General features: G+C 45.2%; 4 protein-coding genes and 2 long non-coding RNA genes across 21 annotated transcripts in view; 4 read left to right on the forward strand and 2 right to left on the reverse strand.

Moving 5' to 3' along the window:
- TOB2 (transducer of ERBB2, 2) overlaps positions 1-2,389 on the forward strand; it is an 8,920-nt gene extending 6,531 nt beyond the window's left edge. For both annotated transcript variants that reach the window (XM_039725383.1, XM_039725384.1), the window contains exon 2: positions 1-2,389. This exon is cut by the window's left edge and continues 2,050 nt beyond it. The gene's annotated coding sequence lies outside the window, so the exon portion shown is untranslated.
- Positions 2,390-10,327: 7,938 nt separating this feature from the next.
- Positions 10,328-40,055, reverse strand: TEF (TEF transcription factor, PAR bZIP family member). Of its 3 annotated transcripts, XM_039725542.1 has the most exons (6): positions 39,744-40,055; positions 29,796-30,122; positions 28,094-28,314; positions 27,148-27,359; positions 15,348-15,485; positions 10,328-12,007 (listed from the first exon to the last, which is right to left on the reverse strand). In XM_039725542.1, the coding sequence occupies exons 1-6, from the start codon at positions 39,844-39,846 to the stop codon at positions 11,986-11,988; spliced, it is 1,023 nt and encodes a 340-aa protein (XP_039581476.1). In that variant the 5' UTR covers positions 39,847-40,055; the 3' UTR covers positions 10,328-11,985. The 3 variants fall into 3 exon arrangements, with proteins under 3 accessions (XP_039581476.1, XP_039581477.1, XP_039581478.1); XM_039725543.1 differs by lacking the exons at positions 10,328-12,007; positions 15,348-15,485 and adding an exon at positions 18,076-25,212 and having other exon boundaries at positions 39,744-40,054; XM_039725544.1 differs by lacking the exons at positions 10,328-12,007; positions 15,348-15,485 and having other exon boundaries at positions 25,232-27,359; positions 39,744-40,053.
- On the forward strand, positions 14,188-17,946 carry LOC120510092. The gene is made up of 3 exons (XR_005629419.1): positions 14,188-14,611; positions 15,469-15,611; positions 15,895-17,946. It is a non-coding gene; the product is annotated as an uncharacterized LOC120510092 (long non-coding RNA).
- LOC120510093 lies at positions 35,616-46,118 on the forward strand. Its single transcript, XR_005629420.1, has 3 exons — positions 35,616-36,299; positions 43,797-43,958; positions 44,158-46,118. It is a non-coding gene; the product is annotated as an uncharacterized LOC120510093 (long non-coding RNA).
- A 2,172-nt stretch (positions 46,119-48,290) lies between these two features.
- Positions 48,291-95,354, reverse strand: ZC3H7B (zinc finger CCCH-type containing 7B). Of its 9 annotated transcripts, XM_039725279.1 has the most exons (24): positions 94,798-95,354; positions 89,093-89,424; positions 88,563-88,623; positions 86,640-86,673; positions 86,059-86,256; positions 85,058-85,216; positions 82,347-82,427; positions 80,820-80,879; positions 79,420-79,462; positions 75,149-75,408; positions 73,345-73,693; positions 72,251-72,360; positions 71,231-71,393; positions 70,985-71,146; positions 70,155-70,360; positions 68,758-68,858; positions 67,905-68,086; positions 64,300-64,385; positions 58,805-58,938; positions 57,129-57,234; positions 55,952-56,060; positions 54,175-54,308; positions 53,231-53,394; positions 48,291-52,488 (listed from the first exon to the last, which is right to left on the reverse strand). In XM_039725279.1, the coding sequence occupies exons 3-24, from the start codon at positions 88,613-88,615 to the stop codon at positions 52,296-52,298; spliced, it is 3,087 nt and encodes a 1,028-aa protein (XP_039581213.1). In that variant the 5' UTR covers positions 88,616-88,623; positions 89,093-89,424; positions 94,798-95,354; the 3' UTR covers positions 48,291-52,295. The 9 variants fall into 9 exon arrangements, with proteins under 9 accessions (XP_039581213.1, XP_039581216.1, XP_039581212.1 ...); XM_039725282.1 differs by lacking the exon at positions 89,093-89,424 and having other exon boundaries at positions 80,820-80,876; positions 94,798-95,353; XM_039725278.1 differs by lacking the exon at positions 89,093-89,424 and having other exon boundaries at positions 94,798-95,353.
- Positions 95,355-98,739: 3,385 nt separating this feature from the next.
- RANGAP1 (Ran GTPase activating protein 1) lies at positions 98,740-121,153 on the forward strand. 5 transcript variants are annotated; one of them, XM_039725402.1, is made up of 17 exons: positions 98,747-98,917; positions 99,192-99,233; positions 101,685-101,803; positions 102,990-103,117; positions 104,028-104,087; positions 104,751-104,930; positions 105,697-105,831; positions 107,135-107,293; positions 107,467-107,580; positions 109,051-109,150; positions 109,855-109,939; positions 110,322-110,472; positions 110,933-111,046; positions 111,358-111,460; positions 113,094-113,182; positions 114,931-115,052; positions 120,061-121,153. In XM_039725402.1, exons 3-17 carry the CDS (start codon positions 101,692-101,694, stop codon positions 120,128-120,130), a joined length of 1,722 nt encoding a protein of 573 aa, XP_039581336.1. In that variant the 5' UTR covers positions 98,747-98,917; positions 99,192-99,233; positions 101,685-101,691; the 3' UTR covers positions 120,131-121,153. The 5 variants fall into 5 exon arrangements, with proteins under 5 accessions (XP_039581338.1, XP_039581336.1, XP_039581337.1 ...); XM_039725403.1 differs by having other exon boundaries at positions 98,747-98,912; XM_039725400.1 differs by having other exon boundaries at positions 98,749-98,917; positions 101,665-101,803.
- Positions 121,154-135,118: the final 13,965 nt, after the last annotated feature.

Consider the following 135,118-nt stretch of genomic DNA (forward strand, 5'->3'; position numbering starts at 1 on the left):
CCCCAGCAGCAGGGGCCAGCATCCCCTTGAGGTGGCCTCTGAGGTCAGAGTTCTCATTATCTGCTGTGAATTCATCATCTTGTCTGAGAGAGGAAATTTCTTTTATTTAGTGAGGCAGCATAACTTTTCAAGAAGATCGGGTGATGTTGTTGAAGCTGCTGTCTTGAGTGGTAGCATAAGGGTTTATGCTTTCAGCCACGTATGCACGTGACTAAATCCCTTCCCTTGCCTTTCTGGAGAAGCATGAGGAGGTGGTTGATCCAGTGAGAAAAGGCAGCACCTATCATAAGTTCCTCATTCCAGCCTGATCACATCAGCATGGACAGCAGCAAGCTTAGGGCAGAGCTGGGATGGGCTCTCGAAAGGCAAGTGGTTGTCTCAGTGTGTGAATGTATGGTGCCTCTTCACAGCAGGGATGGGATATGGGACTCTGCACCTTTCTCCAGGATGATGTGTGGCAGTCAGGCAATAGTGGCTGTTCAGCTTGATCCCTTCTGTGTCGAGGACTCCAAGACCCACCTTCACAGAAAGCCAAAGGAGGACTGCTTCATTCCCAGGAAGGATGGAGGCTTTTTTGGTGGGAAGGGAGGTTTCCTTGGAGGCTGCTGTGTGAGCATGGAAGTGTGCAAAGAGGAGAGAGATGGAGATGATGAAACTGCAGTCTTTGAAGTTCTCAGTTTAAATGAAAAATAAGCTTTTGCTGCTTCCCAAACTTGAGGTTTGGTTTTCTTTTAATGATGCTTCTTGGGGCACAGTCTGAAATCCACTCCTCCTGCACTTGTGGAACCAGTGTGCTCTTTCAAGAAATCTCTGTTTCAGGTGAGATGAGCTTGACCATGTGCTTTTCTGCTCCCTTCCCTGAGATGGAGGCACTTCCAGCCCTTTTGTAGTTGTGTTGCCTCTGAGCATTTGCAGAGGGTAATGGGCTGTCCCAGGGAGACTGTCTTTGCCCAGAGCTCTCCCAGGAGTTTCCAGTGTACCCTTCCCCTCGATGGCTGATGGGGTGCAGGGTCCTGACCTTGTGCCCAGCATGGGTTGCTTGCTCTTGAGCTATGACCAATGCAGCAGGTGGGTGAGGAGAGCAGAGCCCAGCCAGTTTCCCCAAAGCTGGTGCCCACAACCTCAACCCTGCAGGTTTCCAGACTAGGACAAGTTGATGAGGAGTGGCCCAGCTGTTGTGTTCCCCTTTTTTCTTTCCTTTGAACCCACTGCTTTTAATGGATGCTACCACTGCCATGGAGTCCTTCTCCCCAACAGGGTGCTGCTGGGTGCCACCCCACATGTTGCACTGGACTCTGAGGGGTGTTCAGCCCCTGATGGCAGGACCCGGTCCAGTTGCCCCCGACTGTCCCCACATCTGGCAAAGCCACCTGCGAGCTGCTGCCGTGAGACAGCGTGCTCTCCTCCAGCACAGGGAGGGAGGGAGGGAAAAAGTGGGGATGTCCCCTGTCCACTTGCTTATGTGTGTGTGAAGCTTTGATGCTGCTTTGCCCTGCCACACGTATTATACCTGCTTTAAAAATAGTGGTGTGAGTGGAAGGAGGAAAAGAAGAGGGACCAACCTCTTTGCATCTTAAAAGGAAAAAAGTGTGCTTCAGAAATGTTCCTCCAGCATCAGGCAGCAATGGAAACTAATGGCCTTTTCAGGTCTTTTCTAGTCTTGGATGTAGGCGTTCAGCTTCAATTTTATTTTTTAAAAACCTGCACTAATTTACCTGGTTTCTTAGGAAGAGAAGAGAGAAGATTTTTTTTTTAACTTTTATTTTTTATGGGTTTATGTTCTTTTTGTTGATGTCTGTTTGTATTGAATAATTTGCTACATTTGTAAAATGTAAGAGGTATATATAATATATGTATATTTCTAACGTAAAAAAATGTAATTTTTTTCTTTTCAAGATTTTTTCTTAAAAAAGAGGAGAGAAAAAAATATTTTTTCAGGAAAAAACTTTAAAAAAAAAAAGAAGTGGTGAAGATTCCTTTCTCCCCACTCAGCCTCCCTTTCCTCCTGCCCCTCTCCGAGGAGTGAATCGACAGTTGCCTTGTGGGAGAGGAGTGAAAGAGGACAGAAGTCTGTATATCTCCGAGTGGAGGGTTTCTGCCTGTGCTCTGCTTGGGGTTTTTTTGGAGAAGGGGACTACTGAGATGGGGAACCAGGGGGTTGCTGTCTTTTTCTTTTTTTTTTTCTTCTTTTTTTTTTCTTTAGCGAAGGAGGAATACAATCAGAGTTTTGTATTCAGAATGTTGTGCAATATTTTGGAACGGGATATTGGTGTGTCTAGAGATTTAGTTAAAAACAAACAAAAAAACCCCACAAAAAGGTTGATCAAATCTGTACAGTTTCTATTGTTCCAGATTTTTTTAAGTTTGTATTAAAAGCATGATATAATAACTGTTTGTCGTGTGATGTGTGCTAAGTGCAGAGAGAACACCTCGGCCATTCCTGGTTTTGGGTGAGGAGGAATACAGCTGCCTTTGGATGAAGTGGTGCTCAGTGTTAGCCTTGCAGGCAGGGTCCTGGTTTCACAGCATTAGGAATAGCTCAGTGATGCCCAGGATTGTGCAACATGGCCAGGACAGCTGTCTCAGTGACCTCTCCTGCTGCCAAGAATAGCAGTACATAGGAAAAAGTGGCGATGTGCCTGGCCATCCCTGGTCCTGCCATGATTCAGCTCCCTGGAGTGGGGGGAGGAGAGCTGGCTCTCCTCTGGGGGAGAGGAGGGAGCCTTCAGTCAAGCAGCAGAGTTCCTAAAATAACCAAATTGTGTGTCAGCTGACTAGGACCGTCACCTCTGAGGCTGGCTTAGGAGCCCTCTGGTGCCACTCATGGGGTAGATGAAGCTCCCCAGGGCAGTGCTTCCTGCAGAGAGGGGCTGATTTTGGGTTGATTTCTTTCCCCTCTGCACAAACCGGTTTGTGTTTATTCTGGGGTGGCTGGGGTACTTGCTAAGCAAAGGCAGCATCAAGGTACACATGCAGGCTCTGTCCTTCCTGCTGTGAATGTTCATCCAAGGTAACTTCCCATACTGGCGTGGGCTTGAGGCTGGATATGAGAGCACACAGTAATGACAGTGGTCTGATTTTGTTTTTCTTCATAAACTCACTGCTCAGTTTCAATCAGAATTTCTGTTCAAGAGAGCTTCTCCTTTTTAGCAAAAGGAGATGAGAGGGCTGAGGAAGGTGCTGAAATACCTGTCATGCCCCACGTGTGCTGCTGGCTGTGTAACCCAGCTTCCCTAACCCCGCCACGCTCCTGCTGCCTCTGTTCCAGGGGTCCCTCAAGTTCCCCATGCTGCCTCCTTAAAAAGCTGTTGAAGGAAGCTGTTCTGAATGTCCTTGAGGAAACCAAACAAGGAACTGGAGCTGACTCCCACTAGCATCCCCCATGCCTCCTCAGCCCCTCTAACCTAAATTTCTTCCTGGGAGAGCTCGCTGTGCCCTTGGTTTTGCGAGCCCCAGGAGCTGGGCTGCTGCTCATGCCTACTGTCTGCCTCGTGACTGTCACACTGCACTAGGCAACAAAACTATTTTTTCCCCTTTGTGTCTCAAACCCCTTGTAATCATTTATCTAAAGCATGCACAACGCTTGCCCTTAGACATGTTTTTGGAAATGGAAAATCGAGAGCGCCTATGTGCCTTCCTGATCCTTGCCCTGCATTTGCTCAGCTGTGACGCAGGGAGGCACGGAGCCTTTCCCTTTTTGGGCACAGGTAGGGCCTGGAGTTGGCTTACAGCTGATAGCTGCACAGCCCGAGCAGGGATTAGGGAAGAGGTTGAGTATGGGCTTGTTCCTCCCGAGGTATTTGTCACTGTGCTGTCTCAGGGAGCAGGAGGAGTGTAGGGAGCTGAACCCCATGCGGTGCAGCGTGCAGGGAGGGGCTCTGCCTTCCATCAGCCTGCAGAGGGGAGCTGCTGGAGCCCGTGTTGGGCCAGTGTGGGGTAGTGCCTGGGTGTGGGAGTGTTTGCCGAATGTTTGGACAGTGACCGAGTCAGTCCCCTAGCAGCTTGCTCCAGCAAGGCATAGCAACAAGATGGGACTTGTCTCCTGAAACCTCCGAAGCAAGGGGCGTGGGGGTATTGTTTAGACACTCGTCACAGGGGACTCCGTTATTAAGAAGGAAACTTGAAACTTGAGTCACCGAGAAGGCGGGCTTCTGCCTGAAAGGAGGAGACAGCTCAGGTAGAAAATGCCACACTTCAGCCTGGGGCTTTTCAGTCTGTGACAGCAGCAGCAGCAGTGTCTGACTCGAACCGGGCTGTTTGGGGAGTAGGAAGGGGCTGGTGCCCAGAGGAAAGCCTTAGACAAGCATGAAAAGCCATTCTCTGTGCTGTGTTTAAAGTACACGTCCAGCAAAATAGCTTGAGTTTAGTTCAACAAGAGAGGATCTCCTGCTACCCCAGAGCCTCCTGGAGACTCGGGATTATTGGGATTGAATAACACATGGCATGGGCGCTGCCAGCAGCGGGTGCCTCCCCGTGTCCCAGCACTTGCTGACATGCCAGGACTGAGAGGTGGAAAAACACCACTAGTGGGGGGGCCAGGACCTGCTGAGTCCTTGGCATCCCCCAGGAGTTTTCCTGCCAATGCCACCTGCTCCATGCTCACATGGCTGCAGCCGCAGCACTGCCCGTGGCCCCAGCGGGTGCGAGGGGCAAGGTTGACGCCACGGTTGCAAAGGGCTAGACAGGTCTTTCCACCCCACATGTGTCCTCCACCAGAGCACAGGCACCAGCCCAGCTGCAGGCTGTGGCCAAGGTTAGCCACCTCCAAAACCTTGCACTTTTTCCTTCAGTTTCTGTGGCAGGGCTCCAATTCAAACACAGCCGGGAGCATGTTCATTCCCAGCCTTGCAGAGCTGTTCTTCCAGTGTCCCCCCACTGCTGCCTGTGTTGTCACCTCCAGAAACATGATATTTTTATAAAGCTGATGAAGAATGAACCTTTCACCCTCCATCCCTAAGACACTCCAGGGAAGGATAAGCTCTATCTGGCACACATGGTGCCTTTGAGTTGTACAGGTTAGTGAAGGACACATTTTGTGTGTGGCCATTGCCAGTGGCCAGTGACTCCAGCATGGTACGTGTGTATGTCAGGAGGGAATGTGCTCTTTTTTCTTCTCTAAGAAGCCCTCAGAAGGCACAGGAACGAGGTAAGAAAAGAGGGTCAGGATTGAATTTTGCCTCTTTGCCTTGAGGAGAGGTAGGGAATGGTGCAGGTGAAAGTGTGTTCTCCCTCTTCACCGAAAGTCCCATGTTATTCTGCAGCTGCTGAGTCCCAGCTGAGGAGGGGGCATTTGTGCTTATTTTTGTTGGCCTCACACTACTGGCACAGTTTGCATGCTGAAGGAAGCAGATTCTCAGGAGGGAGTGTGTCCCTCCCACTTTGCAGGGTGTTTCCACCAAGGACAAAGTTTTCCTTCAAGTGAATCAGCCAGAAACTGCTTGCAGAAGGTGCAGCTGGGGCTTTCATCAGACAAAAATGAACCTGAAATGACCCACAGAAGGTGTAGGGAGGCCAATGGGCGATGTTGCTGCAGCAGGAAATGCTTCTTTCACGGGCCTTGGTTGCAGAGCTCAGCAAATTCACGCAAGGGCCAAGTCCAGCTTCCCTCAGCAACAGGCGTTCTTGCATTTCCTGATCTTCCTGCGGTCGGGTTCAGTGTCAACGCGTGCTGCTGAAGGCTCCCTCAGAGGCATGAGTGGCGTCACAGCAGGCCTCGGGCACCTTTCCAAAATTGACCAAGGTCATCCTCTGTCCCTACCTATGCCAACATTGCTGGGCTGCTGAGCTGCAGCTGAGAGGACACTCCGGACGTCCCCCGCAACATCCAAAGTGGCAGCACTCACACAGTGCATGGGGCAAATGAGGGGCACACAGAAAAACTGGGGGGAGCCACAGAGACTTAATCGGCCAGGGGAGAACTGGGGTTGGCATCCTTGTGGTGACAGACTGGCAGCACAGTGGAGAACACAGGGAAAAGAGCAGCAGTGGTGTCTGGAAGACCACAAACATGAGCCAAGGGAGGACTGAGGAGCAGACGGAAGGAGGACAGCACCCCAGGGACATCTCAGGTGTTTACACAGAGGTGCTGATGCCACAGGGAGGCAAGGAAGGCAGGAACTCTCCTCTTCCCATCCCTACCTGGTGAAAAGGTGCATGTTCCCAGTGACCCAGCAGTTCCATGGGCCTCCTTCTTTGCGAGGACAGCCAAGCAGAGCTTCTTCATCCCCACCTGGCTCCCTGCTTGTTGAACTCTCATGCATGATCCTCCTCCAGCTCTCAGTCTGGGCTGGTCCTGGCACCGTGTTTCCCCTCTGGGGACATGGCCAGATCTTACAGGGGGGCCATGAATCGCAGTGCTTTCGTTGCCTCCATCACAGATGTGGAGATGCCAAGGCTTGGCGGGAAGCCATGGCTTCACTGCACTCACAGGCAGTACGAGCACCGGGCTGGCCACCATTGGTCTCTTCTGCTGCCTCACGTTGATCCTCCAGTGCCGGGAGCTGCTCTGAACGGGAAAGGAGGTGATGCAAAAGGATGGGAGGGAGACATGCTGGGGAAGGGCAGCTTATCCCTTGCTGCCAGCTGCCACTGAGGAAGGGAAAGGGCTTGACAAATCCAGACAAAATAGGATCTAACAAAACAAGACCAGAAAGAACACAGGTGGGCTGTGGTGCTCCAAGGCAGAGCTGAAGGTGATCTGCTCTGCTGAGGAGAGCAATGTAAGCTGTCACTGTTGGACAATGCATTGGATGCTACAACCCACAGTCTAAGGGCTAACACATCAGCACAGGGAATCACAATCTTCTGGTTTTTAGAAACAAACAAAGAAAATTTCTTATGGTCTGGATTATAAATCACACCACAGATCAACCATGCAAGAGAGACATCACCTGGCTCTTCAAATGAGAGACTTGACCATTGAGAATAACCAGTCAAAGCCAGCTAAAAAAGGTTATTTTATTTTGATGAGGCTTTATTTTTAATCTTGGAATTATTGTCTTCTCCAAAGGTACTGTGCTCTTTGAAAAATCTAATTTTCTTTAATGGAAATACTTGTTATTTTTTGACCAGTCACAGAACTTAAGTAGAAACCATCCCAAAGTCAATGGTTATAGAGGTGACAGTAGGGGCTACAAGAGCAGAGAATAATACAGCATGTAACCAGCAGGTACTCTATCAGTCATACAAAGCCAGTATTTATTGCAGGAGAAAGCCACTGACCACATCTTTATGTGAACACACAGACAACATCACAGCTGAAAAGATTTTGTTATATTTTTAAAGAAATGACTCCAGGCTTCCCAGTGCACCTTAGAATGCTATGAAAGGACCCGAGTCCATCCAAGCTTGACTCCAGTATTGTGGGGTGCCTTAGACTGAACTGTTGACTCCTCTGAGCACAAAGGGTAATTGCTAAGACCTGTGGGTTTTCCAGCAGCACCTGATTGATCTCCACCTGTGATGGAGCTTTCCTGGAAGGTGGAATGAACCGGTTGAATGAGGCCATCAGAGGGCCACAATAGCAGTCTTCAAAGCATGACTAGGAAGTGGAGGTCTCTGTTAGTACCTGTGTGCTGACCCTTGCCTTGCCTGGCCAGTAGAGCTTCATAGTCCAGAACAGGTTTGAGCTGGATATCTTCCTTTAACGCACCTGGAATGTGCTACAAAGTTGCACAAGTGTCTTCAGAGCTGCCCTGCTCTCACAGGGCTGCAAGAGCTGGTGGGGGTGGGCCCCAAGAGGAAGCCACAAAAGCCAGACCACAGCAGTACACTGGAGGAGACCATGTCACCTCAGTGGTGTGACAAAGCTTCCCACAATTGGCTGGACGTGCCTTTTGGCTCCCACAGCTGGGAGGTAAAAGGGCAAAGGGAAGGGATTGTCACTGTGTTTGCCTGGATGACAAAACCCCAATGATTTTATCCAGTGACGCTTGTTAACCTTGGCAGAATTGGGTACAGGGCTAGCTCTGACCTCACAAAACCCCCCATCAAACCCTTCCCAAGTATTTTTCTGTGATATAAATCTGTTAAGGAAGGTACAATTAGCAAGGCCCCCCTCTCCCCCTCCCCCATTTATTTCACTGTCTTTAATGTTATCCTCTCTCCCTGCAAGGTCTGCAGACAGAAAGGGGTCTCCACTGCAGGCTGTGCTGCTCCTCTGCCAGCCAAATGCCCAGAGAGCTTTTCCTTTGCTCCCGTGCCTGGTGAGACCACTCTCTTAACCTTCAAATATTGGTGGGGGAAGTGGTAGTTGTTCCTCCTAGGGTAATTGGCACTTGGCAGGATCTTACTCATCTTTGTGGTGACAGGGGCTGGCTTTCTAGGCGCTTCCACCAGCAAAGCAGACTGCAGGGCTGTGGCTCTCCACCCCGCAATATTTAAAAGCCTCTAAGCAAACCAGGGGTGCAGCTGTCTTCACTCCTGCCTGGAGCCTGCCCTGCCAAAGCATTCACTCTTGCTGGGTGAATGCTGGCCTCTTCACACCTTGCCAAGCAAAGCAGGCCTGACCTCAGGGGGTTAAACACTCAAACTGGTTCACAGATGAGTGTGTCTGCTCTGCTCTGTGGAGCTGTTCAGCAGGCAGAGTAGAAAGGAAGGTGAACAGATGTGACTGCACCCCTGTCATGTTTGCTGTTACATGCACATGCTGCCAAAAGCTACAGGAAGACCCCAAGGGTATGGAAAGGCTTCCCAGCCCTCAAGATATGACACCAGCTAATGCCAGTATGACTGCTACATTCCCCAGGTCAGAGCTCATCCACCTGGGGACCTTGGGAATCATCCTTCTCCAAAGCCCTGTCCTTCTCTTCTCCCTCACGTCTCTATCTTCCTTGCTCCAAGGGATTATTTTCCCTAAACACTGGGGCCTGATCCTAGGAGCAGCCAGCAGCCAACAGTAGGGTGTAAGGGAGAGTTCTGCCACCAGTGAGCAGCCCTATCTCTCCCTTTGACTCCTGCTGTACCTATCCCCCTTGTGCCATTCACCTGTAAGCAGCCGATTCCCCTTTTTTCCCCTCTACAGCTCTTCCCAGTCTTCTCCACTTCCCACATATGCCTTGCCTGTCTGGCAAGAGCTGCCCTCCATGCAGTGAAAGAGCATTTCCAAAAGCACTGGCCTCAGCAGGAGCTGCGGGAGCTGGGCTGCGCTGCGCGGTGGGAGCTCTGGCTGCACACTGGCCCCTCCTGGAGCAGCTGGCTTGGCTGGCAGCCGCGTCCCTGCTCTGCTGCCGCTGCTGCAATAGCCCAATTAGTAGCTCAGGTGTTGCCACAGTCTTTGGCTGCAGCCCAAGAGCTAATGATGGAGCAGGTGGCAGATGTGAGGATTGCAGAAGGTGGCTAGAGATGAGGGGAGCGCATTTGGAGCAGCTTGTTAAGACCAGTCTTTGCGGACCAGCTGGGATGATGGGTTTTGCAAGGTGTGTTCTTGCTTTGCAGAAGTCTCCAAAACAACCTTCAATCTCTGAAGGACACTGCAGCTGCATTTGGCTCTGCCACCCCTCCCAGGATGTCCAAAATTATTCTGGGATTACAGCAGTGACCATAGCTGTGGTCACAGTTTTACAGCAGGAGGAAAACTCATTAAACCCCAAAGGTGTTTAATCAGAAGCAAAGTGGCAACAGGGCATTTATATGTCACTCATGTTGATGCAACATGACGATAGAGGGGAATAAATGTCATTGTCTGATGCAAGAAGCTCTGTCTTACCAAATTCCTGCACTGTGTGTCTACCACAAATGGCCTGAGGCACTTGGGAATTACTGATCCCAAAGCAAAACTATAGAAGAAAGATGGGAAGAGGGAGAGGAGAGGAGAGGAGAGGAGAGGAGAGGAGAGGAGAGGAGAGGAGAGGAGAGGAGAGGAGAGGAGAGGAACTGAAGAGTGCTGGTAGAAACTGTCTAGAAGTGTACAGTACAGTGAAGAACGTCCAACTTGACATGCAGCAAGAGCTTGAGGAGCTTTCTCCAAGCAGGTTGAAGAACTGGTTAAAAAGAGGCTTACAGCTATGACCAAAGAAGCTGTTGATGCAGTTTGACTCCTGCTGTGCTTACAGAAGCAGGAGTTTGTACCTTCTTTGTAGGCAAACAGGATTATGTCAAACAACCTAATGCCGTCATTCAGTTCTCTTGCTAATGGAAACATTGAGTATGGGCTAATTGCTGGAGCCAAAAAGGGAGGCAGGTTTTTATGATCACCATGCTGTGTTACCCTACAAGTACAAACTGCTCCTTTCAGGGGTCTGCATGAAGCAGGAGTATAGATCCAGCTCTGCTTGCTTATGCTTGAGGAGTCAGGATACCTGGATCATCTGAATCTTTTCCATCCCAAGCTCCTGTCTTTGCTGTCCTTTCCCAGGGCCTGTTTCTGCCTCTGCTGCGCTCAGTATCAGAGCTGACTTCTGTGGGAGCATTTTGGCCTTTGGGTGTCAGGTCCTCAGTGGGCTGCAAAGAAAAGGAGTGACAAAGTCTGCTCTTGGGTCTGCATCCATGATATTGATGCTTCTTTCCCCCAATGGCTCCAAAAACACCCACTGCTGCTGAAACAGCCCCATCCTGAAAAGAGCTGTGTGACAGTGGGTCTCACGGCAGCCATTTTGTACTAATAACAATAATTTTGTACTAATACCATGTCTTGGTAGGGAAGGCAGAAATGACTAATTAAAATGTTGCAGAGATAGTCATGTCATGAGAGCATTACTCAAGTGCAATTTAGCTGGGAAGCTGCAATTCACAGCTCTGCTATTACAAAAATACCACAGGGCTTAATTGGACACATTGTTGTCAAGGTATCAGGGTAGCATCCTGCTGGAACGCAGCTCCAGGCTACCCACCATCCAGACTGGGGATGGGGTCAGAGCCTTGCACTGCTGGCTCCCAAGTGGTTGGTGCCAGCTCCACCAACAAGTATAGTTTTTTTCTGGCCTAATACCAGGCAGGCCTAAGGTGTCTCAGCTTGCAAAAATACTCATAGTTCAGAGTGGTATGCTTAAGATTAGGGGAACAATATAATTAGTGGGAAGTATAGCCAAGGAAAGGAGATGGAAGGAGGGGAAAGCAAAGGGTAACACAAAGAGACAAAGCAGCCTTCCAACAGGCCAGAGAAGGGAAGCAGGAAGGACCTGGGTGTGAAGAGGACAACAGCTCCCATACCTGACACATTTCTCTCCCGCTGTTGCTGTCTTGGAAGAGATGAGCCTGGCTTCTTCTGAAAATGCCTAGTGAGCAATTATCACAAATACCTTCCCTGATACATTCTGTGACACTGGGAATCTAAATGACATATGTTGCAGGAGAGAGTGATCTTGCATGGGCTCAACAAGGCATCTCACCCCTGTGAAAAGACCCTCCCTGAAAGGCTGTTGTGGGTCCAGGCCTGCACAAGAGGCAGCAGAAGCAGCCAGGTTTTGGGAAAGGGCTGTTTTGATCCTGAGGGGCCTGGTCCAAAGGAAGAGAAAGATGTGGACACATCCTGGCATCTCAGTGTCCTGCAACCAGTGACAACAGCTCTGAGATTTTGCTGCCCCAGACTGGGAGATTAGAGGTGCAGTCTCTGCTCTGGGCCAGAGAAAATCACTTGTGTGAGGAAACACGGATGAGATCTTCCATCTAGCTGGCCTGCACATGGTGCCCCTGCAGAACTCTGCTCTGCTCTCTCAGCTCCTCATGCTGACTGCCAACACAGACGTCACACTCACCAGAGACATCTCCTTTTCCATATGTTATAAATGCCCAGTTTTGCCTCAGTTTGGCCAGCAGCAGCTCCTCAAACTTCCTGCCAAGGCTGACTGTTACTTACCACCTCTCTTCAGTGGGGCACAATGGCAAGGCTTGGCCTAAGCACAGTGTGTGCCCAGGGTCTCAGTGGTGCCAGTGGGATGCAGGGGGAGAACGAGTTTCCCCACACCTCGACTCATTCACAGGCCAGCAGCCTCGCAGCGCGTCCCTCTGAATGATGCCGAGCCAGGGAGGACATACAGTAGGACTTACTCACTGCTCTGGGATGTCAGTCCTAATGGAAAACAGCAGTGAGGAGTTAGAATATGCCATAAATATTTACTAGCTAAGGCATCCATTTCCCCCACAGTTGTTAGAAGTCCTTAGATGCTTGAAATTTCAGGATTGGACTCCATCTTCTGCTGCAGCCTCAGGAGAACTCAAGCACCATCCTAGCGACTGCAGGTCATGCCTCCTGTGCAGCGGGTGACTGCATGGCTGCCAAACCAGCCCCAGATCTGCCGAGCCCCCAGGTAACACCGTCACCTCCTGTGAAGTATGATTGGTTTGTGGATGTGGAAATAGCCCGGTGTGGTTTGAGACTGGGACAAGCCGCATTGTTCTCCCCACTGACAGGGGGCTGCTGAGAAATGCCAAGGTTTCCCTTTGCTCTGGGAGAAGCTAGCCCAGTCTCAGCCTTTCTTTCTTTGGCCCTCCGTGTGCAAACTCTGGGGTCCAGCAGTGCGTTCCTGCTCAGCCTGCACAGCACAGGCACGTGGCTGGCGCTAAGGAGACACACTTTAAATAACCACACCACAGTGACTCATGCCTTACCCAAGGCAGTCTGGCTGCTGGCATATAAAGCATGAAAGCCGATGATCTTTGAAAGAAGAGAGGATCCTACAGTGAGCAGACATATGGCTCAGTTCCTGGCCAGAAGGTGGGAGGGGTGGAAGCGCTTCTAAATGAGATAGACTGGGAGGCTGAGGCTCCCAGGTGTAGAGCAGTGGCCTCCCCAGCACTGCCCTGCTCTGTCCTCCTGACCTGCTGCCACACGTGCAGCCCCTTGTCTCTGGAATTTCCCTGAGCTAGCAGTTTCCCAAGCTGAGGAGGCTTGGGGGGTAGGGAAAAAACGTGCAGGAGCAGCACCTGAGCCCATTATGGCTGACACGGGGGGGACATCGTATGCTCTTTTGCCCTTTGCAACATTTGTCCTGTAGCACCGAGGTGGCAGAAAAGGATAGGCGGTTCTGGTGGACCTTCACCTTTCCTTCTAGCACTTCAATCATCCTTCATTTCCCCAACAGTTCCAGAACTGCCCTTCCCACCCTGCCTCCCTCTCAAAACTCTCCCCATCCCCTCAGCCCCCTTCTCACACCAGCTCCCCTCAGCACCATCCCATCCTTCATTGCCTGTCCCTTTCCTTCTCTCCAGACCTATCCTCCCACACTTCCTGTACTTCTTTTCCAGCACCCCTCTCTGGAAGGCCACTCTACAATCCCTGTTCTCTGCTTCCCTGTGCCATCTCTCCACTCCTCCTTACTTGTTTGCTGCCTGGGGCCACATCTTCCCCTCTGGCAAACAGTCACCTCTCAGATCCTACTGTGGTGTTTCCCACAGACCTCCCCACAGCCACCAACCCCTTCCCACAGCAGTTTCCTCCAGAAGCACCACAGTGGCTTGGCAGGCTGGACCAGCTTTCTGCCAGCAGCCAATGCGGAGGCCAGCCTTCATCCTGGGTTGCATCCCGCTCTCCCTCGCCTCCTCTCCAGTCTGTGGCTGGGTTGCCCTTGACAGCCACACGAGCTGCCTTCCCCAGCCCACAGGCTGTTTTCAGGGCCTGGACACCCTGGAGCTGCTCATCGGCTTTGGCAGGGTAGCGTAAATGTCACGTCCCCGCCTGTTCCCAGCCCGATGCCTGTTCCCGGCCCGAAGCGATGCCCGCGTGTCTCCCATTATGTAAGGGCTAATGTGGATGGGAGCTGGGAGCCTCGGGCTGGCTTGTGTGCCATGAATGACAGCTGCAAAAATGAGAGGGGAACTATTTTTAAACCTTCCCTTGCCCTCCTTCTCCAGCTCTTTTCCCCACAGCCTCAGCCAGGCTGTGTGGATGGCCAGCCCATGGGGGCAACTGGTCCTGCTGCGTTCTGCTGAACAGGTCCTGAGCAATTCTTTGGACTGCCACAGAGGCACATGCAGCACCTCAGCACAGGGCTGGTGGTGCCCAGAGGACGTGTCCTCTTCCAGTCCTCCTTGGCCACCAACAGCCCCCTGACATTCTCTCCTTCACCTCTCAGAGCCCTGCTTGTCGGCAGGACCAGCAGTGTTCCTTTCTTTCCCCCAGCCTCTCTCTGTAACTTTAGAAAGGTCATTCCCTCCTCCTTGAGCCACAGGGTTATCACAATTCCTTGGAGAAGAGCAGAAGGGATCTAGAAGGGGAAAAAACCTACCTTCTACTGCAGAAACATGACACCCCTGCACCACCCTGTCCCTCAGAGTGAGGGCAAGAGACAGATGGTCCGGAGCAGGGGCCTGCATAATTGTCCCATCTCCCACTGAGTCTTGTTGGCACAGGGACCACTAAGGCAGAGGCAAGGTGGGTGAGGAGCTAAGAAAGGGGCTCTGACAGTCACAGGGAGAGTTGTCAAAACCAGCAGTGTTTTGCCCCAGAATGCTGTAAACAAGACACCCCTCAAGTCAAAGCATTGGAAGAAGGCATGCGGGGGGGGACACTGCCCATGTGCTGCCAGTTTGGCTCTGAATAAAGACTCGGTTCAAGGATTTGCCCATCAAAGAATTGTCTGGGGAGACCAGCAAGTGCAAGGTACCTCTTCACCTGGCATTGCAGGTGCTTCTCTAGACACCCCTCCTCAGGAAAGACGGAGCTGGCCTGTAGCAGGTATAGAGCGGGTTTGTGAGTGGTCATTTTGAGTGTGGAGCTTGTTTAATCTAAAACAGGAGAATTTGAGAGGGGACAGCATCCATGTATCAAAAAGATATGCTAGGGAAAATGTCTAATTTGTTCTCTTAGAAGCTCATCTGGATCATAAATACATTTAGAATTAAAATTAGAAAGAAGTTCCTGGCCAGCCATGGTATAAACTTCTATGACAGCCTGTCAGGCTGGAAGGTGGGCAGAAGAAGCCTAATTTGGTAAGAGACTCAGCAGGCTGGTAGTCACTGCATGGCAGAAGAGGAGGGAGCCCAGAATGAGCCATAGACAGGTCTGAAATGAAGCTTGCAATCATGTCCCCAAACTGGTCCCCAGAGGGATTGGTACAGAGCCGAAACCGCAGTGTATTGCATCCTCTGTAGGTTGGTTACATATCATTAATGTCATGCTTCAGGGTCCTCCCAGATCTTTAAAGAGGCAGGAAAGAGGTCACCTTTTTTCCTTCTGGGTTTTTAGGAAATGAATTTCCTTCATTTCTGTAACCTCTCTGGCCACAGTAGCCACGGGGCTGGGGTGAGGCAGGGAGGAGAACAGGGTCACTCCTGCTGCTCTTAGTCAGGCTTTGGGTGTGCTGGTTTGCCTTGCTCACAGGCTCAGGACAAAGCCAGCTCTAGGGCTAGGGAAGCATTTCCCTCAGGCTTGGGGTGCTGTGGCAACCTGGGGAGCTTGAGGTGTTGCTCACCATGGCAGGCAATGCCCTTCTGGGACTCCTTGGCTGATTTCCCGTGTCGCGGGTGCTTGGGGAACACCAGAGACGCTTTTGCTCTCTCCCACTCCACTCCTGCCGCTGTTCGCATCCTCAGGTTTCTGCGCACCTTGACTGCGGGAAAGGAGAGGGTGCCTTTAGTCAGTCGGGACGTTCCCTGGGTCTTGACTCGGGCAGGCCCAAAGGGATGCAAAGCCTCAGCCCCGTGTTTCAGCGCGGCACGGAGTCCGCACTGTCATGGTGAGACCCTCAGCCTTTGCGACCTGCTACTTGTGCCTGCCCTTGTCCCCTCAGTGCGGGGGCCGCAGGGCACCCCTGCCCTGACGCGGGAACCTCCCTGGGGGCTGCGAGGAGTCAGCTCAGGGAACTGCGGGAAGCTGTCGGAGCCCGGCAGGTGCCGCAGCAGGGGCCCTGAGGGGAGGCGGCGCTGCCCGCCCGCGGCCCCGGAGCGTGTCACACCGCGGGGTGCGCCCTGCGGGACCACTGCCGTCCCAGGACTTGATGACACCAGACTTTCCTTCAGGATAAAGATTGGAGTCGCAGCTCATCCCTGGCTGCAGGAGCAGGACACCGGAGCAACCACGGCTCGATGACTGAGGCAGTATGCGAACTTAGAAGATGAGATTACTTCTCCTCAAATTATTTCCCGTTTTACACCCTATAAGGCTTTAGGAACAAATTAGCAATCATCAGGACAAAACGAATGCACCAGGAGACAACGAAGGCCGAAGCAGCACTGCCTGGGAGGCACCCGCGCCCTCTCCAGCCCGGGCGGGCTGAGCAGCACCAGGGCCGGGGCAGGGCCCCGCTGCCGCCTCAGCCCTGGGACACGCACACGATCGGCCTCACAGCCTGGCTGCTCCAGCTCCAGCCGGCGGTGAGGTGCGTGCTGAGCCTGCTCTTGCAAGCTGGAAGCATATTTCAGGAATAAAGCATACAAGAGCCAGTTTTGATCATAAAAATTGTGATCAGGCACAGAGGGATAAGGTACATGAACTCACCTCTTGCAACATCTGGAATACTGCCAGCAACTTTCCACTCCACCTCATAAGCCAGCCTCTTTCACCTCCTCTCCTTTCCTTATGGGAGGAAGGCTAGTCCCATAATTACTCTTTTGCAATTATTTCCCAGGAACACCCCACCCACTTAAGCACATGTCTGTCATAGCTATACCATCAGCTTCTGGCTTTACTCTCTTATTGTCAGTCTGCTCTCCATTTCCTCAGCAGCCTGGGACACATTTTCTCAATGGTCACGTCCAGCCAACAACCACAACCAAGAGCAAGCAAAAAGCCCCAAGGTGCTTGGCAGATGGAGCTCTTGCACATTTCTCAACCACAGCATTCCATTGCCGCTATGGAGTGCTACAGACCCAACTGGAGACAGATCCTTTCTGATCTGTGGATCTCATGTAGCCAGCAGGAGCAGAAATGAGTACCAATGCATCTAAAGTCCCACGATCAGCAGATCTTCCCAAAACACAACAGGAAGAAGGCTGAGTAAGCAGTTGTCATATTTCAGATCACTAATAGCTGCAACATTTCCCAAAGGGAACTAGTAATATAATGTGCAGAGTTAGTACATTTATAAACTCACTCCCCACCCACCCAAGAGAACATACAAGCTCCCTGAAAAGAAGGCAGTGTAACAAACATTGGTGCTGCTGCCAGCTGATATCCCAACAGGGAAAAAATGCCAAATATCCTCCACTCTGTTAAGGCCACGTAACACCAGAAGGAGACATCCAGCACAGCCTTGCATCCGCTCAGTTTCTAGGGCAAATCCTTGGCTTGGCCATGTCAAGTCCTTGGCCTTTGGTATGTAGTACAGGTCAGGCCCCTCCCTCTGAAGAGGAAGGGTTTCTGCTGTCATAGACAAATTGCCAGGTTCACTAATCCTGCCATGGCTCTGGAAGACAGCCAGAGAAAAACAACTCACAGACAGTTTGTTTGTTCCTTGCTACCACCCTCCATCACTAATCATCCAAGATACCTTTTACAAAAGTGAAGATCCAACAAAGATCCTTGCTGCAGTTTATCTAGAGAGATTATACTGGAGTACCAGTGATCTTGTCTACCTTGAAAGCATGTGTGAGATGCAGTGAATATATAGAAGACACAAATTTCTTACCAGGTTGATCTTCAATTACCAGCTTTTGGAAAAACAAAAAAACCCAACCACCAATGCAAAAAATAACGAACCAACCAAGACCCTTAACAAATCAACCAACCAACCAACCAAGGTTTAGTTAAAAAAAAAAGAATAGAAAGGTAGAGAGAAAGCTGTCCTCATGGGAAAAACTTAGTTATTCAGAACTTTACTTCTTCCAATGAAAATAAAAGGAAAATTCTGATTACTCTGTGGATGTTCTCAGCCCAAATGTAACAAAGCATGGTCCAAGTGGCTGACTTGTTCTCAGATTTTTCCCCCTACCTGAGGGTTCAACCAAGAGTCACTGCAGGACAAATACAAAACCTTGCAATGCTTTTGAAATCAGTTAATCCAGAAAAGAAAAGCAGGGAACTGTATACCTGTTACCAGCACACTTAACACATGGAAAGTGCACAGCAAGAACCTGCTTCCAAAAGGTGATCAGCTGCTTTAGTGCCTACCAACTTCACTGCAATTGCAGGTGTAATGATGGCAGTGGAGCTGTACACCACACAGTAGGCTATCTAGAGAACAAAATTACTGGATCTCAGCATAGTGGAATATACATTTTATTTCTTAAAAAGGAAGGGTACTAACAGAATTTAATACAGTCAAAATTTTACATTTTAAACAAAAGCTTTTCTTTTTCTTAAAAACCAGTTACGAGCAGAGAGGTGAGAGGATTTAAACTACTCACAAAATCCAAGCTGAAGACTTTGAGAATTCAAATCTGTGGTTTATACATTTAAAAAAGTGTAATAAATGGAAATATAAAATAATACCAACTCTGTAATAGTGAAATGCCCTTTCCTCATTAGATTGCTGTTTAAGCACCTTTATTTTCACCCATCAGCTGCCAGGAGTGTTTAGGTTTATGTACAAAATAAGCAGTTTGGGACAGAAGATTCATATATAAATTAAAACCATTCATGGCAATACAGTTTTACCCAGCTGCTTTACAAGCTTTATTATCACTTTCACTTCTATGGAATTTTTCAGTCAGGATGATCTCAAATGCTCTTGATGGACTGCTTCAAAAAGCAGCTACATATACAGGAATTATATAGACAACCTCAAGGAGTAGACATCCAAGAGATTAAACAACTTAACACACAGTAAACTAAGATCAGATTTATATCTTATATAAATACTGTGCAGATTTATCATCCATCCCACTGAGTGAATGGGACAGATCAGTGTCACATCTGAAGACAAAAAAATACTTTTATCCAAGAGGCAACAGAATTTCAAGCCAAATATAGCAGATAGGAGTTCCCTCAAATTATTCAGTTAAAAACTGTATGTGTCTGAAAAAGCTTAACAAGAACAGAGTTTTCAGAATAACTTGCACATTTGCTTAGCTGTTTCATTGCTATTTTACAGCCTAGAGACACTGAGAGAGGAGGAAAGAAAACAGAAGAAAATAAAAAGAGATGCTGTTGTCTCTGCCCACTATAAAAGTTGTGGCTTTGTCATTTATGGAACGCTGCAGACACAGCTGTTACTGGAGAGGAGACTGCTCCAGTACAGCATTAAAGACAAAGTTACATATGGCTGGAGAAAGTGTCATCACAGGCTAATCTCTTTACGTGAAGGCTGATGGATTAATCTCACCTCCTCCTCAAAACCCAAGCGTTCAGATTTCCTAGCAGACTACTTATGATTCTTACTCCACTGTTTTCTATTTTTTTTTCCTTTTAACACAAGATAGAAAAGGTCATGAAAGTTGATGAAAGGTCCAGCTGTGCAGCATCCAGTGAACATGTACTCAGCAAAACCACAAGTCATTAATCACTTTCTCTCTCTCTCTCCACACCACAACAGGAAACCTGTGTAATCTATGGACATAATGGAACTAACAAAGATGTAGACTATCTAGGTCACAAATGAGCTTCAGTAACAGTCACTCACTGTTGCACTGCAACTTGCTGCAGTCTGGCTGAAAAGTGGAGACAGATCTGTTTGAGCCAAAAGAGAGAATAGTTAAAAAAACCACACCCAACAAAAACCCCCAGCTTTAGTTTTCCTCAGTCACTAAAGTTTAAAAATAATTTAATATTGCTACTTTCCAAATGCTACTCACAAACAAATCAACTGTCCAGCTAACAGGATGGGAAGAGTACAATTATGAATGTAATCAGTGACTACTGTTAAAGAAAGACTGGAAGAGAATCAGTTCCCTCAAAATCTTAGTTTCTCTGCTTAAGTAGCTCATTATTATTTTTAAAACATTTTTTGTTGATAAAAAGCATCACAACTAGACTAGAATTCCACAACATCAATCTTTGTTTTGATTTCTGTAGTTCTCTAGGAAAGAAATAATCCCAAATCAAGCTACATGAAGCATTAACAATATTCAGATATTACAATGGAAGCACTTATTTATTACTTCATAGAACAGATTAGTTTTAAAAGTGTATTTACATGTTCTAAGTTATACAAAATACAGTATTCCAATAATTATGTTAATCACCATATTTCAGACAACTTCACATCATAGTGCGGAGGATGCATCCATCCCTGATCCTGGCCAGCAGCGAGCGCTCACCCCAGCGTGACAGGTGAGAGGTGCTACTGTGCCCCCTCAAGAAAACAAATCCCACCATCCCTTCTCACTGAAACGTAGCTGCAGATCTAGGAAAACATTCAGGCAGGGACACGAGCAAGGTTTGTTGAGACCCACAGACCAAAATCACATGCCTTAATTTACTAGACGTATGTGAAGTACATTTTAAAGTTTTTTACAGATGTTGTACAGCGAAGGGCTTCTGCTCATGCCTTAGTTAGGAAAATGAAGTAACAAGGGTTTTGGCTATATAACAGGCACCCAGATTACACTTAGTATCAACAGCCCTATAACTACAACTGGACAGTGTGCTAAGGACACAATTCTGCAGCTGCCTGCCTGGGCAGAGCTTCACATTCAATAACAGATCCTGTGAAGTCCACATGGTTCTCTATAGATATAGGGCTCTTCCCATGCAGAAATGACAGCAGAATTGAGGCCTTAGAAGATTGGGGCCTCAGGTAGTAGTTTCCTCATGAGACAGCACTGACCAGGTCACATTAGCAGGTCAAGTCCCAGCGCAACAGCACACTTAGTTGAAGCAACAGCTATATTTTCATGCCTTTCTGCAGTAACTCTTCTCCCTATCTGTATATTCCTTTCACTGCTTTCTGGACTGTGGAAGTAGGACCAAGACAAGGAGATTCCCAAGACCTAAACAATTACTTATCTTCAGTATGATGCTAAACTGAGGGGATCCAAATTGGCCTAAAATTGTAAACAGTGAGGTGTCAGTTTCAGCAATTTCACTCAGGTCAGACTCTTGCATTACTCTCCTCTTCCTCTGTCATTCTTTGCTCTCCTTGCCAAGTATCTATGTCTGTCTATGTATGTATCTACTCAAAGGATTCCTTTTTCCCTGTAGGTGTCTGAACTTCAAGAAGCTTGCATTCCAAAAGTGACTCGCGAGGGATAGTGGACTATCAAACTAACAAATTACATCTGTATGTCAATTTGCACTATGATGAGTTAAATCACTGTAATTTCTCAATTAGCATTATGTTAGCATCTCCACAGATATTTAGTTAAGCTTATTCTTTCTGCCCTTCTCCCAGTCTTCAACTGTGAGTTTATCTATCTTCACCATGTTACAATGGCAGATATACAGACCAGAGTAATTATGTGAACATCTAGAAAGTCAGTCTGAGTCTTGTAGTGCTGCAAAGGCACAACACTAGCACTAACAAATGATTTTGCTCTTTATGGATTTGGGTGTATGTTGCCAAAAATATGAGATTTATGCCCTAAGAAAAATTTGCATTTCTCATCTTGTGCTTAGCAGCTAAAACTAGAAGGGTGAACAAAAGCCTGTCTGGATTTTACAAAGGCCTGAGATACCTTCTCTCTCACTAAAAATGAAAGCACCTGATCACAAGGAACAAAGTCCTTTTATGCTCAGATGGCTTACAATACTGAAGCAGCAATATTCTCCTCTGTGCAGGTCCATTATTTTTGCCATCTACCAAAAAAAAAAAAATTTCCACATCAGTGGTTTTATAACAGTATTCCCAAAGCTGCTGGGCTTCCACTGCATCTCCCAACTTGAAATTGATTTGGTACAATTAGTAGCAGGCCTGCAGATAATGCTGAAAGTGATTTCTAGTTAGAATACCTTGGGCTTTCAAACAGCACAGCAAGGAAATGGAGAATTGTCAGAAAAGACATAAAATGTTACTGCAAAAAGATGCTTAGCAAAAAACCAAAGAACCCAAAATCATTCCTTCTCCAACACAAGTTTATAGTACACTACTTTTCACTCTGTCCATGAAGGGCCAAAAAAAGAGTTCAGATTATCTGAATATCAAAACTATCAGGACCAGTTCAGCAACACTACACCTGCAATCTGAGATGTATCCACCTGATCCCAGCACAGAATGCTTCAGAGTAAAGCAGAGACACCCAGGACTCCAGCACTTGCTAAAACTTCACAACAACCACGTTAAGAGTAAAGACTTTTTCCTGTGGGAGTTAATGAGATCTTTGTTACTAGCTTCAGTAGGAACAGATCTTGGCAACAGGTGAAAGATTTTAAGCTTCTTGGAATTTTTAGACACAAACCCACTATATGCAGATTAGATCATCATGTATGAAAGCAATACTGTATTAAAAATTGCACATTATTTATTCATAGCTGCTGTCTTCTATAGAGTAAAACAACACTCATTGTCCACAAATTTCATCCACAGTTTATAGATTTTCAAAGTTAGTACTATGAAATGGCCATGTGGTGTCAATCTTCTTCCTAATGAAAGTACAGTTGTCATGAACTGCTCTTTCCCAGCAATCCCTGCAGTGATGCTGAAAGGTGCACATGCCCTTTATTCTCTCCCCTTGGAGATGGTCCCTTTGTGGAATGGGCTAGGCTGGCATCAGGCAAACTTATGGCCTCCACAGAGTATGTTCCAAGGCTATAGAACTTCAAAGCCTAACAGAGTCAATTCAGCATCTTTTAATATTCAGATTGAGCTAAAAGAATATTTGTATTCTTATGATCACTAAGAAAACATACCCAAATTGTCACTTACAGATAGGATTGTCATCCTAGTCCAAGGAACAAAATGATATAGCAAATCATTCCAAGAGGAGCAGAAAGCTCTGGAGCAATAAATTTAACTTCCTGAGACTGCAAAAACTGAGAAAGGAATTCAGCATTGCACAGTATTTTCTGTCTGGCTATATCTGCACTCCTTTAAATAGTTACTACCTTCTCATTTATGTTTAAAGATACTGCTTCTTAATAACAACACCACCAAATTCTCCAGCTACAAAAGTTGAGCTGCACTCACCCTAAAGTGCAATTTTCCAGTTTTGCAACCTGTAGACACTTGAATCACAGATTGTGCAAATCTGCATTGTCCTACAGGGAAGCACAAATGTTTGCTAACAGTCTTCTCTGAAAGAAAGATCTAATGAACATTCACTGTTAGTTTCCACTGTGTAAGCTTTTAAGATAACAATGATAAAACAATAGAATTGCACATGCTAATCTCACTGACTGAATATTTTGCTGTTAAAATGTCATGACATACTGCAAAACCAAATCCTGTACACAATATGTAAGTTATTTAAAAGATATTCCTAAGCATAGTAGGATCCAAATGAAGCAACTCTTTGACCAGTTATTTAGCTTTTGGCTTTATGATTTAAACAGGAAGCATGACGTTTAAGAACAGCCAGGGCTAACTGAAAATTTAGAAATTATAAATGAAAAAAGTTGCTACATTTACATGCTGTCATGGTTTGTTTTGTTGCTGGTTTGCTTTTCTTAATTCATGGTTTAGGCCTTTATCACCAAAATAAAGCAAAAACCAGTACATACCAGAAAATATCAGTCCAAGTCAGCAACACTCAATATAGGTAGAGATATATGCTGCCATATCAGCAACATGGAACTAAGATATTTGTCTATTTGATAAAAATAGATTATCTCAGAGCTTTATAATCCCAAATTATAATAATACACTCATAGGTATACTTTGGTAACCAGCAAAAATTAAAAACACTTTCTTGACTTCAGTACGTCATCCATTAAAAATGACAGGTCAAAAACGACATTAAATATATAAGCTCTGTACAAAGGTTATGCTGTTAAACACTGGTTATGAATCCTGGTTTGTTTTTTTTTTTTTTTAATTAAGCTTAGAATATTAACTGCTGCTTCTCACATTTTTCTCTTTGTATTTCTGCTCTGAACTTAGGGGTAGAATCTGTTGGGTAAACATGAAGTCAAAATAATTGTTCAATATGATAGCACTGAGCTATGCTGGTAACTAGTCATGCCTCATAATTTTGGCACTTGTGCTTCAGAAAGCTTTCAAGGTTATTTTTTTTGAGGTGTATGCTATTCATCAATCTCCAGGCATGAACATACTCCTGTCTTACAAGCTCCATTTTGGCTACAAGCATGGCCCTGTACTCCTTTCCTAGAAAGTAACTACTCTTGTTCTCCCTACATAGATTTAGCTCTCAAGCTCCCTTAATACAAGAGCAAATTCTTGTTATGCTGATGAAATTCTTACAACGGAACTTCCACCTACTTCCTCCATCTTCTAAACACAATAAACATCTCCACAATCCATCCAAGCTCTCATCTACCCTCCCACACCAGCACAAGGGTCCTCACTCTTAAGCTGCCCATTGTAACTGTGGGATATCATTGGTGTTTCACCTTCAGCACCACAGTTGTCCTGCAGTCAAGAGACAGAAAATGGTAAGATGGCAACTAATAGCCATTGTTTTCCTGGAGCTAATACTCATTCGGTAGTTTCAGACTGCCAAAAGATTTGGAGATCAGCAGCTCTGAATAGCACCTTTTCCATGATTGCCAAGTTGTTAGCAGAAGAACAGATCCTTTTCCAGCAAGATACCATAAAAGAAAGGTAGCCTCATAAATGAAATAAAGGAAAAGGCAGGTTACAGCAGTGTAGCTGTGGAGCAGGAAAGCCACCGACGTGGTTTATTACATGGGTCATTTGATAGAGGTTTATTACTCTCTGTATGGCACATTGTGGTGCTTTCTGGATTATTTCAGTACATCTGCTGTAATCTTCTGCACTGAAGTCTCTCACATTATGGGCTGCTGTCTTCCCGTTGTCTTTAGTTCTGCACTCACAGTACTCCACAATACGCTACACTGTACCAGAAGTGAGCCGCAGTATTAAATAAAATTCATTATACTGCAGGGAAAAGAGTCTTAAAATATAGCAGTTCTTTATATATACAGACACTTTCATTTAAAACTCCCTGTCTTCTTCCACTCGAGTGCCAAAATGAAGAGTCACTATTCACACAGGCTGTCAACAGACTTTGAGACATGAACTTTGAGTGTCTTGACAAAACCCCAGTAGGTAAGCTTATTGTAGTTCATAGTTACAGTGAGAAAGACAGATAAGAAAGCCATATACAGAATTAAGGAGACTTTGCACTTTTCATCATGCCCAGCCCTGGGTAGTCAGATGGGGTACTTGCAGGCAAGGAGGCAGGCAGGGTCATCATCAGTTGTTTGTGTTGGGACACCTCATAGATTTCACTGCTCACTCTGAAGACTGGCGATTCATGTGTGCTTTTTAGTTTCTTTGTTTTTAAAAGTCTTTAAAGTTGCATCACTCGGAATCAGATAAGTCACTTTAAACAAAGCAAAGTGTTAAGTGTGACAATTTATTTATAACATACTTCCCACCATCACCACCACAAACCACCCTGTGAAAGAAAAAACCCCTGCTGAAAGAGTGACAATTTTTAGTATGTTTGAAAGAAATTAGACCAACACCGCATCAAGAGCCACTCTAGTCAAATTAAGAGCACAACAGCGGGGGGTGGGGCGTGGGGAGAATAGTTCAAAGCATACATTAGGTGCTGTGGATTAGCCTGCTTCTCCACTTCCTTAAGAATTCAACACAAAATTGCTCTAAACTCATAATTTCCACATTATGTTTAAAAGACAAGCTAGTCTTTAGCATAGAAAATAAACCCTAATGCTTTTCTAATGTATTTTCAGATACAGGAACTGCAACTACCCGCAACATCACCATCCCACATTTACTCCTCAATATAAATATTATCCCAGGAAGTATAGCCTAAGAGTTCTGACACAGCCCCTATCTTAAGACAGCTTCTCTTGTTAAGAGGACTTCTAGACATACACTTCTGGTAAAGCTTCTAGTTCTTGCAGTTGTAGGTCGTGTAGAAGGTCTCAACATCACACACAGCGTATTTTTTCTTTTAACACCATAAATTGTTGAAGCAGTGTTTGGTGCTGAGAATGGATTACTTCCAAGTAAGTCTTGTGTGCTAATTTTCTATCAGGAAACATGCTGGAGATAGAACCAGCAAGCGTGGAGAGACCAGATATACTGTTACACAGGAGATAGTGAGGTAAACTGTTGGCGTTTATAGTGGGTGTAGCTTATCCCATAGTGTGTTCACAAGGCAAAGGACCAAAACTCTTTCTCAACCTCTTGCACAACAGGTAAGGTGCAGTAAAATAACAGTGGCTTGTTTACTTCTTTGAAAAAAGCTCCTTCTTTCAAAGCATAAGGTGCTGGCCATTTTTTAACAGCTGGGACTCAAGGTTCAGCCTAATGAGCCAGACCTCTTTTTCTAAATCTCCCTTACTTCTCAGTTAAGTGCAACATGCTGCTTTATCAGCAGTTCAAGAGGGAAGACCCTCTAAGGAAAAAAAGAAAGGGTGGTGGTAGAAATACAGTCTAGAACCCACATCAAATTATTTTGTCCACAAATGTAAAGTGAGTGCTTCACTACTGTTCTCTCTCCTTGGTTTCTGCAAGTCACCCAGGATTAGAACCTATCAAGACATTTAGACAGCATTGTAATCTAAACTGCACTGACTCCATTCTGCATAACATTCATAGATTAACCTTGCAATACTTCTGTTTTTACAAGAAATTGAATGTTTTCCTGTCTTCCTGTCCTAAAGGTTCTCCTATTGCTCTTCAACAGGAACAGAATTCTACACAATGGATACTTTCTAGTGCCTCTGAATGGGAGAGGAAACAATTTTATGATGCTGCCCAGCAACATCTATTTATATCCTAAAATTATGTTTTACACTTTTACTGGGAGGGGGAGGTGGAATGGAGAGGAGAAAAAGAGCAAGAGTTTGAAAATTAAACAAAACAAAACAAAAAAAAAGGAAGAGAGAGAGAGAGAGAGAGGAGAGTCTCCTAGGCTCTTTCTCCACTTAAAAATGAAGGTTAGAACAGATAGCAAAAAGCTCTCTCCAGTCTGGAGGGATCCATGTTTATTTCTCCAGACAGGTGAATCTGTTCAATTGTATGACATCAGAAAATGTTCTATCAGTGTTGAAAACAGGGTTCTAAATATGGACACTAAGATTTTGGACAACAGAATGATCAGGAAAGGGCCTGAATGAGTCGTGCCAACAGAAACAGGGGTTGTTTGTGTTTTGTTGGTTTCTTTCTAGTGTAGATGCAAAATGGCAAAGCCTCCATAAACTTTATTTCTGGGAGTCTCTACAGAAGGCAGAGAAGTCTAAGAGGCTAAAACAAAGAGCCCTAACAAGGAAAAGGGTGTGCTTACAAGGGTCCGTATCTGGTCTCGTATTTAGAAACAATGTTCTTGCATCGTCCCACTTCCTTGCGCAGCTCTGCCACCTCCGTCCTCAGGGCTGTGTTTTCTTTCTCAAGAAAGGCCGCCCGAATTGTGATCTGGTTCTCCTTTAATCGCCGAGCGTCACGGGAACGCTTTGCTGCCACGTTGTTCTTCTTTCGCCTTGTCCAGTATTTTTCATCCTGTATTAAAAAAAAAAAAGCCAAACTGACAAGTGTTTTGGAGACACCTCTTTATTGTATAATGATATCCACACCGACTGCTTTATTGAGGATCTCCTCCATAGGTTTGCAGGGCTCTGACATCAAAATGGAGACCACGCAGTACTGTAAGATTTCATCTTTACACAAGTGTTCTTTTAGGATTAACCAAGTGCATCGCTAGAACTACAGAGATTTAGAGACTTGGGTATTAAGAAGCTGTTCAACTGAAATGCTTCCTTTACTTAGTTTCAATTTAGGAGTGAACTTTTACATAAAATCACCTGTTCTCTTGTCTGGGTTACTTAAATCCAGATTAGACACAATACTGGGCAAATACAGACAATGGCCTTCAAAAGTGCAGGTGATGAGGATTTGACTTGATAGTTCTTCTAATTTCTGTGTCTAGCATGGTCAGTTGCTCCTTGACAGTAATTAGCTCATGATACCAAAACCTGCAAACGGGCAAGCACAGCAGTTGGCGTGCCAATTCTATTCTTGGCAGTGCTTCTGCCCAATCATGTAGGTAAACTGCATTAGTTCCGTATGTCAAAGTGTTTGGACAAAGAGTCAAGCTTTTATCAAGGCCTAGAAGAGTTTGCAGCAATAAATCTGTTACCTTTTGCTCATCTGGGACAAAAACCTTCTTGGCTTTTTTAATCAGAAGAGTCAAACTTTTATTAAGGCCTAGAAGAGTTTGCAGCAATAAATGTTACCTTTTGCTCATCTGGGACAAAAACCTTCTTGGCTTTTTTAATCATAGGTTGTGGTTTCAGGTCCTCTTCAGTAAACTTGTGTTTGCGAGGATTGAAGAGCTCACCACCAGGCACGCTGGACAGCACTAAATCAGCAGGGTCGGGGTTAAAATTCACCTCAACTTCTACGCAGTCAGGATCAATGGGGCTGGGTGTATTTCTCTCATTTTGTGGTGGGGACTCTGGCAACAACAGGAGAAATTACAATATACTCAGCAGGATGAAGGGAATCACAAAGAAGCCAACTTTATTGCCCTGTGGTGAGAAATATCTAACAGAATTAGTTGGTGCTTCCCTGAGGTGTGGTGGGTGCTGCTGTACTGCTGGTGGTACAGAGAAAGAGTTCAGTCCAGTCTGTAATATAACTCCAGGAGCATATGCCAGAATAACAGACATGAGTAGACAGATGCAGGACAGGAGTTAATACCTCCTTGGCAAAAACCACATGCTTTGCACACATAAAAAGCACCTACAGCAGCAGTAAGAAGGGAGAAGCTTTTATCAGCCTGAGTTTTGTACCACACAAATCCTCACAGAAACAAGCCAGCCCAAAGACCCGAGTCCCTGGGACCTTCAAAGGTCAGACAAGTACACTTTCAAACAACTGACTAAATAAAAGAAGATTTGCTACAAATTCAACAGCATTCTTCTTCTTTGCCACATAGAAATAAATGCCCCAACAGAGAAGTCTGACACTGGTAATATTCATATGAGCTTTATCATATTAATCTATTGTTTACAAAACTTCATACACATGAGTTGCAAAACTGCATGTCACTGCAACGTGCAGTAGTGATCAATAAATAAGTTTTGCATATACCACCTAGAAAAAAGCCACACCCTGTAACTTATGGAAGGGGCACCATGTTATCTCTCCCACAGATTCACAAAAGAGGTCCAGAGCAAAATGCTTTCTGTAAAGCTTGCTCACAAAATAGTACTGTCATGGCTATCATGTTTAAACTCCAAACCTAGGGCAAACTGAGCAGCTGAATTCTTTAATAGAGAAGATCTCTATACTACAAATGAAATTTTTTACTACCATTTAAGCACAGTTTTGTTTGTCTGTTCCTCCATTCCCACTTCAAAGCACCACAGAACATCAAACTGCATCATTAAAACACCTTTTCCAAGTGTCTGTTTTCACATTTCCCAGGCTACCACAAAAAAGATTACTTCATTGTTTTTTTATTGAACATTGTTATTTGAGGTACAGTAAGTTCACATAAGTTCACCCAGCCAGACCAAGGTAATAAAAATTACTTGTGACAAGTTATCAAATCTGTTGTAAAATAACCTGAGAAAGTATTTTCTCAATTTGTCCAGCTTCTTACTGTATTAGCAACACCAAGAAAGCAAATACTTGATGTTGCTACTTCAGCTCTTATAATTTCAAAAGCAAAGCAGATGGACCACTGATAGACAAACAGACTGCACACTGATAGACACTCATTCTTTATAGGACAGGAAGAGGTAAAGAAAAGCAGAGGCAGCATCTTCATGAATTAACACATGAACTAAGGCTCTGTGTTGAGCATGTTTAAGTGTTTAACCTGCCACAGCAAACACTGACAGGTTAGCATATCTCCTCTTTGATCTAAAGAGACACCTTTTAATATGAGAACAACAGAAGTCCCTCAGAACCCCATATTATTCCATCTACCTGTGCTGGAGGCTGCTTCAGATTGCTGATAAACTGCAGTGGAAGAGGATGAAGCAGGAGAACCAGTGGAAGCACCGGCAGATTCCTTCCCTTCCAGCTCAGCCACGGGCAAGAGTGGATTCTGGTTCAAATCCAGGTGAGTAGGGCTGGAAGGAATTCCATTCTCCAGCAGGAACTCATCCAGATCCATGTACTCCAGGTGGAAAGACTCGCCATCATAAGGAATAGTTTTGTCCCAAATGGGTGGCATGAGGGAAGCTGAGACTGCCATAGTGCTGGCAGCTGCTGCCTCATCTTCTTCAAGCTTTATTTTCTCCTTCTCTTTATCTGAAAGATACAAGTAGGTCACTGTACAAGCCGAAACACAGGACAGACTCAAGGTTTAAGAGTCCAACAAAATCCCCATGAAAGGAAATTCAGAAAGCTCATGGTTCTGCCTCATGACATGATCTGGAAAACCAGATGTTGAAAATCAACATTTACATATGGAATGCTCCCCTGTGATGGCTGGGCCACAGGCAGCTGAGCAGCCTTGCAGAGCAGCATCTTTGCTGTGATAGCTTACCAAGGGCAGATGAAGTGCTGCACAGAGCTGATTAACCATCACTGCAAAACAGCCTGGTTTTCACATACCCATCTCAGAAGACAACAAAAGTGAGTGTCCCTAAGCAGGATTACATGGGAAACCATTAAGAAAATTCTGAGGAAGCAGAGTAGCTTATTCTATGCAAAAAGAAGGAAGGTGCAGAACAATAATTTAAATACAAACGAGAGAGGAATATGTGTTTTCAGATTACATTTGAAAATCAGTCAAAAGGTCCATAGGACACCAAAGACTTGGATGCCTATTGTTCAGCATTTTAGAAGCATTTCTCTCTGAAATGACTCAGCATGTCCACAGAAAGCATTTTAGCTCCAAGTGCTGCTCACTATAGATAGCTCAGAGTACCTACATACAATTTTCACTCTTTGGGGAGATGTCTAATAAGGCACACTCCCACATCACACCCCCAAGTCACAAGAGACTGATGAGTTTTTCTCCATTTACTGTGCTACAGTGCACATATTACAGAAAAATGGCTGTTTCTATGTTCCCCATAGCTACTGAATCTTAACAATTGTCTGGGACAGAATCCAAGCAGAAAACTCAAGTTATGGAATAATTACATAATTTAAGAGATAAAAATAAGCTGTCAGAAAAAAAAATTAAAAATCCAAGTCATTTTTCTGATCCAGTTCTCCATGCAGTTCTATCAGCAGTGAAGGAGGCATTCCAGAAGCAGTGCTAGTACTGCCAGCACTGCTGTCAAAAGGAAGGGACAGTCACCAGTTGTACCCTAATCACCTGCAAACTGGGCATTACCATGGAAGCCAACAAATACTCAGTTCAGTGGAACAGGAACTCCAAGGACATATGCTGGGCCAGTTTGGATCTCCAGTATTAAGAGAGATTAGCCCAACAAAATGCACCAATCTTTGGCATTAGGGTTTTCTAGACTGGCTACAATATACTAAAGGAGCATTTTTCTTTATCGGGGGTGGAAGTGGGGGTGAAACTCGGCTCTAAATCAGAAAAGCCTATTTATATAAAACCTATTCTGATAAAAGTGGCATTCCTTCCACTGTTGCCTTAGCTGGTGTGGATCTGAGATTGAAAGAGCTTTTTATGGCTTAAAGACAGTGCTGCCATACAAAGTAAATTATCTACCGTATTCTGAATATTTTATACAAAAGAAGATACTGATTTTAAACCAAGCAGCTGAGAAAGTATTCACCAGCCACCAGTCTGGGATCAAGAGCAAGCACCTAAAGGACACATTAAATTCAGCCCAGTGGCTCCTGGACCTAAGCTTTGGTAATATCACCTTGCAGCTTTTGGCCTTCTCCTTGCCACTTCACGTGCTCCCTCTAAACCACCATCTTCCAGCTCCTATTCCTGCTATAAACTCCTTTTCACGGGGAGTCTGCAACTTTCCTTTTCCTTGGGTAAAGCAAACATGCAGGTTAACAGTAATGATGTAAATAACCAGAATGTTCCTAAACAGCTCCTACTTGAAACCAGTAAAGAAACAGCATCTACTCCATATATAAGGAGGATTTCCCTTACTACTGGAGCACACCCTGCCAAACTGGAACCAACATTTCACCTGTGAATAGAGATTGTGTACTCCCCAACATTTCACAGTGCCCAGCACAACCAAACCCAGATTTGTACTGGATGTTGTGGAGATATCCTAGTAAAGGGAGCACCAGAACAAATCCAAGCAACAGTAATGAATTATTTGTAAATAACTATTTTTAATTAGCATGATAAAAAACTTGTGAAATGTCAAGTCAAAATGTCAACTAAAAAAAAGAAAAAATTATTAACTCTTGAAGACAGTATACCATTATAAGTTATGCCAGTTTTAATATAAACCAGCAGTGCTTTTTTTTTGCCTTTTTATTAGCTGTTTTGCAACAGCTAATACAACACCTCCAAGACAGGAGAAAAAAAAATAAAAACAACCTGATTGTTAGACTGAATATATGGCTTAAAAATATTTTCAGAACGTAGACGCTAAAAAGACGACACCACTGGCACATGTGGCTCTTGTCAGATCTTTTAATGCCTTCTGGATGTGCATGATCATCCAGCTGTCCTGCAGTAACCTGGAAACACCGTGGTTCCTCCAGTTTCCTCTTGTGATTGTCCCTGGCTCACACCAGATTAGATCCTTCCTCCACGTGAGAAAAGCATCTGAAATTTTTTGTCCTTTTGCTACAAGCTGACAGCTCAGCGAGCACTGGGCCCCCCCATACTGTCTTTGTTTAGCTATGCTGTCTCTCTCTCCTCCCTCACTTCTAACAGTATCTGAAATAAAATAGCAGAAATTAACACATATTAGGAGCTCATCTGTTTCAAAGATGATACATAACATGGTAAAACCTTTGTATGATCATTTTTGCATTGATGTTTTCCCACGGGCTTTCTTTCTATTCATTTAATCTTTATTTCTGCCACACAACATCCTGCTTGGGTGCACAACATCTAATGAAACACTAATTAGCTTCTTGCATCTTGAGGGGGAAGTTTCTGCCTACCTCAGCACAGAGACCTGAAAGATTAATTCTCTTAAGATATTTATAGTGTAAACAGGTATTACCTGACAGTAGAGCTGCAGTATCCTAAGAGGCTCCATTTGCAGCGATTCAAGGTCACCCTGATAAATCTGGACTGTACTTCTGCAGATGATGGCTCATGTCTGATTTAGCCCCCTCATTCTGCCACTGTGACCTATTAACTGGGCTGTACATTTGCTGTTAACAGTGAGGACACCGTCTGTGCTCAGTGACTTCAGTGGACCATTCCAGTTACTGAACTGTTGGAAATACTTCTGTTTCAACCAAAAGCAGCAGCATGAAAAGAGCTTTATTCCCTGTCCTGGTTTTTCCTCAAAACCAAAAAACCAACTAAACCAAAATCCAACCAAAAGATTTTGGCCAGCACGCTGTCAAGAGCTAGCCCAGCCACAAACAGAACAAATACTTATTTGACAAACTTCCTGTTCACCAAAAAAACATGGTCAAATTATACTGAAATCGCACTATATATATATTAAAATATATATATATATAGGCTGATTGCTCCCTAAGTCTTTAGTCCCACTTGTGAGGATGGAACAAGGCAGGCTGCAGAGCTCCCTGTCCCTAGTGCCCATTACTGTGATGTTTGCTGAGGCATTTCTCCTGCCACAGCAGCATGCAACTGGTGATTAAGGCATCCTTTGGAGTGCATGCAGCAGCTCCTTACTAATGGAGGAGACCTACACTCCTGCTCCAGAATAATAATTGCCTTCCCTTAGCCCACAGGACTTTCCCTGTTTTTATAAAAATATCATTATTTTTATTTATTTAATCCTTGCAACATACACAACAGTAACTCCCAGCAAGGCTGGTGAGCTGTGCCTGCTCCATGGCAGGGCATTCCAGGGGATGGCATTCTGCTGGAACTGGCTGACCTCCCTCCCTCCTCTGCTGCTCAGGAGGATTAGAAAGCTGCTTGCTTGGACTGGGGAGTCAAATTATTCTCAGCAGTTGGAAAACCCACAGGTAGCTTGCAGAGACTGCAAATGGACAGACACTGCAGCTAGCTGATAGAATTCCTTACAGAATAAGACAGAAAACTGTGGTTTTGTCAATAGGCATTCCAGACAAAAGTGCAGGGTCTTTTCTCAAAAAGTTTGCTGAAAATGCACCACTGGATTAAGTGAACAAGTAAATTTTTTACATGTTGAGTGTATCACTGTTAAAAGAACAGAAAATAATCAAGGACCCTCTAAAGTCAGTTGAGTCTCAAGTCTACTGACAAGCCTTTTGTAAATCAGGAGTAACTACCTGCTGACAATGAAGGCATTCTTTCGTCTTAAATATGCAAACAAAAAAGTATCAGAGACCAAAATAAACAGAGAGCAACAAGTTCCACAGAGTGTGAAGTGAAACAGAACAAGGTGAACTAAAGAAAACCATGGAGAAATTTTAAGAACAAGAACAGCCTGAACTTTGTCACACCATGAATGGAGATGGATAATCAAGATGAAATGGACTCTCCAGCCAGCTTCAGAGGCTCCAGCTGAACACCTTCAGGAGCTGGAATGGGGTCATCTAGTAATCAATCTAGTATCAAATGTTTCTAATTTTAGAAAAATGCACTACGTCCCAATCACATTAATTTCAGAATTTTACATCTCCATAGGCCACATCACATGATTCTGAACACAAAAATCAGCCCCAAGACAAAGTCACTAAATCCCTATCAGCAACCATACATGAACTGAAATTGCTCCTGCTGGCACTAATGTCTTTAAAAAGGACTGGGTGCAAAAATATCTTAAGAAATCCCATTATTTTGTAGATTCAAGATTCTGTGTGCTGCAGCATCCTGCACCATAGCAACATAACTAAAACCTTTATCACAAGCTGACTTATTTTTCTTTTTTTTTTTTAGCAGAAAGGAGAAAAAGACAGTCTCCAGAGTCACAAAATGTATTTAAAGGCTATTGTGCAATATTAGACATGCAAGGTAGGTGGGATCCTCACTGGCAACAATCTTGCCAACCTTGCTTATGCTGTGGTTTACCCTGGATGTTGTCTACTGTTTCAAAAAATTATTTTGAACCTCAAAATTCGTAGGTGTAAGGACTTCTTTTATTATACACCAGTACACTGGGCATTACAGCAGTGCAGATAATGCTGAGCCTTCCTCGAAATGAAACTGATACTTAGAAAAGCAAAAATACTGCCAGATGAGAAGGAAAAAAAAAAAAAGGAAAAAAAAGCCAAGAAAAAAAAAGAAAGTGCTCCATCAGCACCGAAGACTATAAGCACTGCTATTTACACAGCTGCTGTCCACATCACCAGTGGCAGAGGCAGCTCCAGCCCATGCAGGGCTGCATGTGCAGGCAGTCACTCATACCCCTGTGGATTATCACCGAACCTAATCTGCGGGGATCCGCTGTTTACTCGTGCCATCGGGCAACTTCCCAGCAATTAAGGTCAAGCAAGCCTGGAACCCTCCTCACTGCCGCTCCCAGCTACGCGTCCACAGGCGGGGGAGGCTGCAGGGAGCCGAGGGGCTGAAAGCAGCGTGTCACGGCTCGGCTCCCGCAGCGCTGCGCTCTGCCCGGCGCAGGCACCCACACGCCCCGGAGAGGGCGATCCCGCCGCCCGTCAGGGCACGTGCAGGGGCGGGGCCCCAACGGAGCTCATTAGCATTCGGAGCCCCGCCCCGTCCCGCCCCTCCCGCGGGCGCTGCGTCACCGTCACGGGGGAGGCCGCGCGCCTCTCGCGCTCCCGCCGCCGCCTGAGGGGCCGGGGCCGAGCGGGTCCGTCAGGGCCGCCCCGGCAGCGCGACGCCTGCGAGCCCCATCTCCGCCCTGTCCCGGCACCAGCGCTCCTGCCCGCCCTTGCATATCCTCATTTCGGATCCCGAAATCACCTTTCGCGCGTGCCTGGATTTAATCTCCCTCCGTCCCACACGATGCCCGCAGCGGCGTGCCCTACATAACACGGGCAGCGAGAGGGACTCCACTGCAGTGCCGGCATGGGGGAAGGGAGGAGAGGCCGCCTTTCCAAATTGTCAGGGTCACAAGAAATTCTTGTGATTCCCCAAGCGGCTCCCTTGCTCTAGCAGCAAGGATGCCGTGCTGGGATTTAAGCTGCTGAACACACGAAGGGAGCAAATGTTGCCAAGATCGTTCCCGAGAGCACAGGTGGATACTGAGGAGCCTCTCCCAAAATGAATAAATTCGCAGAAGTGTCATGCTGCAGGCACAGGCTTCTCCTGCCAGCAGTGGCTGCTTGCCCTGGGCAGGAGGGGCTGCAGCGGACCTTCCATACAGTGCTGCGAGCCGGGAAAGGGAAGGGTGTGCTCCGCTGGGATCGGCCCGTCTGCATCCCACACAGCCGCGAGGGCAGAGGCATTCCCATACGTGCCAGCAGGAAAAAAAGACATCTTCCTCTCAGGTAGGCACTTGGGCGTCTGCTTGGTTGAGCTTCCCTGCCACAAACCTCAGACATTTCATTTATCTGGCAAGGCACGATGTTACCTGATCCTTACTAATAAACCCAGACGGTCTTTGTAACAAAAAAATCCCCAACAAAACAAACCAAGACCCCAAAAAAACAACAACAACAACAAAAAAAAACCACTCTGAAAATCAGATCTAAACTCTTCACCACATGCCCCAGGAAAAGGAATGGATTTGAAGTCACACAGTGTAGGTGTTTTTCTCCATTGTCTTACTGCAGCGAGGACCAGAAGACATCTCCAGCCAACCTGGGCAGATGTGGAGCTGCCCTACCCAGCAGCCACTTCTCTTGCGTGGGCCGGGAGGCCCAATCTGCTCCCTCCTTCACAGGGAATGGGTGGGACGCCTGGTGCAACTCCTGCACACATGCTGCCCAGCGGGAAGCTTGGAAAAGGACACCCTGTTAGTATAGGCTGCAACGGCGCAGGTTAATGCATCATTTATCAAGGCTGATAAATCCAGCTGCAAGAAGCAGGCAGAGCAGGTCATGCTCCGCTGCCCAGTGTGCTCCAGGGCTGCTACGTGCCCTCCATGGCCTCCCTCCGCCTTGCCAAGCTCAGCTGGCAGGAAGAAAAGGCACATGTGTGAAAGGGAGATGCCACTTCACAGAGGGTAATGAGACACAGATGTCAGACCACACACGACAGAGGCAGCACACACAGCTTGGCAAGGGGCAGCAAGCCCGCAGTGGTGCTTTTGTCTAGGAAACAGCTACTGATAGGTGGTAGATAGAGAGCACAACCAAGTGAGGTCAAAAAGGAGCAGCTCCTAGGCAAGGAGACACAGCCAAAGTGGGGCAGGCTGCAGGCTTCCTTCCCATTCAGTTGTGGCTCTCATGGTCACTCTGTTCCATTGTTGTCAGTGCTGGTGGCCCCCAAGGCTGATGCTGTGCCTCAGTACTGTACAGCACTCCTTCAAGGAACAGGGTCTGCACACATCCCCCCTGCAGGGCTCAATGGCAGCTGCTTTGCTGAGCAATGTCTGTATGAGGGGAGCTTATTAAAACCACTCAGCAGCTTTTACTCCAGGGCTTTTCCCTTTAGATTGACCATGTTCTTCCTCCAGCACATTTCCACCCATGCTCCACTGCACAAAGTTTTGTTGTGCACCACTGTGAGTTGTGACTTTCCTTGGAGAGGATCTAGACTACACAGTGTTAGCTGCTCTTCCCAAAGGCAGGAGGGAGGGAGTTCCTGAGGAACATTCCTGTGGGTTGCTTCTCACATCGCCCCGCTGCAGCATTAGCACTGCCCTGCCAGCTAGGAGGGAGGCTGCCCTGAGAGCTTTTCCTCACTGCCTCTGGGAATTAGGTGCTCAAAGCAATTGCCAACAGAAAGCAGGCACTGTACCACAAGCTTTGCCTTCTTGGTTAAGCTGGGATCTGCCTGGGATTTTTACATTTGCTTTCACTCTGCAGTTGAGAAGGAAGAGTGGAGGATAGTGAGATGTGAGGAGAGGAATGCAGCGGCCTTGGCTCTTACTGCTGGGAGTCTTGTCAGGGCCAGATGCTACAGAACAGCCCAGCTCTGGGGTGCAGCAGGGAGGGAGGCAAGTGATAAGCAGCTCACTGCTGGGCACAGGGTGTGAGCAAGCCCCACCAGGAGGTTTGAATAGCAGAAGAGAGAATTTCAGAGAGAGGCCTAAGAACTAGCAAATCCAGATGAGTGCTGTCCAAGTATGGAGGCCCAGAAGGAGAGAACTGAGCTCTGTGGGAAGAGGGCCATGATGGGAATGCTGGTCTGGAGAGGAAGGCAGAATAATAAAGACAGTTCTGAGGACTACGGGAAGTGATGCAGAAAGGCAGGGTGGTCCTGGAGCTGAGGAAGAAAGCTGCCACAAAACAGCACTCTCGGCTGCCAAATAAGTCACATTGAGTTAAGACTAAATTATTCTCTCTTCAAATCATTGATCTCTCCTCTACCCCCTACTCTAAACAGATAGGTCTTGCCAGCACCCCTCCCTTGGATTAATTGAATCCACTTGGCTGTGGTGAGCAGAGATCCCAGAAAAGCAGCCAAACTCAGCTTAGCCACAGCAAGGCTCTGCACCATATGAGCTGCCCTTGGCTGTTGCTGCCTCCTCCCAGACAGTTCCACTTTCTACCTGGGTACTGTCAGCTGGGAAAATGTGCCCTGGTCCACACAAACAGTGGGACTGCATATGGTATGATATGTAAACACACCTGTTCGTGGGCAGTCTCAGCAAAGAGAGAGAGCTCACAGGAGGCAGCAGCAGAGCAATGTGACAAAATGAGCCCCTTAGGGGTGGGGCAGTTCCCCTTGCCCTATTTTCCTTTTCCCACAGGGAGCTGTGCATGTGCCATAGGGCTCACTGTATTACAGCAGGTGTGGGCAGGTGCCTTTCCTTACATGAATGCTTTACTGTCACAGGAGCAGCCTTTTCTCCCACTGACCCTGGAGCAAGAGCAGGGTCCCTCTCCACACTCTGTGTATGGCTTTTCTGCTCCTGGGTTCTGCCGCCCCTCCACACTGCAGAGCTGCCTGCATGTCCTGGTAGCAACTTCCTAGAGAAGAACAAGCTCTGTGCATGTTTGTTTCTGTGAGCTCAACTCACTCATGCCAGACATAGGCTTGTTGAACTGAGGTGTTCCCACACACTTCCCAGCAGCAAACATTAAAACACAACAACCAAAAAGCAGCTTGTCAAGGCTGTGTAGCAGCCTATCCAAAACCAGAGAGTACTCAAGCTCTGTGATGGGTGCTTGGAGCAGACCCAGCATTAGCAAAGCCATCAGTGCAGCATGAGCAAAGTGTTCAGCACAGCAAAAACCCAAACTAAATAACCTCCTGGGTCCTTTCCATTTGTTTTCTAGGATGCTGCACAGAGAATGAGAAAGCCTAGGAGTACAGAAGTGCTCTTGCAAAGAAAATGCAACATTTGCTGTGTTCTCTATCCCAGCTTTTCACTGATAAACAATTAAACAAAGTTTGCACAGTCAGCCTGCCCATGCAGGCTGGGCTCTCTGAACAGTCGGAGTCTGGGAAAAGGCAATGTCTGGAGACTTAGTGGTTATTTACCATAGGACAACAATCAGTGGTAATCCTGGAAGTCACTTGAACATTTGTGCCCAAGCCTTTTCTGTGCATGAATCTTTGAGGGTTTCAGAGAAGTAGCTGAGCACAGAGATTAAAAGGATCAGGAGCTCAGCATGATTTTATAATCAATCCATTGCTGCTGTTTTCCTCCTAGCTGCACAACATGCACAGTGCCAGGACTCCCTGTCTGACTTGGACACTTTGGGGAAACACACCCTGGAAGAGCTTGCAGCAAACAAGATCTGCCCCTTTCTCACCTGTAACTGAAGGAGGGGATGAAGAAATCAAAACAGAACCCCCAGTACATATTTCCTCAATCCTACCTGTCATCTTGTTGGTCCAGGGCAAGGAATACTCCAGTAGGGACTTCAGGACTTCCGGAAAGTCCAGGGCAGTGGGGCCCCCAGGGTTGTTGCAGCTTGACATGTCCTGTCCTGGGACTGTGCCAGCAGAGCTAAGGGAGGGCCAGGTGCCTGGCCACCAAGGTGCCACCCCACTGTCCTGGGCGGTGCGAGATGGGCTCGGGGGCACCCGGAGCAGGTTTGCCGAACTGCTCTGGCTGAGAAAAAACAAGGAGAATGGGAAGCAGCCTGGCAGAGATGCAGCTTGCCCGGCTGTCTTCACCTCCCCCTCTCCCACTCTGAAGTGGCCAATTGTGGAAATAGCTTGCAGCCTTGCAGGGCTGGGCTGGGCGCCTGGCCAGCGTGGTTTTACAGGGCCTCTCCCAGCCAATCCGGCAGCAAAGAACTGGGCCAGTTATCTAACTTTGCAAAGGCAGCACCCTTTTCCTTCCCAAGGTGTTATAACAAATACATGTGTCTGAAGGGGAAAAAAAGCAAGTGTGTGCTGTTAGGGGTGCACGCTGGCTGCAAACACAACAGGAGAGGGATCCTCTGACGCGTTCTTGGAGGCTCTGAGGAGCTCCAAGCTGTGCAGGCTGTTACAGGGAGATACACATGCTGTCTGCATCTGCCTGCTAACTTCTTAGCTGAGATGAAGAAAGTGGCATTATTTGTATGCAATGCAACAATTACTGTGTGTCCCTCCTAAGTTAATATGATATTAGCACAAGGTTTCTTTCTTATAAAGTGTGCATCATCCTCAAAGTACAGGATTTTTCTTCTGAAGTGCCACAGAATTTTATCAGGAAGCAAACAGCCTCCTCTTAGAGCAGTGATGTACGGGAAGAGAGTTCATGAACCCTGCAAATACCCTGGCAACAGCTGGTTAAGTAAGATCTTGAGCACACAAAGCCCCTCTTCTCCTGTCAGGGAAATTCTTAGCATGGAAAAAGAACTGGAGACAGAAGGATAAAGGTCTGATCCTCTTTTTCAGAACCTGGTGTGGGAAGTAGCATCTTACATCTGCTGTAATCTTTTCTTTTCCTCAGTGTGGTATTTCAACAGAAGTGCCTTAATTTCTCAGTTTGTTCCTGTCTGTTTTGCCAGGCTCAGCCTTAGAGTGCCAGTGTGGGTCGGTAGAAACCAGGTATTCCTACACTGGTCTGTGAGCCACAGCAATTGGACACAGCCCAGCAAAATCAGGCATGGTGTTTGGTTCCATAAGGAAATGCACTTGGTTTAACCCAGTAGAAACCAAAAAGAAGGAATTACCTAGCCAGGTTGGGTAGTTGAGAATTTGAGTTTAACTGGAGAAGACTCGTGATCTAGATCCCAATCTAATCAGGCTCAGAAATCACACAATAATTAGTTTAGTAGAATTTGTAATTATGATACAACCTATTCAGAGTTTGTGCCAGTCATAACCATCAGTGGTGAAGCCATTCAGGGACAACCTGGGCTGTTACAGTGTTCTCCATCCACCCAAAGCTGGAACCAGCAGAGTCTGCAGATGGTCAGTGCATTCTGGCTCCTGTAAGCAAGACACACGATCACATCTTTCCTTCCTGGGGCACAGCCTGCCAGCCAGGAGATCCATGTCCTCACCTGATATCTTCCAGACCATCCAGTCATGCCAGGCATCATTGATGTTTGGGATAGCTACTGTCATATATGCCTAGTTTTGCTTCTTATCACAGGCTGGCATGGGAAAGTCACTGGGAACATGGTGGCTGTCCAGTGCCAGCTGCACTTGGACCCCCTGATTTTGTCCCAGGCTCAAACTTGTTATGAAAGCTGAACAAACATCTGACCCCATGTCTGGAGTGACCCAAGAACTTCACAGCCACTGCTGCAGCAACTGACTGACATTTATGGCTTCAGAAAATGAAGACATTAATTCAGAGAAAATTCATAGAATCATGAAGTGGTTTGGGTTGGAAAGTACCTTAAAGATAATCTAAATTGTCTCTTAGCAGTTTGAATTATTAGCCTGCAATGGACATATCTAATTTTTTATCTAGAGGTCTGAGAGCGATGAGATGTACATCTCATCTGGTGTTTGCCATGCCCACAAAGTCTCCTACCACGACTGTATGTCCCTCTTGATTCAGAATCCCAGAACAATGAGCTCCTGCCCACCAGAAGAGCTTGGGTAACATCACTAGTGGAAGCATCAACACCACCCTGTCTTCAAGCCCCAGGGAGTCAGAAAATATACTATGGATTAGAGTCATAGCAGTGGGGAATGTCTGTCTGCCCCCATGTCCTGCCATGGAGAGCAGAGCATTTGAGCTGCTTTAGTGAATGAAGTTGAAATGTTGTCTCTGGAAAGATGCAGGCATGGCCACACATTTCATCACTTGTGCTGGCTGCACAGTTGTCAGATCAGGTATGTTTTTATTGGTTTTGTGATCCCATTTTAGGGGAGGTGCTGGCAGCTCTGCTCCAGCCACCACTCAGATGCCCAGTCAGCCCTTTACAGCACATTTTCTCACAGACTCAACCAGCCATGGTCAACTTATACTGGCCCTAAGTGGATGGCACACAAAAGGAGGCACCTAAAGTGATGGCGAAGGCCAAACTCCAGGAACACCAATTTAACTGGCTGAGACCAGGGCTAACTTCACTGTATTTTCTGCAAGTCTCTTGGGCAGTTACCCACACCACCCAGCTGTGCTGGCTGAACCTCTTGGCACATTTGCCCAAGGAGTGTGTTCAGCAGTCCTGAGGGGAGGATAGTGGGTTCTTCAACATTTGCCTTGGTCCATACTCTCTCTCCTTTTACATTTTTATTTGAAAGAATTGTTCTTTGTTTTAAGTAACCAATTCTTGTTCCTTCCTTCCCCTGACCTCTTTGCCTTCCTGCAGTGTTCAGGTGCTTCTGCTGGCACCAAAGCATGTAAATGTCTCTTCTAAAACCTCTGATTCTATTCCTGTCTCTAACGGGATCTCTCTAGAGAGGTGTGCCATTGGGTCAAAGTGAACTGTAGAGCAACACTGCTGAGGTGTTATTCACAGGTACAGCCTTGCTGGCAGTTTGAGACCCTGAAGAGTCTTTTCAGACATTCAGACCTCTGATACAGCCCTGCTCATTAAGGAGCTGGCTAAGGGGGCTCTCTGTGCATGGGTCCAAGTTGCCATCTTTCCTTCACCCCCAGGAGTGTTCCCTCAACTTCTCCACAGGGCCACTTTCACAGCACTTCTGGAGCAGCCCTTCCCCTGTTTCCACTCCTGCCAGTGTCTCACAGCCTCCCTCAGACCCAAAACAAGAGCCAGTGCCCCATCTGCGTGCCTCCTCAGTCAGAAACTCCTGCAGATTATTGCTGTGGGTCTTGTCCTTGGTGGGGCACCTGGCTGCTCATCGATTTATGAGGCCACCACCATAAAAGGGAATTTAATTGTTCCTCAGGTGTGTCTGAAAGCACAGCTGATGGGTAACCCAGCAGCAGCAATGACATTTGACCAAAGAAAGGCATTAGTGGTTATTATTACTAATTGCTTTTATCTCAGCTTCCTCCAATAAGGTGAAAGTTTGGTTTGGAATGTGTCCCCTTAGAAAACAAAAACTTTTTGTCTTATTTTCTGAGGACACAAATCTTATGCAACAATATTATCCATCCATCCATCCATCCATCCATCCATCCATCCATCCATCCATCCATCCATCCACCCCCAGGGCATGCTACCCACCTTGGCAAAGGGATAAATACATTTAAATATCTTACTCTGTTTGAAAGATAAGCAAGCTAGGAAGAGGAGAGTCAAATTAATGCCACCCCAGAGATAAAACCTGCTGTTATGTGTTCTGTATGATCTGGGGCCTGGTGTAATGTGTTCTGTATGATCATGGGCAGTGACAAGGGACAGGCAGAAGCCAGCAGTACTGAAGTGACTTTGTGGTGGCATACAAGATGGCATTCCCCTGAAGTGAATCTGGAAAAAAGGATAAAAACATTTAGAAACCTCTAGAAGATTTTCAAATTCTGCTGTTCTTGAAGCAAGACTATTTTCCCTTTTTTTCTCCATTTCTTTCAGTCACCCAAGACCATTCACATTGGCAGTACAGCCATTACTTGGAAATTTCTGTACCTCACATGAGACATCTTCTGCTGCACATCCCACAAATCAAGCCTACTCCTCAAAGTGGAGGCTCCAGGCCCACCCACAGGGATTGCTTCTTGCACCAAACCCAGCTTGGTAAGTGGTTTCCTCTTTCTCTTATCCAAGCAAACCCTTTGCCAGAGGTCAACCACTGTTTCTCTACAGACATCTTTACAATTTTTTGTTCTTGTACTAGTTCCTAGGACAATTGTACATTCCCCTTACAGCTTCCAGACTTAACTATTTATTTTTGTGGTACATTTGGCTTGGTAAGGAATTTTTCTCGCCTTGGCAGAGGCCTGCAGGCTGAGTTTCACCGTGGCCATTCTGAAAGGACACTTGCACCACATCCCAGAAACTTGTCTTCTTCTGGGTTCAGATGCTGCTAGTGCCAACAAACATCCATGGAGCTGCAGGAATACCCAGAACAGCAGCAGCAGGGAAGGCTGTGGCCAGACCACAGGGGTGTCAGCATCCACAGCAGATTACTTTGAAGAAAAGGAGGTGAGAGAAGGAGTAATGAAGCCAGCATGGGAGGGTGTGGGAAAAGTGGGACTAGGGTTCTTGTATTGGCTAAACACCCTGCCTGGTGCCTGCAACATGAGCATGCAACCATTTGTGTACTTTTGATGGTAGCAGCATGTGACACAGACACCTCACCCCTCAGAGCTCCCTTCCTACCTCTGAAAGGGCTTCCTTCCCCAGCAGGGTATGGCATGCATACATGTTCCTATATATGTGTACAAATGTGCCTGCCTGTCTCCCTGTGTGTTAGAGCAGTGCTGAGATCTCCCAGCCAAGCAGTGAACTTCAGTGGAAGGAAGTGCCTGCACCTCCTGCCCGAGGCAAAAGAATTTCTAAAAACTAATTCCCCAAAATGAGTGCCAAAAGTTAATGAGCTCTGCTTCCCCACCACCCCTGCCAAGACATCTCCCCCTTCTTGAGGTGCTTACATGGCAGCTGGGCTCACCACGGCTCTGCTTCTCTGCACGTGGCTTTCCTTGTGAGGTGCCATTTGCCAGAGAACTAGGTATTAGGCAGGGAGAAAACGTGACAAAGGGCCTTGGGATCACCAGAAGTTGTACTGTCCTGGGCAGGAAGGACACCTAGAGCTGCCTTTTTGCATTTCCCTGCTCTGAAAACACTCTGGCAGCCTGGACAGAGACAGCTTTGGGAGCTCTTGGAACAAGCCTTGGCAGGAGGCAGAGTCCAGGAGGTGCCAAGAGCAGCAATAAACCAAGGGGCTGAAATCAGGATGGGGAAATCCAAGGCCTGTGGTGTTGGGCCATGGGAGATCATTGGGTGGGACAGCAAGAGACACATTCCTGTGGCTGCTTCTCTCTCAAAACCCAGGCTGTCTGTAAGGACCCAGGCTGTCTGTCAGCCATCTCTTCCTACTCACATCTGCTAAGGACAACATGGTCCCAGCAAGAGCAGGGATCCTGCAGCATTGTAGCACAAGAGGTCTGAGCTTGACAGAAAGATACAGGAGTCAGCTGAGCCTGGGGAAGGCATGTGGGCTGGAAGAAAACAAATGACCCTTAAAAAGGCTTTGACAGTTTGGCTGCCACTGATACCCCAAAACCAAGACATGAATGGTCTCAAACAGGAGAATATCCAGGCTGCCTAGAGCTTCTTTTGGAATGCTGCTATATTGAATCCCCACCACAGCTCCCAGGGGCAATGCCCAGCTGTGTTGCAGTTACTCTCAAGCAATTTTGCTGAGGAAAACTGAGGCCATCTCACTCCCATGAAAGCAGGACTTTCCCTCTCTGTCTCAGAGCTTTGCTGGGGTACAGACAGGGTCATGTGCCTTGGGATTCAATTAGCAAAAGTATGCAGCTCTTCATCCTTCCCAACCATCTGCCTGGAGGGCTGCAGTGCTATTGGAAGCCCACAGCTAAGGCAGACATAGGAAATCCACTGAGAACAAAGGAAATATGCCAAAGAGCACCTCCAGAGCTGAGTGTTTTTCCAATTCAAAGCAGCCAAATCTACTCCGGCATCTAGCTTTAGAGACTTTTATCCCACCCCTAGGTAAATGTAATTTTTTGGAGGATTAATTCAGATGGTTATGAATGACCCTATTTATGGGGTCTCTGCTATGTTTGTGCCTCCTAAGGCTCTCTGGAACAAGTAGTAGTTTTCTGGGGCACTGCCATCCGCAAGATAAACTGCAGATACGAGCACTCCTGAAAGGGGCAGTCTTGGGAGCTGCCAGGGACAGGACTGCTGTGGTGAGAAATGAGTCAGCTGGAGCTGTCATCTGGTCTGGTCCCTGCTCTTGTCTTTGCTGCACCTGGAGCTCTTTTCAGGAAACACCACTCCTGTCCCAGTGGCACCAGGACACACTGCTCTTGCCTGGAGGAGGAACCAAACACCGAAACAAAAGGTGATAATCAATCTGGGAAGGGAGAGAAGTTATGTGGAATGGACAGGTCCTGTCCTGTCCACTCCCATCCTGGAGAGAAAAGGGTGAGGCTGAACAGCTCCTGACCAGAGCCTGGAGCTTTCCAGGAAGCCCCAATAGCTGTGTGTCCACAGGACCTCTGCCCAGAGCCATCCCACAGCATCCAACCAGGTCTGTTCAGTGCCTTCCTCCACCACATATCAAACAGCTGTGTGCTTCAGCAGGTGTGCCCACAGCCCTTCCTCCTCCACTTCCCTCCAACTAGGGGCTCTTTCACTATTTAGCTTGTTGCTTGTTGCTTCTGGCCCATGTTTTCCCCCCAGCTGCCCTACGTAGTTACATCCTCTGTGCCCAGGCAGTGACCAACACACCTCCCCAGCTCATGCATGTCAGGAACTCTCTGCTGCTCACTGTGCACAGGACACTACACAACATGACCCTGTTCCTGGTTGCAATGGCAGCAGCAAACACAATGAAGAGGATGACAGCATTTGCATCATCTGCTGTCACTGCCCAGAAATGTTTCTCTATAGTGTGGTAGGCAGACTCCATTACAGGGTTGCTTAGGATTCTCATCTGCAGCAAACTCCCTCTGACAGGCTGCTGTGTGACGGCATTAACCATGTTCAGTATGAAGCCTTCCTCCCACCTCTCAGGGGTTTCTACCCTGCTCGTCTCAATGTTCCACAGTACCTGGATTTTTCCTGGCTGACCTGGGTCTCTCTGCCTTGTCTTTGTATCTGCTGAAGTTCCTAGGAAGATCTGATAACTGAAATCACCACTCCTTTTCTTCCTCTCCAAAATACAAGTTTATTTCAGTGAAGAAACACCAGTTTACAGCTGAGGCTCAAACCCACAAGAACAGGTGTTCTTCTCCTGGTGCTTTGTCTGTCTCACAATTTGACAATTTTGGTTTCAATTGTACTGGAAAAGCTACCCTTGACTCTTGCCATCATGGCCTCAACAACCTTTGGAATGTAAATTAATGTCTCTCATTAATGTCTCTCACATTGTATGCACCTTGGAAGTGCACACGGCTCCGCATTCCCCCTGCACTACAAGAATGTGTTCAGGCCTCTTCTTTGACCAGAAGGACATGAGTTCTTATGTCTGTAAGAGGGCATATCAAGGAAACGTGTGACAAATCTTGTCTCTTCAGGCCTCACTGGATATGACCTTCTGGTCACTACCAGTTTATACAGCAGTAACAGGGCATATCCATGGGACCCCCATGTCTTCATATCCAGTTTTGATTTAATCAAGAATTCTAAATTAATCTGCATCATGATGGATTCAAAAATTAAAAAAGCTGGGTTTATTAATCAATGTTTTCACACTGACCCCTTCCCCCAGTGCAGTTTCCTCACACAGCATCCTCTCTAGGAGGAAAGTAAGTCATCATGATGGATTCAAAAATTTAAAAAGCTGGGTTTATTAATGAATGTTTTCACACTGACCCCTTCCCCAGTGCAGTTTCCTCACACAGCATCCTCTCTAGGAGGAAAGTAAGTGCACAGACACTTCCCATGGCCCAAGCAGTGTGCGACTGAGTAAGGCTAAGGACATGTTCACGTGTTCCCTAGCAGGGTGCACAGTGCCAGGCAAAAGAACTGGCCAGCCCAGTTGGACAGAGCAGCCTACACAGAAGGATCTCTAGATGAATGTGTTTACCCGATTACTGGAGGTGTTGAAACACAGGTTACCCAAACACCTGAAACTATGTGTTAATGCAGAGCACATGGATTCTTGGCACTAGGGGGAAAGAAAAACTTCTTAAACACACCTAAAGTTCACTAGAACTGTGTGTCTGATGAAGAACTGCATCCACTGTTAATATGCACATAGGCCATTTTCCACTCAGCAAGAAGAGTAGCAGATTATACTTAAAGATGGGAGAAAGCCCCAGTGGTCCAAGGCTTGATGTGCTCCCCTCTTCCCTCCTCACAGCAGGGAAACCCAAAAGCAAGATAAAATCCTTTGCAGGCTGTTTGAAAAACACAAACACGCTCTGGATCAGGAGAGGGTTTAAAGTGCACACTTTTATTTTCTATTACAAAGGCTAAAAGAAGCAAGTTTGGTTTTTTCTTTCTTTATTTAAGAACAAAAACAAAAATGTTGTTAAAACATCTACATATTTATCCTGATACTAGACCTTATGAAAGATACTAAGTTCTTTTTAATAGTAAAGCGTGGTATTCTTAAATTATATTAATATGAAGACATATTAAAGGACTCAATATCATTACTACCAAGCTCAGAACTGCAGCATCCCCTTGCTATCTTTTCCTTTCACTTGCTAAAACCCATTAATTTTTGACATACAGTTTCATACAAGCTAAGTAGGGTATTTTTTGTTGGTTGTTGCTTTGTTGGGTTTTTTTTTCTACTTCTCCCTGTAAAGGCCTGGTTAACTCCAATGCCAGTGTCACCTTAATCTCTGCCCTTACCAAAGAATTTGGGAAAAGATTTTCACTAAGTCCTTCAGCATTTAGTAAGTTTCTGCTCTGTGTGAATGTCTGTGGTTATTTTACAGGATATGAGATTTTCTTCTAATGTTATAAAATTAAAACATCACTTTCTTTGTGAAAAACCCTCAAATTTGGTTCTGTGCTGCAGAATTTTCTTCTTCTTCTCTCACACAAATAAAGAAGAGAGAGTTATCACAGGGTCTTGTGAACACACCACTAAAGCAGCCTCTACAACTTGTGGTTTATCTGCTGTAGAGCTGTGAGCACTGAGCATTTCTGCTGAGAGCACATAATGTGCTGAAGAAAACCCTCTTGGCCTGACAAAGCAAGCCTGGGAAGTCAAGTGTGAAACTTCTGCCTATCACAATGTCCCTTTAAATAATATAAGCAAAGCCTTATATTAAAACTTTACTCACTAGTTAGCAGTATAATACTCTCTCACTGAGATGGGACTGCAAGGACATCCTAAAGGGTTTCAAAAATGTGAACAGGGAAACCTGTCCCATCTCAAAGTTTATACCTATCTATATAAAACCATCCCCTCTTTTCTTATTTCTCTTTCCCTATCCCAAATACAAGGCTTCATAATTAAACTGGAGATGCTGCGTTTCCTGGCCTGAGTCCTTTTCCTTTACCCTCATTTAAAAGATTCCTTCGATACCACACACATATAATATTATATAGAGCAATATATTTAATACCTGTGTATATATGCTTCATGGCAAGGGTCACATATATACACACTAAAACAAGTCTGGTGACAAAGTACTGCAACACCACAGACCAGGTTATCATATCAGGGAAAACAAAGAGACACTTGATGCAACCCCCATGACCGTGGGCCTCCCTCACCTCACCTCACCCTCTCCCCATCTTGGCCCCAGCCCAAACCTCTGAAGCCCCACTGAGCAGCTCAGCTGTCATTGCAGAGGCAGGGAGAAGGGACAGTGACCCACTCTTGTTTAGGTTACATGAGAAATCACGGCTCAGCGAACGCTAGAGTCACACTAGAGATGCAGGTTTGTTTTAAAAATAAAAAACACATTCCAGTGTCCCCCAATCCAGATTTCCTTCCTTGGCATCTCTGCCCAAGAAAAGCAGAACAAGATAACCCAGGAGCTGATGCCTGTCTCCTCCCATCTCTAAAGTTGACCACTTGAGCACAAGGATGACCAGGAGAAGGTACCATAGCTACCACAAAAAACAGAGGAGAAAATACAGCACCTGACCACTCAAAAACTGCCATGTCTGATATTACTCATAGCAAACCAGAGACTACCATCCATATTTTAAGGGAGAGGAAAAAAAGCTCAGCAGAAAAGTGGTTAAGTTGCCCAGGAAAGAGGCCGAGTCCCCATCCCCAGAGGTATTTAAAAATACATGTAGTTGTGGCACTTTGGGACACGGTTTAGTCTGGGACTTGGCAGTGCCAGGTTAACAACTGGTCTTGATGATCTTTGGGGTCTTTTTCAACTTAATGATTCTAAGTGCAGAATGCATTCAGTTTACTTAGAGCACACTGTGTCTCTGGAAAGACTCCAGCACTCTGCTGCATAACTGGAGTCTAACTATCCCAGTGGAGCTGAAGCACTCTCCTGAAGGCTGGTTCAGAAAGGTGACAGCTGCCCCACACCATCTCCCCATCTCCCGATTTCCACATCCCATCTCTCCTGAAGCTCTGAACCCCAAGGATATGGGAGCAGAGAGGAATGGGAGGATGCAGCAATGCCAAGACACCAAGCAGTTCATGGCCAGATTGTATTTACCATGGATACAGCCCTACCAGCCCCAAGGGCTCTGAGACTGCTGTCCCAGGAGAACCTGTATGAAAAAGGCATCCCTGACGAAGGCTGGGAGGGAGATGTGTTTGTGTTTGACTGGATGGTGCCATCCATGCATGCAGAACTGCAGAGCACAGCTGGACTGCAGAAGAGAGAAGGAGAGGGAGGCTCAGAACAGGGAACACGTTTACTGCTTACAGGATGAGACTGACAGAAAGGACAAGGCAGGCATGCAGAGCAGTACCACTTCTCACTGCTGCCCCTTCTAAAAGCAAGACTTGTGTCCCAGAGTTCAGCATTAGTGGTTACTCATCAAAGCACACATCAAGCAGCACAAGAGCAGGCCGTGGCTGAGTCCCAGTGTGCCACTCCTTCTTCACCACTGTCCCTGCTCTGGGTCACATCCTGGTTGCACTGTGCATGCACAAGCTCCCTGCTCTGGCTCTGAGGAGGAGGGGGCTGGACCTCTGGTACTGGTAAGCACTTCCAGCTGGATTCCCATTAGCTTAACGTTTCCTGTGCTGCGCAATGGTGTCCTTTTAAATGGGTCCCCACCCAGTTCCTCTGGCAGTGCAGGGAAAAATGCAGCTCTGAGTAACCAGAAACACATGCCATTTAACTGTAAGAAAGAACACCATTACCTCCCTCCCTCCCTCTCTTCAGGACACAAAGCAACACAGAAACACAGGCTCCTTTTGGTGACCACCTCCCTCCTGACTGATACTGCTGTGTGGATTCAGTGACACACTGTGTGTCACAGATTCCACTACACCTCCTAGATGGGTTCTGTTTTACTTGCACCAGTCACACCAGCCAAAAAAACAAACCCAAGCTATCTGCCCTGAACACCTGCCACACACTGAAAAAGACATCTAATGAGAAGTCACCACCTTCCTTTCTGATTACAGTCACCTACAACCCGGCTCCTGCTGCTGCAAGCAGTTTCATTACTTTGCTGCTTTTACCTTGCACTCCTTATACCACACAGCTGTTATCCCCCTCAGCACCAGTTGCTGCCTCAGGGCAATACAGACAGCTAGAGCATAAGCCTAGATCTCTTAAGCCAAATCTAGTGGTTTTCCTTCTTTGCACCACAACTCCTTCTGGTACTGAACTCCCAGAAGAGCAGGAGGGCTGCAGCAGAGTAAGTGGTGCTTAGTCTGCAGCACTGAGAAAAGGAACAGATAGAGTTCATGGTCACCTTTTCACCAGATTTCATAAAATCATAGAACAGTCTGGGCTGGAAGGGACCATAAGATCATTTAGTTTCAATCCCCCTGTCATTTAGAAGGACACCTCCCACTAGACCACATTGCTAAGAGCTCTATCCAACCTGGTCTTGAACAGTATCAGGGATGGGACATCCACAACTTTTCTGTCCCTCTCTCTCGGCTTTGTCCTCCAGACCTCTGCAGTCATACTCTGAATTGAAAGACAGAAGAATGACACAAAGAGAAATTCTCTGATTTGCAGCCCAATACAGACTGAACTACTTCCTTTGAATGAAGGACAGTGAAAACAAAAAGATGAAGTGGAAGGAGAATTTGGGAGAAAGAAGAGAGAGAAGATGGATCACAAACTCAGTGAGCGTGGCGTCGCTGGCCAACGAGAATCAAATTCACAAATTCTTTCACTAATAAATCATTGTCTCATAATCTTAAAACAAAAGAAAAGAAAAAGTTCTCTGCGAGACAGAGATCTCGCTCTCCCTGCTCCTGCCATTCAGAAAGCCCACCCCGTGTTCCTGCAGCTGACAGACTCCCCCCAGCTCACACTATACGTCATCCCGCAATAGGAAGTTGTATTTCCCGAAGTCGTCATCCCTGGGGCAGAGCAGCATGTCCTTGCGAGCTTTGGCCAGTTTCTGTTTCAGCACTTCCCTCCGGTCTAGCCACTCCGTCAGCTCGTCCTGCCCGTGGGCATAGCGACACTCCTCTCCCTCAGGACAGGTCTTGTTCTTCTGGAACCTGCCAGCACAAGGAGCACAGTCAGGAGGGCACCCCGAGTGCAGGGGTTTGAGCTCTCTGTCTGGGTACTTCATCAGGACCCACTGAAACATGCTGTGAACTCTCCTTTTTAAGGGTGAGCTGGTTGTCCTGCAAACCCATGTGCAGGTGGGAAAGACATCAAGGCTGGGGAAAAAACAGAGCAGCAAAACCAGCAGTGGCTACAAGGGGATTTAGTCAAGAGCACAAAAAAATGTGAGCTGGAACTGGACCAGCATGGATGAGGAAAAAATAATGCACAAGAGAGGAAATGCCAGGTAACCAACATGAAAGACAAGAACCTTCTTGCTAACCAAAGTGGCATTTTTAACCATCACAATATTTCTGAAGGCACCTTAAAGTGCTGATTCAGAGGGCGTGAGACATTCAAACCATTTAATAAGGCACTGGGGATTCCCCCAAGCACTGGGCCAAGGAGACTGCTGAGAGCATCCTGGCTATGAAGAGCACAGGTGCAGACAGGAAGCTCTCCTTTTCTAAAGACACATGCTCAGGAATGTGTTTTTATCCCTCAGTATTGTGGCTGAGCACCTCTGTGATCAAACAGCAGCCTCACTGTCACCCAAACCTGTCATTTCATCCCACTCCTCCATGCAGAAGTCTCCAAGAACTCTGTGAGAGGATGAGGAGGGATGACAGAGGCCCTGGGCCTGTTCCCCTGTCCCTGCAGCAGTGGCACAGGAGGGAGGCGAGACAATGGTACCTCTCGCAGAGCCGGAATTCGCCCATGGGGAAGCGGTAGCTCCAGCAGCTGGAGTCACTGTCTGAGGTGAAGACCTTCTCCTTGTGCTTCTCCGACTGGATGTGCTGCTGCCATTGCTTCTTGCTGTTGCTGTTTTTCCCACAGAGCCAACAGTGGTAGCCCATCTAAGTCGTGCAGACAGGGAAAAGGATCAGTCAGTGCAATAACATTCACATCCATTGGCTCTGGCTTTCCCTATGCTGCCTCTCCCCCTCTCCTTCCAGAGCATCCTGGAAGTTCCACTCAATCTATGACTACCCACACTTCTCTGCCATATAATCTTTAGGGAACTGTGCTGGCACTAAAGGGGAACAGAGGAGATGCTCTGTCAGAGTTTATCTATGGCTCAAACAGGCTCAGGGGACAGGGCAGCTCAGTTCATTGACATGGTGCCCCTGTCCCTGCTGATGGCCCCAGTGGGGTCCCACTGCAAGGTCCCCAGGTTCACAGGCAATGCAGGACTCTTCAGCAGCACAGACCCATACATCAGTATCACCCATGGCATAAGGAAACACATCTGCATCTAGTTTTCCAAGGCTTCTATGCCAGCTTTTCTCCAAGCTTCTCCCTCTTCTGACAGGCCTGCAATGGTTTTGCCAGCTTGCCCAGGAGCAGGCAGGAAACCCTGGAGAGAGGCTGAGCCCATGCAAAAGGGAACCTAAGGTAGACTCCTAATGACTTGGGGATTAACAGAAAAGCCATTGCAGAGCCTTGCTGACCCCAGGTCGATCTCTTCCCACTTTAGCTGTGCTGCCCCTGCTGTGCTGCTCCAGGCTGTCCATTTAACCTACGTTAATACAGGCTCTGTTCCACTAGAACAATGAAGTCCCTGCTAGCAGAGGAGAGAGGCAGGCTGGCAGCACTGGGGAGGAGGAGGAATGAAGGACCAGAGATCAGCTTCTTACCATGATGTCTGCATAGTCAGTGGGCATCTGGATCTGTTTCTCCCCTTCTCGTGAGGTGAGTGGTGTTCCCTCTCCAGGCTTCCCAGGATTGTGTTTCTTTAGCCACATGTCATAGGTCTGCTGCATATCTAGGACTGTACAAGGGTGACACATGAAGCCACTCAAAAATCTCCCACCCTATCCACAAACTATGAGAAAAGGACAAATGCTGGGGCAGCTCTTCCCTCCCCGCTCAACTGTGCAGCAGCACCAGACTGAGGGCCTGTGCCCCATGTCACCTTCTCAGATAAGACCCCTGGGGAGAGGAGCCAAATTCACAGCACACCACCTGGCACGGGGGGTGTCTTCTATCAGTCCAGGGCCAACTGTGACAACAGCCACACAAACTTTTCAGAAAGGTGACAAAATGCTGCAAGATCTCCTTGGAATTCACCCCACAAGATTATTCTGCTAGAAGCCTGATTCTACTTGACCTCAGGAGACATCTCATCCAGGAAGCTAAGGCAGGGCTGGTTTCAGATCCATCTGTGCCCAAGCTTAGAGGCAAGCTGGCCACAGGAAGCACTGCAGAGGGGAGGAAGACCTAATGATAGCTTGCTCTAAGTTCAAAACGTGCCCTGAGAACTGCAGTCAATGTCTTTCATGGCTTTTGATTTAAAAGCCACTCAACATACTTGTGGGAAGAGAAGTTTGAGGTGGAAGCTTCAACTAGACATCTGCCTTTGCAAGATCAGCTCCTGAGAGAGGCTATGGAAACATAAATGTTTGCAGATATCGATATGATGCTCTAAGTGTGATGCATTAGTGATTTACTCCTTGCTAAATGAGTAATTGAGGAACTTGAGGTAACTGGGGGTAATGATGTAAATTCCCCCAAACTGAGACAACGTCATTGTTTGAAGATTCACCTTTGTGCTTGAGTAAACACATCCAGACTGGTCTGATGTGCTTTAAAGGCCCAGCAATGAAATGTTTTGAACTGAACCAAGTAACAGTTTGGCGCAGCAGAGAGAAGGACCCTCCAGAGAACCAAAAAAACTCAGAACAGGCCTGAAATCCTTCAGGCTTTCCAGCAGCTCCAACAGAGGCAGGTGAACACCTGGACAGCAGGCCCTTTTTCCCCAGCCTCGTGTTGATCTGAATAAACAAGGATTTCTGCCACAGAGCTGGCTGTCCAGAATATGGGCAATCCCCAACTATCACCCAAAAGGTAAGGCTGCAGGATTAAATACAGACAAGTTCCTCCACAAAGGCACCACCCTGCAATGTTCTCATTCAGGATCTCAACTCCACCCCTTGGAACACAATACCATGAGCAGGGAGTGCCACAGCCCAAGACCAAGGAATATGAGCAGAAATAGGTAAGACAGCCAAGGCAGATAGAAGACAGACAAGAAAGATACAGGAGCAGCTACAGGCCAGGACTGGTGCTTTGGCAGAGCTCCATATAGTGCCAGGCCTGGGACATTACAGGCAACTGGAGGGAGAGTAAAGGGTGGATTCTAAAGTGATGCAGAAAGAGAGGGCAGCAGTGAAGCAATGTAAGACATAAAACTATTGTGGACTAGTCCCACAGCAAGGGACTCAAGAGATATATGCCCATTTATGAAAAGAGCAGCTGTAGACAGACCTGACCTATAATCCCACATAAACTCATGGCAGCAGCCTTGTCCAGCTCCATCTCTGTTGTCAAGAATATGTCTTAACAGACCCTCCAGATGCCCAAATGTCCTTTCCCCTCCCCCCAAACTCTTTGGCCCACATTCCCCTCACTCACTTTTATTTTCCTTCATGAAGGTCCACATGTCTCTCTCCTCAGGGCTGTGGGCAAAGGAGCAGTTGCCCACATACTGGCATTTCCTGCCATTCTGTGCATGGATACACAACTGTTAAAAGACAGAGAGAAAAATTTAGCATCTGCACAATCAGTCCTTGCTAGAGGAGAAAGTGGGTTTGATAACCAGCTGGGGCATTAAATTGCACAGGAGAGGTTGCAAACAGGACACTTTATATGTCATTAACTCATGATTCTTTTCTTCAGTCTCCTGATGACATAAACACACAGGCAGTTCAGTACCTGCTGCCATTTCCATAGGTGACCAGGTGCAGATACAGGACAACAGCAGGGAGCATCCTGGATTGACCCAATAGCTCCTGCTGATGAAGCTGCTGGTCCCCAAAGGTGACTCATTCTCCAGCCATCTCTGAGTGGGTGAAGAGTGGCCTTACAGATTGCTTAGACCACACTGGTGCACACACAGCTATTACCAACAGCATCATTGCCAGAGAAAATGTGAAACTTTCACAACATCATATTTACTGATCATCTCTTCTCCCCCTGTCCTGGCACAAAAGGAGGACCTACCATAGGGTAGGGGGAGGGAGTTCTCTCCTTTCAGGGAAAAAAGAAAGGAGAGGGAGAAAGAAACTCTCTATCGCGACATTTGGGGCTGGGGTTGGAGGCTGGATATCTGTAATTTTCCTCACAGCACGTGGCTTTTTAGCTGAGTTCTTAGTTTTGCTTTCAAAACCCATTGTGAGCAAGTTTCACAATCTATAGTGCACAGTCACAGCAAAGGCAGGGATAGGCTTCTCCCAAGCGTCTCGCCTCTCACCCACATTGAGAAACCCTGACCTAAGGGGAGTCTTAAATTTCATTCCCAAGACCTGTGCCAGCCACAGATGCATTAACAGCTCTTGTTATGCATTAGCAGCAACACTGGAAACTCTCATTTGTGCTCAGAGTGGTTTAAATGGGTGCTGCTCCTTCTTCTGCTCCATCCTTTTGCTGGATGTATTTTGAGGCCATCAGTCTGTCCTTACCTCCCATCTCAACCATCATGTGCTTGCCTCCCTGACAAGTCTTCAAGGGAGCAGCCCTCAAAACACTGCACCGTGGGGGAAGGGAAAGGGAATGGGATGGGGCAGCTGGCCATGCCAGGTGTGGGGCTTACATCATATTGCTGTGGGAAGTTACGGATGGAAGGCAGCGGTCGGACTGACACCCACTTCTTCTTAGCTTTGGACATCACCAGCAGGACACGGCGTTCCTTCGTCCAGCTGAAGTAGAGAGAATAAATCAAGAGAGACGTAAGAAAGGGCAGAACAAGGGTTCTTTACCTCAGAGACCCTAAAACACTGAGAGATGAGCAGATCCTCCTGTCCGGCTTGTCCCTGCCCTACCTGGCGGTTCCTAGACACGCACATCTGTAATGGAGAAGCCACAAGAAGGCTATTTTAGGAGGACTTCTCCCTGTAAATATTACCTATTTCCTGGGGTACCTCTTTTCATAAAGCCACAAAAATCTTCCCCAAATCTCACATGGCATCACCACAGATTATTAAACAGCTGCATTCCATCCTCTGACACAGCCAATTCTTGTGCAATCAGATCCATGAAGAACACTTGGGAATATTTTCTGCTTGAAAGGTGCAATAGAAATGCAAGTCATTACAAGCACTACTTTATGAACAGTGCCAGGAAGTATTTATTCTCCTGTAGCTCCAGCAAGGGATCACCAGGAGATACCCTGAGCAAAAACCCCAGCTCTATTCAGCAGCTGCATAAAGAGGTGCTATTCTTCCCATCCCAGGAAGCAACCCTCACCTGCTTACTTCCTCCAGAAACTGCTGCTTCTGTCTCTTCTTCAACAAAGTCTTACATTTACAATATTAAGCCGGATTGTGCCTTTGTGGCTTGTGTTATGGGAAGGCAAGTTCTATAAACCCTTCCATCCTATCCCTGCAGGCTGCCTGGGTGAGACAGGCCACAGTTTCCATGACCAAACAGTTAATATTTCCCCAGCTAATATTTCTCTTCTGGGGGGATTATAAGACAGATGGGGACAAATTTTTTTAGTGGGGCCTGTAATGTTTTGACAAGGGATATTGTTTTGAAACTAAAAAAGGGTAGAATCAGACAAGATATAAGGAAGGAATTTTTTATGATGAGGGTGTTGAAACACTGGCACAACCCAGCAAGGTGGTGGATGCCTCATCCCTGGAAACATTCAAGGTCAGGCTGAGCAACCTGATCCAGCTGAAGATGTGCCTGCTCATTGCAGGATGGCTGGACTGGAAGACCTTTAAAGGTCACTCCCAAATCCAAACTGTTCTAGGATTCAATGCTCCTATCACACCAAACATTCTCATGGGCCCCAAGGAGTCAAGAGGTACAGACATGGCATGCATCACAGAGGAGCAACCAAAGCAATGAAAGAGCTATGGGAAACTAATTTAAAAGGAAGCAGAGCATCTTGAATCATTTCTAATTGTGACCTGACAAGACATCTGCAAACAGGTAAGTGTATAAACACGTGCAGAGGAGAACTCTGTTAGTGCCCTTGATAAGAAGAAATTATAGGAACTGGGAGAAAAGGGAATTGTGGGAGCTGCCAGGATTAACAGTCTGCATGATACTGGCAGCAAATACCCACAGTAAAGAGAGAAGTAAGCTGGAAAACTGCTACCTGCAATGCCTGCTATGGTGACAAACACCCTGAGCAGTGAGAGGCTTCTAGGAAACGTTACAGCCTCTTCCAAGGATGCCAAATGAAGCCCTGGAGAAGGTAGGATGAAAAATTCCTGCCCTTGAAGAGGGGTAGAGGAAAGAGAAGGTTGAATTGCTCACCAGTGGGGGGCTTTGGCACTACAGTACTTGAGGTCTTTATCTGGCTCCACCAGCTGCCCGTTCCTCCAGCACTGGCCACACACAAATTTCATCTGGAGGTCAAAGGTGCTTGACGTGGGATTCCGGGGAGAAGCCTGGGGAAAAGAACCACAGCCTCAGGCAAACAGAGGCAAAATGCACCCCCCAAACCTGCCAGAGAGATTCTGGCAGCTCGCTGCATGCCTGTGTGCCAGCAACAAGCCAGATTAAATCAGCTCTCCTTCGCCAGTGTTAGCCGGTGGCCCGATGAGATACCAGACAGGAGCAAAACCACTGCTTGCTTCAGCATGATTTCCTGGGCTTTGACATCTGGCCAAAAGCACAGACAGCCTGGCAGCTTCCAGCACTGACCAGGCCTGGCTGTGAAACCCCTGCAGTGTGCCTTCCTGTACAGACAAGCTCTGTGAGACTTACCCCAGAGCTTAATCCCCACTTCCCTGCAGAGAGGGCAATCCATGTCCCACTCTGCCTGTGCAGAGTGCTTGGTCACACAGCTGAGAGAGGTCCCTTGGGAGGAAGCAGGACCATATCACAATGCAGGACACAAAACTCCTGCTTTTGGACCAAGAACCTCCTGTCACACCCAACATTTGACAATGAAGTCAGAGCTGGGTCATCTTGTTGATATCCTTCCAAGCCTTTTCTGGGCAGGTTTCTGTCTCTCACTGAATTTCACAAGCAGTTGAATCACAGTCACATATTTCTTATCTTCTCAGCCATTGCACTTGTGGCCCCCACCCCACTTGAAAAGGCTAGTTTGGGATTATGACTAACATTCTGTGGAGAAGGAAAAGAAAAGGAGCCAAGCTCATATCACTGCTGCCTCATGTTTTCTGAGCAAATCTCTGGAAAATTGTTTGCATTCTGTATCACCACTGGAAGAACATGAGGCTGATGTCTCCAGTTCATTTCCAAACCAAAAAACAAACCCAACTGGATGCCAGTGTCCCTTGGCACAGGAGTATGTAAGAGTACAACAGAACACCCTGGTCATCGAGCTGGCCATGAAGCACAAAGGTCATGCACCAGCAAAACAATTCTGACTGTCAGCCACATCAGCAGCCCATCCCACCTGCCATGCCTTGACTTTAACCCTGAGCATCTCACAATAACCAGACATGCAAGCTGTGTCCCTGAAGAGCAGGTTTCTGCCAGCAATTGATTAACAGCAGCATGGAGCCTGGCTGCATCCCTAGGTTAAGGGAAAACAGCAAGCACAGGCAGCACAGAATCAAAGCATTTCCCAGGAGATGCCACATCAGCTATCAACTACCACTGCATCCTCCAGATAGTCTTCTGGAGAAGCAGAGCTGACATGTAAAGGGTCCTCTGTCACTGTGAAAGCTGACTGGGGAGCTGATCTCACCTGTGCTGCATACATGAGGCCATCAGTTCTCTGATGTCCAGGCAAAAGGACCCTCCCAGAGAACCAGCATCTCTTTTGAAAGAGATAATCCCTTTTGAAAGAGGGTAATCTCTTGTCTGGGAGAATGACCTTTCTGGTTGCTCCTAGCACATGACTCGTTCCTCACTTGCTGTCAGCTGTCACACCTGTGCTGGTGACCACCAAGAACACATCAAAGTGGCTGGTTGTGAGATGAGCAGAGTTGAGATTTGGACTACCATGAAAGGCAATAAAGATGCCTCCCTCTCAGATATGTGGCCTTTGAACAGTAGCTTTAATCACCACTTGGTCTTCAAAGGAAATTCCACTACCACTCACTACTGACCCATCAAACCTATAGGCCTATGGTAACAAAATGTCACTGCTAGCATATTCCCTTTTATCAATCCCATGCTATCCTCCTGGTGACAATCTCTCAGCACAGCCAGGAAGCTTTGCTCAAACCTACTGACCAGCAAAACTAAACACCGAGTGTCTCCAGAAGAGACGAGAGATCAGAGAGAAAGAAAATATATCTCAGGTAGTTCTGGTAATCTGAGCTGCTTTTTCCACAAATTCTTAACCAGAAGAAGCCCTGTGCATTTCTTCATCTGAGTCATGCAAACTGCTGGTCAATCCAGTGGGCACGTATGCTCCCAGGGGATTAGGAGCCAAGCAAAAATTCAAAGCGGCTCCTGTTAATGCTACGTGACTGTATTTGTAAAGGCAAGACACATACCTGGCAGGCTGCTGATAACCAACAGTGTGGAAATTATATCACATGAGGCTCTAGCAGACTAAGCCAGGCAAAAGTGCCGTGGGCTATGGCACCACCCCTTGCTATGAAGCCAGACAATATAGTGCTAGCTAAGCACCATGGCAACCAAATAAATACAAGTCTCTGGCACGACCGCTCTCCACTTCAGGCTCTGCAGAAAGCAACAGACCCTGCACGGCCATTCATGTCTCCCAGCTTCAGGAACTCCTCTCAGCAATACTGAAATGTTCTTTGGAGGAGCTACATACCTCAGGGGACTACATGAGGAGCCCAGGTTACTCAGGCACCTAACTGAGTGAGCAGTACTTAGGTGTAAGTACTCCTTAGTGGAGACTTTTTTCCTCTCCATGCTTAAATTGATAATTCTGGGGTGAGCTTTCATGGGCGTTTTGGTGCTGGCTAGGGGAATAAAAACAAAACAGCTCTTGAAAACCAGAAAACATGAGTGCTACAATCCCTCAGTTTGCTGGGATGTGATGAGAGGACACCTCTACAACAGCTCCCTACAACAGCCCCTCCTGCTGACTGGCTCTTCAATCTGTGGCCACTGGGTTTACTCCTACAGCAGCTGCTGTGAGGCCAAATTTGTGGGGCCAAGTGCAAGATTCTGGGCAGGTGCTTGGCAAACAGTATATCTTCATTTTTTATTTCTTGCTAAGCCTCCTGACCTTCACTGTCACAGCTACTGGGCCCCTGCATGCTGCCTGCCTCTTTTCTCCACAACTGGACAGCCCTGGGTGCTGAGTCCAGCTGGCAGCTGTGACAAAACTGCAGCAAAATCTCCCAGAGCGACTTCGCTTCCGCTGACCAGAGGGCCCTGGAGTGAGAGTGGATCACACGGGATGGTGGGAAGGCGGAGTCTGTTTTTACAGCACTCCTGGGAAGTTGTCTTTGCCAGGCAGCCAACTTTGAAAGCTGGAAGGACGCTGAGAAAACTCTGAGTCACGTTAGCCTGCTTGGACAGGAGAAAACAATGGCAAAAGTAAACATCTCTCAACAGATAGCTAGTCCTGCCCGCAGGGCCTTCGGCAGCAAGCCCGAGTCTCATCCCAAAGCACAGCCCTCTGGCTGAGGACGTGCTGTTGCCAAAGCCATGGGTGCTACTGCAAACACACACATCTGACTGACTTGACTGTCTCCCTGCACAGTGCCAGTGCCAGGCTGCCAATCCTTAGAGAGGGCTGGTGGTGCTGCTGGTAGGCACTTTCTCACTGTACCAACACGGCTGCTGCTTTGCCTCTGCACCCTGGAAGGGTTGTGGGTGCAGTCCAGCTCTGTGACAGGCATTTATGGGCCACAGTCAGACTTTGCCACCGGTCATTAGCCCTAGCACTGCCCACAGGGCCCAGAAACTGTAGCTTTCTACCTATCTCCTGATTTAGCAGGCTCTGGCATTTCCTTTCCTGATCCTCTGCCCCTTGCAAGCCCCAGCATCCAGAAATGGAACCCTCACTCAGCAGTCAGATGCCATGTGTTTCACAGGACATGCTCTGACCATGCCTGCTGTACAGCTTATTCTTCTAGCAGCAGCACCTCCAGACAAAGGTGAATTTGAAGCTGCAAGGCTTACAGGAAAATGGCTGTCCATTTATCTTTCTTTTAATCCCCTCATTATGCACAGAGAATGGCAAGACAGAGCTTTCTGGAAAATGCAAGTAAATTCACAGCAGGCAGGACAGAACCAATCTCTGCACTGTGCTCTTGGAGCAAGGCACATATGGAGCAGGGATTGCTGATAGAAATTCAACTGCTGTCACAAACTCCTGCAAATGCACATTTAGTTTTCTCCCATGTGGAGATGCAGGCCACTGGCTCTGTCCCCACACCAGGCAGAAAAAGATCACAGCCAGCTCTGGTTGCAGGGACCATTCAGATCCTCCACTTCTCATATAATACAGGATGTAGAAACTTGTCCTGCTCAGCTTCCTGAGAGTTTAGAACATATTCCTTAAGCAAGTCAGACAGTTCTGGGAACTACAGACCTTGTTTTTTCTTGGTTATTCTGGACTGCTGCTTCCCATTCCTCTTCTCCAACCATTTCAGACCATAACAGCTGCACAGGTTTATTGCTTAGCATCCCCTTGAAGATGAATCCAACTCATGCAGCATAACCAGTGCACAGGGGGACACAGAGCCCACTGCAAGCGTCAGTGCAATCACCTGCATCTTTCCTGTGAGGATAAGCTATGCCCACCAGACCTTCCCACAGATGCTTCCCCAACATCAGTGCCCTACAGCCTTCAGAACACTTCTGATGGCACACAACCAAGACAAAAAACAGCAGCTAAACATCACATGAGTGACTCAGATTCCTCTCCTATAAAAGACCTACTCCACAGGGTGCTCACAGACTGCACTTGGCACTGGTCTCTGCAGAGGAACTCCTGGGTGACAGATCCCACACAAAGGTGAAACACTCTTGCTCAGACAGTAAGGCACAGGCCAAGAGATGGCAAGCTCAGGTTTGCAGAGGTTAAAGAAAGCTGTCAAATGGGAACAAAAAGGATTTACACACTTTCCCCACCATTGTCCTGTTCTAATGGCAAAAACTGATTTAGTTCAACTTCAGGACTGGGCTGGGAATTGTCCTCACTGAGTGGGCTCTGCTCCTACAGTACAGAAATTCCCTCTGGGATAAAAAAAAGGATAAGACAGCAGTGCCCATAGCCAACAAGACAGAGGAAAGTAAACAAAGAAAAGCCCTTTGCTTCGAACTCCTCTCACACTACCCTGGTACGCTCTTGGCAGTGCTGGAGGGTTCAGCCCTTCACACTGAGAGACTGGTGACAAAAATAAGTCAAAGCTCCCAGCCTCCTCCTGGTAAAGCATCACTAAGGTCTCTGTTAGCACCTGGGCTGCCAGTTCCACCCACTCCTGTATTTAGATCAGTCCTATACGTCATGAGTCATTCCTTAGAAGTCCTTCAAACTGCTCTACCGCCCCTTGGCCACTGAAGGGCAGCAGGACACATTTGGTCCCCACTGTGACCACTGCCCCCAAAGTCTCCCAGTTTCACCAGCAAGGGTGTCACAGGAAACAACATTCTCGTGTGTGTTGCTCTCAGTGACCTGGAGGCTTCACCCTAGCAAGGAACAGAGCAGATAATACTGCAAAACAAGGCACAAAGCTCAACACCAGCACTGCAACCAGGAAAGCTCTCAGCTCTCCTCCACCTCAATGGCCAGCCTGGTCTGCCTGGGACCTGTCAGGCACAACAGTGGGAGGAAAACAGAGAAAAGGCTGGAACCATTGGGAGCAAAATCTGTCTCCAAGCCCTCCATGGACCTCACTTACCACGCTGTTGGCTGGTTTGCTGGCATGTGCCTCCATCTGCTGCCAGTACTTCTTGGACTCCTGCACAATATCTTCGTGGGTCATTCCTGAGGACAAAATGGAGACAGAACTGAGCTACATTCCTTTGGCCAAGAGAAGAAAGGGAGGTGTTGCAGGACTTTTTATTTTGGGCTTAGTAATCCCTGAGTAGCCGAGAGCTCCCAACAGTCCCCCTGGTAATGTCAGGACTGAGTTGTGGCAGAACCCACCACAGAATATGTCTAATCCCTTGCTAAGGAAGCTCCTCTCTACACAAGGCAAACAAAAGGAGAAGAGTTCGGTCTCCTGGGCTTGTTCAGACTTGGCTTTCTGCTCAGGCAGTCTGCAAAGGATCCAGATGCTGCTTCCAAAGCCAATAATTCTTCACAAGGATCAAGAGCTTGACCAAGGCTGTCCCCGACCCCCATATCAGGTCCTAAAGGCAATGCTTTGTTACTATTGATCTACTGTATAAGGAGTTTTTGCTTCTAGCTTGGAAGATCTCAGACACCCACTGAGACATCCAGCATCTCCAAGACCCCAGAAGTCTCACCTATTACCTGCTGGGATTAATTAGCCTGTTACACTTTCAGGTTGAGAGGGCTCCCCATAGGCAAAGAGGAAAGATGAAATTCAACACAAACAGACACCAAGCACAACCAAGGCAGCAAGGAAAGACCAGCAGTGCAAAACTAACCAAGGAACAGCTGCTAGTAAATAACCAGCAAGGAAAGATCTGCAAGGTCTCAGATATCAGAAATACAACATCAGACAACAAGAAAAAGGATTGGTCAGACCTTATCTAAGGAATTAGCTCCTGACCAGCTCAAGTGGTGAGGGAACAGCCTCTGTTAGCACCAGCCAGCTAGATGGGCAGTCAAGTTATTAAGTGCTCTAGAGACCCAAGACAGCTGCCAAAACAAACTGAAGCAAAGATCTTGCACAGGCAGCTGATTGCAAGAGGGGTGCTGAGGATGGCCTTGATGCAGCATCACCAGGACACAGACATTGCAAATTTGATTGCTTTGCTGATGCCTACAGCTTTTATTACTGAAGTGAGCTATTCCCCAGGAGTATTTCATAAACACAATCATTGATCTGGGAAACAGCACATTCCGCAACTCAAGGGCCACCAAACAAAGTTTTCATCTCAGCTTAGGCTGTGTGTAGCTTGGGTAAGTCACAGCATTCCTGACCTCAGTTTGTCTGTCTGTGATTTCGGCTGTTCATGTCCCCATCAGGCACCACTACTGCCATTTGCAGGGCTTGAACAGGATGAAAAGCACTCAGAAAACTTCATCATTTTTCAAGAACATTTGCTCAGGTCTTTAAAATGGCAGCTACTGCACAACTGGTATTGCTCACAGATCAGAGCTGTTGGTGAATATTCTACTTCTTAACCATTAATCCCAGAAGAAATGGTGTAAAGTTAGAAAAATTGCAACTCTCTCTTCCATGTCCAAGTATTCCAGGCTAAGACACAATGATGATTTGTGTTTTGGAGACAAAAACTCTAAAGCTGGGAAAACCACAACAAAAAGTTACACGCTGCACTGGACCTGGCAGGAATGGGGCTGAAGCAGCTCCTACCTTCTCCATTCTGCACGCCTGTGATCCTTGGGGTGCAGAACCAAGGGAGAAGCATATACAGGTCTTGTCAGAAGACTGAATTTCAAATGTAGTTCTTGTGACTGCCTTTTTTCAGTTCTAGAATTCTCAACTATCTCCACAATACAGTCTAGCAATGTGGTGGTTGGGAAAGAAAAGCCCTCACAAATGTGAAAGGATGGTTTCCAATCTACCAGCTTTTCAAAGCATGAACCATCACAAAGAAAAAGGCCCATGTGTTGATTACTTATAATATTTCTGCATCTTTTGCAATATCATTAGTGAAGACAAAGAGTCTGTTATTACCACCGGTGGAGGAAGATAGCAAGAGATGCCTGTGAAAAACCACAGTGAACAAGAAAACAGTCCTGCCTGTCAGATCTTGGGAACCTTTACTCCACTAATACAATCCTTTATCCCCATGAACAAAGCCAAAGGCTCTGTAAATGCTCAAATGGCTGTGAAGTGTTTCAAATGTAAGCTGCCCTCTTCCTATTCTTGCCGAGCAAATAGTGCCCAAATGAAACTTCCTGCTCCAAAGCTAAAGCATTCCCAGAGAATGGCAACAACTACCTTTAATCTTGGTTTCCATAATGAAGGCTACACTTGAGAGAGGCAAACTAACAAGGAAAGCAGGCTCATATATACAGCCCTGCAGAAAAAAAGCCCACAAGATAATGTCCTATTGTTGGAAAAGGTGGATCATTAAGCACAAGGCTTAATGATCAACTCTGCAGCTTAACTCATGGCTTGTTTCATCTCCTCAACTTTCCCTTTGAAATAATTTCTTCAAATAAAGAAGTAAAGAAGAAAAAAAATCAGTTTATTTCTTCTGCAGGATGAAGAGGAAGGAACACAAAGGGAAGGGAGAAGGGAAGAAACTTTTCAAGTAACAAAACCTGACCAAAACAACTAAAATAAACCAACCTTGGGATGGTGATAAAAGCAAGGTACTTGAATATTAGAGTGCCCAGAGTACAATGAGCAGTATCACAAGCATGTAGGGCAGCAATGGTGGCCCATGACTCACAGGCAATGTGCTATCTTAGAAACTCCAGAGCTGTAATTTTTTAATTTCCTGAGGCCACAAGAAAATGAAGGCAAACAGAAAGATTAAAGATGGCATTTGCCACAGTGTGCTATTTGTTCATCACTGTCCCTCATGAGCTGAAGCCAAGGCCAAGGACTGCACTGAACATTAATTATGACATCAAAGAATGGTGAGAAACATCCATAATGTGTTTCCTCTCTGAAGTACTCCCATTACCAGGCTGGGTGTTGCACTAAATGAGACCCTGAGGTGAAAAAACATGCAGGTAGCACTGTGGGTGGACTAATATCTAAACAGCCAACAGGACAGCAGCCAGAGAAAACCTCCAATGTATCAGACAGAGACAAGAGACAGGACTGAAAGTGCCAGATGTGGCAGTGTCACTATATGATTTCCCTGAGTATAATCTCTGTAAAACCCTGTCCTGAGGCATGTCATCAAAAGCTTTTTGGGAAACACCAAGTATCTTGCAATTTCCTGCTGTTGGTGAATTTGTTTTGAGAAACTGGAGATTCACAGCCTTCTTTATATAACCAACTGCTTTGTCACCTGTGCTGCCATTCTCACTGCAAGACATGTTCACTCAGGGATCCAGCTGCTATTTGCACAAGATCTAAGCACCAAACAGCTCTTGGGATTCAGCTCTGTCTACCTAATTAGAATTTTAATTTATTCAGCTGGTCCCAAGGGAAAGGCTTTCTGGTCTGCAAATTATATTTGCAGTTCCTGTAAATGGACAAGCGCCAAATCACCTCACAGAACACCTTGGTCCTCTCTTTTGTGTGCCTGAGGAGGCAGAGTAAGCAATTTCCAGGAGTGAGTGATACTTTCTCAGTAGTCCCAAATCACCTTCTTTCCCTCTCAACTCGCCCTGGGTACACACTGGAAGAAACTCAGGTGAACACAACACCAGCCAAGTCACACTCACCTGAATATTGCTGCAGCAGCCAGACCTTGAGCTCAATGAAACTGTGAGCAAAGTGGCAGCTGTCCTCACGCAGGCAGCCGTAACGCACCTCGTGTCGGCACACGTCAAACTGGAAGTGCTCCTGGAACTGACGGATCTTGGAATACTTCAGGGAGGTGGAACGCACAATGTGGACCAGACACCTGCAGGAAAATACAAAGCACCAGGGGATCAAACCATCCCCACCTCCTACTTACATATAACATCCAGATATTTGACTGGGCAGGCAAAGGACACAAGAAAATCGATACTGGGAGAGACAGATTCCCTCCAGGAAAAGCAAACCCCTGCCCTCCCACCTGATCAAGCCTGGGTAGTTATTTTCACTCTGAGCACATGGGTGATGCTCTGCCTAAGTTCAGAGATCAGACAAGTTTCAAAATACACAGCAAAGATACCAACTCCTCTGGTTCAGCATCTCCCCACGTCTCAGGTTGCCAGGAATCTGAAGGAATTGTATAACTGTGTACTTGACATGTTTGTTATGCTTGTTTTCCTAAACATTCATTACCAGACAGAGGCAGGATCCTGAGCTAGAGGATCTTTGTTTTGACCTTTTTGTAAAGGCCAAACTGAAAGGCAAATTAAGTCAATGGAAAACTTAACAGAGTGACGCCAAAGGGCTTTGCTGGTGCCTGAAATCCCTCAGCACCAGAAGCAAACATGCAGGATGAAGTGCTATTTATCATGATTTGAGCTGTCCTACCACTGGAACCCATAGGGAGGAAAGGAAGAAAGAGACCAGAGCCCTGGAGTTAAACTGGCTGGACTTGTGAGACATGATTCTCATCAGGAGAAAAAATTGTTCACTCACTTGTTGTCATGGAAAATGTGTTTTGCAGAAAGGTTGGAGCAGACAGATGGTGTGTCCTTGGTCCCTTTGCTGATAATCCGGGGTTTGCTGTCAAAGCAAATCTGAGAAGAGAAGAATTAGCATACTGGGAAAATCTTAGAGAGCAATGAACCAGAGCAACTTCACTTAGAGGAGAAAAAAGAACCAGAGCCAGCCTATTCTAATGTTCAAAGTTAGAAAGAAGTGTGGTGAAAACTTTGTGGTAGGGCTTTAAAATAAAGCAAGTCAATCTCTGGAAAAGCTTCCGGACAACATTTTTTGGCTTATTCTCCACAGTATTTTCCATTGTGGTTGGAAAAATTTTGGTCAGAGCCGCATATTCTTTCCCTGTTAGCCAAGAGAACAAGAACAAGGGAGAAAAAAGAACACGTCCCTTTAGATGCACTGCCAACATGGGAAACTCTGTGCTGCAGAGCATTAAAATTATATGAGGCAATTCTCAACTGACCAATCAGTAGCTCTGCACAGACATCAAGTGGAAATTTGTTGCATTATGGAATTCCGATTTTTAAAGTAAATGGGGCTAAATTCCAATTCAAAGCAATATGTCAAGATTGGGGAAGAGACAGGTGATCCCATGAGGCTGTGTGCATCATGGGATCACCTCCTTTCTCCTTTCTCCTGCACTCCTGTGTACAATGCTCACTGTCCTTCTGGGAGCAGGGCACTGGCTGGGACACACAGAGTTACAGGTGGCTTGCTCCTGCACCCTTAAGATTTCCTTCTTGAAAAATGCCCAACATTCCTGGACTCTTTTTCCCTTCAGGACTGCTTCCCAAGGTACTCTGCCAACCAGGCTCCTAAAGAGGCTAAAGTCTGCCCTTCAGAAGGTGAAGTGGCAAGGTGTCAGTCTGCTGACCCCTCTCCTTATTGCTCCAAGAACTGAAACCTCTGCCACTGAATGACTGCTGTGCCCAAGCTGGCTTCCACTGTATCACCCACCAGTTCTCTGTTCACAAACAGCAGACCCAGTGGATGCCTTCCCTAGCTGTCACCCTCACCAGCTGTGTCAGGAGTTCTCTTCCACACACTCTAGGAACCTCCTGGACAGTTTCTTCTCTGCTGTGCTTTACGTACAGCAGACACCTGGTAAGTTGAAGTTCCCCACAAGAAAAAGGGCCAACAATTATGAGACTTAGCTCATCTCCCTATAGAATATTTTGTCTGCCTCTTCACCCTGGTTTGGTGTAACAGACTCCAACTTTCTTGGCCTTCCCAGAGGCTTGCAGTTTCCACTGCAAGCACTCCAGTACGAGCCATCCCACCATATTTTTGTGGTGGCAACTATCAACATATCAGTGGTCCAGATACATACTGAAGAGATGATGGATGCCTGCCCCCTCCCACCAGTTCTGTACCTCACAGAGGAAGGTGAAGATGCCCTGATGTTCCTTGAGGAGCTTGGCAATTGTGAGGCTGCTCTGCTTGATCCCACCTAGCGGGTCAAAGAGGAGGTCACGGTTGAGGGTCCCCTTCCTCTCCTCCGTCCAGACGTCGATCTCTTCCTGGTGGTACGCGAAGGTGCAGTTATCCCCGTACTTACAGTCCTGCTTGTTAAGCATATCTACAAAGCAACAAACAGCACACACCACCACACAGGCAGGGCAGCCCAGTCAGAAACTAAACTCTCTCTCAGCTTCTCCCACTGCCCACGCCTCACAGGGAACTGAAAGCAAGAAAACAGAGAGCTAAAAGAAAAAGGAAAAGACATCTCCCAAGTGCACCTATATCAAGACATTCAGGAGTTAATGCAAACTACTGAATGGTGACAATCTCAAGTAATGCTGCTATGGGGGAAACCATCTCAAAACAAGAGGCCAGCTTTAATTCAGTGCCTGGCCAGGGGCAAATCATGACTTAACTAACCCCTTTTTGAAGTACAGATTAAGTTCTCCCACAGGCCCAGCAGTAAGGGGCCATTTTAGCTTGGTTCTTGCAATCTCCCCACCTCATTAGGTAGTTCGTAATGACACTGCCTCGGGATACCAGTCTGGTCACACTCTGCCTGCATGTACTGTGGGATGGGCCAGAGCAAAGGAGCAGGCAGAGAATACTTCCCTAGGCAGAACCACAGCCCTGCTACTGATGGAATAGGACGCCCTAGAGCCAGCAGGCAATATCAAACAGAATTTCCCTCCCACTCTTCCCTGGTACAGCCCCTTCCCAGCGACCAACTGCCACAGATCACCTTTGCACAGATAATAGGATCCTACGAAGTTGGTTTTGGTTGGGCGAGGACGGATCCTCTTCCAGGTCTTGTCTTCTGAGCTCTTCAGCCTGCCCAGCAGGATGTCCCGCTTGCACTTGTGCTCCAAGCCTTCCCGATAGGTGTAATCGCCAGCCTTGGGCCCTGCCAGAGAGAACAACCCCATCAGTCTGGGGAAAGCCAATTCCTAGTCTGTGCTAGTGCTCTGTGGCTGAGCAAAGGCATCACCTGTTTTGGGGTAGCAGATATGACAGGCCTGTTTGAAAACGTGAGTAGATGCCAGGGGGTTCTTCACCAGCAGAGCCGTGTTGGGCATTACTGGTTCTGGCTGGGACAGCAGGTGCTCGGGGGCCTTGGGCACAGCTGGGTGACTCACTCCACCAAGGCTGACCTGAGTGAAAACACACACACCTCTCTGTTCAGCTCTGCAACCTCATGGGCAAGAGACCTCTCCAACCCCCTGCCCCCCTCCAGTCTCTCAAAACATTTCTCATTTTCTCTCTCATCAAAATGTTCACATCTGAAATGACATTTCCAGAAGAGATGACTGCAACTTTTTCAAAGAGAATAAACACTGTGGTGTGTTCACTTCAAAGACAGACCTCTTTCCTACTGGTAAGAGACCTTAGTTTTCTATCATGAGCCACAGAACAAAATGCCTTCCTCACTCCTTCCCATTCCTTCCATCACAATCTACTCTGCAATGAAAGGCTTTTAAATCAACCTTATCCCAAGCTAAGAAAAAACCCAAACTGCTTATCAGTCAATATTCAGGGATATTCACATTGATGCTAACAGGGCCAGCAGGGGACAGGAACTCAAGAATAACTTTTGTTCCAAGCTTACTAATCCTCCCCTTTTTCTCCAAGACTGGAGACACAGGACAGAGGCAGAACATCTGGAGAAGCCTCCTGATAGGGGCAGAGAGCAACAAAGAACTTCAGTAGCCTGAAGTCAAAGCTGGCTTACTCTGCCTCATCCTTGAGTGTTATGTGGCTGCCAGACACGGTGGGACTCTGGCTTCCACGATCCCCTGCTGACCTTACAGCCTCGGTCACGCCAAGTTTACCTTGGCAATATGGAGTTACGGATAAAAACAAAGACGGAACAAGTGTCTTCCTCCTGACTCAGTGGGAATCTTTACCTGCCTTGCCACCACTTGGGAGGCAACACTCACCAGGGCAGGGTAAGAGGAGGGGCCCAAATTACCTACATCACCCAAGTGACCACTATCACCACCACTACTACCTTGGCTCCAGAGCACCCTGGGACGTCGGCACGGGGCAGTAGCTCACTCACCACTGGGGCTGGTTTTTGGCTGCCGGGTGGGTGGCGCAGTTCCTGAGAGCTAGTTTCTTCTGGACAAAAGAAGAGAAAAGAGCCCCACAAGACAAAAACAATCATTTCACTCTCAGAGGCAGTTCTACTCACAAAAGGACAAACAGCAGCTTATTACATTAATTTATTTATGCATATATTTATTTCATAATGTTTTAATAATTTATTCCCAAACCATCTATCTAGACTCAGAAAAACTCCAGAAAATGCCTTCTTGTCCCAGAAATCCTACTGAACCCAACTCTATGCTGCTAAGAACTGGCATTACTAAGATGGCAACCCAAAGCTGAGGTAAATGTGAGTGTTCAAGCACTGGCCAATGTGGCCAATCTCTGCTGCTCTCAAAATACTTTTGCTACCAATATACTGCAATACTGGGAACAAATTAACCAAGAAGAAGCCCACTTCCCTCCTGAACAGGAGGTGACTTAGTCCTTGCCCAGCATCCTCCACAGCTTTTCTCCTTATGACATGGGAGTTCAGAGCCCCACTTGAGAGGACACTCATTGCCCTGAATTCAGAGATGGGAAAGACCTAACTTGGCCTCTATCATTCTTCCCAGCACAACAAGGTGCTGTATCATCTAAAACAGTCATTACCATTCTGCTAACTTTGTGCAAAATGTCAAAGAGTCATTGAGGAGGAAGGTGGAGTAATCATGCTATAGTCCAGCAAATTGTGCCAAGGGAGGTGCTCTGGACACCAAGCCAAGTTTAAATCTCATCACTCATCATTATACACCTTTGCTCCTTTCTCCTCTTTAGATTTCACTCCATGCAGGTACAGGTTATCTGAGATTACAAGAGGTTCTTCTCATTAAGTCTGAGCTAAACATTATCAGTTACTCTGTCCAAGACAATTCACTGCTCTCTTCTACATTTATATTCCCATTCTGCCACAGCAGCAGAAAAAGCTACAAGACATATGTCCTCAGCATTGAAGGAAATAATTTTGGCATGCATTCACAGCTTAGGCAACACAAAATGACATCACTCTGCACATACCAATGGCAAAGGAATCCAAGGTGTCCAGCGACCCCCTGCTTGTCCCAAAGGAATCCAGGGCATCAAGCCGTGTATCTGTGTATGGAAGCAGATCCAGGGAATCCAGCGAATCTAAAGTGGAGCTGCCACTTCCTCCTGGTGGGGCCTCAAAGGCATCCAGGACAGAGGAGGAGGAGAGCTGCTTGGTGGGATCCATCACCAGGCCAAAGGAGGCAGGTGGCAGAGGGGTAGAGACAGGGATGCTGGCTGTCACAACTGGAGGCAGCAGTGGAGTTCCCCCCGGAAACACAGGAATCAACTGGGGCATCTCTGTTGGCAGGTTGGTAGGAATGGTGCCCTGGACCAGAGACTTCAGGGGAGCAGGAAGGAAGATAAATAGCAAATTAGTATTGAGGAGCAAAGACTGAAAAGAGATGTCCTGGTTTTGGCCAGCACAGAGTTAATTTTCTTCTTAGTAGCTGGTACAGCACTGTGTTTTGGGTTTAGCATGAGAATAATGTTGATAGCACACTAATGTTTTGGTTATTGCTAAGTCATGCTTACTCTAAGTCAAGGACTTTTCAGTTTCCCATGCTCTGCCAAGCGAGCAGGTGCACAAGAAGATGGGGGAGAGCACAGCCAGACAGCTGATCTGAACAAGCCAAGGGGATATTCCATACCACAGAACATCATGCCCAGAATATAAACTGAGGGAAGTTGGTCAGGGTCACTGACTGCTGCTTAAGGAAGGCTGGTCAGCAAGTGAGCAATTGTACTGTACATCACTTGTTTCTCTTGGGTTTTATTCCTCCCTCTCTCTCCTTTTCGATTATTATTGTTGTTGTTAATATTGTATTTTATTTTGTTTCAATTATTTAACTGTTGTTATCTTAAGCCACAAGTTTGGGTTTTTTCAATTATCCTCCTCACTGGGGAAGGGGCAGGAAGAAAGTGAGTGAGCAGCTGTCTGGTACCTAGTTGCTGACTGGAGTCAAACCATGACAACAGAGAGCAACAGGCTCCCAGTGAAGAGTGTGTTGTACTAGCTGGAGCAACAGGATACCTGGCAGCTCAATCCACCTGCAGATTTCCCACAGACCTCCCAGTCTTTCTGTACTGCAAACAGTCTGGAGCAGGATCCCTGAGGAGGTGTTGGGATACCTGAGTTCATCAGTCAGCAAGGCAGTGCCCTGCGCTGGGCACCTGAACCAGCTCAGTACACCCAGTGCAAAGGTCAGGTAATGATCACAACCCATGACACCTCTCATCAGGGCTTTTCCAACATAAACATCACTATACAGCTTCCAGACCCAAGGTGGCTCACATAAGCAACACTGGCAACTAAAATCTAACATAAGTATGAATACATATTGTTTATGCAGCTCCCAGACCTGTTCAACGAGCTTAGGCTGAGTGCAACCTGCACAAAATACAATGAGATTAGAGCATGCCCACTGTATAAAATACATCCATCATTCCTGCTTCAGCACACTCCTTTTACTACTCTCAGACTTGCTTCAACTTCACAGACATGAGAGGCCAGGTGGAAGGAGACGTCAGGGGAGGACTACCTTGGGTAGCACGACATATTTTGAGAGGCAGCTCCCTGAAGCTGCACACAGCAAAGCATGCTTGGAGGAGGACTCTACATACTCACAGTAGCAGAAATAAAGGAAAGAATGAATGAGTTTTCCCAGAGGAAGAGGTAGGAGAAAAGAATTACAGAAACAGAATGAGAGGCAGCATGCACATCTCATGCTCCAAGGACTTCCAAGGACCTATTTGGAACAAAGAAGCAGCAGACCCATGCAGCACCCACTCTTACTAGAGGGTATGGTGACCCTTCAGCAAGGGAATCCAGGAGGGAGTCTAGTTCTTCCCCAATGATATCCCCATCTGTGAAGTCCTCTGTGTTCTCAGGCACTGGCAAGGGTACACAGTCTGGAGATGGGAGCAAGCTGGCAGCAGGAAGCGAGGTGGGCAAGCCCTTTGCATCTGAGTCAGAAGGCAAAGGGGCCAGCCCCTCATTCACAGGGATGGAGGTGGCCACAGGAGCTGGGAGGCACTGCAGGTCCATAGAGCAGTCTGTGATGAGAGAGAAACAGAGCCAGTCACCAGGAGAGCCTCTTGCAGGAGACAAATAGAGCACAACGTGGCAAAAACAATATTGTACAAGTCCATCAATCACAAAAACCAAGTATGTCAACTTTCTGAGAGGAGAGGCTCTACTCTGAAGAATACCTGCCCTTTCATTTTTGTTCCCACTCCAATGGCTCACCAATAGCTGAAATACATTCTAAGGGCCAGTGCCCAGTCTGACTGTCAGGATTTGGCAAGCACATACAGCAACCAGGAACAACACAAAACCTGTGGCTGAGCAGTTACCAAATTCATTATGGCCAGGACTAAAGGCCAGAGGCAAGTAATACAATTTCTCTATAAGCCACCACCTGGTGTTTACTTTAATGTTCCTCACTAATGCATTTGGCAGAGATCACTGCCTTCTCTACTCCTTGGAGCTTTGATATCCTGGCTGAAAGCTTGCTTACTTGCACACCCTCTCTAAAAACCCAGGCATCCTAAATGGAAGAAGACAAAAAACACAAGGCCCTGTTGAGAGGAGAGTCAGAGATTGAGTGGTCAGATCAGGTTGTGCTAACAACGTGTCCCAAAAATCCTCATCAGACTTGCTCAGCTGTCTTTAGCCAAGTAAATTCCCTGCTCTTGAATCCTTCCTGATGTCCAAAAGTGGGAGGTTGCTACTAATTTTCCCCCTCAATATCTGATCAGCAAACATGCCCTTGGGAACTCATGTGAGGCAGGGTTGAGGCAGGAAAGAGGCAGTGGTTTTCCCTAAGGTTTCTTCCCCTCTCCAGTACATTACTGAAGTAATAAGATGTTCCCATCATGCAATATAAACCTCTGTTAAGTGAAGTTAAGGTTGCAAGCACATGTTCTTCACAAAAGAACATTTTATTCTCAAAAAAATTAAAGGTTAAAAAAAAAGTTCAAATGTTAGAAATTTGGAAAATGCAGCATTACATTTGCACTTGTCAAACCAAGCACCCAAACTACCTTAATTCTGCCCCTGTGCAGATGTCCTGGAATAAAAGAAAAGAAATAAGACAAAGATGCTGCTTTCTTCATTGACATCCCATTGGCTGCACTGTAACTGCAACAGTTATAAAAGCTATAAAAGCAAGGCAAAGTTTGGAAGGAGAGACAATAGCTTTTATTAGACAGACTGAAAAAATTGGGCAAGAAACTAGACAAGCTTCAGAGATCCAAAACTTGATCCAGCAAGAAATGCTGTATCCTGTCTGTCCCAGGTCTGTTCACTCAGCCCCCAGAGAACTTGGCCATCCCTCTGCATCAGGGACCAGGAGAGTGAGCCCTGTTACTGGCTGCAAACTGAGAGCTTCTTCTCAGAGAGCTCAGCAAATTAGCAATTCCAGCAAACCCCCGAGTCCTGAACAAAACAACAGCAGAGATGACAGACTCAGGAATGCTTCCTTATCTCTCACCCCACCCAGAGCACAGCACTAACCCCTGCAACCTTTCCTCCAGTATTTTTGTGAATGGCCCACATGGATGGACTGCAGCAAAGGTCACTGCACAAGGCACTGGAGGCTGAGCCATGCAAAAAGACAGGGAAGCAGGGGAAGTGGCAAGGAACAGACACAGGTCCCTCCCAACATCCTCAAGCATGCCACTGAAGGCAAACACATGTTGTACCTTATGGGATCCAACACAGGATTTCGGTGTGCAGCTGAATGCATTTCCCACAGGCTGTGCATGTCCTTAGTTTTGCAGCTGCCCCACCAATGGAGCTCTGCTCCAACCCCATGCCCCCTTTGCATTGACTCATCTCATCTCATCTCATCTCATCTCATCTCATCTCATCTGATCTCATCTCATCTCATCCCATCCTTTGGTGCAGAATCCCCAGCCGCCAGGGAGTCAGCTATCCAGCTTTTCTCATGGCTGGAAGCTTGGCCAGATTCCCTGCAGTACAAAGGGATGGCTTGTGCCTTCCAGTTTTTCAGATGTTTAAATCTGGAGTACTGTCAAGATCCCTACAGAGGCCAACAAGAAGTCCAGAACATGCCAGCAGGGATGGGGACACGTGCAGCGGGGAGCAAAAGGATGCACAATGACAGGGCCTGAAAGGATCCAGCAGTTCAGACCTTCTCTGAGGAACAAATGAGGCCCTGCATTTTCCACTCAGACTGGGAAGCAAAGAAAAGAGGCCCTCACACACCGTAAGAGGCCCCAAACTCGGAAACAGTGAATGCATTACCAAAAGGCAGACAACAACATGAGACCCCCACAGCTCAGTGCATCTGAAGGGCAAGGAAAAGAGCAGGGACCAACAGGTTCCACTACTTGCAAGTGGAAGAGGGAAGACGTTCACTCCCCTCTCCTTGACCACCCAAACACTGTTATTCCTTCAGCCACTTCCTCCCACTCTACTCTGTCCAGTCTTTTTCCCTCTCACTCCTTTCCCATTCCTGCTTTCCTCAGGACACCAGATCTGCTGACCTCACTCACCAGCTGTTATACCCACATCTCATGTACTCTCCTTACAGAATGCTCAGGCATCCTCTGCATTCCCCTAACGTCTGCTCCATCTTAAAAGAATAAACGGCTGTCTTTGATGAGCAGCTCACAGGCACACCCACACCTGCTGATTTCTGTGCCTGCCATCACACTCAGCCCCATGTATTATTATAAGGTAAACAAGGGGCTTGTCCATACACACCCATGAACCAAGTCTCTCATACCAAGCCCCCCCAGCTGGTAGCTTCTCTGGCCATATATCTGCCTGTCCCCAAGGGAAAGCTTTTAAAAGCACTGTTTCTAGCTCTGCTCTCCAAAACAGCAGTGGTTCCCTGGTGCATTAGCTGGCCAATGGCCATACTGAGCCAGATCTGAGCCATCATCTCTCTGCAGGACTGGGCTGAGTTAATAAGATAACTTCAAGCAAAACATGGAGGAAAGGCTTCAAGAGTCTGCACTTTAAAACAAAACAAAACAACAACCACAAAAACCCTTGCTAAAAAACTTTGAATCTGAAACTCTCAGGGTACCCAGCACTCACAGTTGTCCTGGTGGCACACCACGCTCAGGGCAATTGGATAACACAATTCCAGTGCTTTTGCAAAGATTTCCTAGCAGTAAAGGCTCTGTCTGCCTAATCTGCAGTAAAGGTGGCATGCTGCTCTTACACCAAATCCAGATTAGATAAAGAGCTTACTGGATGCAGTCATTCGTTAGTCTGTAGTAGGAGTCCAGTTAATTTTAGCACAGCAAGATAACCTGAAAAACTCTCCTTAGTTTACAGAACTGGGTCTCATGATCTCACGTAGCAAGCAGATACAAAACTGGCATTCAAAAGAGAACTAACATGCTTTCCAAAGCACCCTAATCATGAAATTAGTTTCTTTCTACAAAAACAGCAATTGCTACTTGCAGTAAGTCCTCACACTTACCTTCACACACACAGAGCGACCTGACAAAGGAACAAAGACTGATGTGCTCAGAGGCAGAAGTTCAGTGCTCCAGCACACAAGGTAGCAAGCCTTTCTACAGGGGCAGAGTTAAGGTCACTTGTTTCCCAGCATCAGAAAAGCAACCCTGCTTATCTTCCTTCTCCTCCTGGGTGCCTAACCCTGAACTCGGCTCTCCCTGGGTCCCTCCCAACTCCTTTGTTTTCAATTCCTCCTCCTCAATGTCTTGGAGGACCATATGCACTCAGAGCAAAACAACCTTAACTTCACTTTATATGGATTGTTTTACCTCGGAGCAGAATTTTAGAAGTTTTGCCAAGAGCAGCTTCAAGAAAGCACAACTGGAGAGAGCTGTGTACTTCAGCAGACCCTTTTACCTCTCAGACACATCTCTTACCGTGCCTGGACAAAACCTGGTTTTGCAAGAAAAACACTCCTGCTTTGCACCACTTTTTCCTTCTCCTAGTTACCAAAGTTAGGAGTGTGCAGAAGAGACACAAATGCAGGTGATGAACCTCTCAAGCATGCCAGCCTGGTCAGAAACCATACTGAAGCCAAAAAAGTCTGAGGAGAGCAATATCTTTACCTGTGTCAATGTCATCTATTGAGCCCAATCCATTGGAAGTAGTCTGCAAAGAGGATGTAGAGAAAGGGAGAGGAAAAACATTGTGAGAAGTTATTAAATAGACATCCACACTTCACATATGGGACTCTTCACTACTCCTAAATGTATATGACCCTTTCTTTTCCTTTATGGCCTCTTTCTGTGCTGGAACAGTAAAACCAATGGACTTTAGGAAGCCATTGATCCAAGGAACCTATTCATGTTTATCTTCAGCAGCTAACAAATCCTTTTGCTACAAAGGAAAACCATGTCTGCACAATATCCACCCATGTGAGCAACTCCATACATAGAATAGGTTATTTCATGTGTGGATGAGAACACTGTGTCCCAAGTCCCAGGACACATCAATTGGTCAGCCCACTGCATGGGAGATCTGATTAGCCTGATCTTACACAACGTTCCTTTTCTTAGTTCACATATTTTGCAATCTAACAACCACAAACTTCTACAGCAAATTCAAAACAGGAAAATGTTTCTGCCAAGACAACTGCTGACTTGGAGCTCAAGGCAAGGAATAAATTGAGTCCATATTTTACAGAAACATAAATAGAGGTAAGTACATGTGCCTTCAGATCAAGCTGAAAAAGGCACAAGTAAAGCATTTGTCTTCTAATATTGCATCTACTACAGTTTTGCACTATTTTCACTTCTTATAAAAGAAAAAGATTTTGAAATTAAGAACTAGGTGCAACTATTAAAGAAAGTTGACTGGCCTTGCTAGAAAGATGTGAAGCCAAATCACAGAACAGTGAGAGGTAAACTAGTTCTTTAGTAGTTTGTACGAAATTACAATGTTTATAGTTTTATTGTTTATTTGATTTAAGGAGCATTGTGAAATACCAAACAGCCAGTAAAAACAGCAAGTGCTTGCTTGTTGGGACTTTTTTTTGCCCAGTGGTAGACCAAGGAAACCAACAATTTCTTGTATTTTACCTTAGTATTTGTACACTGCCCTGCCCAGGACAATACACAAACTGTGTATGTACCTTACTCAGTACAGCACAGAATTTAATTTTATACGTTTCTTCAGCAGTTGCACTTTCTGACTTTTCTTAGCATCATTGTTAGACATTCAAAACTTGAAAACAAAAATTTATTTAAAATGCAAGAGATAGCAAAACATTCACAATAACTAAGAAAAATAACCATCTTTGGCGATCTAATTACCAACATAAAAAATTATGTCAGGAGAAATGTTTTCAAAGAAATTAATTTCTTGGCAATATCCCTTAATAGCAGAAAACACTAATTAAAACAGTTCAAACCTAAAAGTCAGTTATAAATTTGCATGTAAATAAAACTTTAAAGCATTCTAGTAGCACAATCCATAAATAGTAACAACCACAGGATGCAAACTCTACCTGGTTTGATGAATTGATTGACGTGCCATTACTGAGTAGTGAGAATGTTTCCAATTCCTGCTGCAAGGAAGAGAGAGGTCTCAGAACAGAATTCAGCCCATGAATGCTCATAAACTAGGTAAAGCTGGGTTACAATATGGTTTCCTTCCAAGCATTGCCCAAAAATAAAACCCACCCAAAAGGTTACCCTTACCCCACTGTGACACAAGAGTGCATGTTTGTCAACACTGAGAAGGGACATTTAATTGTTCCATACACCTCAGAACAGCCGACCCACAACCAGGAGGAAAAAAAACTTCCTTGAGAAACAGATGGGTTTGGTTTTTGTTAAGAAATTGTCACTTTGGGAATTACCACACTGGAGTGAAAGCTGGAACTCTACGCAAAGTTGCAAAGTGTTAACAAAATACCAATCACAGAATTTCAAATAATAAAAAGCATTCTGGAGTGTTTAATTTTTATATTTCTAACATATAGGTGGTTTAAGCCCATCTCAGCTGAGTAACATGACAATGGCAAAAAAGGTGGAAAGGCCAGCACAGTGAACAGCTACAAAAAGTATTTCCACATAAACTTCCCTTTCTTTGAGACAGAAACACTTCAGAGTGTGGAAAGCTGCTATGAGATCAAGGAGTTTTCTTAGGTTAGGCAAATCACACATGAGGTTTTTGGGGGAGAAAATTAACATGTTACAGCCAGATTTACCCTAAAAGCTCTCTGCAAACCAGATGCCCACCAATCATGCCACCTCATGCTACAGAGGTGCTCCTCTGCACATGGAACACGCTGTTTGTTTAACAACCCCGTGCATGAGGGCCGATGCAAACACAAATGTCAGCCTCCACTATAGCTCATGTTCTCTGCTCCTGAGAACAAAATCTGTGACCAAGGCAGCTTATGGGAGAGCAGCTTTATGGCTAGCAGTGGCCTAACGCCCTCTAGCTCCATCCCAGGGTACACATGTAAACATCTACAGCACCTCCTTGTAGAGCCAAGTTACAGATCCAGCCACTGGGGTCAATCAGCTTCTGACCAGGTGTGCACCCAGGGTTCTCCCAAAGCCAAGCCTTTCCCCCACCACAAAGAAGTGTATGCCTAGAAATGGGGCAGAAACCCTTCATGATCCACTGCACTACACAACCAGCCATGCCTCCACTGCAGGAGAGGATCCCATCCTTCTCATTGTGTAACAGGGAGAGGATTATGATGCAAATCCTGCTTTGGGATCAGGCCACATGTTTCTCTCCTGCAAACAACACAGTAGGCATCTACTGCATTGGAAGCTTCTGCTGCAGCACCAGTTGGGGTCTCAGAAAACATCCTGGCAGTAGACACAGAGCAGCAATGGGGCTAGAAATGGATCAAGGCAAAGTGAGTCAGAGGGTCAGGACAAGGAGGGTTGCCAGCAGCTTGCTAGAGTAGGCATGGTTGTGTACAATGCCTGTAACTGCAGAGCAGCACCTACCACTTCTGCTAAAGTAAATTTGTATAAGCAAAGGACAGCCTCTAAGACAAAAGAAGTCATACCTGAGGTCTTTTGTATGCTTTTCGAACCCTCAGTCCCAGCTTCTGGGCAAGCTCCTGCCCCAGTTGTGTAACACTTTCATCCTGGGGACAAAACAATTGATGGGACACTTTCAGTTTTGCCTTTGTGGCACACAGGATGAAAAAAAGAGGAATGCAGTTATGCACACTGGGCTGCACCAAGCCTCAACTTCAGACAGCAGCAGATAGATAATTTCCAGAACAGCCCCAGGAGAGTCCAGACAGACTTCAGCATTCTTGTCATTTAGTCCTGCCAAGATGCTGCAGTTGCACCAGGAGTTTTGCCCTGTACTCATTCAATGCTGCAGAAAATCAGAATCAAGTATCTGCTTCCAACAAAGCACCCACTCTGCAAAAATAGGGTTCAGGAGTCCTGCAGGCATGTTGGCTGAAGGAGCTGCCAAGGCTGGCTGCTGATACAGCTTCCCCAAGGTCTCCATGCCTGGGAAGGAACCTGCATGTCTTCCCTCTCTGCCAGCTGCAGAGTTAATCATCAGTTTTGATATGCAGACAGTACCCACTAGCCTGTTTTGCTTGTTACTTTTTAAAGCTGAAACCAAGTCCCAGTTTTACTTGCTAGCTAGAAGGCATTTTGACTGTCTCCAGCTCCAGCTAAACTGCCTCAGCTTAGTCAAGCAGATCTTCAGCTTTCTCCATTGTGTGGCATTTTACCATCCTCCCTGCCCAGTGTCCATGCCCACTCACACACCACCATGGGCTTCCTGCCCAGACTAACAACCTGCCACAGTCTTTTACACTTACAGCAACTGTTTCCTTCTGTTTTTCTTTCTCTCCCCGCTTGCAAAAATTATCAGAGTACTTCAACAGTTTTTCCACAGAGGAAAAAAAGTGTCTATCTGCCCAACCTATTGTGATAGCCCGTCTTAATCTTTCAACATTTCCCCCCTCATGTCCAACCTTGAAGCTTGCCCTCTTCTCTCTACTTGCCATGATTCTAATCTAATTCTAGAAGGTCTTTCTAATCTCCTTCTCCCTGCACACTGAGTCCTTTTCCTTTCAACAGCTGAGAAGCCTCTGGTTCTTCCAGCCCACCATATCAGTAACTTTTCCCTTCAATCTGGAGTGCCATTTTTTGATTGTGTTCCCCCACATCCTCAACATTAGTCTTGGCACCATCTTCACTGAACTCAGTGAAAACAAAATCTAGCTTGTCCATTTCTTCTTCTAAACCCCCCCCATGCCATACCAAACACAAGTGTACCACAGAGAAGTATTAACTTCACCATACTGAGAACTGCAAACTTGCAGCACTGACTATCTGCACCCAGAAACAAGTTAACTCTGACAGACAGTGAGCCAAATGAATGGCACATCCTTTACCATCAGAAGTTTTAAGACAGGTTCTGTTTTGACCACAACAAAGTTCTCAGCAATTACAGCAATGCAAAGATGGAAGTACCATGTGCTCCAGAGGGTAATGGAAACAGGAGTGAAATGATGGATAGCATGACTTGCGTTTGATGCAGAGAAGGTTTATGATTTCTGTTAGGCAGGTAATAAGACAATGGGATATGTTAATTTACAAGGCTGAATTGTTTAGAATAGGAAACACAGATCACTCAATATGGAGATTTTTAGGCTGAACTTTCCTGTTACAAAGTTTGATAAAATAATAATAATGGCAGCTATGTAAACATAACTATATAGTTAAAATACAAATTAAATTAAATGGCTAAACTGCAATGTAAAATATAGCCACATATAGCTTTACAAGAACACCTACATTAAATGCTTTTGTTAACCAAAGTGTTTGTTTATAAAAAGTTCCTTGGGACTCCCCAAAAATTATACATTTAATATATTTTGGTAACCCTGTACTGCCAAGTCAAAGAAGCTACAATTTACAAGCTGTACAAAAGGAATAACTAACTGCTAACAAGGCTTTCAAAGATTGCTTCTATAACACTAATAATAAAGGAATGTTAACTTCTCCTGCTGAGGTGGATGCATTTTTCTTGTAATAATATTACTGTGATGGATCAGAACCAACATCAGCAAAGTGTTCACTTGAATCCATGTAATCACAGTTTGCTTTCCAGATCAATACCTGGCCTAAGAGGATGCTCAAAAGCACTATCAGGAAAATATTTAGTTCCTAGTATATGCAGATAGTCTTCTCTGCATGCAAAAATTCACACACCCCTGAACACAAAAATAACTATGCCATGTGATGTCAAGGACACCTTTGCATCTTCCTCAAGAAATAAAAAGCTTGATTACTTTGCCTTAGCAATCAGGAAGTGAAATGTGAGACACTTGTATCCAACATAGGAAAACCAGCCATGTTTTCCTTTCAGAGCTCCACTTCTCATTTATCCCATGCTCCTAGTCACTTCCATTAGAGATAATAAAGCAGCCAATTAAAGCCTTCTCATGGCTTTAGTTCACCTTTTGTTAGAGTAGGGGTTTGTTCTTCACAAACAGACCATGAACCTGCTGTCACTAACTGGTGTCCCTGGCTGGCACTATCTGTAAGAGGTGACTTGGCCTGAAGAAACATATGAGGACAAACATCTTTGAGTCAGAGAAACAGATTTTTTCAGCATAAGCATGTTCTTGGGAACAGACATAATTCTCTTCCACTATCCTCTGGCCTCACACTAAGCATGTTGAGCAGGAGAGGAACGTTGTGAGCCACAAAAAGCAAGATGAGTTGTGTGTCCAAAACTTACATGTGGGAGGGACAGCAAGCATCGGCTGTTGCACTCATAGGCTTCCTTGTGTCTTCCCAGCTCGTTTAAGGAACGGGCTTTCCGGAACAGCGCTCGGATGTTCTCCTTGTCCAGACTCAAAGCCTTCTCGCTGTCTTCCAGTGCCTTCTCATACAACCCCTGCATGGAACAGACCACCTGGAGTCAACTGAGGCACAGCAGGCTAACTTGTCCTTCTCTGTGAATGCAAGTGTTCTATCTCTCAGCAGAAAACAGGAATACAAGCAGCAGGTGGAAGTACATGTTACCTCATGCACAGAGCAGCATGTAAACACACCTACACTAACAGAACATTTTGTTAAATCTTGCAAAACTCAAAACACTTCAAAGTCAAGGAATGACAGAACTAAGGCTGCTTAAGCAACCATATCTTGTCTCCCCCTCTACCCTGAGCATGTTACACTTGAAAGTCTTTAATTATGTGACTGCTTGCTAATTTTCAGGGGACTCAGTGTCCTTACAAACAGGATAGGCCTGCTCTGGGGTTGTGCCATAAAGGAAAGCTGTTACATGCCTTAGTAAAATGGAAGCATGCAGTCTTTCAAAGCCTGGGTATCTCAGAATCCTTTTCCATGTGTACGCTGCAAGTTCCTTCAAGACCCAAAGCCTTCCTACTGTCTTCCAGTGTCTCAATGGAGGAGGCCAGAGCCTCCAGAGCAATAAACAGTATTCCACAAAAATACTTGCTCAACATTGGAAAGCACTGGATGGGTCTAACTCCTCACCACTGAAGAGCAGAACTGCATTGTCAGTACCTTAGGCCTGGCCCCCTCTCCTCACATTCCTCCTCTGCTCTTGCAAGACACAGTGCAATTGTGAGGAGACTGCAGACTTTTCTGTGTGTTGTTGTCTCCTGCAGTGTTTGGACAGGGAGTGAACAAAACCAGCTGAAATGCCTCATGGCATCTTTTCCAACTGCACTGCAACCCTGGCTCCTGGGGATGACTTGGGAAAGCACTCACCATGGCAAAGTAGCAGGCAGCTCGGTTGACATGGAGCTTGCAGAGGAGTTCCTTTGGGATGGCCACCTCGTCAGAGGCTGCATAATCTGCCACATTCAGCCCTTCTACATACTGGACCAGGGAAAGCTTGAAATCCTTCTCTCGGAACAAATCATTGCCCTCTGCAAACAAGTTTCTCACCAGCTTCTGCAAAAAGGCCTGGGCAGCAGGGAGAGAACAAATAGACTCAAGTGGATATTCAGACACAGGAGAGGCCTCCCAATTTCCCATTCCTTTCCCTATCTTTTAGCAAACTGCTTGCCCACTAAGATATTAGTCCATCCCTACTCTCCTGTAAAACATCAGTTTTTTTGGTAGAGGAGAATAATCCAGTCAAATTCTCATTCTTCTTGAATACTAAAGTGTCTTTTCCTTTCCCTGAAAGTTGTCATCATCAGAACATTAAAACTTTAAGTCACAGGCAGATTGTGACAGACCATCCCACATTCTTCACTTTTGGCATGCAAACTAATGGCTGTGCAACAGAACAAATCTTGCTAACCAGAGGGCTCCCAGCTTCAAACAAACAAAATCTCCATTACCTCATAATCTTCTTGGCTTAGGGGTAATGTGGACCTGAAGACAAAGAAGAGAAAATACTCATGAAACAGGCATCTATGCAAACAAGGGCTTTTGTCTGATGAAGAGATCCTTTTTCTGGTCCTGTGCTGGTGATCTCAGTAAGTTATTGAACATTTTATCACTGCAAAGGCAGCTGAGGCAAAGAGTTAGGGACCACTACACTCAGTGACAGTCACAGGAGTGTCAAGAGATGATCACATCTAAGAGGGACTTGAGACTAGAGGAGTCTTATTCTCATTTATTTTCTGTGCATACACAATCCTCTGTAATGTGCCTTCTGACAGCCACCTAGAAAACCCATCTTTAATAAAGTCCCATGAGAGACTCCATGAAGAATACAAGTGTATTTTATGTGCATCTGGCTCTAATGAGAGGCACCAGAGTGGCACTCCAAGACCTCTTCAAATTCTTTGTGAGACCAGAGACAAACAGAGATAAATGCAATCACTTTTCTAAGTCTTAACTTAGCCACATGCCTTTAGGCCTACCCCACAAAAGGAAGGGAGAAAACAGTGCAGGTTCAGGAGCTCAGTTCATTTAGCTCCAAATTTCTTGGCCAAGGCTGAACCACAAACACTGGCAGTGCTTGTGAGGATAACATCTACCCTGCAACAGCACTGAGACTCAAGAGAAAGGTTCTGTTCTTCAAATTGGACCACCCAATTCATCCAGGCTTGGTCCACATGCATTTATTGTTTCTCTTCAAGGACAAATCAATAGGCTCCAGAGGAATCCTCAGCACCTTTCATAGCTTTTCTCACCTACAGTGCACACAAAATAAACATTTTTAGATTTCATCTAATACTCCTTCAAACTAACTACAGGAAATGTCATGGCTTTGTAAGAAATATTCATGCTGCTTACACATTTGTACTCCCTCTTTTGTATCAAAACAAGTCAACATATGGCACTGCTCCTGGTTCAGAGTTCAAGATGCATGATGCATAAACTACACCTTATATTTCTAAATTATTTTCTTCCCCAGAATCTTGTGCATTTTTATAAGTGCTACCAATATAAATCTCACAATTATCTCTCCAAAACTGGGCTATCAGCCCTATTTAGTCTCAGACTGGGATGAAAATATCATGGCCATATTACAGGATAAAAATATGTATCATGGAAGATCTAGGGGGTTTCCTACTGTAGAGGCACAGATTTCAGGCATAATAATTGCAGGACACAAAGCAGACCTTAAAAATCCCCAAACCAATCTGATTACAATCTTACTACTTCCTTACTCATCATGGAACCTAGACCTGAGTTTGAGGCCTCTGCTAAGTCACACACTGGAGGGAGGAATGCTACTGTACCTTATAAGGAAGTACTAGGATTTGTAACTACTACATAAGCAACCATTTCAAGCTCTACAAGGCCACATGATATTCACAGAAGAGTGATCTGAGACATCTATATTACAGGCTGGCAACTGTAAAAGAACCCAGGTTATATATTTTTCCTATAGGCACCATATGGGGTGCCTAACAAGTTATACACCTTGTTTCCCCACCTACAGAACTGAAACACTCTCCCTTCCTAACAAAGGTGGGATAACCTTGTTTAGAGAGCACTTTGAGATCTTCATGCTGAAGATGATGTAGAAGGTCCAAGTGCCATTAGCATTATGCTGACTGTAAAGATAATCCTGGAACTGCAGTGCAGGGCAAAACCAAAGGAAATTAAAATTACAGAAATGTAAGTTTAGGGAGCTCTAACAGGACAAGAAACACCCTGAAAAAAATCACAGTCAAAATCCTCAGGACAGTATCTCTTTCCCATGCAGCAAATCCAAAGCAGTGAACAGGAAAAATTCAGTTCCTGCAATCCTCAACAGAAAGATGACCGCTTCCAAATCCACAGGGAACAGGAGGTTGTCCACTTACTGAATGAACTGAAGTCCTTTCTCTATTTCTTGTTTTCTCTTCTGTCTCTCCATTATGGTTGCTGTGGAGGAAGAAGAAAAAGAAACAACACAAAGTGAGTCATTTTAGGTCTTGTTGGCAATTAAACAGCAAAGTATTTTGTTTGTGCCTGAATTTACTACTAACAAAATGTTCCAGACCAGATGCCCTGAACAGCAAAGCCCATGATTTATCCACACTGCAGATACAGCACAGCAAGCAGCTCACTACCAAGAATCTGCTTTTTCTCACATGCCACTGACAGGATACAGGGGCAAAGAGGAATTACTTCAGTCTGAGCTCTCTGCTTAGACTGCCAGTAAATAAAGCAATGGGAACCAACTGTTATCATGACTGCCTTCTAGGAAAGGGAAGAAACCCAACACTATCTTTGCCTGCACTGGCAGTCATTTCAGGAATTTGTACCTAGACCCTCCCATGATATGCAATTCTGACCACTATTTACCTAGGACAGATTTAAACTGGTTTACTGCACAGCATATGAAACATACCTTATCTACACAAGGTTTATGGAGGCACAGCACAAAGGGAGATGCAAAGGAAGGAGATGAAATTGCTTGCTGTGGTCCACATAAAGTGACAGCACTGAACCCATGCAATGGGGATTTCACGCTGAAAATCAGCAGGCAAGAGCAGCACAGACTGGGGAACACTTCTTTGGAGAGGGAACAGAGCCCTGTCCCTGTGCAAAGCCCTGCAGTGCTTTAAACTGGGGTGGGCAGCACCTTAGGAAGGCTCAAGAGTTATCTGAACTTCATCCTCTGCAGTTTGGAAGAAAATCTTGGAATGGCTCCCCAGTGACCTTTCTCCAAGGTACACAGGTCTGTCACACAAGAAAAGAATAATGAAGGCAAGAAAGGATGGCACTTTGTGGCACAACTGTGCTGCTGATGACAGCAAATTTCACATCAACCAGCTGTGACCACAAAAAATGCTCAGCATTTGAGGAATAAGAACTTGGGGACAAAGGCAGCAAGTACAGAAACACTGAAAGGAGATGGAGATGAAGACCCTGTACCTCCCCAACCCAGGATTGCCTCTGAGATGATACTAAAGTAATTTGTCCACCTCTGCACTACAACTTGAAGAGCATTATCATCCAGCTCCCTTTTACATTAAGGCCACCCCTATCATTCTAAGATATCTTGCAGTATCAATGACACACTCAGTCTGAACAGGTTGAAGAGGCCTTTAAGGTACATAAAAATCAATCCTGACAACTCAGCAAGCCCTTACTGATTATGCTCTGTGCCACACAAAATTGTAGAATTGAACCTGCCCTTTACCAACAAGAAGAGTTGGGGGAAGCAGGACAGACTGGAGTGAGAGGAAGTGGCAGCAGAAGGAAGTAAGAGCTTGAAATACACTGTGCAGTTTCTAAGCCATCAGACAGTAAATTTGGGAGCAATCTGGTTCAAGCAGCAGGTAGGAGAATTTAAGCAGCTGAACTTGGAACAGGATGGGCAGTGCAGCAAGAAAGGGAAAGCCAATAGACAAGGTGAGGGATGATCAACATCTCTACAAAGGCTTTTCAACACAAGTGATGGAGAAGAGCTGATATACTTCAGTACAACATCAACAGAAGGTCTGCATTGATTCATAAATAGCCTGGATAATGAGCAATCAGGAAGAAAGAAGGAAATTTAACATGGAGATTGTGAGGTTAATATAATCACTAAGGATACAGGCAGACAAGCTTGAGAGGTAGACAAGGAGACAGAGGTAATTATTTTTTTTTCTCCCTGTGTGAAATTCTGCAAAGACAGAGGAAGTAAGAGAGAACAGAGAAGCGGAAGAGGAGCAATAGGAACCATTTCCACAAAGACAGCAGTGAAAGACATGAAAGGACAGAGTCACCCCAGATCACTGTAAGAAACTGTGAGGGCCATCAGAGACAAGAGTGAGGAAAGGGCCTCCACAGGAAACGACAGGAGAGAAACTGTGGGGGAGAAGAAGAGGCAAAAGAGTCAAGTGGACCATCCCAAAAGCTCATGAGAAGAGCGCAGCAAGGAAGGAAGAATTTCTAGCTGAGCACAGTAAAAGTCTTGAAGCACTCCAAACAGCCTCACCTTGGACCACCACCAATGCCCTCTGTGCATGGTCTAGGAGCTCCATTTCAGCAGAGGTCCAGCTCCTGCCTTGTCTGAGCTATGCTGTAGGTGAACTTGTCCTCAGTTCTATCTCTGGGACAAACCTTAGACCTCCACTGGAGGCAGCTTGTCCTCAGTCCTGTCTCTGGCACCATCTCCTACCGCTGGACTCGCTGGGTGGACCTGCACCAGATTTACCACCTCATCTTTGGGACTGCTGATGGACCACTCCTGTTGGCATCTAGTTCTGCCTACACTGTTCACGTGTGGTGGGACTGTACCCTGTGAGTGAGGGAATTGCTGGTGACTGCCATCACCTTCAGCTACTTGCTTGTCCTGGAGGTGCAGCCCTGCTCTTGCTGCTCCCTGAGTCATGCTGGAGGGAACAAAAGTCAGGAAGTGAAGCAGAAGCCCAAGGATCTGATGAAAAGGGAGATTATTGGCGACTGTGGGGAGGGCAGCTGAACACTGGCTGGTCACCACCAAGTCAATGGCTGCATTCCAAAAACGCTGTGGCACACCTTTACAATTGTGTATATCCACAAAACACACCACCACCTTAAAAAGCTTTCAATACACATGGTATACGTCTGTTTCTGAGCTCAGCCTTTAAAACACTGCAAGGAGTGAAGAAGAGATCAGTACCTGTTCTCACAGCTACCCTGACCCCGCTGCTAGAACATCCTACACAGCAGGATGTGAGTCTGTGCTACAGAGAGAACTGATTACTGCTGCTTGCCCAGAGAGAAGGGCATGCAAACCTTACTGACCCAAACCTGGAGCGCAGCCAAAGGACTACTGGGAATGGCTACAGAATGTCTCCTTTCTAGAGTTACCCAACTCTTCTTGCATCCTAAAGCTCCCCTTCTGTTTTTTCCTCTCCTCATCACTACTGCCACTGCATGCAGCATAAATATCCCCACCCTTGCTTCATCTGGATGGCTGACCAGCCTATAGCATCTCTGTAAATCCCACAATACACAGCTACAGTTTGATCCTTGCTACAAAACCCTGGTAAAAGGCAACCTTCTGTGCCCTGCACGCTGTTTACGCTCTGCAGTTCTACCCTCATCTTCCAGAGTGAATGTTCTTCAACCCAAAACCCTCCATTGCCTAAAATAATTAATTGCCTAAAACATAAAGCATAGGCCTGATCTCCCCTCTAGACTGCTGCTCCCTGGTACTGTCCCACATTCCTCCCTCCCTGCAAGTGGGTGACCAGCTTTCTCTGCTAAAGGTCTGTCACACCTCCAGGTTCATGTCATGACTTCGCACATAAGACTCACCCCCTCATGGCAACACCTTCAAAGCACGCACCATGTGCTGCTACCCAACAACTCCTCGCACATCTCTCAGGAACAGCTACCTTTCTTTCCCCTTCAATGTGACTCCACACCAGCAATCTCCTTCACGTGTGGCAGACCTGTCCTGCCTGCCCCAACCACTGCAGGAGGCTGCCAATCAGACTCCTCTTTTTGCTCCTCACACCTCCTCCTCCACCACCTCACCAGCAAACTCAGTCACTTCTGTGTCCCCTCATCGTTCCAGCCTCTTCACTGTGTTGCATTTAACATTCAGACCAAGCCATGCACTTGTTACACCAGCAAACCCAACACACAGTGAGCCACCCACATGAGCAACACTTCAGTTCTGCTGCACACTATACCACAGCTACTGCATAATTAATTTTAAGTGCAAAGCTTGTTCAGCTTTTGTTTTCTTGGACTTTCAAATATTTTTAGAAACACAGTAGAAAATATTTTATGAAGCACTGTGTATAAATGTCCCTTTTCTCTCCCCCACCAAATATCTCTGTCCAGAGTTGTCCACTCAAATCACTAGCAAAATTCAAATACTGAGTATTTATATCTCCACTACAAAACTCTTATCCTTTCAGTCCAGAGACATTTATCCTCCCTGGTCTAGCATCTAGAGAGAACTTTATTCATAGTTTGTCAACAAATTACAAACCATATGCCAGACACGAATAAAATGCTACAGAGAGGCAAAATGGTTTTCTTGCCTTTAGAAGGAAGCATGAGCCAGTGAACTGGATGACCGAATCACAAACTGAGTGGATATCCTCTAGATAGGTAGATAACAGTAAAATTAGATGAACAGAAAGACCTGAGTTTCTTATCAAGGACACAGCTCTTATTGATAACCCTGCCAGAGCTGAATTTGGGCAAAGTTTTTCATACTGTATTTCTGAGATGGCAATGAACTGGCACTTGACTGACTTCCAGGCATCGACTGTAACATTTCAGCTACAAATAAGTACACTCAGATGCAAATGGCAGGTTGTAGAGCTGAGACTGGAGCTCCCCAGGAAAAAGGGGAATACACTGGTCTGAAACCTGTGAGTCTTTCACTGCCGGCAGTTTGGCCACCTTAGTGGTGCAGCACAATAGCTAACTGGGCACACATCAATTAAAGGACAAACTGCAGAGCTCACTACAAACTTGGGCTGTTGCTCGCTCCTGCAGCTGCTTTCTGCCATGCCCCACTCCCTGGGTTTCACTGCTTCTCACCGCTCTTGGATTCCCCACCACTGTGTTGTGCCCAGCGGGGCTGACTCCTCTGTCCCTCCCTGCACCGGCCGCCCCAAGGAACTTCCATGGCCACCATCTCACATCCCAGCCCCCCACTAGTGCCACTCCTGCCTTGCAGCATCACTGGGGTCATTGGGGTGCCCCACCAGCTGCACCCAGCAATATTCACTGCACCCAGTGAATGCAGAGCAAGGTATCAACAACCAGCTCACCCCCCAGTGAAAATAAAAGCAGTGACTCTTGAGTTTCCCTGAGAGGGGGATGGTGGTGGGGGCTAAAGCCTCACTGACCACATCAGCCCCCATTACCTCATTTTCCGCTCCCTTCAGCCTTGTGTTCCACACACAACACCTTCATGTACCACAGGCCACCCTTCCTCCTGCCCCCACTGCAGCGCAGCCAAGGAGCCAGGAGAGAGCTGGGGGGTAATGCTGCCTATGCCTAAACCACTTGCTCTTGGGTTTCTGCCCACACAGCTCGCATTCCCGTGCCTCATTTGAAAAACTAAATCCGGGGGCTGGTTCCCACACGGATGGCGCGGGAACCCGCGCTCGCTTCCTCCCCCCGCTGCCAGCACTAGGCCGCCGGTCCCCGGCCTTGCGTAGAGGCCGCTGCCGGGAGAGGCGCCACCTCGGCCGCCGGAGCGGAGAGGGGCCGGCGGCGCCTCCCGCACCCCCGCGACTCCGCCGAACGCCGGCACCCCGGCACTCCCAGCACCGCAGCCCTGCTGGGAAGGGTCTCCCACGGCAGGAGACATCCAGGCTTCCGCGGGAAAAGAAAAATAAACCAAAACATACTCTTCCTCCTTCCCCATCCCCCATCCGCTTAAATAAAAATCACGCATCTCCAAGAGTCTGGGAGACGGCTTTAAGAAGAAAAAAAAAACCACAAAACACCAAACCCCAACACATAACGTCCCCTGCCACCCGGAAACTGTCTAAAACATGAAAGAATTAAAACCAAAACAAACAAAACAAAACCCCAAAAATCCAAAACACAGTCTTCTTATTCGACAAACTTTACAAGACCCTACGGAAGGTCCATCTAAAAAGCAATTCCAAAGGGCTTCTCTGCCGTTTCATGGGCTTTGGACCAAACAAGAGGGGGAAAACTGCAGCCTAAACACAGACCAGAACACACATCCCGAACGTACAAAACACGAACAGGCACAAACGAGATTAATACTAAGTTTTCCACGTAAACCCAGGGTCTTTCCCCCTAGCTATGCAATTTTAGACTACCACATTTTTTTCCAGGGGGTGGGATTAGGATCTTTGACAATATTTTTTTTTTTTTTTTGCAAACCCCACATTTTTGGCGGAAGAGGGATTAGCTTCAAAATCTCACCCGTATTATTTTTCACCACATTTTTTAAAAAAATTCCAATTACACAACCTTTCATCTATGCAGTTACTATCTGAAACCTTTACTTTCTAACGAAACAACATCCAGAATTTCTTGTTTCTCAAGTCCACCCCTTTCTACATACACAAACACACACGGAATTGATCTAAGACAAAAATAATCCCCCCAAAATAATAATAAAGAACTCACCTCTCCTCGGGTTTTCCCCCCACACTATGCATAAACTTTCCTTGATAAATGGTATTGTATTACTAGAGATATTATTAATGTATTATTACTAGAAGTAATAATAATAGTAAATGCTATTTAATTATAGAAGGCAGCATTCTGCTTCTGGATCGGCTGCCCCTGCAGCTCCCTCCATGTGCCTCCTGCTCTCTTTACTTTCATTTCCAGGTCTCGCTCTCTCTCGCTCGCTCTCAGCTGCACCAGCAAGAGAAAATGCCTCCCTGCATATCCTCTGGGCCCTAGAGGCTACCGCTTTCCATTACAAAAATCCACAAATCTTTCCCTCGAGGCTGCTTTTGAGATTCTTTAAGGTGAATTAGGCTTTAAAAACAACAACAACAACAAATTTAAAAAATAAAGCGCTTCAGCAGCCGACTCTCCGTTCTAATTTTAACGCAACATTTTTTTTTTCTTCCTGGTTGTCTTTGGTGATTTAAAAAAATAGACCCCAAGAGAAAGCCAAGCTGCCTCTGCAGAGGGAATGCATGCATGCGGACGCGGCGGGGAAGGGAATTGCGAGACCCCCCCTGGGATTATCACATACTTGAAGCAGTGACCCTTGAGCCCACCCATTTGTGCTCGCTGGAGGGGGGCCAGAGCCATCGCTGATGGCACAGCAATTATCGGCTCCAGCCACACCTCACTGCTACACCCTGCACTGCTGAGGGGGTTCCCTGTAAACAAGATTATCTGAAAACATAAATCTTTGAGTGGAAAGGAATATACATTAAAAAACAACAACAACAAAAAAAGGTCAGACAAAAAACCAAACCAAAACAACGACAACAAAACCAAACTAAATACAAAAATAAAACAAACAAAAAAAAATTAATCTCAATTAATATTATATTTTATATGTCTGGGTATTATACAATCTTCATATATTTTATATATACACACACATATATATATATGTTATATATATGTAGATGCATATATGAAGCATCAATAAACCATATTAATATTAAATTTTGTATCATTGGGTAATATACAATCTGTCTACATATATATGTTTGTAAATGCACATATATCTTTTATGTTTATGCATACACATGTGAGTTTAGACACTTTTTGGAATTGGATTTTTGGCTTGTTTTCATCCCAAATCCTCAATATTTCCAGGAAGTGGACTGAATCTCCAAGCAGTCCCTGCCCCAGGCAGAGAGCGGCTGGTTCAGGAGGCTGAGTGGGACGTTTTCCACCATGGGCAGGGGTTGTGGGGACCCAGACACACAGCCCATCTTAGCTGGGGGTCACCCGTCCCCACCCACCTGCACTAACTTCAAATAACTCTATGCAGGGAGTTGTGTGCTCGCACAGCCTCCCTGGTAGAACAGTTTCCCTCTCCCTAAAGGATTCTGTGTACCATTAGATTAATAATTTCCAGACTGACACAGGTTTAAATTACCACCTTTTCCCAATTTAATCAGTGACATGTTTACTCCTGAGTGTCTCATTTATCTATTTAGAGTGACCCACAAGAATGTCAGCTTGTGCTCTGCAGCTGTGTACTCTGCCAAGATTCAAAGGCACATAGAAGGTAACGTCTGAAGTGTACCAAACTTGCTTGATATTTAAAATGCATTGATCAGAAAAGGAAGGACTTTATTATACTGAGTAGGATTGGCTTCTGACAGCATTGCCAACAGAATAAACTGATAATTTCTGAAATACAGGCTGTGACTTGTATAAAGTGCCTTATGATACTGGAGAATATTAATGCTCTTCACAATATTTTATTACAGTGCACATTTTTAGGTAATGGTTTTGATCCAAAGATTGCTCCTGTCCATGGATAAGACAATGTTTATTTTTATTAACTCTTCAGAAGATTTGTTATTTCTTAATTGAAGGTGGTGACACTGTGACAATGACTAGAACCTAAACTAAGCTGGGCCTCTGGTACTGGGTAAAATGCACATTAAATGACAAACCCTGTTGATGGAATGGCTTTGAGCAGAAGAAAGGTGGAGCAGGAGGTCTGGAGGCAGAAAGCAAACACAGGGATTGCAGACATGCCAGCTCACAGTGGGAGGGCAGCCCTGCAGAGCCATCACCAAGTGAGTCACAGAGCCCAGGACACCTCCAGCCCTGCAGCACCTGTGAAAGGAAGGACATCACCACTGGATGAGAAGAAAGGTTAAGAGGAGATGAGGAAAAAGAGGAACAAAACCAAAATTACACACAATCAAGAGTTATGCTGGAACAAACACTAGTTTTTAATTTAAGAGCATTCATTTACAAGACTGCCTTTCTGAATTTAAAGTCATATTGTGCTTTCCTCCATCCCAATCTCCTTTGCCTGTAAGACTGAGAGGTGTCCTGCGAGGTCATGGGTTGGCAGGTACCACTCCTCTCATGAAATAAAATCTTTCCTTAGCAGCTAACATGAAGATTTTCAGTTTGCAAGTGCAGTTATTGAGGTCTCAGTCTCGTGTGCAGGTGGTCAGCAAGAGTCAAGCACTGCAAACCCCTGCTACAAACCAGATCCAGTGTCATAGAGGTTGCTTTGATTTGTAAAGCTATTTTTTAGGAAGAATGAATGTATGGATCTATCCTACAGTGGGATGGTACACCTACATTCCAATATAGCTGCACCTATAGTCAATGCCTTTATTCTCGCCCCTCTGGCAAAACCAGAATTTGGGAGAATGATAGGGAAGGGAATCTGATGTATTTGATAAGATCCTGTTTATTACTAAAAATTGTGAGGAACTAATATCCCGTGCCAAATTTCTTGCTTATATTTTCCAGGTTCAGGCTCCTTCTTGAGATCACACTAATCTAGTTCCTCATCAGCTCTATGTATTCTGGCAGCTTTGTGCTTCTCACATGCAGTCAGTCTAGTGTCTGAGTGGTTCTTAATTTTCTTCAATTGCAAAAGAAACTTGTCTTACTATTTATGAGGCTGGTCACCCAGCACCATCAACTAATGACATTCCTTTCTTGGGCCCATATAAGCATTTGCTGTTGCTTATTAGAACCACAGTTGGGAAATTTGTGAGAGACTGGAAAATGCCTCTTACAATGTTTTGGGACTAAACAGCAGAACAAATCCTACCAGAATAAATCCCTCCTCAACGGTGATCTCTCCAGGTATCTGCCACTGAAATGGACCCTACACTGGTGCCTGTAGGCTGCAGAGAAGGGACAGAGGCGCTGTGCAAACCCTTGCAGCAGTAGGCAGGTCTGTGCACAGACTCATCCAATGCACTTTTGTTTCTATACTCAGGAAGAAAACATCACGCATGATGTGCACACAAGGCTGTGACACAAACCAAGGCTTTTCTCCACCCTGAAGCAGGAATGCCTTTGCACTCCAGGGTGGAAGCGACAGATGACAGTCATATGCTGTGCCGGAGGAGGTTTAGGGTGGCCATTAGGAGGAATTTAGTCACAGAAAGGGTGGTTGGGTATTGGGTCGGGCTGTCCAGGGAGGTGGTGTTGCCACCGTCCCAGGAGGTGCTTAAGACTGGATGTGGCACTTAGTGCCATGGTCTAGTTGATAAGGTGTTCTTTGGTCATAGGCCAGACTCGATGATCCCAGAGATCTTTTCCGAGCTGACAGATTCTGTGATCCTGTGAAATGCCTTCCTTAGCAGAACGGTCTGACAGAAACATACGAGTACAAGCAGGAGACCCCAGGGGCATTATCTAGGCAAGGCATCACATCGGAAGGCGCTCGTGTCGCACCTGCGGGCTTGCGGCAGCTTCCCCAGCGACACTTCGCGGACAGGGCTATTGGAGCTGAGCGCGGCCCGGCCCGCTCAGGCCGCCGGAGCACCCGCAGCCCAGGGCCGCAACAGGACTACAGCTCCCGGCGTGCCCCGCGGCCGCCGCCGCGCACGCCCCCACAGCCCCGCCCAGTCCGGCGTGGCGACACCGGCTGCGGCGCGGCGATGGAGCGCGTCCCGTGACGTCACGGCGCGGCGGCCAATCCCGGAGCGGGGAGCAGAACTGCCGGCGTTCAAATCCTCCGCCTCCCCCGCCCGCCCTCACCCAGCGGCCCCGGCGCGGCGGCGGCGGCGTGAGGCGTGCGGCTCCCGCGCCTTCCCGGCGGCGCAGTCCCCCAGGAGGTGAGGTGAGGCGAGGCGAGGCGGCAGCGCTGCCGTTAGCTGCAGCCGGGGCCCCGCTGCTGGGCGAGCAGAGGGTCGCCGCTGCTGGGCTCGGCGGAGTGTGGTAATTAAAGAATTCATCTGAACTAACTTCTGTGATCATCATGAAGCGTAAAGCCTCATACAGCCCTTGAGTGAAAAGCAGACCTGTCGTTAGGCATTTTTAGGTCTTGGTTGTGTTTGCCTGTTTGCCAAACAGACTAACTCTTCCTAATTTTTTTTCTTCTTTTTTCCCCAAAGCTTTCTGTGTGGAAGAATTGACCGTGAAGAGACAGACCTCTGGTAGGTTGACAGTTGGGTGTGGCTGCCATGTGCTACAAAACGTGCTTCAGGATGCTATGCTGCATTTGTATGTTGAGGTTAGGAGGTAGTCTGTGTGTAAGGTGAAGAGTGACAAAGGAGATTCAAGGGGAAGAGAAGCCAGGAGGATGTGAACATCTGTAAGGAAGATGATCATAGTAGAATGGAACTGACTTTTAAGAGTAAAGTTGTTAATTGAGCTAGGTGGACAGACTAACTTCTGCAGATATTAACTTCTGTTCCTGTTTGGTAAAGCCTTCATGGTTTGGAGGATGTCCTCTTTTTCTTCCGTCTCAGTTTTGGATTGGCAGAGGCTGGAAATATCCATGAGTTTGGTATCTGGGTGGTCTGGTAGGAATGGAGTAAGTTACATGGATTTGATGCCTTAAGTTTTAGCTTTCATATTTTTCAAGTTCCCTACTGCTGCCTTAGTGTGTGACTCTGAATTTCATATAAAGTGTTAGCAAGTTCTCTTCCTAAAGCAGTCAGACAAACAATCCTTTTCCAGCCTGAGAGACAAGGACACTGTTGCAGCTTCCGGCCCAAAAAGTGTAAACAACAGCAAACTGAGGAGAGCAATCTGGGAGGATGGGACTTCATAACCTGAACCTGAAATTGGACAATTAACCCCAATATATAAGTGGGCCAAAACTTACAGAAATCTGAAGACTTGTGACTGGGTGTCCATCTTGGGTGGAGCCGTGGCCAGGCTCTTGTCCTGCCCAAGGTGAATTTTTTGAAGGCCTTTCAATAAATACCTACTTTATTCCTTTAACACCACCTATCCTCCATGAGTTTGGTATCTGGGTGGTCTGGTAGGAATGGAGTAAGTGACATGGGTTTGATGCCTTAAGTTTTAGCTTTCATATTTTTCAAGTTCCCTACTGCTGCCTTAGTGTGTGACTCTGAATTTCATATAAAGTGTTAGCAAGTTCTCTTCCCAGGGCAGTCAGACAAACAATCTTTTTCCAGCCTGAGAGACAAGGGCACTGTTGCAGCTTCAGGCCCAAAAAGTGTAAACAACAGCAAAGTGAGGAGAGCAGTCTGGGAGGATGGGACTTCATAACCTGAAGCTGAAATTGGACAATTAACCCCAATATATAAGTGGGCCAAAACTTACAGAAATCTGAAAACTTGTGACTGGGTGTCCATCTTGGGTGGAGCCATGGCCGGGCCCTTGTCCTGCCCAAGGTGAATCTTTTGAAGGCCTTTCAATAAATACCTACTTTATTCCTTTAACACCACCTATCCTCTGCTCCAGGTAGCCTCAGAAGGCATCAGGTTTCTTTCTACTGACAGCACCTACTTGAGAGGATAGTCATCCTAGAAAACTTACATTCTTCAGCCTTGGAGATTGCCACCCCTTGTTTCCAAAAGCAATGTTAAAATTCAAGACCCCTGAAGAGAAGTCATACCCTGGGGAAGCTGCAGGCTTTACAGATGGGTAGCAGGAGGAAAGTATGTGGAGGAAAATATGGAGCTTTTGTACAGGGGATATTTTAAAAGCAGCACTGTTGACCTCAAACAACTACAAGAGTGTGGGGTCACTTGTAATCAGACAGGAGTGGAAGGGAACCAGTTTTCTGTTATAGGAATGGAACTTCATCCCTTCTGACATCTAAAGTCTGAGTGTGTGGTTTCTAAGCATTACTTGTGTGTATCCTTTTATCCCAGCAGAGTCAGTGGGATAAGAAATGTACTCTGTTTATCCTGCTCAGTGGATGGAGGCCAGTTCCTTTAGACAGTGATTAATATTCATTAAATAATGCCATGCAGATGCTACCAGGCATGGCTAGCTCCAAACTTGGGCCTCAAGGGTAGATTCAGTGATTTAAATTTATTGTAAGATCATCCTGTTTATTTGTGTGGAACATCTGAAAGGAAAGAGCACCCAGGAAGCTGGGAGAGTTTTGTATGCAGCACACACAGTGTTTTCAGCAACTCGGTGCTTCTGGAACTGTGCTGACAAGGGCACTTCTGGGAATAGAACTGAAAAGGAAAAGCAACTGTGTTCATTCTAGCTTGCTTTGGAGAGCAGGGGAAGCGTGCAGCACATATAATTAAAGGATGGAGGTTGAAATGAGAGGAATATTGCATTGTAATTGTTAATCTTGCACAAAGAGTGATGTCTTAATGTGGCCTTAATCCATAGTTTTACCTACTGTTTATTTATGAAGTATTTATTATGTCAGTGTTGGAAGAATCAGCACCATCTGACTGGCTGGCTTTGGAATATTAATCTAGCTTAGCTGTCTTAATTGAGCTCTGGGGAAAAGTAGTAATGACATTGAAAACTCAATTAGATATCTGAGTAACAAAAACCACATTAATGTTCAAATAAATATGGTTATTTGTATAGATTATGTATTGTAGTTAGAGGGTTTTTTTGATGACTGTTTCTTTTAATTGACAGTTCTTAACTTTTGGAAAAAGCAGGAAAATGGCATCAGAAGACATCACGAAGCTTGCAGAGTCACTTGCCAAAACCAAAGTGGGTGGTGGACAGTTGAGCTTCAAAGGCCAGAGCCTTAAACTCAACACAGCTGAAGATGGTAAGACAAAATACCCTTGTGCTTTGAAAGCATCTCCCTGAAGATGTCAGATCTTGTGGTAAACTTTATGCTAATCCTACAGAAAAATGTGACAAATTGTCATAACACACCTGTGATGCAGGGGTCTGTCAGCTACAGCTGCTTCTGACAGGGATGTTTCCTGCCCTTCTGGTGCCCTGGCAGTGCTGTAGCTGCTGTAACTGGGGTTTGGGTGCCTGGTTTGCAGTTGTTGTATTCTTGGTGTTCTCTCTAAGTGCTTGTGACAGTTACTGGGCATTAGAAGTCAGTGCTTCTTTTAAAAACAGTAAACAAGTGTATCACAGCTCTTGGAACAAGACCTGCACAGAGCAGTGGGCTGATATGTGAGCCTGCTGCAATAGTTCACTTTCTTTCTGTCTTGTTGCTGTATGTGTGTCACAACAAATCTTACAGTGGCTGCTGATGTAAATATCTGGAGAAAATGTATGTATTAGATCAACATTTCTGCCACGACAAGGAGAACAGCATGTCTTTCAGAGAGGCTATTTGCTATAGTATATAGCAAACAATAGATTATAGCATGTATACTATATAGCTTTTTCTTTTTGTTGATGCCAAAGGTGGAGCTTTTTTACAGATTGATTTAGTAGTTCAAAGGCACTGAACTATGGGGAAAGGCCTTGGAGCATGGGAACAATATCAAGTGCCCATTGGCAGGAGAGACTGCAGCTTTCCTCTGCCTTGCACAGGATTACTGTAGAGCTAAACTGTTTCACCCTGATGTGTTTGCTAAACCAGCATTACTTCTGTGCCAGTCAGAGGGAACTTCTTCCTGTTGATGTGACATTAATGCCCATCAACTTTTAACTTAGTCTTTGCACCTCTCCAGGGATGTGTACTCTGGCTTTTAAAGCATGTGCTGAATGGCAGAAGAGTTTTATTTGGGAAGTAAAGAAACTTACTTTTGCAAATAGGAGGATGGCTGTCAGAATAAACAGGAGGAAAAAGAAAAACTATGAGAGGCAGGGTAGGGAATGGAGAGTGTTCTTTCTGGTGACCTGACACTTCAGCTCTGTTCCCATTGCTGTTTCAGGTGTTGTTCTAGCTTTTTTGCTAGATGTTGAACAAGTTTTACTGGATCTCAGAGGGTTACTGTGGTAACCAAGACAATGGTTAAAAGACCAACTAGATTCTCTGCTTCTTGCAGCTGAAGAAGTGATCAAGCAAATTGAGGAATTTGATGGCCTGGAAGCCTTGCGCCTGGAAGGCAACACAGTGGGAGTGGAGGCAGCAAAGGTTATTGCCAAAGCCTTGGAGAAGAAAAGTGAGCTCAAGGTGAGATTCTTAACTGTGGGGTAGTCAAGGGGAAGAAATAATGTGGAAGTACTGAAGGCCTGTCTAGGCTCTTCCTGCAGAAACCTTCCTTGAGTTACCCCTGAAGCTTGCTTGGTGGCTCTTCCAGGAGGGAGGAGCAATCTTATAAAAGTGCAGCATAATTTGGAGACTTTGGGATAATGGGAGTACCTTTGGCATTCCTAACTTCCTGTGTAGAAAGCTTCCAATCTCAAAGCTGGGAGGCTGTGAGAGCCAGAGCCTCTGTTGAAGGCAGCATCTGTAAACAAAGCCATGGCAACAAAATACTAAGTTCAAATGAAGTTCTCTGAAAAACTGAGCAAATCTTCTGGAGAGTGAGTCTGCAGAGAATGTCTGAGTAGGGAGGAAATGCAAGAGGAGGTTCATCTTTGCTCAAGCTTTGTTTTCCTACTGTTGCTCTAGCCTAATGTTAAGGGGATGCTGTGCTGCTAGAGGCACTACACTGTCCCTTGAAGGAGAGTGGTATGAGACATTGATATACATTAATCACCCAAGGGTGGCTTTTCCAGTAAGTTCAGATTGTTGTGCTTCACACCTTAGTAAAATCTGCATTGCTAATGTATTCTTCTGTTTCCTGTTGATTTTTTTCAGTAGCAATTTTCTCAGCAGAAAATAATTCCAGTTTGAACACAAGCAAGAATTCTTGTATAATGTTTATAGTGTGAATTTCAGTTACTTTGTCCTTTCAAGTGAAGTGATTGTAACACTGGTTCTTGCAGCTCTTTAGTACAATCCAATGACAACCCAAGGGAAGGGAGACAACATTAAGCTGTCTCCAGTGATGTAAAGCATCTTGTATGTGTAAATGTTTGTTACAGCTGAGTTGACCTAAATATTTTAGTGGGTTTTATCTGTATGCTTCTTATTTTAGAGGTGTCATTGGAGTGACATGTTCACAGGCAGGCTAAGGTCTGAGATCCCTCCTGCTTTGGTAAGTAAAAACTAGGTCTGAGACTTATGACTAATAAAACCTCTTTTCTCACCTGTCATGCTTTTTGTGGAAGCCTCTGTTTTGTTCAGAGTGATCCTTCTCTGTGCTGTTAGTGCTAAATGTCTCAGAATAGGTGAGTGGTTCTCTTTTGCTCTTCCTGTATGAGATGGAGAGGAGTTGATTAAAGGTTAAATGTGAGTCCATGCTGGTGAAGGAGCTTTTCACTGGGAAAAACCATCTTCATGACCCAACAGATAAAGTGAGAGCTAAGCTTTCTAAATAAATTGTGTGGCTGTGTCTTCTAAGGCATTACAGAGCTCCTTGTCTCTTTGAGTCCTGTGAAGCCAGAGCACAAGCTCAACATTGGTGAAAACAGTATTTCCTTCAGCTGTGTAGAGCAGGAAATTCACTTTGAAAAGTATTTAACCTAAAGGGATGGAATAGTGTCTTGGTAACTGCTTTATGGTTATCTTTAGCTTAATTTGTGCAACTTCCTCTTTGGATTTAGTGGTAAAGTTTTATTTCCTCATGCAGCTTTGCAGAATGTCTTCAAAGTGGAATTTTCTTTTTTGCAGCATCACTGTCATACCTAGCCACTGCAGTGATGCTGTCACTAAAAGTTAATCCATTCCCTCCCTCCCACTGCCATCTGTTTCCTTCCAGATCTCTTTGGGGGATGCACTGATTGCTGCTGGAGCCCAGCTGGTGGAGTTGGACCTCAGTGACAATGCCTTTGGGCCAGACGGTGTGCGTGGCTTCGAGGCTCTGCTGAAGAGCCCTGCATGCTACACTCTGCAGGAACTCAAGCTCAATAACTGTGGCATGGGCATTGGTGGTGGCAAGGTAAGGGTTATCTCCTCTCTGGGAATGAAGTTGGAAGCAATCTTTGATTGCCAACTCCCCTGCTTAAGGCAACTACAAGTACGCCGGGTTCTTCAAGCTTGGTCTAGTCAGGTTTTGAATATGGAGACTTCACAAGCTCTATGAATAGCCTATCCCTCACAGTAAAAAAAGGAGTTTGTGTTAAAATGGTGTTTTCTCTGCACTTTGTGTGCAGTTGTGTCTAACTCTGCCTTCTTTATACCGCCTTCTCTCCTTATTTTGTTGTTCTGGCTATTTTTACATATGGATATGTCCCCCAGAGCCTTTTCTCCGACCTTATTAATCTCAGTACTATCCTAGTGAGTAAAATTCTCCAGTTCTTCATTTGTCCTCAGTACACTTGGTGCTTGGATGCATTTCACAGGGCTAAGTAGAGAAGGATCTGACCTTCTGTGAGTGCTTTTTCCCAGGGCAACCCAGTAGAATTCCTTTGCTTCAAGTGTGTATTGGTAGCTCATGGTCAACTTGCTGCCCATATAAGCTTGCTTGATTACAAGCAAAATGTACTTGATGGCTCAGTGTGTTTTAGTGTTGAAAATTATCAATTCTTGCCTGAGACCAGTGTGCAAATGTTGCAGGTAGAGAGTTTTATTGTGTACCCTCTTGTAGAAACAGGTAAGTCTCAGTGATGCCCCAAGTAATTCTCAAGAGGTGGATCTACAAAACGCAGTAGGATTCCTGTAGAGTGGTATGCTGGGGAAGTATAAAGTGCTTGTTTTATCTTTAGATATTGGCAGCTGCTCTGAAAGAGTGTCACAGGAAATCAAGTGCCCAAGGCAAGCCTCTTGCTTTAAAAATATTTGTGGCTGGCAGAAATCGTCTGGAGAATGATGGTGCCACTGCCCTGGCTGAAGCCTTCGGGGTGAGTGTCAAACCAGAGCTGCTTTGACAGCAAACTGGAGCAAGGTATGATTCAGTGCTAGTGTTAAAGGTGATGCACAGAGTTTGCCTCAGCTAGGAGGCAGGAGCTGGTGGTCTGTTCACTAAAGTCACAATGTTCCTTGCTGCTAAAACTGGAGTCTTCAACAAGTGGAATTAGAGTTGCTGACTGAGTGTTTTTGTGACCTAAATTTCCAAACACATAGCTAGTTGCTGTGTGAAGTAGTTACCTGAGGGAGAAATAGTCATCTCCTGAGTAATTTAATAGTCCTGTTCCTTTTCCTCTCTCTATGCTAATGGTTGTTGACTGGCACTGGGGTGGGTATCCCAGCTTGTTCTCATGAGTGCTGCTTTGCTCAGGCACCTGGCAAAAGCAGCACGGTGTTTTTGCTAGGATCAGCTGGTCAGAGCTGGAAGTGTTGCCTGGCTTTCTCTAGCTGTCACTGGCCCACTTGCACTTTTGTGGGAGGAAGACAGTTCACTGTGATTGGGGCCACATAATTCCCTCCTTAGACCTCACCTGTTGCTAGAAATGACTTCTGAATTACAATGCATATTGTCACGTATATTGGCAATGATATTGCAGGTTACAGGTTGACTTTTTTTGTAAAGAACTGCCTAAATGTGATTTGGGTTAATCAGTAATCATGGCAAAAATAAGACTCTTAAAATACTGGAGTTGTATAACAATGTGATTCGTGGAGAATCAAGATAGAATGGTGCTACCAAAAGGGGGTTAATTACTGTGTTATGTGACCTGCTGATTAGTCCATCAACAGTATTTGTACTGGGTTTCTTACATGTTTGCTTCTCAGGTCAGGGCAAAATGTACATTTTAATTAGAAAATTAAAGTGATGTTCTGTGGTCTGTTTCAGTGTTCTTGAACCACAGGAAAAGAACTGTTAAGTTATTTAGAGTAGGCATATAGGACAATGATACTTGTGTCTCTGAATCAGGGCTTTGTATTTATCTGACACTTGCCATGCATCTGTGATTTCACTTAGATTTGTGACAGAATTGCTGGTAAACAATTCACTGTAGAAGAGCAAGTAGTTTTGAAACTCAAAACAATTTTAAGTAAATCCTAAAACCTGTGATTTCACTTAGATTTGTGATAGAATTGCTGGTAAATAATTCACTGGAGAAGAACAATGGGGTTTTGAAACTCAAAACAATTTTAAGTAAATCCTAAGAGTGGAGCAACATGCTCATGAGCTGGAGTTGAATTGAAGCTGAATGCTTTCTAAAAGCTTTTTTTTATTTTTTTGTCTACATCCTTTCCCAGATCATTGGGACTCTAGAAGAGGTTCATATGCCACAGAATGGAATCAACCATCCTGGCATAACAGCACTGGCACAGGCCTTTGCTATCAACCCACTGCTTAAGGTTATAAACCTGAATGACAACACCTTCACAGAGAAAGGAGCTGTGGCCATGGCAGACGTGAGTTGTTTTAAGCAGTTGGTTTGGGTTTTGTCTCAGGTCTGGTTGGCATTAGCACCTTTGGGTTGGTGGAACCATGTCATGCTGCAATAGGAAGGATGACATTCCAGAAGTAATAGGATGCTCACTTAGTTGCATGTCCACTTTCACATCTGTGCTGTCTTGCTGTGCAGACTCTGAAGGCACTTCGTCAGGTTGAAGTGATCAACTTTGGGGACTGCCTGGTGCGTTCCAAGGGTGCTGTTGCTATTGCTGATGCTGTTAAAGAAGGGCTTCATAAATTAAAGGTATGTCTGCTTGCTGTTCAGTTCTTTGGAAAAATGCCATGTTTTCCATTTCATGTTTTTCTCTTTGTTCTCCTACTGCTGCTGATTACTTTAAGGTAGAATTCAGTCCCATGCAGGCTCTGTGCTCACATCTGAATCCAACAAGCTGTGCTATAGGTCAGTGGCATCCCACCATCCAGTGAGGGCTGTGCTATGTGGAGGTGTACCAGGGATCTGTTTAGTCTTTGCCTGATGTTTTTGCAGCTGTTGGCTCAACTCAGCAAGTGCTGCTCAAGAAATCTGATAATGGAAGTACCTGCTATTAGAACTTTCCAGAGCTTCAAGAGTGGGGACTGACATGAAGGGGACTTCATGAGCAGCTTGTCTTTTCAGCATTTCATAGCTCATGCAGTTAATTCTTTCTCTGTTAGAACATCAGTCAAAGTATGTTTCATTTTTGGCAATACCACAGCCTCCTACATCAGTATTTGCACAGAACTTGAATCTGACAACATTCTGGATAGGCTGAAGTCAAATTGATGACATAAGCAAGCTAGGATCTTTAGAAACACCTGCCATGAGTCATAACTACCCTGAGACAGATGCTGAATGTGTGATTCCTAATCTTGCAGTTGAAGACAAAAATTAACCTAATAACCTGTTTGTGTGTATGAACCTGGTCTAGAAAGGAGTAGGTTCTTTGTAGTGTGTGATCCCTGGCTTGGGCTTCTGCTGGTTCTGCTGGAACTTGTCTGAATCTCCCAAGCAAACTTAAGTTATGGGATACTGAGATGAGCAGACAGAAGCTGTCATTTTTTCCAGAACAGAAATGGTTAAGGGAAGGTAGCATGAAGCAATTGCAGCTGATTCATTCTGTTCAAGGACTGCTTCCCTTCTCCTGTTAATATTCAATCCCTTCTCAGGAAGGGTTTGATTGAGCACAGTGTGGAATGGTGGGGGATGGTGTCTGGCTGTTGAATTGCTTTACTCTTACTAGTCCACGTGGTTTCTCTGCTGGCTGGGTCTGTCAGAAGTAATACCACTCATGGCTTTTTTTTGAAGGCCTTAACTTGCAACTGAGGTGTCAAAGGAAATGTGCAATCTGTTTAGTACAGTAGCTGCCCCTTCTGCTAGACTTACCAGAGTGGGAGTTTTGGAGTGCTCTTGAGCCCCTAGATAAGTGAAGATCTCCAGTCAGCTGACTGCTAAGGACTGAAATGTCTGATGCCTTTTAGGTGAGCAGTGATTTGTAGGTATTTTAAAATTGCCACCTTTAATAGTGCTGCTCTTAACCACCAGTATGTTTCAAAATTCCCCTTTCAAGTATATGAGGTAGGAGTATATCAGGCTTTATTTTCAATTAATATCACTTTTTTTTGCTAGGAGCCTCTTCAAATGAGAGTCTTTCCAGGACACTTGTGAGGACATGAAGTTTATGGATATGATAGATCTTAATAGGAATTCTGCAGACAAAATGTTCTTCATTTTTAGGAACTGAATTTGTCTTTCTGTGAGATCAAGCGAGATGCTGCTCTGACTGTTGCTGAAGCTATTGAAGATAAAACAGAGTTGGAGAAGTTGGATCTCAATGGTATGTAGGTTTGCTAAAGTATGTGTAGTTTGAGTCCAATGAGAAACCACTAGGAAAAATGTTGACAGAGCCATATTTTCTATTCTTGCAATTGTCAGCATATAAAAAACAGTGCAAATGAACTTGCATGACCTTGGGACAGGAAATGGTTAGATCCTGAAAGTTTTCTTGAGCCATTAACTCAGTTCAATTGGTGAGCATTTTTGGATCACCTGATAAGGTGCAGAGATTAAGCTGATACCTATGCCTGTTTTCAGTAAAACTCTTATTTATTCAGTTCTATCTCAAATACTTCATACATGTAAACAAAAACCTTTGTGTGCAGCTCTGCAGAAGAGTGTGAGAACTTTGACTTTGTTGGCTTTTTCTGTTCATACCTTGGGTCATTTCTCTGGTGCTATGCTGTGTCCTTGTTTTAGGATCACTAAGAACAAGAGCTATTTAGAGAAACAACAGCAAGTCTCTCAAATTCTGAAGCATTAGGGGATTTTCATCTCCAACCATTGTGTAATGCTGCTGAAATTTGTTTAACAACTGTTTGATTCTGTCTGATAAGTGCAGTTTGTGTTGCTGCCTCTAAGCTGTTGTGCAGAAGTGGTATGTGTTCGATTTCAGAAACAAAGAGACAAGAATGTACAGCTAAGTCCTCAAGAGCAAACTTGTGTGCATCTGTCAAGTCCACTCTGTTTCCTCTGTCAACCTAGGTAACTGTCTGGGAGAAGAGGTGTGTGAGCAGCTCCATGAGATCCTGGAAGGCTTCAATATGGCATCAGTGCTAGGATCTTTGAGGTAGGCATGGTACCAGAGTTTAAATCAGATCTTTTCTGACAATTTTAATCTACATTTTCATTGACCTATCTCATCTTAAAGTAAGAACTCTCTCATTGGTGGTGGATGTTGATCTGAGTGTGGAGAACAGCCAAGGATGTGACTTGTTTTCATTGATAGACTTACCTCAGCATGAGTAACTGATTGTGTTTGTTGATCTTTTCTTGCTGTTCTCAGCTGGGTGACTGCTGTCTGAGTGTCCTCTTGGTGTGTCGTAGGTGGGATGTGCTTCTTGCTGGAGGACTTTGAGGAGAGGCTGCTCTTTTGTTCTTGAAAAGTTGAGTTCCAATGTACAGGAATTCCAGGTGTGTGATTAATGGAATGTGTAACGTTCTAACCTTAGTGATGATGAAGGGGAGGAGGATGACGATGAGGAAGAGGAGGAGGAAGATGAAGATGAGGAGGAGGAAGAGGAGGAGGAACAGCAACAGCTGAAGGAGAGAGGAGCAGAAGAACAGGAGTCACTGACTCCTAAGAAGATAATTGATTCACAGGTCAGCTTTCTTCCAGATGGATTTTGGTTTCATCAGCTGGAGAAGAGTAAAGGAGGAAGTGAGATTGCCTGTCAGCATTTCAAGTTCAGGTTCCACAGTCACATTCTGCATGGGCTGGCACAATTGTACCAGGGAGAACATTCAGGAAATAAAATGGATTAGTTGAAAAATGTGTTTTTAAAGTGGGCATGTTGTGTATGTGTGGAGGGAAAGGCTGGGTAGTGGTTGTAGCAAAAGTCTTCCATGTTCAGAAGGGGTGGGTCCCTTGTACAGGCAGTGCCATGCCCTGGTGCTGGCAGATCCTGGCCACTTCAGCTCTGGGCTGAGGTCAGCCTCAGGCTGTTTTCAAACAGAACAGGTCTGGCCTGGTATAGCTGTGCCCTGAGCTGTCCCATCTGCTTTCGCTGAACCAATTTATTTACTTCCAAGAATAAAGTTGAGATGATTCCACCTGTTTCAGGCTTCAACTCCAGTGCCATCTCCTCCTGTGGATGTTGCCACGTTCCTTGCTTTCCCATCACCAGAGAAGCTGCTGCGACTAGGACCAAAGTGCTCTGTGCTGATAGCTCAGCAGGTAGGTGAGCTGGTGCTTGTCTGGGCCTGATTTTTCTCTCAATTAATTGCCAGAGGTGATAACTTGACCTAAATCTGCATCTTTTCTCCAGTGATCCCAAAGAACCTTATTGTAGCAGATGATGCAGCTAATGTTTAAACTGGCATCAGAGCTTCTACATAAAATAATTGTGTTTGTGTTGCTTGTGCCTTGTGATATGGCCAAGGCAAAGCTGATGTCAGTCAGCTGAAGACTAATTCTTTACACAGCCCTAGCAGAGACCCATGTGGTGTAGCTGTCTAGCAGTTAACTGATTTCTTTTTCTCTTTCAGACAGATACATCTGATGTAGAGAAAGTAGTTGCAACCCTCCTAAGGATATCCTCAGTCTTCAAAGATGAGGCCCCAGTGAAAACAGCAGTGCATGAAACAACAGGTGATGGGGCCTTTCTTCACTTTGTGGTGTGACCTGTTCAGTGCCATAGACACCACTGCAAGGTGCACAGGGCCCTGTGAGCCAGGCCACGGGGCCTGTTTGTCCCTGGCAGATAAGAGTGCCAAGCTGTGCCCTGCTGTTGTGTAGAGTGGAAGATTAATTTTGAACCTGGCATATTGTGTGCTGCCAAAGCCTGTCTCTGTTGTAGTGGCCCAGTGCTGCCTCCACTGCATCTCCTTGATGCTGGGCTGTCCATAGCCAGTTGTTCTGTTCTAAGGCAGGTTGCCTTTCCAAGGCTCTTCATTTAAAAAGTGGTTTGCAGGAAGTAGCCTCCCTAGTGTAGGTTGTGAAGAGAGACCTCCTAGTTGATGTCTCTTATCTTTAATTTCTTCAGGAAGCAGAGATTTCCAGCTTGGGGCAAGACAGAAACTAATGTTAAAAGAAGGAACCATTTCTCACACTATATTGGAGTAGTAGTTTGGGTTAGGTCTGATTAGTGTGTGGACTATTAGTATATCCCTTCATGGTTTTGCTTGGAAATGGGCATTTCCAAACAATCCTGGGCATCTGACCATTGTCTTTCATCTTTTTTGAATCCCCCAGCAGTTCAGTTCTCCCACACATGAGCTACCCATCATTATTGTGTAAAAAAATGGGATCAATTACTTTGAAGACCGCTTAGAGTGGTGTACTGTGCATTTCCCTAGTTTGGACTTTATAGACTCAGTGAAATTGTTGTTTTACAAACAGTAACACAGTAGCTCTCTGCAGTTGGTTATGGGTTGAATCAGTGTAAAACAGTCATTTGGCACTTCACTGAGCTACTGCACCTTGGCTCATGCCTCTTATGAGTTGTCTCCAGTAAAAAATGGAACAAAGGATATTACTGTTGTCCCGAGTGTGTTTAACATGTTTATCTTTATTCCTGCTTCTTCAGGAAAGGTAGAACCTTCCATAAAAGCATCCATCAGCTGACAGTGAGGGCCCTGGTTAATGTCTGGCACTGTTCTACAGCCACTGTAGTGAATTCTGCCCATTCTAAGAAAACAGAATTGTCAGAGGTCAAAAACAGGTTGCCTTGCCACCTTGTACACATGAGAGGTTAAAGCATTGGCTTGCCCATTGTTTGTGGCATAGTATTGGTCCTGAGGGAGCCCAGAAAACACCTGAACAAACTTTCTCATTGTATTTGCTCATTCTTTGTGGTTTCATTTGAAAGGTGAATTGTTGCTGGCCTTTAAGAAGTCGAGGCTCTCTCTTGATGAGCTCTGGCTCATCTGCTCATGTTTATATGCATGTACACACATAGCATGCATGCTCAAATGCACTGAGCAGAGCATCTGGTGGTTCATAGGACTGGGGTGTATTGCAGCTGAAGCTTGGCAGTGTGGGAATTCTTTTGTGGGCTTTGTGTGTTTTGCTGGATTTTTAAATTTTGTTTTTTCTCCTTTATACTTAAGGGGTTTTACCAGTCTTAATGTTTCAGAGCTTATAGAGACAAATGAAATCTGAACAGATACTATATCACAAAACTGGTTTAACAGCTGAGTTTCTGTATGATCCATTTTAATCTTACAATCCATAAATGTCCTTTTTCTGTCTTGATTACACTAATGTGCTTATCTCTTTTTAGATGCCTTGATGAAAAAAGCCTTCAGTTCTGCCACATTTAATTCAGATGCATTCATCTCAAACCTCTTGGTCCACATGGGACTACTTAAGGTGAGGAAGCAGGAAAGAGTTAACTCATGGTCTGTTCAGGCTGTTGAAGGCCAGACTGGCAGGATTTTGGGTAATTATGTTGCCATGGAAGCAGCTGGGTGCCTGTGCATGCCTGATGCCCAGGGACAATGGAAGTCTGCAGGTCCAGCAGAAACTGCAAATTGCAAGGTTGCATTAGGATGAAGGATGTGTCACCTTTTTGTACATCTCCTGCTCAATGTGCTCAGTGTTCTCAGTCATTCCCTGAAGGTGGGGAGGCTCAGCTAGGGCAATAATGCTGGGCTATGGTGTCTATAAAAGCCATGTCAATGTTAATAGTTATTGGGGTCCTTTAGGGCATTTCTTGAGAGTGTTTCTCAAAAATTTGTATCATCTACTCATGCCAGATCAATGGCTTTCCACTTCATGCTTTGGAGACTCTTTGCCAAATGCTAGTGGCAAGTAATTAGTTGCAAGGCATAAACTTATTGTGAGAAGATAGAGGGTCAGTAGGAAGCCTGTGATTAAAGACTTCAACACCTTTGCCTGCTTGTGCTACAAGGGTTAGTGTTTCTCACTGCCTCAAGACCTGGAAGCTCAGAATATAAACTTGGACTAAGACAATTCCAAACTACAGAAAAGCCATAATCTGTTATAGCAGCCTGCTATTAACCAGGTTTATGAATGTCCTCCTGGTGGTATCCAACTTGGCATTCAGACCCTCATTGACATGTGTGGATATGACTTAATTTCCTAAAAATCAGTTTTTCCTCTCCCTGTATTTATTGTCTACTGGACCAGCACTGAGCTTCCCACTTCTCAGAAAGGTCAGTGTAACCCAAGGTGGCATTTGGTTCTGCAGAATGCCTGTTTTGAGGACTGCCACCTACCTCTTGCCCATATGGAAAACAGCAATATGCATGAGGCACAAAGCACAAACCTGTGCTCCTGAAGAATTCTTTCAGGCCAGGAAGTGGCACTGGTGATAAAGCCCAGGAAGATCAGCCTGTTGATTCACATCTGTGATGTGCCTAATTCATCCCCAGTGCCCTGCACGTGGAGAAGGTGCATGCTCCATTTTCAGCCCTGTGTAGCTGGAAGCACGTGAGCAAATATTCTTAATACTTTGAGCTCCAAGGTCATACAGCAGGAACACAGGTCTGGGTCCTGTCTGCAGAATGTGAGTTTTGTTGAAATGCCAGTAGAGAAATAAATGAAAACAATGTAAGAACATGTAGGGTAGCATTACATTAGGAGCAAGAATAACTTATTCATCATGTAAGCATGGGGGTGACTGTTGACCTTATCTTGTACATAACTCTGAGACCAGGTCTGGGAACACTTCATCAGGTGCTGGAGGGAGCCTGTCAGAGAGCTGGAGGTAGTATAAAAATGAGCTACAGAATAATACAATAAAAATTAAGGCAGCTGAATTTTTTACAGACTGAAGTCTGGTAAAATTCCTCAGGAGAACACTTCGATACATCCTCTGGAAAGATTTGGCTGTTTCACTTGCAGGTTCACAACTTCCCTTTCCCTGTTAGCACTACTGTCAGTTAATAAGCACTAGAATGTTCTTCATACACTATTTCAGGTGCTGGGAGCCTATGGAATTGGCTACCTGAGTCTTGTACTTGATCTAGTGACCAGCTTTCTCTCCTGCTGGATGTGGGAGCACTTCATTCAGCAGAGAATTCCTTGTCTGTGAATTACAGTGGGTTAAATCAAATCCCAGTTGCCTGATGTCTGATTTCTTGTCCATTTTTCAGAGTGAAGAGAAGATCAAAACTGTACCAAGCCTCTATGGTATTCTTATGACCTTGAACCACATGGTCCAGCAGGATTATTTCCCCAAATCCCTGGCCCCAGTTCTCTCGGCTTTTGTTACAAAGTGAGTATTGTGTTTGCCATGCAGTCTTCTCTGTGGGAGCTTGTGCAACTGTTTGAGGGTTAATAGCTACATGTAAGCTGTTGTGAAGGGCCACTAAATGTCTCTTCTGAAACATTAATAGCTTAATGGGCCTCTGTTTTGTCTTGTTTACTGCAGTATGTGAGGTTCAGAGTTAAAAAAAATCCTAAAGAGTGAAAAGTGGGAAGTTGGCTTTGCAAGGAAGTGGCTCTGAAGGCTCTAATGCCTGTTTTGAGCTTAAGGAAACCTGCTGGGTTTCTGGCCACTGCATGAGTGAGCTGTGGATGCACTGGATCTAACTGTCCCCTCCAAGTCCTCCTTCAGAGTTAGGAGGGTCAGCAGAGCTCTGCCTGAGTTCTCATGCTGTGTGACACTGAACACCAGCAGATGAAAACTGCAAAACACAAAGACTGAATTTGTTTTTAAATGGTGGAACTTCCTACTGTGACAGCAACAAAGTTAGTGATTTTTCTGAGAACTGAGTGGGGAGCATAAGTACTGAAGAAGCTGCTTTTACTGACTGCCTGTACTTTAATGTCTTAAATGGCTATGGAAACCATCTCTCTCCTGAATTAAATCAGTGTCAACTTCAGCATTGCTGAGATTCAGGGGAAAAACACCCACCAAATAGATTTGCAATAGGATTGCATACTGCTGTTCAACAGTCAGAGGAGAAGCAGTCCAAACTTGTCACTCCAGGTGAAACAGCAGAGGCCTGGAATCTGTTTGGAGCTTGGTGGCTGGCTCAGCATGGACCATGTGCTGTGCAGGGTGAGAGAACTTTTTAGCAGGTTCCAGAATGGGGCTTAAGCCTTCCTGAATTTCATGATACATGGGTTGGCAGCAGCTGCTTAGGATGCCTTGCTGGTGAAAGGTGGAGGCATCAGATAATTGTGGTCAATGTGAAATGTAGACAGTAGGAATGCAGTCAAATACTGCTGGTCTGTCTTGGTTCTACTGGGCTTGGAAGCTGGCTAGTTGTGATGGGGGAAAAGAATTTTTCCAGGCATTGGTGTGGCTGAAGCTGTCAAAACTGATATGGACACAAACCACTGCTGCATAAACACCAACCATGCTAATGTCAGTTTTGGGAAATAAAGCATCTTCTTTACACATGTGCAAATGCCAGCTGGAGGCCTTTCTTGTGGAACACTTTGCCTGCTGCCTCCTCTCTTTGTGTTGATCAGGTTCAGGCACTTACAAGCCAGTGACCATGTGCTCTACCAACTGAACAAATATACCTCCAACCCAATCACTCTAGGTTTAAGCAAGAAGTACCAGGGCTTACCATGTCACTGAATTTCTGCTGTTTTCTGCACTGCTGCCTTGCTCTTGCTTATTGATCAAGCCCCAGTCCTCAAAATGGAATTTAAGTTGCTGGAAGCTGAGAATACAGGAGAAGTACTTTGGTTCAGGGCATTTGACTGTCCTAATTGTTTATGTTAGGTAGTAATGCCCAGAGTATCTCTTAATTCTAAGTATCCTAACAAATTTTGCTCAGAAAAGACACTTGCCTTCCCTCTCCCTGTACATGTGCATGTAGGCTTTTCCCAGCAAGTGTTTTTAAGCTGTAGCTGATGCTGTGTATCATAAAATAAAGAGTAAGGTTTTGGTCTTCATGAATTCATCAACAACAACCCTGCTGAAGCCAGAGCCAGCATTTCACTACAAGAACAAGAGGGGAGAGTCTCTTGTTGGAAGCATGAGGCTGTTCATAGGCTCTGTAGGTGCTGAGTGAGAGCTGAGAGCCTCTCTTAGTGGAAGGCAGATCTTCCTATGGTATGTACCAGTGCTAGTCCAAGCCTCCACTGGCCCTGGTGCTATGAAATGCTTGGAGCTGAAGTTTTCTGCTTTACAAACTTGTTGCAAGCTCAGCTTTTACAGGGAAATGGTAGGTACCAGTGCTAGTCCAAGCCTCTCCTGGTGCTATGAAATGCTTGGAGCTGAAGTTTTCTGCTTTACAAACTTGTTGCAAGCTGTGCTTTTACAGGGAAGCTTTTGTCCTGCATAATGAAGTCCACACTAGATAGAAGCAGTCTGTCTCTGTTATATGAGCATAGGCCTTTCTTACAATGCTTTCCATGAGCCCTGCTCAGCAGTAACTGAACCATCCCTGTGTTAGCAGCACTGCTTCCAGCACAAATCCAAAACACAGCCCCTCCTGTGAAGAAAATTATCCCAGCCAAAACCAACACACAGCTTCTCAATTAACCTCTATCCCTTATCTCCTTGGAATCCAGTCAGATAAAATTGCAATCCTGGAGTTAAACCTCTACCTGGTTAACCTAGTAATAGTCAGAACTTCATCTGGCCTCTGCTTCTGCAACAAATCTAATCCCACTCTGTCAAACCATGATTCCTTCACTTGCAGAAAACTGATCTCTTCTTGGAATCCAGTCAGAGTAAAATTGCAATCCTGAAGTTAAACCTCTACCTGGTTAACCTAGTAATAGTCAGAACTTCATCTGGCCTCTGCTTCTGCAACAAATCTAATCCCACTCTGTCAAACCATGATTCCTTCACTTGCAGAAAACTGCTATGCATATTTTGCATATTTTCTATTTTTTTTCTCTTTTTGGTTTGCAGTTAGCTCTTCTGGGTTTTTAGAGCTGTAAAATTCTTGTAGCTGCCTAGGCCAGAGCTCTTCTCTCTTTCACTGCAAGGGTGCTTCTGGAGCAGGCATTTACCTCCTTCCTTTTGTGACAGTTTGTTGTTGTAGGCAGCGTTCTCTAGTCAATAATAATTACAGAATTTTGGATACAGACTGTAAACAGCATCCATCTTACTCTGCTTGCTGTCAAGCCTTATTTGGGTTTTTTGGACGCAAGAGGGTGCTGTGAATCCACATGTGTTTTCCCATAATTTTTTAGGTGGGAATACTGAAAGTATGTGGATGTCTGTCTGCCCACTTGTGACTTGCTGGAGGTGATGGGATTTGTCTTTGGTTGTTTTTTGGGGATTTTTTTGGTTTTGTTTTTTATATTTGCTGTTGAATTGCATCACATCACTGGTCTCTTCCAACAGTCTGTAGCATGGAGGGGCAGGCAGGTAACTCCACAGCAAATAAGGAGGATTTTATTGCTAGAGAAGGCTTAGTGTCAGGAGAGGAGGCTGAGGGATCTGTGATCAACATCAGTGGTCCAGGTTCTCTGTTTCCAAAAATGGAATGGGCAGCTGCCTGGATGGAAGCAGCTCCCTCATGGCAAACAGGGCTGGGTCTACCAAAGATAGGGGCTGAAATGTCTCCCAGCCACTGTGAAGATCAAGTGCAAGCTGTAATTCTGTGACACTGTGTTCAATATGAGGCACTGAATGGCTCTGGGGGGAATAAAATGGTTGAGTCTTCTCCAGGATGTGCTTCTGTTAAATGGCAGCAGCCATGGAGTGAGGCACCAAACAACCTCTGCAGCTCTTGGTGGTGTGCAGAGCACCTGGAGGTGAACTCCTTGCTCCTTCCTGGATACTCCACTCTTTATTTCAGCTCACCCTTTCCCCCACATTGAGTAGGCTTCACAACTGTTCATTGTTAAAGGTTATTTTGCTGCAGTGAGGCAGGAGAGAGGTAAAATTTTAATGATTTCTATTCTCAGAACAGTGGAAAATATTGGATTAAAATTCTTTGGAGGAAGTTCCCTAATGGATGGATTGAGACTGGTAAAAGTTTTAGTGATGCTGAGGCAGCAATTAACCTGCAGAAACAGAAATATACATTACTGGGACACCATGGAAATGTTACAGAAATTTAGGCTCGTGTTAACCCTGCTGTGAGTGTATTTCCATGGTTTAATTTCAGGGAGCAGATTCTTCTGTGTAAATCTGATTTAGCTATTGCAGCCTCTGTCTTGGGCCCTTTCAGGTATGTTCTGCATGTTCTGTGGGCTGTTTGTAAGGCACCCTGAAAGGTGGCCCTGTTGCCTTTTTCCCCAACCTGGAAATGAAACTCAAGATAATTTTAGTAAGGAGGAAATATAAAAAGTGATCTTTATTTGAAGACCTCCAGAGGCAGTTATGGAAAGATGTCCCCAAAAGTCCACCCCCATCAGGGGTGAGTACATTTTATAGGTTTTAGGAAATTAGCATAATTGATAAGAAGCACCAATTAGGAGAAGTGGTGATGCAATTCCCCACCAGGTCAAGCCCCTTCTCTGGAGCCCCCTCCTTTAGCACTAGTTGTGCTTTGTCCATGAAATTTATCTTGAAGAGTTGTTCTCAGCCTTGGTAAGAACCAAGATAAGGATGGAGACTTGTACCTTCCAGGGCTTGGAGCTCTGGAATTTGTTTTGCCTTTCTGCTTAAGGAAAGGCCATGCAAAAGTACTGGGGAAACTGGTTGTTAATACAATAGACCACAGAGCTGCAAATACATGTGTGAAGAATACAAAGAATATAGGAAAAAAAGGCAAAACATAAATAGCCTCAGCCCAGCAAAGCCAGTCAGGTGTTACTTGACCTCAGGGAAATGTAACAGGAGGTTATGCTGCCTCTTTTGAAGACTTTAAAAGTCCTGAGACCAAACTCACCATCTGATTACAGCTAGCAGATGACTTGGTGAGAAGATTGGAGTGCTCACAGGATCATCTCCTGTGTTTTGGGGCTCTAAACAGTGAAACTTTGTGGGAAAAACCCATTGCCAGAAGAGAGGGAAGGGGGTTTCCACCTCCATCATCCTACCCAAAATGGGACACTGGGCTGCAGAGATAAAAGTCAGCAGCAGATTGTTTATAGTTATGGAAATAAATGTTCTGCTTCTTGGCTGCTGTCTTCCTGACTTGGACTCTCAGGAGAGAGAGTTTTCCACAGCAAGCTCTGAATGGGAAGCAGTGACCTGGGCAGCAGTGGTGGAATGGAAAAGATAACAGGGCAAAATCTGTAGGTTTTGGGGCATGCACACCTAATGCATTGGAAACACTGTTTATTAGCTTAGTCAAAGGCAGACACAAAGCCATTCTTAAATTCAGTATTTTAAATCTCTGTCTCCCTTCTTTCCACAGACCCAACCGTGCCCTTGACTCCTGTTCCTTTGCTCGCCACATGCTCTTACAGACCCTGCACCAGCTGTAGGAGACAGGAGCTGAGCCCTTCCTTCCCCACAGGACTGTCAGCAGCAGAGCTCGGAGCTGATTCTGGGAGAGGATCCCAGAGCCCATACAGACATGCTGTCCTTTTTTTTTCCTGTAGGAAATCTTTCCTTCCTTCTGCTTTCATAAACTTGAACAAATCCTGCTGAACTGTCTTCCTACTCCTCTTGAAGTGATTCCCTGGTCTGTAAGGCAGGTGCTTATGCTAAAATAAGTCTGTACTGCTGTGAGCTCAGCATGAATTGAAGAGTTCTCCATTTTGGTTGCATTGGCAAGGGTGCCAAGAGTAACCCAGGGCCCAGAAGAGCCCTCATCTGGATCAACCCAGTTTGGCATTTTATTTTATTGGACTTTGACTCTGCCTTATAGCATTTAGCACTGTGCCAGAGGGAGGCTGTGCTGCTGCCCTTCTCTGGGCCAGGGGGGTGCTGCTCATGGGTCAGAGGGGTGAGGTGTGATCCCCTTTGGTTCTTTCAAGTGTGTTGTCAAAGGCAGTGTGTGGCTGATTTTTATTTTAATGTACTTGCCCTTCTGCTGTGGCTTGGAATATTTGTGTCGTGTGGCTGATCCTGGTGGCCATTGCTTAAGGGAGCGAACATATTTTATTGTACATTTTTTTTTGCCCTTGCCTGTGTCATTTATTCTTCCTGCCCTTTTCCTTCTCACCCTAATTAAATAGGCTTGGTTTGGAAATTAATACAATCCATGAAATTCCTGTGGAATGTGTCCCTTTCTCTTCCCTTTGACAAAACACTGGGCCTGTGTGCACTGTTCACATGTTTGAAAGCCAAGCACATGTAAAAATATGGAGAGAGAAGGTTGTGCTTTTCTCTTGTACTGAACAAGTAGCAGCAGATGCTCCTAAATCTCTCTGGAGGATTGTCCATGTGCCCATACATGCCTTTGAACCACCATGACGTTCCTCCATACAGCTTACAAATGTTTATGTCGATTGCCTGAAATGTTATGTAAATAAAAATTAACTCCACATCATTTATAAAACCTACACTGGGATTTGGAAGCCTGTTTTGCAGCTTTATGTGATTGCAGAGTTTGCAGTGGAACACAAACTGGGACTGGAATGGAGCCTGGTTTGTGTGAGGAGAGAGGCACCAGTGAAGTGACAAAACTTGTTTCTGCAGCACCCCCTCTCTTTGCCTGGTGGTCTCCTGCTCCTGTCCAAACAGGAATGTGGCAGAGGAGCACTTTTCCCTCCAGGCATCTTTGAATTCCTAGCACAGTCTAAACAGGAAGAGCAGTGCCAACACTTATTAGCAGTAGGCTGCTACTCAGCTGTAAGTAGTGTGAGGCAAACACTGAACTTGTTACTGTCCCACATTCCCAGGATGAGGTAGATTTAAGCACTTGATCTCATTGGCTAAAAAAACAGGCTGGAATTCACAGGAATATTCACAGGAACCTGTAAATATTAAGAATGATTGGACTAAAACCTTCATCACAAGTCTTTCTGGTGTAACTTCATGCACAGCCATGATTTGGCCAGCCCATGTCTTGCTGGATTTCCCTCTGGAAAGCTGTGACTTGATGCTCTGACCATTTGAATGCTGATTTTTTTCTCTGTCTCTTATCACATTTCATGGAGTAGTTATTGAATTCTGCAGTGGTTGTGAGAAAATAAATGTACTCCAAGGGCCAGATCTGTTAGGCAGAGCACTGTGCACTTGCTAAGGTTGTACTGCCCCTGCATTCCTAAAGGTCAGATGGTTACAAACTCATGACAGCAACATGACATTTGGGGCTTTGGTCAGATTCCAAATTGGTGTGGTCAGTCTTGCTTTTCTTCAGAATTTGGGGCTTATTAGCTTATATCTACTAGCCCTTTATAAACATGCAAAATAATGTTTTTAAACGTGGCCTGCTTAGCAAACCAGAGCATTCGTCTTGCCAAAATGTGTCTGTGCTTGCTCTCAGAGCACAGTGGCTTTGTATGGAGTCCTCTCTCTGTGATTTTGCACATCTACAACTCATATCCTGTGCTGGGTTTTGGGTGCAAAGCTTACAAGCAGGTGAGAAAAATGGAAGCTCCAGCTCAGATTCTCAGCCACAGTTCTGAGACTGCAGATGAGGATTTTCTCCAGACAAATAGGAGTTAGGATGTTGTGATGTATTCTATAGGACAGCAACACTTCTCTTATGGGCCTCATTTTCTTGAAGATGAGAACAAAATAATTTTAGATTAATTTTGGCTTGTTAGAACTGTCAGAGTCCCTCACTCTTCCACAATTTCATTCACCTTACTGAGGAAAGAAGCCTTTGGATCCAGCAGCTGACAGGAAATGATGCTGACATCATTTGGAATGCTGACATCAAATGAAATTAGCTGACAACTAATGATGATTATTTGTATAATCTAAAAGTACTTTCTCTTCCTTTCATTTGGAACACTTGCACTCTCTCCCTGTGTCCCTGAGTTCAGCTGAACAGCAGCCAAACTACATCACTCAGTTTTTCATTAGTCTTTTAGGAAGGGCAAGGCTGAAGTAAGAAGGGCTTCTCTGTGACAGAGCTGGAAAACCTGAATTGCAAATTAATCTGAGAAACAGGAGAAAAAAAGATTTAATGTTACTGACTGTAGGATGAGCTGGGGCAAAAGAAGAAAAAAGTTATGGGTAGAAATCTTTAATATCCTTGGAGGAAAGTTTGCTGTAAAACATCATCTCTGACTTCTTGCAAGCCTGTGAAACAGAGGTTCTGGGTCCTAAAATACAACACATGCTGAAGAAAAAGCATAAATGGGAAATCCAATTTCATCAAACTTTCCAAAATCATGCCATCAGTTAATTATTTGGTCTTTTCATTAAATTACAGAATCCCAGAATGGTTTGGGTGGAAGGGACATTAAAGCTCATCTCATTCCCCTCAAAGGCAGGGACACTTCCATTATCCCAGGCTGCTCCAAGCCCCATCCAACCTGGCCTTGGGCACTTCCAGGGATCCAGGGGCAGCCACAGCTTCTCTGGGCAATCTGTGCCAGGGCCTCACCACCCTGACAGGGAAGAAATTTTATCTTCAAGAAAAATTACCCAAAGCTTTTCACAATTCCCCTTTTTAAAGCAACAGGAAAAATCTCACCTAGGAAATTAAAAATTCTTCTTAAAATTTTATCAATTTATACGAAATTTTATTTTCAATAAAAATTAGCCAGCTCATCAAAGCTTTTCATAACTCCCCTTTTTAAAGCAACAGGAAAAATCTCACCTAGGAAATTAAAAATTCTTCTTAAAATTTTATCAATTTATACTTTCTGAGTGAATGTAGGATCTGTGACAATGCTGCTACTTCTTTTCATTAAGGACTGGGTTTTTTTTATTTTCAGGGAAAGATTCATATTTATGTGATCCCCTCTAAAAGAAATAGAAAATTAGATAACAAAAATATGCAGTTATAAACCAGTTAGGGTTATTCTACCTAAAATTTATATTCACGGGCTATGAAATAATAAACTTGAACATCATCCTATACTCATCTACACCCAAAAAGTTATTTTTTGATGGCTACTACCATTACTAGCCATCAAATCCCATCTCAGAGCTCTGCTGTGAGGGATGCCCATTCTTCAGAGATCTGCTGCAATCCAGAACTGTCCCCATGGTGTGACTCAGCTTTTAAAGGGAATAACAACCTGGTTTTGTTCATCTTCAAAGAAAAGATCTTTTTTCAGGGGATGTGGTGTTGGTAGTATTTGGGTTTTTCTGAAGGGTGGTGGTGACAGATTTTTTATATTGTTTGTGGATGCTGATTCTTACTTTTTCTGAAGAAAACCCCCTCATATTCTAGATCTCCCATTTAGATCCCAAAGCACTGAACAAAGGTGGATTCCACTGGTTTAGACCTGACTTTGCCTCTTGCTTTCAGGGAACATAAAATGTTTCTGGTTTTACTAACTCCTTCCAGAGCTGATTTATATGAATAATTTTTATCTCTCCTTCCCTGGCCTTGCTGGCTGCCTCTGTTCTGCTGCTGGCTTTAATTCAGGGTGTTAACATTTCAGTTCAAGAGCCTGTTTGCTTGAGGGGCAGTAGAGCACAATCATGCTTCAACTTGGCCTCTTGGCACTGCTGTAATCTGGAGATAAAGGGGCATAAAGTTCTAGTTTGGGACCTTGGATTCTTTAAATTGCTGATCCATACTCTCAGATACAATATCCTGAAAGGCTGGGTTTATGAGCATGAGTTCTCTTTGCTCCTTGCATTTGTTGGGATTGAAATTTGTTCCTTACATTTGTCAGGCCTTTGAAAAGGCCGGATAAACTCCTAAAGTGGGTGCTGTGGAGTTGTTGTTAAAATCAGCTCCTCTGATCTCAAACAGATGAGAGTTGTGGTTTGTCCAAGGTCAGCTAAACCTGTTCAATAACTGCTACTGCAGTGGGCTCTGGGAATGCAGGGATTGCTCACGACTTCTGGTGGGACAGCAAAGGCCAAAAATGACAGTGGCTCCATCCCTGAGGCATATTCAAGTCTAGATCCCTCTGACACCCATGGTGTAACTCCTCTGCTTATATCAAATATCTGTGAAAGTTAACACATTTTTGCCCATCATGAAATTTATCCTGCATTTTTCCAAAATGTAATTATTTACCAAAGTGGGCTGTCCTGGCATTGGATTTTTTGAGGCTCTGTGCCTTAAGTCCTGAAATATTTGGAGTTTGTTTTATTGCAAAGGACACTTATGGTGTATAGTGAAAGCATTTGGCTTCTGACTGCCAGCTCTCATTCCATCAGTTCAGTCAAGAGGTGGTTAAGGGTTATTTATAGCTCTTAGACATTCTTTAGGGATGAACTCATCCACTGAAAAAAACAAGCAGCCGTGGTGCTTGTGGGTAATTTACAGCAATTTTTAAGTTAGGAGAAAACTGTGATGGAATTTGGTGGGACACTGACATACTCTGAGCAAACAGAGATCCACAGCATGCAGGTACCCCTGAGCTGGGAAAGGCTCAGTTACCTGTCCTAAGGAATTATGTAACTTTTTCTTCTCTCATCCTCTAATAGCACAGACACAAACTGAGTCAAAAAGAAATTTTTTTTCAGTACACTCCACTTGTTCTTGAATTTAATTAATTAACGTCACCAGGGTTGGAATATATAATTTTACAGGAGGCAGAAACTCAGGGTCTACTTTCAGCAAGATGTTTCTAAATTTTAAATCATAGATTTAAATTAGAAGGTTTTTTAATATACCACACTTCATTGCCTTTAATTTAAGTGCATATTTACATTACTCTGGGTGCACAGTGAAATGTAGGAGGATGGTTCAGAACAGATCTCACTCTGATGTGGCAGTAAGGACTGAAGTCCCTGATCAAGGAAGTAGGAATTGCTCTTAGGTCCTGCAGTTTAAATGAGAATAAAATGTATCTTGCTGTCGCAGTTAAGACAGCAAACTCCACCGGTTCATCCAGTTAAATCCACTTTTGCTCAAGCACTCTGGAGGTTAATGCAATTCAGACTGTGTCTCATTCTATTTCTCAATCTTTTTATATCACTTAGCTGCATTTTGCTAGTCAGCATTTGTTTTTGCAACCATAGTGATGAAATGTATTTATTGGCTGCATAAGCAGGTGCCTGGCTTGGTCAAATTTCAATAATTCAGAACATCTCTTGTCCATAATACTAATAATTGAAATTTAAACAAATTTTGTTCTGGTATCAAGTCACAAATCTCTAAATTTGGGATTGGCTAAGAAGATACGAGACTATTTATCCACACTTCAATATTTCTGCCACCATCTGCTATTAATTTGGTCTGATTTTTTAGGTTATTGTCATTTGGTAACTATAGTTCATATTTCCATTGAGTTTGCATCTTCTGCTGTAGAACAATATAATTTTATTCTGTTTTCATATTGTTATGACAGTGACACCACATACTTATTGCACTGACAATTGATATTTAGAATATGTTTATTGGCTAATCTTTAAGCTGGCATTGTCCTTCAGTGCTGTTGGAAATATCCTTATAACCAAAGAATTCTCAGGTTCAGAGCAAGTTTCTTTCATTACAAAATCCAATGACCGCATATCTTTTATTGCAGGAGACATCAAATCTTATTTGGCTTTTATCTCTGGGTTTCATTTTTTTTTCATCATTCTTTAATTATATTTTTTAATTCCCTTCATTTTTTTAATACAAAGTGTACAAATGATGCAAATTGATGGGGGGATGTGGGACCCTGACCATTGTCACCTGTGATTCCATAGCTCTCAGAACCTCTGGAAAGTCCCTGGAGAGCCTAAATTAGTGCCAAAGTGACAGACCCATGTCTCCCTGATACAGAGGCCCAGAACTGCTCTGTTCTCCTTCCTATAATTCTTTATGGGAATTCTCCTCCTCATAGAAGTCTTTGTTTCATCCTTGAGCAAAGAATGCTTTGCTTGAGCAAAGAATAACTTCCTTCTTTAAGTTTGGAGCACCTTCCATCCACCCTGCTCTGAGTTGCAGCTGTGTTTTGGCATTGTTTAAAATGTTACCAATCCATTGTTGTGATCCTTGGCAGGGCCAGCTGTTCTTTATTACACAGAGAGGAGTAGCAAGTCAAATGGTTATTCTGTCATGGACCTGTAGCTTAGTTTTAGAGGTGCTTCATTCACCTCATCAGTTCACTTGCTCCTTAATTAATTAGCTCAAACCATCGACAAAGGCTTTAGTTTATTAACAATTTCATAGGTGAGATTTATGACCAATGTTGCTATCACAGCCATGGAGATAAAGGTTAAATCTGTCTTCTACAGATATTTATGTTGCCTCATCCCTTTTACTACAGCTTTTATTTTTTCATGGTATTTTTTGTTCCTCACATTTTATATAATTATGTCAGCATCAACTCATATTGCAGTAAAACAACAGAATTAGCTTTAACCAACAGAGTGTCCACAATTAGAAATTAAATACTACATTAAAAAAACTTACAAATAGTGAATTGAAATGGGGGAGGAAAAGAGGCTTGAAATTGAGGCTGGATTTGAGAGATGGTGTATTCTTATGTCAGCTTCAGGAAATCTGCCCATGTGGAAGGCTCTCGTACTTTAAATGCCAGGTTTGTTTTATACATTGTGACCAAGTATTTTGAAAACTTAAATAAAATAACTTCAATCACATATGAGAATTCAGAAAGTCCCACTCTTGTGCTTGGTCTCTTTCCCACTGGCATCTCTTGGCCTGTGTGGATTTAAATGAGGTGGTACAAAATTGGGGCTGGCCTGGGAGTTAGGATAAGATTCAGATAAAAGCCCATTTTCAGTCATTTGTTCTAACAGAAGTGAATCTGATAAGGGTTGCATTTTAGGACATGAAATTAGCAGCAGCTACCTAAAATTTGTATTTTCTCAGGGAAACCGGGTGCTTGTATGTCCCAGTTATGACTCATTTTTTCAAGGCAAGCAAGGAGGAATTAGTTATGATACGAGTTTGGCCCAAAGTACAAATTTGTAAAATTATTATAAAATGTTCAAGGGAAGGCATAAGAGCTGTCTTTCTAGTAAAAGGGAGGGAGGGAAAGGGAAAAAACCGCCAAAATAATAGGGAAAAAAGGAACTGCAGGACTTGCTCCAGTAATGTGGGAGAGAAGGACTGAAGCTCCTGCACTCACAAAATATCCATGGGACACCCTGGGGCTCCCAAGGTATTACAGGATCTGTTTCAATGCTTGGTGCAGTAAAACTCAACTGAAAAACTCCTTGTGCTCTACAGAGCTTCTGTATTGGAGCTGAAGAAGGGTTTGCAGGCTGGAAATCTTGATCATGTTTTTTTTCTCCCACTGTGCCAGCTGCTCTAGGAAAGGTTGTGATCTCCTGAAAATCTTTCTCCTCAGAAAAAGTAGTGTATTTATGTTGTTTGTTTTGCTTGGACTTTTTCCACTTTCAGGACAAATAAAAATCTCGTTTCTGTTTTGACAGAACTCTGAGGGATATGAAACCACTTGTAAATCCCTCTACTTTCTGAAAAGGAGTAAAGAGCTAACAAAGTTAAAGAGGCCAATTTAAAAAGAAAATAAAAGACAAAGCACAGCATGTGCTTAAGCATTTTGCTGACTGTGATGAAATTAGGCATATTCTTAAGTGAAACAAGGCCAAAACATCCTCGTTCTCCCTGCTGGAAGGTTCAAGGGGGGATAGGGGTGCCAAGGCAAGGCTTTTAAACAAAGCTGTGTTAAGTGAGTAATTCCTCTTTTTTTTTTCTTTTATTCCTTTTAAAGTTCCAAGATGCCTCCAGAAACTGGTAATTTGGCAAGACACAAAAGTTAAACTTTTTAAAAACATAGCTTTATTTAGTCATTGTTCTTATGCTGAGAAAGAGAAAATTAACAACAAAAATGGCACTAAAATCAGTCTGGTAGCTTGAAAAAGCAGCCCAGGTCAAGGCAGCGAGGGTGGTGAGTGAAGAGAAGGTGATCTCATTAACAAAACAAAGCCTGGAGTGTCTTTACAGAAGGATGGATTATGTTGACAATCAAGTGAAGGATGCACTTGAAAGGCAAAGGTGAGCTGGGATATTTGACCCTGGTGCTCTGAGACAAAACTTGGTTAAAAAACTGAGAGAAAAGTCAATCCTCCAAAAATGCAGGACTGTGTCCTACTGCTCCCCACACAATGGCTCCTTTATGGAGCCTCCTGCTCTCTGTGCTGAGCCCCAGCCCTGACAGGACAGGTATGACTTGGACACTTGAAGATTTTAAATGTTGGGTTGTCTGGTTTTTTTTAAACACAGTTCAGATCTCCTGAGCAACACAAAAGCTGAGCTTGTTCTAAGGATTTTAAAATTCCCCTCAAGTATAAAGAGGAAAAACTAGTACTTTACTACCTGAAATGCAAATAAAGTGTCCTTTGACTACAATTACTGACCCTGGTAAAATATCAAGATATCTGATGCTATTTCCATGCTGAACAGCACTCAAGCCCTACTATAGTAATGTAAGCAGGGGGTGTGTGAGGGGGAATTACTGCTCATGATAAAAGCAAAGGAGTGCAGTCAAGCAGCAAGAAAGGAAAACATGAAATTAATGCATTCCCCTTGTTTTAACAAAGCCTGTTTACTGTGGAAGAAGGAAGGTCTTCAGATTAGGAAATCTCACTTCTGGATTAGGAAACAGCCTCCATCACGTCTAGCAGCTTTTCTCAGAATATATTGTTAGATTTTGCCTGAATTCTTCTCTTCTGCTATGAAAGAACTGCTGTCTTAAATTAGAAAATACTACAATGTTTCAGTTTCCAATGTACAGAAGTTTTCTTGTTTCTGTGAAATTGTTGCTTTTGTCTCTGCCAGACACTTGAGTTCTCTGCACACCTGATGCCTGCACTTGCAGTGTCTCTCCCTGCAGAGAGCTGGCAGAGGTCCCTCGCCAGCTGAAACCACCAGAGTTCCACACTAATGCAAGAGGAACACCTTTGCCTTTGGAGTGGGAGCTCTGCTTGCTGTGCATCCAATGAAAACTGCCTTTCCCATGCATTTTGTTGAGTCAGCTCAAAGCATAAAGGGCTTGTTAGTTTTCCCATCCAATGTTGGACCTCACTCAACAAATAATGAATCATGGGTGTGTGCTTCGATCCTTTCCCACCTTTAACATTTGCTAATTTTGGAACTTGCAGTTTATAATTACAGTGCTAAGACAGGGGTCTTGGCTTGGGAAATGAGAATATTTTAAAGGGAAGCTTCATAGCAGTATCTTGGTTGAATACACTGTGAAGAGTTGGGTCTGACCTACATTAAAAGCTTAGAGAACCTTTCATTCTGGAAATGAATGGAGGGCCCTAACTCTGAGAGAAAATCACATATTAACTTCTCTCTGGGATCCACAGAAATTGAAATAGAAGGGTTTTTGTGGGACCTCTCAGTGCTTGTTTCAGGATGCTATGTGGCAGTGCACTTTGTCAGGGTTTGAGCCAGTGCCTGCTTCAGTAACCTGCTCTAAACCAGACTAAACAGACAATTTGATTTGTCCTAAAACATTTCCAAAATGCCAGAAAATTAAAGGTGACTTCTACATTATATGTTTAATTAGTGCTATGAAATGTAGGTAAAAGAACAGATGATTAAGTTATCTGCAAGATTTTTCTGATGCTGCATCAGTGAGTTCTGTCTTTTAAGCAGAAGTCATCCTTGACACCTTGGTTCAGAGTCTGCATCTATGATATTCTTTTCATGAAGAAGGGAAGTTTTTGGTTTTTTGAGAAAAATTTCCTTTCCTGAGGCTGCACCTACAACCAAATGAGGATATAAGCTATTGCAAAACCCCAAGCATGGGGAATTTTACTCCAGAGGAAGTCAGTGATCAGGGTTCTTCTCTTTTTTTTTCTTGGGATGTTAAATATTCTCTCAGCATAAGCCATCTATTTGATGATTTTCCACTGACTGATACTTAGCTCTGGGAAAGGACAAGTTCATTTTGTCAATATTGCCTGTGGATTAGGATGTTGCATACCCCATTGCTAGGGACATGGCCTACTGCAGAAAACATTACCATTTAATTATATTGGTGAATGCAATATTATTAGTGCAATAAAACTGCCTTATTAGGATATTAGAAGGATCTTTAGAGAATTATTAAACAAAGTAATTCCCTATTAGCTCGGTGAAAAGGAATTAATGAAAGAAAGAGTGGAGTTATCAGACAGGTCTGAAAGGAAGTGATTATGAGGTATCCTGATGTCAGCAGATAGAGTTTGAAAACATTTACATTTGTCATCTGGTTTGTCACCTTTGATAAGTCCTTCCTTTACTCCCTCTACTTTGCTTATTTGATCCACAGCATCTCCTTCAATTTCTCCTTGCCTTCCTCACATGTGCCTATTCCTCCCAAGCACAAAGCAGGGAAATGGATGGTTCTGACTGTTTACTAAACTGAAAAATAAAACTGTTCAACTGGAGTGATAATATTTTGGTCTTCCATCTAAAAGGGCTAAAAACAAAAGCAAAAAAAAATCCCCAGCATATTTTCGGTTTTAACACTACTTGTCAATGTATTGTACGTGATACTTCTTGGGGGTCTCTCTCTGTCTCTCTCTTTTTTTTAGTTTTCCCTTAAAGAGTAGCTAATTTGTTAAACAAAATGCCAAAACTATCAAACCCAAAATAACATTTTCTTTTGAAATTCCTTTGTATTTCGATATTTTATAATGGAATTCTTCCTTGAAAAATATATTGGCCATAATGGAGCTAAAAATGCTTCTTAGTATAACTTGAATTGATGAAAATATGAATTTTTCAGTGAATTTACTGTCCATAGAAAATGTGTGACCATGTTTACATACAAACAATGAGTAATAATATGCTGTTCTTCCTATTGATGTTGTATGATTTGGCTTAAAATTTACACTGTCTTGTTAAAATAATTTCAAAATATGTTCTGATTTCAATAAATGCCCCTAGTGCTTCTGATGAACAGTGCATTGTTGGCAATAAAATTTGAAATTTGAAGCCTTCGGATTTAATAGAGACATTAAAATTAATTCAATGTTAGATTTATCTATATATCCCATGGAAATACCTTCCATTTCTTGAAACTTCTAATCTAAAGGTTATTAAATAACACAAGTAGATAATCTTGCAAGATCTCTGCTCTATTGAATAGGGGAAATATTTCCAGCTCTCTTGAGGGTTTGCTTCATGGCAGATTTCAGGCTCAGCTCAAATTTGTCCTTGAACATAAATGCTGTTCACCATTTGGCTGTACACCTTGGTTTTATTTATCTCAGTTCTGGTGGGGCAGCTCATTGTTTCACAGGAGTTAAAATAGCACCTGAAAAGTCATGTGCATCTCAGTTGTGCATTTCTTCTGGTTGTCAAGGAAACCAGCCCAGGACTCCTGGCACCAGACTTCACCTCAGTTGGAGATGGAAACACCACAGGAATCGGCCAGGCAGGCACCTCCCAGTGGGTGCTGTCTGGGGAGCAAGTCAGTGCATCAGATTCTGCTCTCGCAGCAGCTCTGAAGCTGTGTGAGGGTTTGCCTTTGTCTCCACGGGGCTCGGCTCTCTGGCAGATTCTCTGGGCACAGAGCCATCCTAGAGGTGAGGCTGTTAAACAGTGCTCTTGAGGTACAAAAAAGCCTTCAAAGCCCTATGGCAAACCTGTCTCTAAATTTCCCAAAATCTGCAGTGAGAGCTAAAAATTATCAGGGGGAAGAAGGTGGTAGGCTTTGTTTCAGATGGATACTCTTTCTCTTCCTGTACCAAAACTGTACAAAAGTGTTTACATTTACAGCCTTAAACAAAAAATAATAATTGCACATTTGTAATGGATTTGTAATTTAGTCGTTAAATATCCTGAATATATTGACTGAGATCTCCAGTCCTGGGAATGGCAGAACACTAAGGTAAGGTTCTGGCGTCACCTGAGTGCTACAGGCTGTCATTTAGACTGAGGGTCAAAGTGCTACCAGCCTGTTCCCAAACTGAGTTTGTCCAGAGAGCATCCAGAAGGGTTAAGTGCTTTATTTTCAAGAAGAGGAAAGTAAAGCTTTGGATGTGATTGGGGATGTTCATAAGAAAGAACAGAGCAAGCTGGAAGAAGATTACTTGAATGCTAAGGGGAGAAAATATGACAGGATAATGGGGAAGACAGATGGTAGGAAGAGAATAAAACTGTGATGCACAGTTGGAATGGATACATAAAACAGGGACTGGAAACCTGTGGAGTGGGAATGAAAGAACTGTAAAAAATGTCACACTGTTTTGGACAATTGAAAAACCAAGAACAGGGATTTTATGGTAAAAAATGAATGGACCTGCACTGTCACAGGACTGCAGGGGGTTTCAGTTTGTGAGGGTAAATGCTGAAGTAACTCAAGAGGCAACAGCAAGAACTTCAGAGGGGAGGAATGAACTGTTTAGGGGTAAAGTTGAGGAGTTTTATTCCCACTGGACTGTGGCAACAAAAGATGCAGTAATCTGTGGAGGACATTTTTGGTGGGAAAATTTGAGGAGATCTCTACAGGGGAAAATTGTTTGTGGGAAAAGGTGGGGAAAGTCTGAGGTAACTCAGAGAGGACAGGCAGAGAAAATTTTGTGATAAAACCTGAGGTAATTTTTAGGGGCTGGAAAGAAATTTTTGAGGTAAAATCTCAGGTAATCTGCAAGGGACTGAATGAATATTTTTGAGGCAAATCTGAGGTAATCTGTATGGGACAAATAGGAAAATTTGTGAGGGGAAATCTGAGGAAAATCAGTAGGGGACAAAATGGATATTTTGGAGGTAAAATCGGAGGTAATCAGTAGGTGGCATTTTGGGGCCTAAATGAGAGGTAATGAATAAGTGCAGATGGGGACATTAAGAAGGGAAAATCGGAAGTATTCTCAATGGAAGAGAACATTTTGGAAGGAAAACCTGAGGTAATCCGTAGGGACCACAATGAACACTGAGGGAGAGGTGGGTGCCCCTTGTGATGCTGAGGGGATGTGGGGGTCAGTGAGGGAATATGAGTCTCACTGTCCCTGAGTGAGTGGCAGGTGCCCCATGTGTCACTGAGGGCATAAAAGGTCACTGAAGGAATGGCTGATTCCACACATGCTGCTGAGGGCCCATGAGTGTCACTGAGGGGAGGTAAATGTGAAGCCCAAAACTGTGCAAGAAAATAAAATTTTGTTGTCAGAAGGCTACAGAGCAGGTATTTGTTTATTCAGTGCTGGGAGTGAGGTGGATCTCTCTGCCAAAACCCCACTCAGTCTTCTTTAGCCTTCAGTTACATTTTAAAAGTCCTTCCATGCAACATCACAATTTCACGATATCATTAGCATGCTCATATTTGCATAAAGCTGTGTCATCAGTTTGTTGCTTTTGTGAATGCATCAGTTTGTTCTGTGGTGGTCATGTGTCTTCTGGTGGATGAAAATTTTGATGAAGTTTTGATGAAAATTCCTGTAGCCTTCCTCATGTTTGAACCTTTTACCTCTACAGCACATGCCTGGTGCTTCTTTTTGGTCCATCTAATTTGATTTTAGCTAATTTTGCCTTTCGGAAGTTCAGTTGGAACTTGCTGTCTTGCTCTTGATGGCACTTGGTCTCTCACTGGCTTTGCTATCTCGCTTGTTCTACCTGCACATCTTGTTACAATATTGCTGGTGGTTAACCTTTTGTTACATACCGTTTAGGATTCAGATGCCACTTGTGTTCCTCTGAGGAGGAATATGAGGGTCATTTGAGGGGAGGCAGGTGCCCCGTGTTCCTCTGAGGTGACATAAGGGTCACTGAGGGGGTGGCAAATGCTCTGTGTGCTGCTGAGAGGCCGCGAGGGTCCCTGAAGGAATGGTGCGTGCCCTGCGCGTTGCTGAGGGGACACAAAGGTGATTTGAGGGGGAGCTGCCCCTGAGGAGCCGTGAGGATCTCTGAGAGGCACACGGGCACCCTGCACCTAACTGAGGCGGTGGCAGATGCCCTGCACGCCACTGAGGGGTGCGGATCGCTGAGGGAGATGCGGGCGCGCCCGGTGCCGCTGAGGGGGACCCGGCTGCGCCCTGAGGGACACGGGAGCGCGCCCTGAGGGGGACACGGGAGCGCGCGCGCGCTGCCGTCCTGCGGCCGCCGCCCCCTGATTGGCTCGGCGGGGCCGCGCTTCCCGCGCAGGCGCGGCGGCCCCGCCCCGGCGCTGCCCTCAGCCGCGTGAGGCGCGGGGCTGCGGCTCGGGCCGGGCGCACACCGGCAGCGTGTGCGTCTGTGGCTGTGCTGTGTGCGGAAACCCACCGTGGGACAGCTGTGAAGATGAATTCTAATAAATAACTGAGGGAGTAAAGCATGGAAGAAGGCCTTTGAACCTATCCTTTGTTTGCAATTAACCTTTATAAGTCTTAAGTTGATTTAGGAGCATTCGACTTAAAGCTTTAAGGATGTTGCTGTTTGACAGGAACCTTCTGCTTCTAGCTAAAAAGAGTTTTCCAATAATAACCTTTTGAGGTATAATTTTAGAATATTGCTTGTAGTAAGGATCTTTGAAACTATAGCTTTAGAATATATCAAAAGG

Source organism: Passer montanus, unplaced genomic scaffold (assembly GCF_014805655.1).
Source record: "Passer montanus isolate IOZ18808 unplaced genomic scaffold, ASM1480565v1 scaffold55, whole genome shotgun sequence".
NCBI classification, from domain to species: domain Eukaryota; kingdom Metazoa; phylum Chordata; class Aves; order Passeriformes; family Passeridae; genus Passer; species Passer montanus.

Coding starts and splice junctions, on each gene's coding strand:
- RANGAP1 (XM_039725402.1), top strand. CDS start 101,692: ATGGCATCAGAAGACATCACGAAGCTTGCAGAGTCACTTGCCAAAACC. Junction 105,832..107,134: donor CCCTGGCTGAAGCCTTCGGG/GTGAGTGTCAAA, acceptor ATCCTTTCCCAG/ATCATTGGGACTCTAGAAGA. Junction 109,151..109,854: donor GGAGAAGTTGGATCTCAATG/GTATGTAGGTTT, acceptor CTGTCAACCTAG/GTAACTGTCTGGGAGAAGAG.
- ZC3H7B (XM_039725274.1), bottom strand. CDS start 90,716: ATGGAGCTCCTAGACCATGCACAGAGGGCATTGGTGGTGGTCCAAG. Junction 80,880..82,346: donor AAGCATACAAAAGACCTCAG/GTATGACTTCTT, acceptor TCTTCCTTGCAG/CAGGAATTGGAAACATTCTC. Junction 68,087..68,757: donor CACATTTTCCATGACAACAA/GTGAGTGAACAA, acceptor ATTTTCCTGCAG/GTGTCTGGTCCACATTGTGC.
- TEF (XM_039725542.1), bottom strand. CDS start 39,846: ATGTCAAGCTGCAACAACCCTGGGGGCCCCACTGCCCTGGACTTTCCG. Junction 27,360..28,093: donor TTGTCCCAGATGAGCAAAAG/GTAACATTTATT, acceptor TTTTTAATACAG/GATGAAAAATACTGGACAAG. Junction 15,486..27,147: donor GAGACCAGATACGGACCCTT/GTAAGCACACCC, acceptor CCTTTCCCGCAG/TCAAGGTGCGCAGAAACCTG.